The 121,896-nt window shown below is 47.3% G+C and overlaps 1 protein-coding gene across 1 annotated transcript; it reads left to right on the top strand.

Annotated features, from left to right (window-relative positions):
- The first annotated feature begins 7,623 nt into the window (after window positions 1-7,623).
- Window positions 7,624-99,490, top strand: LOC119951478 (sodium- and chloride-dependent neutral and basic amino acid transporter B(0+)-like). The gene is made up of 15 exons (XM_038774688.1): window positions 7,624-7,657; window positions 7,803-7,926; window positions 8,158-8,311; window positions 22,055-22,186; window positions 46,776-46,943; window positions 54,325-54,463; window positions 55,740-55,872; window positions 62,079-62,219; window positions 68,407-68,635; window positions 69,176-69,301; window positions 72,387-72,505; window positions 77,120-77,219; window positions 87,628-87,737; window positions 88,462-88,632; window positions 99,356-99,490. The coding sequence occupies exons 2-15, from the start codon at window positions 7,855-7,857 to the stop codon at window positions 99,488-99,490; spliced, it is 1,929 nt and encodes a 642-aa protein (XP_038630616.1). The 5' UTR covers window positions 7,624-7,657; window positions 7,803-7,854.
- The last annotated feature ends 22,406 nt before the right edge of the window (window positions 99,491-121,896 follow it).

Here is a 121,896-nt window from a genome sequence, read left to right as displayed (position 1 = left end):
AATTTTTCATTCTCCTTCGAAATCTTTATCTGTGTTATTCCATTTAAGTCAATTTGCACTGATTAATTTTAGAGGCATTAGCTATTCTTAGAGGCGTGTATTTTTTCTTTGTCAATTCAAAAAAAACGAACTGTCTGCTGAAATGGTTAATGTTTCCTGCAGAATCTAAGGGGCGGAGAACTTGGCGTGATGCCATTTACGTCTTTTCACGCAATCTAAAAACTTATTCATATTTCAATTACTCTTATTTGTAAAGTTACTTTCTTTTAAACTGATATAGTGTGAACTGAACAACTTTGAAAAAGCTTGGGAACATTTGCAAGAGGAAATATGAATGTTTTGCCCTTAGTTTAAAAACAATTCGAATATGCATTTGTTGTCCTTCAGAAGAACCACTTGTTATCATAGTAAGGCCAGTACAACATTTCAAGCAGTAGGTAGTTTTCATCATCTGATCTACTAAATTTTGTTCAAAAGCAATGTTAAAATTCAGTCATTATTCCCAGCATGCTTTTAAATTGGTAACTCATTAACTTCACTTCCATAATTCCCTTATTGTGGATCTTTTAATCAACACCTTTTAGTAAATTATCATGTCTTCCGTAGAGAAGGGTTGTTCGATATTTACGGCTTGCGTCTGTGACCGAGTGCGTGTCGCTAAGGAGGACACGTTAGCGGGAGTTTCATTGGTAATGGGATCAGAAGGGGGAGTCAGGACTTGGGACAGTGGAATTGTTGGATCGGGGAGGATGAGGGTGGGGTCCAGGGTTGAAATCCTCCTCCTCTTCCGTATCGCCTGAATAGGGGAACATCGGCATGCCAGAGCAACTGGGAGGATCCTTCTTTCCTATAATCTGATTGGCCAGTCCTACTTTTCTGCCGGCAGGAGATTTGTTATTGCCAGATTGCTTTTTATAATTTTGATGGTCTTTATCCCAAAGCTCACTTTCCAATTTTAAAGTCTCCCAATCTTTCTGTTTACCGTCCACACACTCATTAATCCCTTTTTTGCAGGTGTTATCTCTCAAACTCATTCATAGTGATTGTTCGTTGCGTTAAGTGGACTGTTTTTTTCCACTGTAAAAGTTCCACATCCCAAGTCTGCAATATCACAAAAGAATAAGACGATTTTTATACATTATAGGATCAAGATAACATGAATACAGCTTGGTCAGGAATTTGATCAAAAGTAAAACATAAGTAATAATCATTAAAATGGCGTCACCTTGCTGACCTTTAGAGGACTCGGGGTCTCATATCATTATCTTGTCTTTTGGTGCATGTTTTAAGAAATGGAGCAAACTTGTTTATGTACCGACAGAGACAAGTTTTTAGCTTATAGTATGACTGCTCTGGTCTTATGACGGATGAGCTTTATCCAAGTTTAGAGTCAGCCAGTTCTCGGGTCAAGTTGACCTTGGCTGCTTGTATTTGTGCCTTAGATTATGCAAAGTCAGTTTAAATTTAATTGTACCAAGAAAACTTGACTAGTTTTCCCATCATGCCATTATTTGCTTCGCACAATACCACAAGTAGATTAAAGCCACTGTTCCTATCTCAAAGCACGTGTCCAGTGAATTGATGGTCTTATCACAAGTGAAACTTGCCATCGACAATTCCTCCTGTTGGAGGCGGAGCATCTCGGGAGAATAATGGGTTTGGCCCGTTAATGACACGCCAATGGCTTTTACAGTACATGCGGGGTAAAACACATTGACGGCGATGTCAAGGCACCGGAGCATGGAAATCTGTTGGCCACTGGCCACGATTTTTGCCTCACGGGCGTTTCTCGGCTGAGGCAGAATCCAGCCCACTGAACCGAGGGTGAGTATTTATTTGCATTTGTTTCAGATCATTCAGTATCAATTTGCAGTTATTTTGCACCGACAGGTTTGACAATGACATTTTTGAAGGGAATATCGCCGAGGGAATCTGCATTAATCATGAGCTCAGGCAAAGCTGAATTCTGTTAGCGTTTGGTTTCTAAACCCAGAAACCTAGAGGCAATCCTGTGCAAAGCTGCGTGATTTTTAAACTTTCAAATTGCCCTCTGAATGTTTCCTTTTGTTCCAGTTATGTCGAGATTATCTGCTCCAAAGTTTTAATTTAATTTGTGGGTATACGTCGTCACCAGCAAGACCAGAAATTGCTTCACAGAAGCACAGAAAGATAGTCAATAGGAGCAGTTGTTGACCATTCGGCCCTTCGAGCTGACTCTGCTGTTCAATATTATCATGGCTAATACTCCATCTTCGCACCAGTCTGCTGCACTTCCCCATACCCCATGACACCTTTAGAGCCTGGACATCTATCTCTTTCCTTCTTAAATATATTCAGCAACTTAGGCTCCACAGCTTAGTGGGGTAGAGAATTCGACAGGTTCACCACCTCCGAGTAAAGACGTTTTTCCTCATCTCAGTTCTGAATGGCCTACCTGGTACCTGAGGCTGTGACCCCTTGTTCTAGAAATTGTTCTAGAAACCCTGCGCTGTGCTGAACCAGCTGAATGAAAAATGCAGCTACAGCCCAAACTAGGCCCCTTACCCAGATGTAGGGTGGCACAGTGGTTAGCACTGTTATCTCACCGCTCCAGGGACCCAGGTTCAATTCCGGCTTTGGGTGACTGTTTGATTGCACCTTCTCCCCGTGTCTTCCGGGTGCTCCGGTTTCCTCCCACAATTCAAAGATGTGCACGTTAGGTGGATTGGCTATGTTAAACTGCCCCCAGGTGTCCAAAAGGATAGGTGGGGTTACTGGGTTGTGGGATAGGGTGGAGTTGTGGGCTTAAGTAGGGTGATCTTTCCAAGGGTTGGTGCAAACTCGATGAGCCAAAAGGCCTCATTCTGAACTGTAAATGCTATGATTATGGCAAATTTTTACATCTTTTTATTTACACTGACTTTTTAAATTTAGCAGAGGCAGGCGGCATTGGGAAACTTTTTTTGGTGGGTTATTGTTTTATATATTTTATAAATATGCTTAAAATGCAACTAAAACCCAGTATCCCAGGGTGGGAAGTAATTTGCTATCCTCCGCCATACACTGGGCCTGGGTGTAGGTGGCAGACAGCTTGAGCATCGTAGGCCCCATAGCCAGAACCGGCCAGCAATGCAGGAAGAAGCTGCATGGCCTCCTCAGGGTGGTGAGGCTAAGGTGGCAGCACTGTGACCTTGGCACTAATCCCCATCCCACACACCTGCACCCCCCCTACCCAGAGGGCAACCGGGCAGTGTGCCGGTCCCCACCCTGCACCACATGCCAGCACCCATGCCGCCATCATGGCCGGGTACCCTAGCCACGAAGGCCACCGGCTTCCCACCCTCTTGCTGCATGAGTCTGACTGTCTAACACTGTGCACTTTCTGTCACCCCTCACAGGAGAAGTTGGCGCACAACCACCGGGAGAGAAAAAAGACCGGAGGGGGACTGCCGGATCTGCGGCACCTCACCACAGCGGAGCAGTGGGCACTGGACCTGTATGGTGGGCCCGGACAGAGGACGGTCATCAAGGCGGAGGTCAGCATTGGGCGAGCAAGTGATCCCCCGCTGAGTTGTAGTTCTCACATCACACATTCACCACCACCCACCACCACCCCACCCTCCTCACCACCACGTGCCACTCCCGCATCACCACCCATCATACCTCACCATCGCTCACCAACTCCCAGCAGCATCCCCACAACTCCTCATCCCCACACCTCCCCTCACACCGCCCCTCACCACCCCCTCACCAAACCAACACCACCACCCACCACCCTAGCGCGTGATCCAATCATGCATCATGACTTGTGCCTTGCCTGCGCTGCACAGTAGCATAGTGGTTAGCACGGTTGCTTCAGAGCTCCAGGATCCCAGGTTCGATTCCTGGCTAAGGTCACTGTCTGTGCGGAGTCTGCACGTTCTCCCCGTGTGTGTGTGTGTGTGTGCATTTCCTCCGCGTGCTCCGGTTTCCACCCACAATCCAAAGATGTGCGGGTTAGGTGGATTGGCCATGATAAATTGCCACTGGTATCCAAAAAGGTTAAGTGGGGGTTACTGGGTTACGGGGATAGAGTAGAAACCTGGGCTTGAGTAGGGTGCTCTTTGTAAGAGCTGGTGCAGACTCGATGGGCCGAATGGTCTCCTTCTGCACTGTAAATTCTATGAAATTCTATGATTACCTACCAATAAGGCAGGTCTTTCTGGTGTCCTCAGTCCCCCACCCCCAACCCGAACCCCCAGTGGATAGCAGCGAGGAAGAGAAAACTTTTAAAATTGGTTTTACAAATATAAATACATCTACAAGAACAGCAAGCATAGTAAGTATAAATAGTCCAAATCTACAAATTGAGTCGATCAGGTTTTCTTCTGACTCTGTTTCATTTTCTCAAAGTTTGACTTTGCTGCTCAGAATTTGTAGATTCAATGATCTCTGTGACATTCTCATGCTCAGGAACTATCTGACACTGCAACTGGAACCAGTTGCTGGGGTGGGAGGTCGGTCAGTGGCTGTTCAGCAGGATGGCATTCGGTGCTGGGAACTGCCCCAGTCCTGTGGGGGGCACCCAGGTCGGCTTGCACCCCTCCCCCTGCCCTGGCAGGGGCCCCCCCTGTCGCAGCCAGCATGGCAGTGTCTGCCCAGCAGCCCGCAGTCACTCCACACCATTTGCTCCCGGTGCTCTCTCAGTTAGTAACCAGGACGCCACAAGTGATTTGTGAGAGCACAAGTGAACCACGCCATCAGGAAATTGGTCCATCGGAGGCGTTGAATCGTGGAGGACCTGGAGCATTGGGAGACAAGCACGCTAAGGATATGCCTACTGTACTTTCAGGCCGTGCAGCGAGTGCTACATTTACACCATTTTGCGGGGGCCGGAGCATCCCGATTTGGCGTCAAACCGGCTTCTACTGCAAATTTGGCGTCGGAAGCTAAGCTATTCTCTGCCCAATCGCGTTTTCTGATTTTGGTGTCGGCAAACGGAGAATCCAGTCTATGGTACTTCAAGAAGGATCACCTCGTTCCTACAGTGTAGTCAGAGAACGGTTGGTTTTAAGAAGAAATCGTCATGTGTTTTTGAAAGGCAGAGAAGATTTACACAGCAACGGGTGATAACATGCCGGGGGTGAGGGGGTGAGGGGGGTAAGGGTGAGGGGGGTTAGGGTGAGGGGTGTGGGCATCCAAAATGGCCACTCGCACAGATCAATGGGAAATTCGCCAACACAGAGACACAGCTTGCAAACTTACAAGGGCTGCAGCCCGAACCTTACAGAAACTAACCCAGGGAAAAGGCCGTTGATAGGCTGGACCGGGACAATGGGCTCCAGGTACCAGCCTCCCCAGACAGGCACCGGCATGTGGCAACTAGGGGCTTTTCACAGTAACTTCATTGAAGTCTATTCGTGACAATAAGCGATTTTCATTTCATTTTTCATTTCATTTAATTTCATTTCATTTCAGGTAGAAAGTAACAATATGTGGAAGACTTGGTGGCATCGGTTTCCTTATTTGGGAAGGCCTACGTGCCTCAGACACTAACAGCCATGGCTGACTGGGACCTTCCCCGCCATCGAGGTGTTCATCACCAATTGGTTGAGATCGATCAGGGTGATTAAGCCCTGATTAATCTATTGGTCAATTACCTGGGACAGCTCAAAAACACACAAAACCACCTGCTCTCTCGACCACCGACGACAACAACGGTGATACCTGCAACAGTCAAGGAGGGGAACATCCACATCATCCACAGAAGGACCAAAGCCGGGGACAGCGACAACCAACAACAGACATCCAGCACTGCCAGACAACAGATTCCAGGTGAGGCCATATCTGATCTGCACATGCCAGTCACCTGGGAGTTAAGTTTGTCTTTCTTGTGTGTGAGTTTAGAGTCCAACTTGCATGTGTGTGTGTGATTGACTAATATAAACTCTGTTTGTGTATTGCACTCGTATTATTGCATGCAGCTTCTGTGGTCATTTGTCCATTGTATACAGGTTGGAGACACACTGTGGTTCAGAAGGTACAAGAATCCTGGTGCGCAGGATGCTCGGCAAAGCTAATATCCATTACAAGCCCACTGACTCCCACAGCTGTCTGGACTACAGCTCTTTGCACCCTCCACCTTGTAACGACTCCAGACCTTTCTCTCAACTTCTTCGCCTCTGTCGCATTTGTTCTGATGATACCACTTTCCAAAATAGTGCTTCGAAAATGTGTTCCTTCTTCCTCAACCGTGACTTCCTTCTTCCTCAACCTACAGTTGTTGACAGGGCCCTCAACAGTGTGCGGTCCATTTCCTGTGCCACTACCCTCGCCCCCTGCCCTCATTCCCAGAACAAGGAGAGTGTCCCCCTTGTTCTCACATTTCATTCCACCAGCCTCCGTATGCAAAGCATAATCCTCCGCCATTTTCGCCAACTCCAGCGTGATGCCACCACTAAACACATCTTCCCTTCACTCCCTCTGTCAGCATTCCGCAGAGACTGTTCCCTCCATGATAGTCCACTCCTCCACCATGCCCAGTATCTCTCCCATCACCCATGCAATCGCAGAAGGTGTAACATCTGACCCTTTACCTCTTCCATGCTTAACATCCCAGGCCCAAAACACTCATTCCAGGTTAAGCAGCGTTTCACTTGCATCTCTTCCAATTTGGCCTACTGCATTCGCTGCTCCCAACGTGGTCTCCTCTATATCGGAGAGACCAAACACAGACTGGGTGATCATTGGGGAGATTAAACACAGACCAGGTGACTGGTTGGCAGAACATCTTCATTCAGTCTGCAAGCATGACCCTGGCCTGTCACTTGCCATTTCAATTCACTGTCTGGCTACCAGGCCCATATTTCTGTCTTTGACCTGGTGCAATGTTCCACTGGAACTGAAACTGGAGGAATAGCACCTCATCTTCTGATGAGGCACTTTACAGCCTCTGGAATTAACACTGAGATCAACAACATCAGACCATCAATTCTGTCTACCATTTTGAACATGTTTCCTCAACCCCTTGCCCACAGGGTCAGTCTGTAACTTGTTCTTCAACTTTTCGTTCCAATTCTTATTCTTCTATAAACACATTCTGTAATCTGACCTTTAAACTGCTATGAGCAGGATTTTTACTACCATTAACATACCCTTTCTCTTGTGTCCAAGACACCTTTGTCAAATCTATCCTGTGCTCCCACCTATCCCTCACCTTCTATTCCGCTCCACCTCCTCTCTTCAATCATATAAAACCCATACCATTTCTACCTCTCTTCACCTCTGAAGATGAGTCACATAGACTTGAAACATTAACTCTGTTGCTCTTGGGACAGATGCTGCCACACCTACGTAGATCTTCCGGCATTTTATATTTTTATTTTAGATTTCCAACATTTGAGTATTATACTTTTAATTTGGCATTTGTTTGGCATTTTGTTTTCCCCCAAGCCTGGGGAACTGAAACAGACTACTATTTTTACACAAATTCATGCAGCATTCTGTCTTGCTTGAGTTCCAGATGCATGCAGTTATATTTGCGTCTGTTCCTTTTAAAATGTGTAAATGCTTTCAAACCCATCAATGCAGTAATTCAATTCAGAGTGTTTCGAACTCAGTGCAATCATGCAGTAGGAACCTTTAGTGCGGAGATTGAGAGCAAATATATCTGAGGAACTTTGGACCTTAAGTGAACAGGGTAAGTCTGCTTTTAAACTGCCTTTAAACTGCCTTCTGATTTTCGAAGAGTCATGATCCGGTGAGTAGCTGAATCATTTTTAACACCTTCATGCCAGAAGCAGTGTAAAGTTAGAAGACTTTTAGACAAAAATTTCTTTATTCAGGTTCAGATGCGAACGCTGAGCAAGTGGAAGAATCGTTCATCATTATCCAAAAATGGACATAGGGGACTTGGCTTTATCTGAATTCTCACAGAATGTCCACCAAACACAGTCTCCACAGGACACGGTGAGTAATTTTATCAAAACATGACATTAAACTCATGTAAGACTCTGCGAGCTGCTGATGACTTAGGGATTTTGGTTGTTGAGAATTGTGGGGATCAGGGTGTTTCCAGGCTACCAACTGATTGCTGTTAAACGGAGAACAACATAATGTTTCTGTGGTGAATGAAAACTGTACTTTTTGCTTGAGTTCTGGTATAATTCTGAGTCGGCCATTTCCTCTCTTTCCCCCCAGCCTGCTGCCAATGAAGATGTGGGTAAAAGTGATGAGAATGTGGAGCGAGGCAACTGGTCCTCGAAGACTGACTACTTGCTCTCGGTGATCGGCTGTGCTGTGGGTCTGGGAAACGTCTGGAGATTCCCTTATCTGGCTTACAGAAATGGAGGAGGTACAGGAGAAAAATATGAAACACAGCAGAGAGAGAGACAGAAATAAAGGGAGTAATTAATTGATTTATAAGGGACATTAAATTCAATTAAAAAGAGAACAGTTTATTGCACTGGGCAAATAATATAGAATTGTATTGGATTGTTTATTTGCACGTGTACTGAAGTACAGTAAAAAGTATTTTGGTTAACACAAGATACACAATGTAAATACACAGCCAGAGGCATCGGGTTAAAAATGCTGACATAAAGAATCACAAAATCTATCCCATAACTTAAAACTATTTATAAAATTTTATTTTGTGGTGGGGGAGGATAAACTTGATTTATCAAGTGTAACATTTAATGTCAACAAGATGGACTCTCCCAGCATATGTGCCAAAATCGCTTTCAGTAGGAGGGGCGGAGAATGGTCGTCAACCCAGAAATTAGGACCGGCGCCATTCCCGCGATTCTCCGGACCCTGGAGAATTGCACGTGAACTACGCGGCGCAGTTCGGGGGCCATTGACAGAGGCCCACCCCCCCCCCCCTCCCCCCGATTCTCCGCACGCAACTGGCCGAGTTCCCGATGGCGCGGTTCTAACCACCTATCGGCCGTCGGGAATGTCGGCAGCAGCCCTGGTGGGGGGGCGGGAGTATCGTTCATCGGGGTGGGGGTGGTGGCAGAGGGGGCCTCATGGATGGCCAGGGGAGCGATCGGGCCTCATGGACCCGCGTGCATGCACAATCACGGGGGGGGGGGGGCTACATTTTTGGTGCCGCTCTGCGGTCCTTGTCTGCCATGTCCCACGGGGCGGCCACTGCAGACCGCCACCCTACGCATGCAAGGAATCCCAACAGGAAGTGCGGGGCCCCGTATCCGCAGCGAGAGCTCCGAGAACCTCTCCGGGGCCCTGCTAGCCCCCTGCAGATGGGACAATCACTCAGGACTTTCTTAAGGAAAGTCCAGAATGAAACTCCAGGGTTTCTATGCTGACATGGGGACATAGCCCCATTACTGGAGAATCCAGCCCGATATTTTAAATGAACCAGCGTGGGGTGTGTGGGATTAATAGGGCTGAATTCTCCACCGTCGAGATTCTCCGTTTTGCCGGCAGCACGGTTTCACGACAACGTGGGGCTGCCCCACAATGGGAAACCCTATTGACCAATCGTTGAAACTGAGAATCCCAAAGGCATGCATCTGGGGCTGGACTCTCCGCACCCCGACGCCGAAATCGCGTTGGGAGCCGGGGCGGAGAAACTACTTTCGCACACGGAAATCGGGACCGGTGCTGGTTACCCGATTCTCTGGGCCGCGAAAAGCGGCATACTCAGAGGCCTGCTCCGCCATTCTCCACCCCCTACCGACCGAAGTCCCGATGGCGTGGACTGCTCATGGTCCTGCCGATCGGAAAACTAGCGTGGCGCTGCAGACTCAGTCTGCGGTTGCCATGGTCGGGGGTGGGCCGATCGGAGGGCAGGGGGAGCCTCATATGGACGCAGCGTATTTTTGGGCTGGTGGTCAAGGTCGGGCTTGCGGCAGATCGGGGGCATTATTTGGGAGGTCTAGCCATGGAGCTTGGCACGGCCGCTGGAGGCCGCTGCCATGCGCATGCATGGCCTCTGACCCGGAAGTGCAGGAGCCCGTATCTTCAGCTAAAGCTGTTAGTTTCATGCTGGGTCCCTGCTAACCCCCTGCAGTGCTATAAATATGTGGCCCTTTCACGGCAGATTTTCTTTCGTGAAAGGCTACAGTTTTTATGATGGCGTGGGGACACAGTCCCAAAAGCAGAGAATCCAGCCCCTGGTGTGGTGGGACGGAGAAACCCGCTGTAAGTGTTGACACCGGGGCAGGATTCATGGAGTTCCATGACAACAAAACTGGCACTGAACCTAGCCCGATCCAGCAACTGTGGAGAGGCTAGCACCGGCACCACATGGAATTCCAATGAAAAATGGTGCAGGATTCATCAGGTCTATGATTAACACTCAGGAGGCGGACAAGCTGCAGTCGCATATACACACTTCCCTCCCCACACACATTCATCCCAGCCACCATGTTGGCACTGGTTGCACTTGAATGCATCCATCCCACTGATGGGTCAGCTGGGGCCAGAGGGCATCTCTGGGGGGGATACCCTGGGGGGTCACCCGTACAACCTGTGGCCCTAAGTTCACATTGGGCAGTCAGCGGCGTATGCAGCTGCATGTGGAGGCGAAGCATTGCGGAGGCCCAGGAGAATACCGGGTTAGGCCTGCTAATAATATGTCAATGGCGTTTACTGTACACGCATTCTGGAAAGTATTAATGTTGCTGTTGAGGCACCGGAGAATTGAGATTTGGCATGAGTCCAGCGCCCGCAATGATTTTGGCGTCAAAATCGATTCTCTGCCCAATAACGTTTCCCAATTAATGCGTTGGCGAACGGAGAAACCCGCCCCCGATTCTTTTTTAGTTTGAATATCTTCTCAGGTATTATCGTTACATGGTGTAAAGGCTTATTATTATGTGATGTAAAGGGTTAAAGTTATATATGCAAATAGGTAGTCTACATCCTCAGCCATTTAGATTACATGATCTCAAATAATGCTGAGAGACAGTTTTACATGAAGCCTCAGGCAAAACTGTACTGTACATAGCAGTCTGTTCACTGAAAAGCGATGTTTACCATAGACTTGCCTCTAACAGTCTCTAACAACCTTGGCTAAGGGTAAGCTAAGACCCAGAACGATGATAGCAGAATTTAAAATGCATAGGGCTGATTTTCCGTTTCAGCGGCCAAGTGCCGGCTGGAATGGAGAATTTACGGGCGTTTTACAACACCGAAATTGGCGCCGACCCCTCACCGATTCCGGGACCGGTGAGGGCTGGAGCAGTGTCGGGTAAAACTCCCGGCTCTTGCTCCAATAACAGCCGGAGAATGACCGAGTCCGTTGCCGTGCATCTGCAGCGGTCGCACCGTACGACATGGCGCTGGCAATGTGCATCCGGCCCACCATCCGCTACCCCACAGGCCACTCCCTGGCCACTTCCAGGCCACGCCCAACCAGTCCCCCCAGTACTCGCGGAAGCCCCCACGGCCAGCAGCATGGATCCCGACCGAGTGTGCCACATCAATGCCATTGCAACGGTATGCGGCGCACGACACAATGACGCCATTTTGGATTGGGCGGAGACTCGCAAACTAGCGTCAAATCGCTGCCAGTCCCGATTTGGCCTTCGGAGTGGATTCACCACCTGATCGCCGATTACGATGTGGCATCGGGCAATGGGGAATCTCGCCCATGAACATTCCACTTCAAATATGTTTACTGAACAATTATTTCTCATTCACTGAAGAGATGTGGGCTTCACTGGCTAGGTCAGCACTTATAACCTGCAACTCAAGCTGTCTCTTTGAACCACTGCAGTCCCTGTGGTGTAGGTACACCCACAGTGCTGTTAGGGAGGGAGTCCCAGAATTTGACCCATTGACAGTGAAGGAATGGTGATATATTTCCACGTCAAAGTGATGAGTGGAACTTTCAGGTGGTGGTGATCCCATGTCCTTCTCCTTCCAGATGGCAGTGGTCGTGGGTTTGGAAGGTGCTGACTAAGGATCCTTGGTGAGATCCTCACACTGCTGCACTGTGCATCAGTGGTAGAGGGATGAATGTTCGTTGATGGGATGGCAATCAAGTGGGCTGCTTTGTCCTAGATGGTGTTGAGCTTCTTGAGTATTGGTGGAGCTGCACTCATCCAGAGAATATTCCAACAGACTCCTGCTATCTTCCTTGTAGATTATGGATAGGCTTTGGGTAGTCAGGAGGTGAGTTACCTTTGACTTTGACCTGCTCTGGTCGACACTGTATCTACATGGCTACTCCAGTTTAGTTTCTGGATGTTGATAGTGGGGGATTCAGTCGTGGTAATGCCAATTAATGTCAAATGGTGATGGGGGAGATTATTTCTTGTTTCGCATGACCATTCCCTGGCACATGTGTGACGTGAGCGTTACTTGCCACTTATCAGCTCAAGCCTAACTGTTGCTGAGGTGTTGTTGCATTGGGACATGGACTGCTTCAGTATCTGAGTAGTCGTGAATGGTACTGAATGTTGTGCAATCATCAGCCATCATCCCCACTTCTGACCTTATGATGGTAGGAAGTTCATCGATGAAGCAGCTGAAGATGGTTGTGCCTTGGCACTCTGCTGAGAAATCCCAGTAGTCCTGGAGTTGAGATGTTTGACCTCCGACAACCTCAACCATCTTCTTTTGTACTAGGTACGACCCCAAACAATGGATAGTTTACATCTGATTCCCATTGACCCCAGTTTTGCTCACCGCTCTTGGATGCCACACTTGGTGAGATGCCGCCTTGATACCAAGGTGGGGGTGGTGGTGGGGAGTTCAGCTATTTTGTCCATTTTTGAACCAAGGCTGGAATGCTCAGGTATCCGTCTCACTTGTCACACTCTGGTAATGGGTTTGTAAGTTGAGGTCATCTCAGGTGTTCTTGACAACACAATAAATCTGGCTCGATAGAAACCAAGAATAAACATGCAAATATATCATGGCGCTATTGCTTAAAGCGGAAGGTGGCATTTTGATCGGCTGGATGTAAACTTAAGGGGACAATTTCCCTGGTAACTTCATTAGACAATGAGACCATGAGAACAGGAGTAGGCCATTCAGCCCTTCGAGTCTGTTTCACCATTTACTAAGTTCACGCTGATCGAACACTCACGAAGTCCACTTTCCTTCCTTCTCTCCATAACACTTATACCGGGATTCTCCATTCCGGGGACTAAGTCCCCACGCCGGCGGGAGAATCGGCGCCAACCATGCCGGCGTCAACAGCCCCGAAAGTGCGGAATTCTCCGAACTTCCAGGGGCTAGGTGAACGGCGGAAGGGTTGGCGCCCCTCCAACCGGCGGCGAAGGGACTGCGCGAGGTCATGCATGCGCCGAAGGGACTGCGCGTGATCGCGTGCATACGTGGAACCGCCAGTATGGTTCCACGCGTGCGCAGACCAGCCGACATATTTTGCCGCATGGGCAGGGGGTTGTCTTCTCCTCACCGGCCATGGCGGAGCACTACAGGGGCCGGCATGGAAGGAAGGAGTGCCCCCACGGCACAAGCCCGCCCACAGATCTGTGGGCCCCGATCGCGGGCCAGGCCACTGTGGCCCCCCCTCCCCAGGGTCGGATCCCCCCTTCAACCCCCTGAGGACCGCCCCAGCCGACTTATCTGCAGGTCCTGCCATGTGGGACGATGCCTAACCCACGCCGGCGGGACTGGCCAAAACCGAACGGCCACTCGGCCCATCGGGGCCTGGAGAATTGCCGGGGGGCCGCTGCCATCGTCCCCCAACCGACATGGCGTGAACCCCGCCCCGCCCAAAACTGGCGACGGAGAATACGGCAGCCGGCGTTGGTGCGATGGTGCGGGGGTCGGAGAATCCCGCTGTTAATCTACCAATGATTAAAAACCTATCGACCCCAGCCTTGAAAATGTTCAAGGTCTCGGCCTCCACAGCTCCCTGGGTAAAGAATTCCAAAGATTCACCACACTTTGAGAGAAGAAATTCTTCCTCAAATCCGTCGCCTCCTTATTCGGCAACCATACCCTCTGGTCCCACGCCCTCCTATGAGTAGAAACGTTCACGCAACATTTATCCTGTCTAATCCCCTTCAAACAAAGGGATCAAAACTGTCTGCCGTATTTTAAATGTGGCCTCACTAGTACCTTGTACAGTTGCAGCAATACCTCTTTACTTTTGTACTCCAGTTGCCTTGAAATAAAAGCCAGCATCCCATTTACCTCAAAAAACAGAAAATATTGGGTTGTCACAGCATCTGTGGCGAGAGAACAGAGCTAATGTTTAGAGTCTGGGTGTCTGAATGTCAAAGGCCAAAGCTAGACAGAACTGAAAATAGGATGGGATTTATACTGTTGTGGGAGGTGGGGGGCATGGAGTTGTGGGGCTGGATAGAGGGCCAATAGTGGAGATTGACAGAAATGGTGTGGACTCCAGCCTCCCCGGACAGGCTGTGGCGCCTAGGGGCTTTTCACAGTAACTTCATTGAAGCCTACTCGTGACAATAAGCGATTTTCATTTCATTTCATTTCACAAAGGGAATGTAAATGGCTAAGAAGAGTGCTGATAGTGGCACATTAGGAGATCAGCATGTGTTAATACCAGTAAGGCACCGACTACAGAAAACCCAACAGGGAATAACTGGAGCTGTAAAGAATAGTAATTGTAAAATAAAGTAAGTTTTTGTTTCTGCCTATTCTGTGTGGACACTTCATTGAACTTTCAAAAGGGATAAATGGCCAACGATGCTTATTTTACTTCCCTATTACCTTCCAAACATATATGCTAGCTTTCTGGGTTTCAGCAACAAGGGCCTCCAGTCCCTTTGTGCTATGGAAATCTGCAGTGTCTCTCCATTAAAATAATAATTTGCCTTCTCATTTGCTCTTCCATAATAAACAATCCCACATGTTACCACGTTGAATTCCAGTTGCCAATTTTCTGTCCACACACTCTGTGTGAGGTATTTGTATCTCACTGCAACCTGCCTCCCCTTCCACCTTTGCATAATTTGCAGATTTGGCCACCGTACACTCTGTTCCTTCCTCCAAATCATTAAAATATATTGTGAAGAGTTGCGGTCCCAGCACAGATCCGTGTTACACTCAGCTAGTTACTGCCCTCCAACTGCAAGATGGCACAGTGGTTAGCACTGCGGCCTCCCAGCACCAGGGACCCAGGTTCAATTCCGGCCTTCGATGACTGTGCATGTGGAGATTGCACGTTCTCCCTGTATCTGCATGGATTTCCTCTCGGTGCTCCGGTTTTCTCCCATAGTCCAAAAATGTAGGTTAGGTAGATTGGCCATGGTAAATTGCCCCTTAAAGATGTAAAGGTTCGGTGGGGTTATGGGAATAGGGTGGGGGGGTGGGGGGTGGGGGGTAGGGGGGTGGGGTGGGGGGGGGGTGAGCCTGGGTGGGGTGCTCTTTCAGACGGTCAGTGCAGATTCAATATCCAGAATGGCCTCCTTCTGCACTGTCGGAATTCTGTGGTTCTATAGTTCGAACCTGAGATTGGCCTCCTTATCGCTACTCGCTGTTTCCTGTTAGTTTACAATCCTGTATCCATGTCAGAATATTACCCCCAAAATCTTCTGCAGTAGCCTTTTGTGCGGCACCTTGTCAAATGGCTTTTGAAAATCAAAATATATAACATTGACTGGTTCTTCTCTATCTACCCTGGCTGATGCGCCCTCAAAAAAATCTAGTAAATTTTTCAGACATGATTTCCCCTACAGGCAACGATGCTGACTTGTTTTTCGGCCCAGCTTGTCCATGCCACCCAGTTTCTATCACAGAGCTAGTCCCACTTGCCCGCATTTGGCCCATGTCCCTCTATACCCATCCTGCCCATGTAACTGTCTAACTGTTTTTTAAAGGAAAAAACTGTACCTGCCTCAACCAGTGCCTCTGGCAGCTCGTTCCAGATACTTACCATCCTCTATGTGAAAAAAATGTCCTCTCAGTTCTCTTTTGTGTCGCTCCCCTCTCACCTTAAACCCATGCCCTCAAGTTCTAGACTCCTCTACCTTTGGGAAAAGATATTGACTATCCACCTTATCTATGCTCCTCATTATTTTATAAACCATTATAAGATCATCCCTAAGCCTCCAGGGAAAGAGTCCCAGCCTATCCAGCCTCTCCTTATAACTCAAGCCATCAAGTCCTGGTAGCATCCTCGTAAATCTCTTCTGCACTCTTTCTAGTTTAACAATATTTTTCCTATAATAGGGTGACCAGAACTGAACACAGTATTCCATGTGTGGTCTTACCAATGTCTTGTAGCTGAGTATCTGGAACGAGCTGCCAGAGGCAGTGGTTGAGGTGGGTACAATATTTTCCTTTAAAACTTCAACAAGACGTCCCAATTCCTGTATTCAATATTCTGACCAATAAAACCGAGCATGCTGAATGCCTTCTTCACCACCTTGTCCACCTGCGACTCCACCTTCAAGGAGCTCTGGACCTGTATCCCTAGATCTCTTTGTTCTGTAACTCTCCCCAGCTCCCTACCATTCACTGAGTAGGTCCTGCCCTAATTTGATCGACCAAAATGCATCACCTCACATTTATCCAAATTAAACTCCATCTGCCTTTCATCGGTCCACTGGCCTAATTGGTCAAGATCCTGTTGCAATCTTTATCATGTGAGAGCACCTTTCAGAAATGAGTGTTTTTAATAAAATAGCTGCAATGGATGTACCTTTAAGAAATGGTTGTTTATTAAGGAGCTGCAGTGATGCCAGAGAGTGGGTGGAGCTGGGCTGTCTGTCTGCATTTACTTTCGCTTTGGACTTGCAGCTAAACAGGGTGCATTTATTTTCATTTTGCAGATTGGAAACTGCATCCAGCAAAACCAAGTGTAATTCTGATTTCTTTCTGCATGAAAGAAATGTCTTCAAATCACTTTCCAGTTTAAAAGTGATAACTGCTCTCAGGAGTGAATTTAAACCTGATCTCTGTGTTAAAAAGGGTCTTTTGTCTTCTGGACATTAATGAGGAAAGATTAAGGTTTACTTATAGAATATTTTATCTGTGGGGAGGATTGGTATTGACTGTTGAGGGTTGTCATCAGCTTCTACATCATGCAATTGACCTGCTTCCACTGGCGACCGTGTGAGCCCTGCCCATTGTGCTGCAGGTGAATGTGCAGTGGAAGCGTAGTGTGCATGCAAGTGGTTGGTGGTGGGCAGGGTGAGGGTGGTCATTGGTGGGCGGGGTGAGGGTGGTGGGGTGGTGCCGTACATCCCCTCCATCGCCCCTCTTCTGGACTATATTGTGCAGGACGCAGCAGACCATAACGATGCGGCCGACCCGCTCCGATGTGTACTGGAGGGCCCGTCCAGAGCGGTCCAGCCATCTGAAGCGCATCTTCAGCAACCCAAAGCACCTCTTGACCACACCCCTGGTCGCACAATGGGCATCATTGTAGCGGTGCTCCGCGTCAGTCTTTGACCTCCGGATAGGCGTCATCAGCTACGACTGCAACAGGTAACCCCTATCATCCAGCAACCAGACCCGCAGCCAGGGGGGGGGAATGTCCCTCGAACATGGCGCGGATGAACCTGTCATGCACACTGCCCGGGTACCGACTGCAGATGTGCAGGATCCACATCTGGTAGTTACAGACCACTTGAATGTTCATGGAGTAGCAGTCCTTCTTGTTCATGAACACAGCGCTGTTATCCTCTGGTGGCCGTATGGCTACATGCACCCCAGCGATCGCCCCCTGGAGCATGGGAATCTTGGCGACGGCAGTGAAGCCGCTGCCCGGGCATCCTGGTGGGTGTAGTCCACAGGGAACTGAATGTACCTGTCCACAGTCATACAGGGTGTCGGTCACTGCATGGATGCACCGGTGAACCGACGCCTGGGAGATGCCAGACAGGTCCCCACTCGACGACTGGAATTATCCCTTCGCTTAGAGGTTCAGGGCAACTGTCACCTTGACGGCCACTGGGAGAGGGTGTCCTCCCCCAGTCCCACGCAGTGCCAGATGTGCCATCAGGTGGCAGATATGGGCGACGGTTTCCAGGCTCATCCGTAGTCCCCTTCTGCATGCCCTGTCCGAGAAGTCCTGGTAGGAAGTGCGGCACCAGTACACACAGGGCCATCGGGTGCCTCCGTCGCCGTGGCACCACCTCCTTCTCCTCCCCATCCTCCTCATCCTGTCGAGCAGGCAGCCTTCCAGTCTGGCCAGCTGCCACCAGCCCCTCTGCGGCACGCTCCTCTGCGTCAGCGTCCGCCGCCTCCCTGACACGCCCCTGCTCCAGCTCCTATAGGGCTACATGCAAGGCAGTGGCCCCGCCACGCCGGCCAAAATCATTGGATGATGGCCAAACGGTCTACAGGTGGTGGGGGTAGATGACATATCATCGTTGCACCTACTCCCGTGCGCAACCAGGTACCATGGGCTGCATGGTCACCACTTTTGCCAGCTGACACGCAAACACTGCCCCCCGCCCCCACCTCCCCCACCCACAACCCCATCCCCGGCAATCCCCACCCCACCTCCCCCCCAGACCCTATTCCCAGTACTCCACACAACCTTCCCCCCCAGACAATATCCCCGGCACTCCCCACAAACTCCCCGCCACACCCCAACCCCGGCACTCCCCACAACTATCCCTTCCAGACCTCATCCCCGGCACTCCCCACAACTACCCCCTCCAGACCCTATCCCCAGCACTGCCCACAATGCCCCCCCCCCTCCAGAACCCATCCCCGGCAGTCCCCACAACTATTCCCCCCCCCCCCCAGACCCCATCACCAGCACTTCCCACAAACTCCGCCCCCTGTCATAAAATACACACAAGTATATGATGGTGCACAGACAGGCATTGATTGGCACACAGGATAACCAATTAACACACAGAACACAGCAGCCAATCACCAGACAGGACACGGCCACTATAAAGCCAGAGGGCACTAGTTTTCCCGCTCTCTGGGGATCCAGCCTCTGAGACAGTCAGAGCCCGTGAGCAACAACTAGAACATCCACCATGTGGTGGTAAGATAGTCTGGTCAGGTTAGCCTCAGGTCTCCAGTCAACTCAGCATAGTGTCAACCCACAGTTCAAGTACGTTTAACAGTTGTTAGTTCAATAAAATAGAGTTGCATTTGTCCAAGTGTTGGAAGCCTGTCTCTCTCACTGCCATGGTAACTGCAGTCCTCGCAGACCCAGCATATCCAACACATCACCCCCCAGACCCAATCCCTGGCACTCCCCGCAAACTAACCCCCACACCCCAACCCCGGCACTCCCCACAAACGCCCCCTCAGACCCCATCCCTGGCACTCCCCACAACTACCCCTCCCAAACCCCATCCCCGGCACTCCCCACAATTGCCCCCTCCAGACCCTATCCCCGGCACTCCCTGCCCCCCCCAAACCCCATCCCTCCCCACAACACCCCCCCCCCCCGACACCATCCCTGGCACTCCCCACCCACGCCCCAAACCCATCCCCGGAACTCTCCACAAACTCCCCCCCAGACCCCATCCTCAGCACTCCCCACAACTATTCCCCCCCAGACCCCATCCCCGGCACTCCCCACAACTCCCCCCCCCCCCCAGACCCCATCACCGGTACTCCCCACAAACCCCCCCCGCAGACCCATCCTGGGCAATCTCCCCACCCCCAGACCCCATCCCCGGCACCCCCCACTCCCCCAGACCCTATCCTCGGCACTCCCCACCCCACCCACCCCCAGACACCACCAGCGCCCCCCCCCCCTCCCCCGACCCCCACGCAGGCCCCTCCCTCCTCCTTCGTCGGCGTCAGCCAGCATGACTGATTGTCGCTGTTAAAAAGGATGTTTGGTTTATGCCGCCGTGATTTATGCCTGCGGTCACGTCGACGGGACTTATCCCATCTGGCCCAGAGATTCGCAATTGGCCCAAGGAACAGCACGTTGCGGCAATTCTGGCGATTCTGCAGTCCGCGCGGCGCAATCCCCATTGGCGAGGTTTTTCCCAGGTTGGAGTACCGGACCCCATCACTTCCTCCTCCCTCGGGGTGCTCGCTGGCCTAGTCCATGGGATGGAGCTGAGGTTGGAGAGAGATTCAGAGGCTCCGTCATCATTTGCGGTTGGCAGTCCTGGAGGCCTGCCCGCATGAAAGGCACCTGACTGCCAATCCAATCCCATTTGCCAGCACATGTCCCATAGCCTCGAATGTTAAGATGTGCCAAGTACTCATCCAGGTACTTTTTAACGGATGTGAGGCAACCCACCTTTACTACCCTCCCAGGAAGTGCATTCCAGGCCATCACCAGCCTCTGGGTAAAAATGTTTTTCCTCAAATCGCCCCAAACCTCCCATCCCTCACCTTGAATTTGTGCCCCCTCGTAACCGATCCTTCAACCAAGGTGAACAGCTGTTCTCCCTCCACCCTGTCCATTCAGCCCATCAGCTTGTACACCTCGATCAGGTCACCCATCAGTCTTCTCTACTCCAGAGAAAACAATCCAAGCCTACCCAACCTCTCCTTGTAACTTAAATGTTCCATCACAGGCATCATCCTGGTGAATCTCCTCTTCACCTCATCCAGTGAAAACACATCCTTCCTATAATGTGGCGGCCAGAACAGCACACAGTACTCCAGCTATGGCCTCACCAATGTTCGCTACAAATCTAACATGATTTCCTTGCTTTTGTAATCTATGCCACGATTGATAAAGGCTAGTGTACCATAGGCCTTTTTCACCACCCTATTAACCTGCCCTTCTATCTTCAGAGATCACCTGAATTGTGACTGCACGGAACTGCCAGAAGGAGCAGGAATTCCATGTGATTCACTTCCAGCGGGGGATCACTGCCTCCCAAATGGAGAAACCAGCCACTGATCATCACTTTCCAAATGCACTATTTTCTCCGTCATAGCGATTCTAATATTTTTTCCAATCAGTGAAGTTCCACTGACTGGCCTGTAATTTAGTTCATTTTGCCTCCTTCCCTCTCAGGGCTGGTAATAATAATAATAATCGCTTATTGTCACAAGTAGACTTCAATGAAGTTACTGTGAAAAGACCCTAGTCGCCACATTCCGGCGCCTGTTCGGGGAGGACGGTACAGGAATTGAACCCGCGCTGCTGGCCTTGTTCTGCATTGCAAGCCAGCTATTTAGCCCTGTGTGCTAAATCAGCCCCTAGTTTAGCACAATGCAGAATAATGCCAGCAGCACGGGTTCAATTCCTGTACCAGCCTCCCCGAAAAGGCGCCCGAAATATGATGACAACGGCCTTTTCACGGTAACATCATTGAAGCCTACTTGTAACAATAAGCAATTATATATTATATATATTTGAACATTGTCAGTTTTCCAATACTTTGGCTCAGTTCCAGAATCCAAGGATTTTTGGAAAATAACTCCCAATGGATCCACGATCTCTGTAGCGATCTCCTTCATGATCCTGGGGCCCAAAGCATCAGATTCAGGGATCTTGTCAGCCTTTATCCCTATTTGTTTACCTGAATCTAATTCTCCTCCTCTGTATTTTGTACTATTTCTGGGATGCTTGTAGTATCCTCTACAATAAAAACTGATGCAAACTATCTGTGATGAATGGGTAATGTGCCTTTACGAGTACACTCTCTCTTGTGTTATTATTGAGGGTACATCAATATCTGTTAACTCCTCTACGATTTTCTTGTTCCCCATAATTACTTCCCTGGTTTCATTCTCTGAGGGTCCAATGTGAACTTTTACTTCTCTCTTCCTTTTATTGTACTTTTAAAAAGCTCTTGCTGTTTGTTTTTATGTTGACCGCTAGCTTGCCCTCATGGTTTATGTTTTCCTTCCTAATTGTATTTTTGGTCCATCTTTGCTGCATTCTGAATCTATCCCAGTCTTCTGGTCTCCCACCACCTTCACCATTGATTTGCTGAAGTTTTAGCATTAGAGCTGAAAGTTAAACCTATTCCATAGACGATGACAGTTCACATCCATCAAATCCTACAGTAGCCATGGCCAGTGAGATAGGAGAGGATGAAGAGAGATTGAATTTCTTTTGTCGGGAGTGTTTGAATTAAAATATTTCTGGACGGATGGATTGAAAGTTAGATGGAAAGACAGGGACAGACAAATATGTTTTCAAAATGATTTCAGGAATTCAGCCTGAAAGGGTTTTCAGTCTTGCCCAAGTTTATACTTCACCAAAGTTGTTTGTTATATTTTCCAGGTGTGTTTCTCATTCCCTACACAGTCATGCTGGCACTGGTTGGGATGCCTGTGTTCTTCTTGGAATGTTCCTTTGGTCAGTTTGCCAGCCTCGGACCAGTTGCAGGGTGGAAGGCCGTGCCAATCATGCAAGGTTAATATTTATTTGTCAACAGTTTAAATAATTAATAGGTGTGGAGATGTTGGTTGTAACTTTCTTATCAGGCAGGATTTATGTCAGGCTTGAGGTACAAGTTGCAACCTGATCATTCATTCAGTTAACAAGAGCAGATACAGACAGCAAAGAGGCAGGCACAGTGAGTGACATGTTCCAAATGTAATTTAATATTATTAATGCTGGTGCCCTTTTTCATTTTCCTGAAAGATTGGAGGGTAGCTAATATAAGCCCTGTGTTCAAAACGGGAGGTGGAGAGAAACCAGGGGGCAATACACCAGTGAGCCTAACGTCTGTAGTAGGTAAGTTGCTAGAGTCCATGTGGATGTGGTTTATTTAGATTTTCGGAAGGCTTGTGACAATGTCTCACATAGCAGCTTACTATGTAAAATTAAAGTGCATGGGTTTGAGATAGATAGAAAGCTAGTTAGCAGACAGGAAGCAAACAATTGGAATAAATGGGTCTTATTTCGATTGGCAGGCAGTGACCTGCGGGGTACCCCTGGGATGTGCGCTCGGACCCCAACTAGAACTCTAGCATTATATATTAATGATTTGGATAAGGGAACTAAATGTATTATCTCCAAATTTGCAGATGATACAAAGTTGGGTGGGAGGGTGAGCTGTGAGGAGGATGCTTCAGTGTGATTTGGACAAGCTGAATGAGTGGGCATCTGTGTGGCAGATGCATTTTAATGTGGATAGATGTTAGGTTACCCACCTGTAGCAAAAATTGGAAGGCAGATTATTATTCGAATGGGTGCAAATTGAGAGAGATGGATACTCAGGGAGACCTTGGTATCCTTGGGCATCAGTTGCTGAAAGTAAGTGAGCAGGTCCAGCAGGCAGTAAAGAAGGCAAATGGTATGTTGGCCTTCAAAGCGACAGGATTTGAGTATAGGAATAGGGATGTTTTCCTGCAATTGCGTATGGTGTTGGTGATCATAATGATTGGTGAAGTAGGCTCGAAGGGCCGAATGGCCTCCTCCTGCTTCTATTTTCCATGCATGTTTCTTTGTTTGACTTTGTAATGAAAGTAAGAGATTTAACGGCCACGTTGAGCTTAAACTAGAGCGCAAGGCCGTTAAATCGTGGGAGAGGCCAAAATCGACAACTGCACTGGTGCCGATCTGTTTGCGATCCACCCGGCCAACTCACATCGGCGAAATCAGGGATCCCGCCGTAGTGTGGTGAAAAACCAATAATCACCACTTAAGCCCAATCTCCACACAATTAACAGTGGCCGCCCCCTATCTAATGCTCCCCCATGATCTAACAGTCTCCCCAGCAAGTGGTCACAAAGGCGCCGATTAGTACTCCTTTTTAAAACATGAGGCTGGCGGAAGGGCTGCTGCAAGGACCCGAGGAAGTGATTAGCCACCTTCACGCACAGGCAAAGAGCTCGGGGGCAATGGAGTTGCGGCATGGCAGCACAGTGGTCAGCACTGTTGCTTCACAATGCCAGGGTCCCAGGTTCAATTCCCGGCTTGGGTCACTGCCTGCACGTTCTCCCTGTGTATGCGTGGGTTTCCTCCGGATGCTCCGGTTTCCTCCCCCAATCCAAAGATGTGCATGTTAGGTTGATTGGCCATGCTAAATTGCCCTTGGGTCCCAAATAGTTACGTGGGATTACGGGGATGGCGGAGATGTGGGGATAGGGTGGAGGTGTTGCCTTAGGTAGGGTGCACTTTCCAAGAGCCAGTGCAGACTCGATGGGTCAAATGGCCTCCTTCTGCACTATAAATTCTATGATAAGTCCTCAAAGACGTGCTGTTTGGTGAATTGGACATTTTGAATTCTCCCTCTGTGTACCCGAACTGTGGCGACTAGGGGTTTTTCACAGTAACTTCATTGTAGTGTTAATGTAAGCCGACTTGCGACAATAAAGATCATTATTATTATTGTTGTAATAAGTGGTGGGCCATAATCGGTTGGGGGGTGTTGTGGAGCTGAGGGGTAAGGGGAGGGATGGGGGGGAATTGGTGGCTGCCCCTGCCAGGGCTAGGCTTGGAGTGGGGGGGGGAGATGCCTTAACGCCCACGGGTGCACAATACCAACCATGGACTCTGTGTCCTGTTACGGGGGCAACCCAGCCCCTGCCCACCGACCACTCACTCCCACTGACGGCAGAGGACTCTGCCCACGTAGCTGAAGGCCATAGCTAATTGGGAATTGCCAATCGCAGTGATTTATCCCATCTGAATCCCCGAGGATGGGCTGGTATGTAGCATGTGTGAGTTATTATCTAGCATACCAATCAGACCGTGATGCCTGCACACTGTGCCTAAACACAGCAGGAGGCAGCACCTAGGACGCAGCGGCCAACATCCAATCACCCAGGGGCTGGGCCCCGGCATTGGGGACACATTGGTAACTACAGGGTGGGTGTGTGCACCAGGGAGGGAACCAGCGCCTGGTCCAGGTAACGTTACATGCGGGTATCTGGGGTACGATAATTGCTGCAGCCAGGGGGTGTGTCGGCAGGGTGTGTCAGACAGGGGGGAAGGGGTGGGAGGATCCTTACAGATATTGTTCGGCAGCGGCGATATCATGGATCCACAGAATCTGCCCTACTGATGCTGCTGGCAGGCATGGCGACTAGATGCTGGAGGAGGCAGCGGCAGCAGCATCGGCAGAGGCTGAAGGCAGTGGCCATGTTCAGGGCCCTGCCCATCATCTGAAGATCAGGCCGCCCATCGGCCTGCGAGGGATCCAGAAGGGGAGGCCCACAATGGTTTAACGTGTACAGGCATAGCTGAATTTTCAAGTAGATGCGAAGGTGTAGTTGGTCTGTTGAGCAGATGTACAGATGCAGTTGGTCTTTCGACCAGATGGACAGGTGCAGTTGGTCTTTCGAGCAGATGTGCAGGTGTATTTGGTCTTTTGAGATGTACAGGTGTAGCTGGTCTTTCGATGGACACGTATAGTTGGTCTTTCGAAATATACAGGTGTAGCTGGACTTTCGAGAGGATGTACAGGTGTAGCTCATCTTTGGAGCAGATGTGCAGATGTTGTTAGTCTTTGGAACAGATGTACAGGTGTAGTTGGTCTTTGGAGCAGATGTACAGGTGTAGCATGTCTTTGGAGCAGATGTACAGGTGTAGCTTGTCTTTGGAGCAGATGTATTGGTGTAGTTAGTCTTTGGAGCAGGGGTATTGGTGTAGTTGGTCTTTGGAGCAAAGGTATTGGTGTAGTTGGTCTTTGGAGCAGATGTATTGGTGTAGTTAGTCTTTGGAGCAGAGGTATTGGTGTAGTTAGTCTTTGGAGCAGAGGGATTGGTGTTGTTAGTCTTTGGAGCAGAGGGATTGGTGTTGTTAGTCTTTGGAGCAGAGGGATTGGTGTTGTTAGTCTTTGGAGCAGAGGGATTGGTGTTGTTAGTCTTTGGAGCAGAGGGATTGGTGTTGTTAGTCTTTGGAGCAGAGGGATTGGTGATGGTAGTCTTTGGAACAGATGCACAGGTGTAGTTGGTCTTTGGAGCAGATATACAGGTGTAGTTGGTGTTTGGAGCAGATGTATTGGTGTAGTTGGTGTTTGGAGCAGATGTACAGGTGTACATAGAACATAGAACAGTACAGCACAGAACAGGCCCTTCGGCCCTCGATGTTGTGCCGAGCAATGATCACCCTACTTAAACCCACGTAACCCGTATCCCAACAATCCCCCCATTAACCTTACACTACGGGCAATTTAGCATGGCCAATCCACCTAACCCGCACATCTTTGGACTGTGGGAGGAAACCGGAGCACCCGGAGGAAACCTACGCACACACGGGGAGGACGTGCAGACTCCACACAGACAGTGACCCAGCCGGGAATTGAACCTGGGACCCTGGAGCTGTGAAGCATTGATGCTAACCACCATGCTACCGTGAGGCCCCAAGTGTAGTTGGTGTTTGGAGCAGATGTATTGGTGTAGTTGGTGTTTGGAGCAGATGTACAGGTGTAATTGGTGTTTGGAGCAGAGGAATTGGTGTAGTTAGTGTTTGGAGCAGATGTATTGGTGTAGTTGGTCTTTGGAGCAGATGTACAGATGTTGTTATTCTTTGGAGCAGATGTATTGGTGTAGTTGGTCTTTGGAGCAGAGATATTGGTGTAGTTGGTCTTTGGAGCAGAGATATTGGTGTAGTTGGTCTTTGGAGCAGAGGTATTGGTGTAGTTGGTCTTTGGAGCAGAGGCATTGGTGTAGTTGGTCTTTGGAGCAGATGTATTGGTGTAGTTGGTCTTTGGAGCAAAGGTATTGGTGTAGTTGGTCTTTGGAGCAGAGGTATTGGTGTAGTTGGTCTTTGGAGCAGAGGTATTGGTGTAGTTGGTCTTTGGAGCAGAGATATTGGTGTAGTTGGTCTTTGGAGCAGATGTACAGGTGTAGTTGGTCTTTGGAGCAGAGGTATTGGTGTAGTTGGTCTTTGGAGCAGATGTACAGGTGTAGTTGGTCTTTGGAGCAGAGGTATTGGTGTAGTTGGTCTTTGGAGCAGAGGTATTGGTGTAGTTGGCCTTTGGAGCAAAGGTATTGGTGTAGTTGTTCTTTGGAGCAGAGGTATTGGTGTAGTTGGTCTTTGGAGCAGTGGTATTGGTGTAGTTGGTGTTTGGAGCAGAGGTATTGGTGTAGTTGGTTTTTGGAGCAGAGTTATTGGTGTAGTTGGTCTTTGGAGAAGAGGTATTGGTGTAGTTGGTCTTTGGAGCAGATGTACAGGTGTAGTTGGTGTTTGGAGCAGAGGCATTGGTGTAGTTGGTCTTTGGAGCAGATGTACAGATGTTGTTAGTCTTTGGAGCAGATGTATTGGTGTAGTTGGTCTTTGGAGCAGATGTACAGGTGTAGTTGGTCTTTGGAGCAGATGTACAGGTGTAGTTGGTCTTTGGAGCAGAGGTATTGGTGTAGTTGGTGTTTGGAGCAGATGTACAGGTGTAGTTGGTGTTTGGAGCAGAGGTATTGGTATAGTTGGTCTTTGGAGCAGAGGTATTGGTGTAGTTGGTGTTTGGAGCAGATGTACAGGTGTAATTGGTGTTTGGAGCAGAGGAATTGGTGTAGTTAGTGTTTGGAGCAGATGTATTGGTGTAGTTGGTCTTTGGAGCAGATGTACAGATGTTGTTAGTCTTTGGAGCAGATGTATTGGTGTAGTTGGTCTTTGGAGCAGATGTATTGGTGTAGTTGGTCTTTGGAGCAGAGATATTGGTGTAGTTGGTCTTTGGAGCAGAGGTATTGGTGTAGTTGGTCTTTGGAGCAGAGGTATTGGTGTAGTTGGTCTTTGGAGCAGAGGGATTGGTGTAGTTGGTCTTTGGAGCAGATGTATTGGTGTAGTTGGTCTTTGGAGCAGAGGTATTGGTGTAGTTGGTCTTTGGAGCAGAGGTATTGATGTAGTTGGTCTTTGGAGCAAAGGTATTGGTGTAGTTGGTCTTTGGAGCAGAGATATTGGTGTAGTTGGTCTTTTGAGCAGATGTACAGGTGTAGTTGGTCTTTGGAGCAGAGGTATTGGTGTAGTTGGTCTTTGGAGCAGAGGTATTGGTGTAGTTGGCCTTTGGAGCAAAGGTATTGGTGTAGTTGTTCTTTGGAGCAGAGGTATTGGTGTAGTAGGTCTTTGGAGCAGAGGTATTGGTGTAGTTGGTCTTTGGAGCAGAGGTATTGGTGTAGTTGGTTTTTGGAGCAGAGTTATTGGTGTAGTTGGTCTTTGGAGCAGATGTACAGGTGTAGTTGGTGTTTGGAGCAGAGGCATTGGTGTAGTTGGTCTTTGGAGCAGATGTACAGATGTTATTAGTCTTTGGAGCAGATGTATTGGTGTAGTTGGTCTTTGGAGCAGATGTACAGGTGTAGTTGGTCTTTGGAGCAGATGTACAGGTGTAGTTGGTCTTTGGAGCAGAGGTATTGGTGTAGTTGGTGTTTGGAGCAGATGTACAGGTGTAGTTGGTGTTTGGAGCAGAGGTATTGGTATAGTTGGTCTTTGGAGCAGAGGTATTGGTGTAGTTGGTCTTTGGAGCAGATGTACAGGTGTAGTTGGTGTTTGGAGCAGAGGTATTGGTGTAGTTGGTCTTTGGAGCAGAGGTATTGGTGTAGTTGGTCTTTGGAGCAGAGGTATTGGTGTAGTTAGTGTTTGGAGCAGATGTATTGGTGTAGTTGGTCTTTGGAGCAGATGTATTGGTGTAGTTGGTCTTTGGAGCAGAGATATTGTTGTAGTTGGTCTTTGGAGCAGAGGTATTGGTGTAGTTGGTCTTTGGAGCAGAGGCATTGGTGTAGTTGGTCTTTGGAGCAGATGTATTGGTGTAGTTGGTCTTTGGAGCAGAGGGATTGGTGTAGTTGGTCTTTGGAGCAGAGGTATTGGTGTAGTTGGTCTTTGGAGCAGAGATATTGGTGTAGTTGGTCTTTGGATCAGATGTACAGGTGTAGTTGGTCTTTGGAGCAGAGGTATTGGTGTAGTTGGTCTTTGGAGCAGAGGTATTGGTGTAGTTGGTCTTTGGAGCAGATGTACAGGTGTAGTTGGTCTTTGGAGCAGAGGTATTGGTGTAGTTGGTCTTTGGAGCAGAGGTATTGGTGTAGTTGGTCTTTGGAGCAAAGGTATTGGTGTAGTTGGTCTTTGGAGCAGAGGTATTGGTGTAGTTGGTCTTTGGAGCAGAGGTATTGGTGTAGTTGGTCTTTGGAGCAGAGGTATTGGTGTAGTTGGTCTTTGGAGCAGAGGTATTGGTGTAGTTGGTCTTTGGAGCAGAGGGATTGGTGTAGTTGGTCTTTGGAGCAGATGTACAGGTGTAGTTGGTGTTTGGAGCAGAGGCATTTGTGTAGTTGGTCTTTGGAGCAGATGTACAGATGTTGTTAGTCTTTGGAGCAGATGTATTGGTGTAGTTGGTCTTTGGAGCAGATGTACAGGTGTAGTTGGTCTTTGGAGCAGATGTACAGGTGTAGTTGGTCTTTGGAGCAGAGGTATTGGTGTAGTTGGTGTTTGGAGCAGATGTACAGCTGTAGTTGGTGTTTGGAGCAGAGGTATTGGTGTAGTTGGTCTTTGGAGCAGAGGTATTGGTGTAGTTGGTCTTTGGAGCAGATGTACAGGTGTAGTTGGTGTTTGGAGCAGAGGTATTGGTGTAGTTGGTCTTTGGAGCAACGGTATTGGTGTAGTTGGTCTTAGGAGCAGAGGTATTGGTGTAGTTGGTCTTTGGAGCAGAGGTATTGGTGTAGTTGGTCTTAGGAGCAGAGGTATTGGTGTAGTTGGTCTCTGGAGCAGAGGTATTGGTTTAGTTGGTCTTTGGAGCAAAGGTATTGGTGTAGTTGTCTTTGGAGCAGAGGTATTGGTGTAGTTGGTCTTTGGAGCAGAGGGATTGGTGTAGTTGGTCTTTGGAGCAAAGGTATTGGTGTAGTTGTCTTTGGAGCAGAGGTATTGGTGTAGTTGGTCTTTGGAGCAAAGGTATTGGTGTAGTTGTCTTTGGAGCAGAGGTATTGGTGTAGTTGGTCTTTGGAGCAGAGGGATTGGTGTAGTTGGTCTTTGGAGCAGATGTATTGGTGTAGTTGGTCTTTTGAGCAGATGTACAGGTGTAGTTGGTCTTTGGAGCAGAGGTATTGGTGTAGTTGGTCTTTGGAGCAGAGGTATTGGTGTAGTTGGTCTTTGGAGCAGAGGTATTGGTGTAGTTGGTCTTTGGAGCAGAGGTATTGGTGTAGTTGGTCTTTGGAGCAGAGGTATTGGTGTAGTTGGTGTTTGGAGCAGAGGTATTGGTGTAGTTGGTGTTTGGAGCAGAGGTATTGGTGTAGTTGGTCTTTGGAGCAGAGGTATTGGTGTAGTTGGTCTTTGGAGCAGAGGTATTGGTGTAGTTGGTCTTTGGAGCAGAGGTATTGGTGTAGTTGGTCTTTGGAGCAGAGGTATTGGTGTAGTTGGTCTTTGGAGCAGATGTACAGGTGCAGTTGGTCTTTGGAGCAGAGGTATTGGTGTAGTTGGTCTTTGGAGCAGAGGTATTGGTGTAGTTGGTGTTTGGAGCAGAGGTATTGGTGTAGTTGGTCTTTGGAGCAGAGGTATTGGTGTGGTTGGTCTTTGGAGCAGAGGTATTGTTGTAGTTGGTCTTTGGAGCAGAGGTATTGGTGTAGTTGGTCTTTGGAGCAGATGTACAGGTGCAGTTGGTCTTTGGAGCAGAGATATTGGTGTAGTTGGTCTTTGGAACAGAGGTATTGGTGTAGTTGGTCTTTGGAGCAGAGGTATTGATGTAGTTGGTCTTTGGAGCAGAGGTATTGGTGTAGTTGGTCTTTGGAGCAAAGGTATTGGTGTAGTTGGTCTTTGGAACAGAGGTATTGGTGTAGTTGGTCTTTGGAGCAGAGGTATTGATGTAGTTGGTCTTTGGAGCAGAGGTATTGCTGTAGTTGATCTTTGGAGCAGAGGTATTGGTGTAGTTGGTCTTTGGAGCAGAGGTATTGATGTAGTTGGTCTTTGGAGCAGAGGTATTGGTGTAGTTGATCTTTGGAGCAGAGGTATTGGTGTAGTTGGTCTTTGGAGCAGAGGGATTGGTATAGTTGGTCTTTGGAGCAGAGGTATTGGTGTAGTTGGTCTTTGGAGCAGAGGCATTGGTGTAGTTGGTCTTTGGAGCAGAGATATTGGTGTAGTTGGTCTTTGGAGCAGAGGTATTGGTGTAGTTGGTGTTTGGAGCAGAGGTATTGGTGTAGTTAGTCTTTGGAGCAGAGGGATTGGTGTTGTTAGTCTTTGAGCAGAGGGATTGGTGTTGTTAGTCTTTGGAGCAGAGGGATTGGTGTTGTTAGTCTTTGGAGCAGAGGGATTGGTGTTGTTAGTCTTTGGAGCAGAGGGATTGGTGTTGTTAGTCTTTGGAGCAGAGGGATTGGTGATGGTAGTCTTTGGAACAGATGCACAGGTGTAGTTGGTCTTTGGAGCAGATATACAGGTGTAGTTGGTGTTTGGAGCAGATGTATTGGTGTAGTTGGTGTTTGGAGCAGATGTACAGGTGTACATAGAACATAGAACAGTACAGCACAGAACAGGCCCTTCGGCCCTCGATGTTGTGCCGAGCAATGATCACCCTACTTAAACCCACGTAACCCATATCCCAACAATCCCCCCATTAACCTTACACTACGGGCAATTTAGCATGGCCAATCCACCTAACCCGCACATCTTTGGACTGTGGGAGGAAACCGGAGCACCCGGAGGAAACCTACGAACACACGGGGAGGACGTGCAGACTCCACACAGACAGTGACCCAGCCGGGAATTGAACCTGGGACCCTGGAGCTGTGAAGCATTGATGCTAACCACCATGCTACCGTGAGGCCCCAAGTGTAGTTGGTGTTTGGAGCAGATGTATTGGTGTAGTTGGTGTTTGGAGCAGATGTACAGGTGTAATTGGTGTTTGGAGCAGAGGAATTGGTGTAGTTAGTGTTTGGAGCAGATGTATTGGTGTAGTTGGTCTTTGGAGCAGATGTACAGATGTTGTTAGTCTTTGGAGCAGATGTATTGGTGTAGTTGGTCTTTGGAGCAGATGTATTGGTATAGTTGGTCTTTGGAGCAGAGATATTGGTGTAGTTGGTCTTTGGAGCAGAGGTATTGGTGTAGTTGGTCTTTGGAGCAGAGGCATTGGTGTAGTTGGTCTTTGGAGCAGATGTATTGGTGTAGTTGGTCTTTGGAGCAGAGGTATTGGTGTAGTTGGTCTTTGGAGCAGAGGTATTGGTGTAGTTGGTCTTTGGAGCAGAGGTATTGGTGTAGTTGGTCTTTGGAGCAGAGATATTGGTGTAGTTGGTCTTTGGATCAGATGTACAGGTGTAGTTGGTCTTTGGAGCAGAGGTATTGGTGTAGTTGGTCTTTGGAGCAGATGTACAGGTGTAGTTGGTCTTTGGAGCAGAGGTATTGGTGTAGTTGGTCTTTGGAGCAGAGGTATTGGTGTAGTTGGCCTTTGGAGCAAAGGTATTGGTGTAGTTGTTCTTTGGAGCAGAGGTATTGGTGTAGTTGGTCTTTGGAGCAGTGGTATTGGTGTAGTTGGTGTTTGGAGCAGAGGTATTGGTGTAGTTGGTTTTTGGAGCAGAGTTATTGGTGTAGTTGGTCTTTGGAGAAGAGGTATTGGTGTAGTTGGTCTTTGGAGCAGATGTACAGGTGTAGTTGGTGTTTGGAGCAGAGGCATTGGTGTAGTTGGTCTTTGGAGCAGATGTACAGATGTTGTTAGTCTTTGGAGCAGATGTATTGGTGTAGTTGGTCTTTGGAGCAGATGTACAGGTGTAGTTGGTCTTTGGAGCAGATGTACAGGTGTAGTTGGTCTTTGGAGCAGAGGTATTGGTGTAGTTGGTGTTTGGAGCAGATGTACAGGTGTAGTTGGTGTTTGGAGCAGAGGTATTGGTATAGTTGGTCTTTGGAGCAGAGGTATTGGTGTAGTTGGTGTTTGGAGCAGATGTACAGGTGTAATTGGTGTTTGGAGCAGAGGAATTGGTGTAGTTAGTGTTTGGAGCAGATGTATTGGTGTAGTTGGTCTTTGGAGCAGATGTACAGATGTTGTTAGTCTTTGGAGCAGATGTATTGGTGTAGTTGGTCTTTGGAGCAGATGTATTGGTGTAGTTGGTCTTTGGAGCAGAGATATTGGTGTAGTTGGTCTTTGGAGCAGAGGTATTGGTGTAGTTGGTCTTTGGAGCAGAGGCATTGGTGTAGTTGGTCTTTGGATCAGATGTACAGGTGTAGTTGGTCTTTGGAGCAGAGGTATTGGTGTAGTTGGTCTTTGGAGCAGAGGTATTGGTGTAGTTGGTCTTTGGAGCAGATGTACAGGTGTAGTTGGTCTTTGGAGCAGAGGTATTGGTGTAGTTGGTCTTTGGAGCAGAGGTATTGGTGTAGTTGGCCTTTGGAGCAAAGGTATTGGTGTAGTTGTTCTTTGGAGCAGAGGTATTGATGTAGTTGGTCTTAGGAGCAAAGGTATTGGTGTAGTTGGTCTTTGGAGCAGAGATATTGGTGTAGTTGGTCTTTGGATCAGATGTACAGGTGTAGTTGGTCTTTGGAGCAGAGGTATTGGTGTAGTTGGTCTTTGGAGCAGAGGTATTGGTGTAGTTGGTCTTTGGAGCAGATGTACAGGTGTAGTTGGTCTTTGGAGCAGAGGTATTGGTGTAGTTGGTCTTTGGAGCAGAGGTATTGGTGTAGTTGGCCTTTGGAGCAAAGGTATTGGTGTAGTTGTTCTTTGGAGCAGAGGTATTGGTGTAGTTGGTCTTTGGAGCAGAGGTATTGGTGTAGTTGGTCTTTGGAGCAGAGGTATTGGTGTAGTTGGTTTTTGGAGCAGAGTTATTGGTGTAGTTGGTCTTTGGAGCAGATGTACAGGTGTAGTTGGTGTTTGGAGCAGAGGCATTGGTGTAGTTGGTCCTTGGAGCAGATGTACAGATGTTATTAGTCTTTGGAGCAGATGTATTGGTGTAGTTGGTCTGTGGAGCAGATGTACAGGTGTAGTTGGTCTTTGGAGCAGATGTACAGGTGTAGGTGGTCTTTGGAGCAGAGGTATTGGTGTAGTTGGTGTTTGGAGCAGATGTACAGGTGTAGTTGGTGTTTGGAGCAGAGGTATTGGTATAGTTGGTCTTTGGAGCAGAGGTATTGGTGTAGTTGGTCTTTGGAGCAGATGTACAGGTGTAGTTGGTGTTTGGAGCAGAGGTATTGGTGTAGTTGGTCTTTGGAGCAGCGGTATTGGTGTAGTTGGTCGTTGGAGCAGAGGTATTGGTGTAGTTAGTGTTTGGAGCAGATGTATTGGTGTAGTTGGTCTTTGGAGCAGATGTATTGGTGTAGTTGGTCTTTGGAGCAGAGATATTGTTGTAGTTGGTCTTTGGAGCAGAGGTATTGGTGTAGTTGGTCTTTGGAGCAGAGGCATTGGTGTAGTTGGTCTTTGGAGCAGATGTATTGGTGTAGTTGGTCTTTGGAGCAGAGGGATTGGTGTAGTTGGTCTTTGGAGCAGAGGTATTGGTGTAGTTGGTCTTTGGAGCAGAGATATTGGTGTAGTTGGTCTTTGGATCAGATGTACAGGTGTAGTTGGTCTTTGGAGCAGAGGTATTGGTGTAGTTGGTCTTTGGAGCAGAGGTATTGGTGTAGTTGGTCTTTGGAGCAGATGTACAGGTGTAGTTGGTCTTTGGAGCAGAGGTATTGGTGTAGTTGGTCTTTGGAGCAGAGGTATTGGTGTAGTTGGTCTTTTGAGCAAAGGTATTGGTGTAGTTGTTCTTTGGAGCAGAGGTATTGGTGTAGTTGGTCTTTGGAGCAGAGGTATTGGTGTAGTTGGTCTTTGGAGCAGAGGTATTGGTGTAGTTGGTCTTTGGAGCAGAGTTATTGGTGTAGTTGGTCTTTGGAGCAGAGGGATTGGTGTAGTTGGTCTTTGGAGCAGATGTACAGGTGTAGTTGGTGTTTGGAGCAGAGGCATTTGTGTAGTTGGTCTTTGGAGCAGATGTACAGATGTTGTTAGTCTTTGGAGCAGATGTATTGGTGTAGTTGGTCTTTGGAGCAGATGTACAGGTGTAGTTGGTCTTTGGAGCAGATGTACAGGTGTAGTTGGTCTTTGGAGCAGAGGTATTGGTGTAGTTGGTGTTTGGAGCAGATGTACAGGTGTAGTTGGTGTTTGGAGCAGAGGTATTGGTGTAGTTGGTCTTTGGAGCAGAGGTATTGGTGTAGTTGGTCTTTGGAGCAGATGTACAGGTGTAGTTGGTGTTTGGAGCAGAGGTATTGGTGTAGTTGGTCTTTGGAGCAGCGGTATTGGTGTAGTTGGTCTTAGGAGCAGAGGTATTGGTGTAGTTGGTCTTTGGAGCAGAGGTATTGATGTAGTTGGTCTTAGGAGCAGAGGTATTGGTGTAGTTGGTCTCTGGAGCAGAGGTATTGGTGTAGTTGGTCTTTGGAGCAAAGGTATTGGTGTAGTTGTCTTTGGAGCAGAGGTATTGGTGTAGTTGGTCTTTGGAGCAGAGGGATTGGTGTAGTTGGTCTTTGGAGCAAAGGTATTGGTGTAGTTGTCTTTGGAGCAGAGGTATTGGTGTAGTTGGTCTTTGGAGCAAAGGTATTGGTGTAGTTGTCTTTGGAGCAGAGGTATTGGTGTAGTTGGTCTTTGGAGCAGAGGGATTGGTGTAGTTGGTCTTTGGAGCAGATGTATTGGTGTAGTTGGTCTTTGGAGCAGATGTACAGGTGTAGTTGGTCTTTGGAGCAGAGGTATTGGTGTAGTTGGTCTTTGGAGCAGAGGTATTGGTGTAGTTGGTCTTTGGAGCAGAGGTATTGGTGTAGTTGGTCTTTGGAGCAGAGGTATTGGTGTAGTTGGTCTTTGGAGCAAAGGTATTGGTGTAGTTGGTGTTTGGAGCAGAGGTATTGGTGTAGTTGGTGTTTGGAGCAGAGGTATTGGTGTAGTTGGTCTTTGGAGCAGAGGTATTGGTGTAGTTGGTCTTTGGAGCAGAGGTATTGATGTAGTTGGTCTTTGGAGCAGAGGTATTGGTGTAGTTGGTCTTTGGAGCAGTGGTATTGGTGTAGTTGGTCTTTGGAGCAGATGTACAGGTGCAGTTGGTCTTTGGAGCAGAGGTATTGGTGTAGTTGGTCTTTGGAGCAGAGGTATTGGTGTAGTTGGTGTTTGGAGCAGAGGTATTGGTGTAGTTGGTCTTTGGAGCAGAGGTATTGGTGTAGTTGGTCTTTGGAGCAGAGGTATTGTTGTAGTTGGTCTTTGGAGCAGAGGCATTGGTGTAGTTGGTCTTTGGAGCAGAGGTATTGGTGTAGTTGGTCTTTGGAGCAGAGGTATTGGTGTAGTTGGTCTTTGGAGCAGATGTACAGGTGCAGTTGGTCTTTGGAGCAGAGATATTGGTGTAGTTGGTCTTTGGAACAGAGGTATTGGTGTAGTTGGTCTTTGGAGCAGAGGTATTGATGTAGTTGGTCTTTGGAGCAGAGGTATTGGTGTAGTTGGTCTTTGGAGCAAAGGTATTGGTGTAGTTGGTCTTTGGAACAGAGGTATTGGTGTAGTTGGTCTTTGGAGCAGAGGTATTGATGTAGTTGGTCTTTGGAGCAGAGGTATTGGTGTAGTTGATCTTTGGAGCAAAGGTATTGGTGTAGTTGGTCTTTGGAGCAGAGGTATTGATGTAGTTGGTCTTTGGAGCAGAGGTATTGGTGTAGTTGATCTTTGGAGCAGAGGTATTGGTGTAGTTGGTCTTTGGAGCAGAGGGATTGGTGTAGTTGGTCTTTGGAGCAGAGGTATTGGTGTAGTTGGTCTTTGGAGCAGAGGCATTGGTGTAGTTGGTCTTTGGAGCAGAGATATTGGTGTAGTTGGTCTTTGGAGCAGAGGTATTGGTGTAGTTGGTGTTTGGAGCAGAGGTATTGGTGTAGTTGGTCTTTGGAGCAGAGGTATTGGTGTAGTTGGCCTTTGGAGCAAAGGTATTGGTGTAGTTGTTCTTTGGAGCAGAGGTATTGGTGTAGTTGGTCTTTGGAGCAGAGGTATTGGTGTAGTTGGTCTTTGGAGCAGAGGTATTGGTGTAGTTGGTTTTTGGAGCAGAGTTATTGGTGTAGTTGGTCTTTGGAGCAGATGTACAGGTGTAGTTGGTCTTTGGAGCAGAGGCATTGGTGTAGTTGGTCTTTGGAGCAGATGTACAGATGTTATTAGTCTTTGGAGCAGATGTATTGGTGTAGTTGGTCTTTGGAGCAGATGTACAGGTGTAGTTGGTCTTTGGAGCAGATGTACAGGTGTAGTTGGTCTTTGGAGCAGAGGTATTGGTGTAGTTGGTGTTTGGAGCAGATGTACAGGTGTAGTTGGTGTTTGGAGCAGAGGTATTGGTATAGTTGGTCTTTGGAGCAGAGGTATTGGTGTAGTTGGTCTTTGGAGCAGATGTACAGGTGTAGTTGGTGTTTGGAGCAGAGGTATTGGTGTAGTTGGTCTTTGGAGCAGCGGTATTGGTGTAGTTGGTCTTTGGAGCAGAGGTATTGGTGTAGTTAGTGTTTGGAGCAGATGTATTGGTGTAGTTGGTCTTTGGAGCAGATGTATTGGTGTAGTTGGTCTTTGGAGCAGAGATATTGTTGTAGTTGGTCTTTGGAGCAGAGGTATTGGTGTAGTTGGTCTTTGGAGCAGAGGCATTGGTGTAGTTGGTCTTTGGAGCAGATGTATTGGTGTAGTTGGTCTTTGGAGCAGAGGGATTGGTGTAGCTGGTCTTTGGAGCAGAGGTATTGGTGTAGTTGGTCTTTGGAGCAGAGATATTGGTGTAGTTGGTCTTTGGATCAGATGTACAGGTGTAGTTGGTCTTTGGAGCAGAGGTATTGGTGTAGTTGGTCTTTGGAGCAGAGGTATTGGTGTAGTTGGTCTTTGGAGCAGATGTACAGGTGTAGTTGGTCTTTGGAGCAGAGGTATTGGTGTAGTTGGTCTTTGGAGCAGAGGTATTGGTGTAGTTGGTCTTTGGAGCAGAGGTATTGGTGTAGTTGGTCTTTGGAGCAGAGGTATTGGTGTAGTTGGTCTTTGGAGCAGAGGTATTGGTGTAGTTGGTCTTTGGAGCAGAGGTATTGGTGTAGTTGGTCTTTGGAGCAGAGGTATTGGTGTAGTTGGTCTTTGGAGCAGAGGTATTGGTGTAGTTGGTCTTTGGAGCAGATGTACAGGTGTAGTTGGTGTTTGGAGCAGAGGCATTTGTGTAGTTGGTCTTTGGAGCAGATGTACAGATGTTGTTAGTCTTTGGAGCAGATGTATTGGTGTAGTTGGTCTTTGGAGCAGATGTACAGGTGTAGTTGGTCTTTGGAGCAGATGTACAGGTGTAGTTGGTCTTTGGAGCAGAGGTATTGGTGTAGTTGGTGTTTGGAGCAGATGTACAGGTGTAGTTGGTGTTTGGAGCAGAGGTATTGGTGTAGTTGGTCTTTGGAGCAGAGGTATTGGTGTAGTTGGTCTTTGGAGCAGATGTACAGGTGTAGTTGGTGTTTGGAGCAGAGGTATTGGTGTAGTTGGTCTTTGGAGCAGCGGTATTGGTGTAGTTGGTCTTAGGAGCAGAGGTATTGGTGTAGTTGGTCTTTGGAGCAGAGGTATTGGTGTAGTTGGTCTTAGGAGCAGAGGTATTGGTGTAGTTGGTCTCTGGAGCAGAGGTATTGGTGTAGTTGGTCTTTGGAGCAAAGGTATTGGTGTAGTTGTCTTTGGAGCAGAGGTATTGGTGTAGTTGGTCTTTGGAGCAGAGGGATTGGTGTAGTTGGTCTTTGGAGCAAAGGTATTGGTGTAGTTGTCTTTGGAGCAGAGGTATTGGTGTAGTTGGTCTTTGGAGCAAAGGTATTGGTGTAGTTGTCTTTGGAGCAGAGGTATTGGTGTAGTTGGTCTTTGGAGCAGAGGGATTGGTGTAGTTGGTCTTTGGAGCAGATGTATTGGTGTAGTTGGTCTTTGGAGCAGATGTACAGGTGTAGTTGGTCTTTGGAGCAGAGGTATTGGTGTAGTTGGTCTTTGGAGCAGAGGTATTGGTGTAGTTGGTCTTTGGAGCAGAGGTATTGGTGTAGTTGGTCTTTGGAGCAGAGGTATTGGTGTAGTTGGTCTTTGGAGCAGAGGTATTGGTGTAGTTGGTGTTTGGAGCAGAGGTATTGGTGTAGTTGGTGTTTGGAGCAGAGGTATTGGTGTAGTTGGTCTTTGGAGCAGAGGTATTGGTGTAGTTGGTCTTTGGAGCAGAGGTATTGGTGTAGTTGGTCTTTGGAGCAGAGGTATTGGTGTAGTTGGTCTTTGGAGCAGAGGTATTGGTGTAGTTGGTCTTTGGAGCAGATGTACAGGTGCAGTTGGTCTTTGGAGCAGAGGTATTGGTGTAGTTGGTCTTTGGAGCAGAGGTATTGGTGTAGTTGGTGTTTGGAGCAGAGGTATTGGTGTAGTTGGTCTTTGGAGCAGAGGTATTGTTGTAGTTGGTCTTTGGAGCAGAGGCATTGGTGTAGTTGGTCTTTGGAGCAGAGGTATTGGTGTAGTTGGTCTTTGGAGCAGAGGTATTGGTGTAGTTGGTCTTTGGAGCAGATGTACAGGTGCAGTTGGTCTTTGGAGCAGAGATATTGGTGTAGTTGGTCTTTGGAACAGAGGTATTGGTGTAGTTGGTCTTTGGAGCAGAGGTATTGATGTAGTTGGTCTTTGGAGCAGAGGTATTGGTGTAGTTGGTCTTTGGAGCAAAGGTATTGGTGTAGTTGGTCTTTGGAGCAGAGGTATTGGTGTAGTTGGTCTTTGGAGCAGAGGTATTGATGTAGTTGGTCTTTGGAGCAGAGGTATTGGTGTAGTTGATCTTTGGAGCAGAGGTATTGGTGTAGTTGGTCTTTGGAGCAGAGGTATTGATGTAGTTGGTCTTTGGAGCAGAGGTATTGGTGTAGTTGATCTTTGGAGCAGAGGTATTGGTGTAGTTGGTCTTTGGAGCAGAGGGATTGGTGTAGTTGGTCTTTGGAGCAGAGGTATTGGTGTAGTTGGTGTTTGGAGCAGAGGTATTGGTGTAGTTGGTGTTTGGAGCTGAGGTATTGGTGTAGTTGGTCTTTGGAGCAGAGGAAGGAGTTCCACTCCTTAAACATCCAACCTGCGTGCGACCACTGCGTGAAGATAATGCACATCTGCAGTGAGTGTGCACAGCAGCTATATCCTGGGGCAGTCAGACATCCCTGGCCTCAGAATCGCTGGTTTTCTCTTGGGGGATAAAGCGTACCCACTGAGGACCTGGTTAATGAGGCCAGCACAGAGACCAGTGACCGATACGGAGATCCAATACGAGGCCCATGCGGCTACTCGATCTGTCGTTGAGTGGTGCATCGGACTCCTTAAAATGTGGTTCTGATGCCTCAACAACTCTGGTGGTGCACTGCAGTATACCTATCAGAGGGTTGCTTCTTTGTGATGACATAGAATTTACAGTGCAGAAGGAGGCCATTCGGCCCATCGAGTCTGCACTGGCTCTTTTAAAGAGCACCCTACCCAAGGTCAACACCTCCACCCTATCCCAGTAACCCCACCCAACACTAAGGGCAATTTTGGACACTAAGGGCAATTTAGCGTGGCCAATCCACCTAACCAGCACATCTTTGGACTGTGGGAGGAAACCTGAGTACCCGGAGGAAACCCACGCACACACGGGGAGGACGTGCAGACTCCACACAGACAGTGACCCAAGCCGGAATCGAAACTGGGACCCTGGAGCTGTGAAGCGATTGTGCTATCCACAATGCTACCGTGCTGCCCCTACTGTGTCCTCCACAACCTGGCACAGCAGCATGATTTCGTATTGGAGGTTGTCCGTGTGCATGCACGGACATGGACCCAGGCATTCTCCGGCCATTCTCCGGCCATTCTGGGCACACGAGCCGTGAGTTTCACCCGGCCCTGCTGCTCGCCCCTCACTGGTCCTGGAATCGGTGAGGGGTTAACGCCGATTTTGTTCACTGTAAACCTCCTGCGAATTCTCCGTTCGAACCGGCACGTAGCCACTGAAACGGAGAATGCAGCCCATGGTGGCTAAATTTGCTGATGACACGAAGATAAGTAGAAATGTAATCTGGGTTAAGTGAATGAGCATAGACCTGTCAAAATGGAATAAAATTTGGGAAATGTGTAATTGTCCATTTTGGCAGGATGAATGAAGAAGAAGAATACAAAGAGAAAAACTCTGAGGTGGCACACGTCAAGTTCATAGGATAGTGCAAAGGGATTATTTACAAGATGCTGTTCAAACTGGATAAATTATAGACCATTCCCATGGAGGCAAAGGTTGCAGTAGAGGACATTTCTCAATGCAACACAGGATTGGCATAACCACCTCTCTATTTCGACATCCAATCTGGGCCACCAGAAGTAGTTTCTCATCAACTCCTTCATTCTAATGACACCGGGAGGCCCTCGTGCAGCTGATCCAGGATTCTATTTTATAGACATGACATAATGATTACTCTACAAGCCTACAGCAATACACCATTTTGTACTGGCAATTCAAGATGTCTGCCAAGATAAGGTTTTAGATCTGGATTATTTCCATACTCTAGTGTTAGAGTGCCTTTTTGAATCAGTTCCAACACTTTCCCCATCGATGGATCCGTTAAGGTAAATTTTCGCACATGAGACAGATAGAATATATTGTTGAACTGTTCATCAAATTAGTGCTTATCTTTGTGGTCTTGTACATCTTGCAGCGGCAGTCTAGACTAAGCGTTTGTGTTTGCATGCTGTTCAGACCTCCAATATTCAATGTCATTATTGTCTGCTGACAAAATTGACCCAACATTGTAATTGGTTCACAACGAGTGAAGGGATCACCTTTTGCGACCCAAAAATTGCTGTTAAGGGATGAAAGTCGGTCAGTAGAGTAAATTGATAACCAAATAAATAATGTTGGAACCTTCAAATACCAAAAATAATGCTGATGGCTTCTTTCTCACGTTGAGCATAATTGGACTCAGTGCCAGTCAATGTCAAAGAAGCAAATACTATTGGTCATTCTTCATCTGAAGGCATTACATGTAAGGCAATTGGCTCCAACCCCACAGGGTCGCATGCAATCTGCTGCTCAGTTTTGGTTTATAGCAGACCAATAATTCTGATTCCCATAATTTTTGTTTAAAAGTTTGATAAGCATTCTCCCAACCCAGAGCAAGCTTGCTTGTTACAAAGTAACATCTGTAGCCTTCAGCCTTGCTGCTAAGTGTGGTATAGGGGCTGGTTTAGCACTGGGCTAAATCGCTGGCTTTGAACGTAGACTAAGACGGGCCAGCAGCATGGTTCAATTCCCGTACCAGCCTCCCCGAACAGGTGCCGGAATGTGGCGACTAGGGGCTTTTCACAGTAACTTCATTTGAAGCCTATTTGTGACAAGAAGCGATTTTCATTTCATTTCATGAACTTTCCATAGTAATTTAATAATCCTAGAAACAACTTTAACTGAGTCACTTTCTGTGGTTGTGGAGAATCCAGCATCTCTGACATCTTCGGTTCATTGTGAAGACTGTCTTGGTCTATGATGTGTCCAAGATAGTGAATAGAAGATTTTTAAAAATTGCACTTCTCTTTCTTGATCCTGAGATTATATAGTTTCAGCCTTGGAAGGCTAGGTTCTTTACATGCTCTACATTGTTTGAATCTGTAATCAAAATGTCATCCAGTTAGCATTGTACACCTGATAGCCCACTCAAGACCTGATCCATAGATTATTGGGAGAGAGCCAGTGTTGTCCTGAATGGAAGCCTTCGATACTGAAACAGACCCTTGTGTGTTACTATATGTCAGTTACGGTCGAGACTCAATAGCTACATTCATTGGGAGAGATATATTTTGCTCATTTTTTGGCCACTTGAGTCCTGCAAAAAAATCTTTGCTAAGTGGTAAAGGGTATTGATCAGCACATATTAGAACTTTGGAAGGCTTTTTGAAATTCCCACGTATTCGTACTCAGCCATCCTTCTGTAAGGAAGGGATGCTTAGAGATGCCCAATCGCTGGTGGTACAAGGCTCAGAGACTCCTGACTTCAGTAACCTCTCGAGTTCCTTTTCCACATCAGGTCGAATGGCATAGGGTACGGTACGTGCTTACAAACACTTGGGCACGCTGTCTGCCTTTTTCTTGACTTTCACTTCGACAACAGTAATGGATCGAAGTGACTCCTCAAACACCTTTGCATACTTTCGCAGAAGTCGTTGAAGATCGCTCGCAGAATCAACAAGTATCAACAAGTATCACTTCAGCAGCACAACCACCTCGGCGTATATCCTCAAGACCACATTGCAATGGCAGATATTTCAATTTATGACCATATATCGATTCAGGAAAAAGTGATATTGCAGCACCTGTATCTACTTCCATCTGAAAAGTGTTTCCATTTATTTTGGATGAGCCCAAAATCATTGCTGATTTCCTTGGACTGCTAGAATGTCAAGCTTTAATTCCTTCAATGTGGGGCAGCACAATAACATAGTGGATAGCACAATTGCTTCACTGCTCCAGGGTCCCAGGTTCGATTCCGGCTTTGGTCACTGTCTGTGCGGAGTCTGCACATCCTCCCCGTGTGTGCGTGGGTTTCCTCCGGGTGCTCCGGTTTCCTCCCACAGTCCAACGATGTGCAGGTTAGGTGGATTGGCCATGATAAATTGCTGGGTTACTGGGTTATGGGGATAGGGTGGAGGTGTTTACCTAGAGTAGGGTGCTCTTTCCAAGAGCCAGTGCAGACTCGATGGGCCGAATGGCCTCCTTCTGCACTGTAAATTCTATAAAAACTGACTTGACACTTTAGTATTCGGTGAATCTTCAGTTGGATCGCTTAATTTGTGAACTCGCTCTGTAGACTTTGTAGTACTTTTCTTGGTACATTCCTTTTGTGCTGATGAGACTTGATGCGACCAACATGACTTGTGAACGTGACCAACTTTACCACAATGTTTACATTTGCTTTCCTTGCTCCAGCAATCTCCAGCCATACGTCCCGCCTGGTTGCAGCGATGACTTGGTAGGTTCTTGGTGGATCTGCTTCCCACAGACTCCATCTTATGCTCGAACTTTAGCTCGAACTCCAATCAGCAAAGCGTCTCTTGCAGCAAGTTGCATAGACATTGTTATTTCCATAACAGACTTTAGGGTTAGCACACCTTCAATCAGCAGTTTCCTTGGGATGACTCCATTCCTGAGGCCACAACTGATCGGTCATAAAGTGTTTCATCCAAAATCTGGCCAAATATGCAGTACCTTTCGTGTTCTTGTAGCGATGCAGCAAATTTTGAAATATTTTCCCCTTTGTCCTGTGCACAACACTATTAATAGTGGTTGGGACGAGAACTAATAATAACCTTTTTTTGTCACAAGTATGAAGTTACTGTGAAAAGCCCTTAGTCGCCACATTCCGGTGTCTGTTCAGGTAAGCTGGTACGGGAATTGAACCTGCGCTGCTGGCCTTGTTATGCAGCACAAACCAGCTGTCTAGCCACTGAGCTAAGTCTTGCAAAACAGTTATTAACTCATTATATGATTTGTCTCCAGGTTTATTTGTGGGTATTACATTCTGTAGTCACATGAATGTTTTCCTCCTAAGTAAGCTGATAAAAGTCGCAGAATACAGGTCTGGCGGTGTCTGGCAGACTTTAAGTAATGATGAGAACCTTTCCTCATCAGAGTTCCATGTCTCTTTCTCCTCATCAAATGCATCCATGGCGCCTTTTCTTCCCACCGTTTTTGGATTGCCGCTCCCTGATCTGTGTTACTCAGGCTTCAGCTTGTCTTCCCTGACATTTATTTTCTCTCTGTTAAAGCAAATAAACTCACAGCGCACAAGCAGACTAGCTGTTTCTGTGCCCCACTATTCCCGGGCAGTAGGTTGCAGAGTCGGCGGCCCCAAAGGTTTGTGCTGCCGTGGCCCATTTCAGTGCCTCATGCATATTCTCCACATCTCCGCCCACTACCAATGGTAAGTTACTGAAAGCTTTGATCTCCATTTGAAGTAATCCCCCAGTAACTCACAGTTGTCTGCTAGATTTTTTTTCGGAAAGTGCTATACTTTCACTAGCGGTTGACGCAGTCGACTGTATTTTTCGCCGAAACACCTCGACAAACAGTACAGTGTACAAGTATTTACCTCAGTCGTTTTTACTTGCTACAACAATTATTTTTTTCATAGAACTTACAGTGCAGAAGTAGGCCATTCGGCCCATCGAGTCTGCACTGGCTCTTGGAAAGAGCACCCTACCCAAGCCCATACCTCCACCTTATCCCCATAACCCAGAAACCCCACCTAACACTAAGGGGCAATTTGGACCCTGAGGGCAATTTATCATGGCTAATCCACCTAACCTGCACATCTTTGGACTGTGGGAGGAAACCGGAGCACCCGGAACAAACCCACGCACACATGGGGAGAACGTGCAGACTCCACACAGACAGTGACCCAGCGGGGAATCGAACCTGGGACCCTCGCGCTGTGAAGCATTTGTGCTATCCACAATACTACCGTGCCGCCCCCTTTGCCTTGGACGTTAAGAATATTTCTCCTGACCTCACGGCTGGTGCATGGACCTAGATCTCTGTCGATGTTTCCTTCTTCTGGCTCACAAATTCGCCGTCGAAAATTGTTTTCCTCCCGATTTTTACAACCCAAATTTAGTCGCCTGTTACTGTTTTATTTTGTTCTTTGTTGTAGCCGTAAAGAGAAAGAATCAGAGGTGGCACAGGTCAAGTTCGTATAGCATAGCGCAAGGGATTTATTTACAAGATGCTGCTGAAACAGGGTACACAATCCCGCGAAATGCGTTACACATAACATTACACCAGCCAATGGTGTTATTCTGATACATAATAAGTCGCAAAAGGTTGGTGTGCAGGTAATTAGGAAAGCTGATGGAATGATATTGTTTATTGTGAGGGGAATTAAATACAAAATTAGAGAGATTATGCTTCAGTTGTACAGCTGTTGGTGAGACTGCACGGGGCGGCACAGTAGCATAGTGGTTAGCACAATTGCTTCACCGCTCCAGGGTCCCAGGTTCGATTCCCTGCTTGGGTCACTGTCTGTGTGGAGTCTGCACGTTCTCCCCGTATCTGCGTGGATTTCCTCCGGGCCCTCCGGTTTCCTCCCACAGTCCAAAGATGTGCAGATTAGGTGGATTGGCCTTGCTAAATTGCCCTTAGCGTCCAAAAAAAAGGTTTGATTTGGTTACGGGGATAGGGTGGAAGAGTGGTCTTAGGTAGGATGCCCTTTCCAAGGGCTGGTGCAGACTCGATGGGCCGAATGGCCTCCTTCTGCACTGTAAATTCTATGATGATTCTCTGATACACACCTGGAGTACTGTTTCCGGTATTGGGCTCCTTATTGAAGGAAGGATGTGAATCTGTTGAAAGTAATTCAGAGAAGGTTTATTAGACTAATCCCTGGATTGGGAATGTTCTCTTATGAGAAAATGTTGCAGAGGTTGGGCTTGTATCAGCTGGAGTTTAGAAGAGTAAGAAGCAACTTAATTGAAATATATAAGATCCTGAGGGGTTGTGACAGGGCCGATGTGCAGAGGATGTTCCCTCTTGTGGGAGAATCTAGAACTAGAGGCCAGCCTCCCCAGACAGGCGCCGGAATGTGGCGACTAGGGGCTTTTCACAGTAACTTCAATGAAGCCTACTCGTGACAATAAGCGATTTTCATTTTCATTTTTTCACTGTTTAAAAATGAGGGGTCTGACATTTCAACAGAGGTGAGAAGAAATATCTTCTCTCAGAGGGTCATGAATCTTTGGAACTCTTCCTTCTCAACTTTGCTCCTCGCCTGAGGTGTGGTGACCCTCAGGTTAAATCACCATCAGCCAGCTCCCTCTCAAAAGAGGTGCGCTGCCTATGGCCCTCTGCGACTATGGTGCCTTTTCATTTCTCATTCATATGTTCGTATGTTAGATTCTCCACATCTATACTAATGGATTCCTTTATCGTTTTAAAACATTTCTATTTATTCACTCATCACGATGTACAGAATACAAGCCAACATTATGGGCCTGATCAAACAGCCTCGTCGCTCCCGACTTGGGACACAATGTTAAATCTCGCAAGAGGTCTCTTGCGTGTTTTGCGACGCCTGGGACGCCTCAGGAGATCTTGTTAGATGTCAATTGCAGAAAAAGACCAATGGTTTGCCTGACCAGCAGAATCCAGTTCAAAGACTTGATTTCAAATCAGTAGTTCCCAATCTAATCTTCTGTTTGTTGTTTCATTTTAAGGTGTGGGGATCACTATGGTCGTTGTGACCTCAATTTGTATCATCCTCTACAACGTCATCATCGCCTACAGCCTGTACTACTTGTTCGCCTCATTCCAATCCCCCCTGCCGTGGACAGACTGCTTCAGATGGTGGGGCGCAGATGAAACATGCAGCAGGACTCCCAAAGGTACTGTCTGAATGTCTATTGGGTAAAGTATAGAGACCGACTGTTTATTCTTCATTCTGTCAGTCTGAATGTGAGGGGAAAATGGACAGTAGTTTCAGTGGCCATCTTCACTGTGATCACACAGCAGAGATACTGGGACAGGAATCAACAGCGGCAACAATCATGACACTGAGTCACCGGGATTGAAGGATAATCAATAATGAATAAAAAAATAAATGATGGTAATATTTTCAAGAAAACAGTTCATCGCTAGTCGTGTTGCTCATGAGCAAAGTGTATGAATATGAGTCTCTTTCTACTTTAACTCTCAGTTTGTCACATAGTCTATAATTCTTTCTTTTGCTTCATTTGTCAATTGTTTCTCGCACTCTCTCTCTGTTGTGTATTACATTGATGCTCTTGTCTCTGTGTTTGTGCAGGAATCTTTTTCTCACTTTTAGTCATAGTGAGCATGATGGCATAGTGGTATTGTGTACTGACTATTAATCCAGAGACCCATGATAATGATTTGGGGATCCGGGTTTGAATCCCACAGCAGGTGGTGGAATCTAAACTCAATAAAATACCTATAATTAAAAGTCTAATAATGACCATGAAACCATTGTTGCTGGTTGTAAAAATCCACCAGATTCACTAGTGTCCTTTAGGGAAGGAAATCCTTACCTGGTCTGGCCTACATGTGACTCCAGACCCACGTGGCTGACTCTTCAATGCCCTCTGAGATGGCCTAGAAAGCCAGTCAGTTCTGTCCAGCCGCTAAGAAAACACAAAAAACGAATGAAACAGGACGGATCACCCGGCATCGAACCAGGCACCAGAAACAGCCACGGGAAACCCAGTCCTGCCAATCTTGCAAATTCATCTTTACTAACATCTGGGGAATTGTGCTAAAGTTGGGAGAGCTGTCCCACAGACTAGTTAAACAAGAGTCATACTCACAGAATCAAACCTTACAGACAATGTCCCGTTTGCCATTATCACCATTTCTGGGTATGTCCTGTCTCACCGACAGGACAAACACATTAGAGGTGAACGCACAGTAGTATACAGTCGGGAGGGGAGGGAGGGAGTTGCCCTGGGAGTCCTCAACATTGACTCTCATGGCTTCAGGTTAAACATGGGAAAGTAAACCTCCTGCTGATTACCACGTACCAGCCACCATTAGATGATGAATCAGTACTCCTCCATGTTGAACATCACTTGGAGGAAGCACTGAGGGTGGCAAGGGTGCAGCATCTTTTCTGGATGGGGGACTTCAATGTCCACCACCAAGAATGGCTCAGTAATACCACCACAAACCGAGCTGGCTGGGTCCTGAAGGACATAGCTGCTAGACTGGGACTGAAGCAGACGGTGAAGGAACCAACAAGAGGAAAAAACATACTTGACCTCACCTTCACCAATCTGCCTGCTGCAGATGCATCTGTCCATGACAGTATCAGTAGAAGTGACCGCCGCACAGTCCTTGGGGAGACAAAATCCCATATTCATATTGAGGATACCCTCCATCGTGTTGTGTGGCACTACCACCATGCTAAACGGGATAGACTTCGAACAGATCGAGCAAAGCACGAGTGGGCATCTATGAGGTGCTGTGGACCATCAGCAGCACCAGAATTGTATTCAACCACAATCTGCAATCTCATGGCCCGGCATGACCCCCACTGTACCATTACCACCAAGCCACGAGGATCAACCCTGGTTCAATGAAGTGTACAGGAGAACATGCTACCATACTGGTGAAGCTACCACACAGGACTACTTGTGTGCCAAACAGCATAAGCAGCAAGTAATAGACAGAACTAAGTGATTCCACAACCAGCATATCAGATCTAAGCTCTGTAGTCCTGCCACATCCATTTGTGAATGGTGGTGGACAATTAAACAACTCATTGGAGGAGGAGGCTCCACAAATATCCCCAACCTCAATGATGGAGAATCCCAACACATAAAAGACAATGCTAAGGCATTTGCATCAATCTTCAGCCAGAAATGCCAAGTGGATGATCCATCTCTGTCTGTTCCGGAGGTCCCCAGCATCACAAATGTCAATACGATTCACTCCACATGATATCAAGACACGGCTGAAAGCACTGGACACTGCAAAGGCTTTGGGCCTTGATAATGTCCTGGCAATAGTGCAGCAGACCTGTGCTCCAGAACGTGCCACACTCCATGCCAAGGTGTTCCAGGACAGTTACAGCACTGGCATCTACCCAGCAATGTGGAAAGTTGTCCAGGTGCATCCTATACACAAGAAAGAGGACAAATTCAACCCAGCCAATTACCACCCCATCAGTCTACTCTCCATCATTAGCAAAGTGATGGAAGGAACAATCAACAGTACTATCAAGGGGCACTTAATCAGCAATAACCACTCACGAACACTCAGTTTGGGTTCTGCCAAGATCACTCAGCTCCTGACCTCTTCCACCTTTGGTTCATACATGGACAAAAGAGCTGAATGTCAGAGATGAAGTGAGAGTGACTGCTGGTTGGAGTCATACCTGGCACAAAGGAAAATGGTTTTGGTGGTTGGAGGTCAATCATCTCATGTCCAGGACATCACTGCAAGTGTCCCTTGGCCCGACCATCTACAGCTGCTTCATCAATGACCTCTCTTCCATCAGAATATCAGAAGTGGGGATGTTTACGGATGACTGCATAATGTTCAGAACCATTCACGACTCCTCAGATAATGAAGCAGTCCATATCCAAATGCAGCAAGACCAGGACAATATCCACTTGGGCTGACAAGTGGCAAGTCACATTCGTGCCACACAAGTGCCAGCCAATAACCATCTCTTACAAGAGAGGATCTAACCATCAACACAAGATTCTGTGGCATTACCATCGCTGAATCCCCACAATCAACATCCTGAGGGGTTACCATTGATCAGAAATTGAACTGGACTTCCCACATTAATACTGTGGCTGCCAAGGCAGATCAAAGGTTAGGCATCCTATGACGAGTAACTCACCTCCTGATCCCCCAAAGCCTGTCCACCATCGACAAGGAACAAGTCGGGAGTGTAATGGAATTCTCTCCACTTGCTTGGATGAGTGCAGCTCCAACAATACTCAAGACGTTTGACACCATCCAGGACTAAGCAGCCCGCTTGATTGCTCCCCCTTCCACAAACATTCAAACTCTCCACCAACAACGAACAGTGGCAGCCATATGCACCATCTACAAGATGCACTGCAGTAACTCACTCAGGTTCCTTAGACAACATCTTCCAAACCCACGGCCACTACCATCTAGAAGGACAAGTGCAGCAGATTCCTGGGAACTGCACCACCCGGAAGTTCCCCTCCAAGTCACTCATCACCCTGACTTTGAAATATATTGCCACTCCTTCACTGTTACTGGGGCAACATCCTGGAACTCCCTACCTAACAGCACAGTGGGTGCACCAATTCCTCAACGACTGCAGCAGTTCAAGTAGACAACTCACCACCACCTTCTGAAGGAATAGGTAATAAATGCTGGCCTTACCAGCGACGCCCATATCCTGCAAATGAATCAATAAAAATCATCTGCTTTTCCTCCAAATATCTCGCTCAAACTTCCATTTTATAAAAGCAAGTGACTGCAGGTGCTGGAATCTGAAACAAAAACAGAAAATGATGGGTAACCTGAGCAGGTCTGACAGCATCTATCACGAGACGACTGAGCTCATGGTTCAAGGGATGCCTCTTTGTCAAAGATTCTTGTGGGAATAAAGGTAGCGGTTAAGGGTTCCGGTATTCATTGCATTGATTAACATTGTTCAAGGGATAATTGTCAGCTATTTTTTGGTGTGACGTTAAAGATATTTTAATACAGTGTTAGAAATTTGTTTCAATATACCGTATCCCTATTTCTTTGGGAATTCATTCCTGAAGCGATGTATCCTTTCCTCACAGTCTTACAAAATTAAAATAAAATATTAGTGTTTCTGTCCTGTATCTGAGTCACTGCTGAGGTCGGTCCAGGATTGTAATATGGGGTTTGGACTATTCTCACTCATGGTTGAAGCTAACAGTGCGGCCTGAGAAGTCCACATGCAGCCACTGGGCGACGCCAATTGGTCAGGTCGACTGGGGCAGAGGTGACAGAGGTTTTGGGCAGCCATAAAGCGCATTAAACACAGGGCATCCAAGTGGTGGCCAGCACTCTCGGGGATGTGTTAAGGGGCCTTGTGACGTAGCTTGAGGGACACTTTGCCATGGAAGGTCCCTACGAAATTTATGCTAACCCTCATGTCTCTTTCTTGACATGCAGGAGGAGGACACCCAAATCATGGAGCCTTGAGATTTAGCTGTATGCCCAATAGCTTCCAGGGAGTGGAGATGAAGGAGAAGAGAGAATTGTAGTCACCTGCCTGTGCAAAGGAACACCACACTCAAGATGAAGGGGCAGCTATACCTCCTGCGCGCACTGTGGAAGAGCCACAGTGAGCCAGTGTTTGCAGACACCTCACAGGACTCAGAGGGTGAGGTTCTCTGGCCTCCATGTGGTGTACTTCTCAGTGGCGGGAGACAGCTCATCAAAGGCTGGCAGTAGGATCTTCTGTTCACACCGTCAATGGGATTTTGTATTGAATCCACCCCACGCCGCTGGCAGAGGTGGGTCGTCAGCGGGACTGGAAGATCCTGCTGGCATGAACAGCCAGAAGATACCACCCAGGGTCTATAGACAGTGCTTACCACTGCTGTAGAGTGTCATCAAGACTGCGCATGTCCAGAGAACTGGTTGGTCACATCTGCCACCTGATTCTGCACCATGGGGACTTGGGTATCCACTGCCAATTCTTATGCTAATGGCTCCTTCCAGGCCTCCACAGTTGACCTCTGCAAGATTTCACAAGCGTCCGCTTACAAATAGTGCAAAACGTTATGGGCTCAATCTTAAACAAAGGCACAGAACTGTATGCATTTCGACTGGGATAAGGCAAGCTAGAATGCAAGAGCATTTGGATTTGCACAGATCTCTGGTTTTCCACAGCTGGAGGGCACCATCAACTGCACTCACGTGGCACTCGGAGCTCTGTAGCAACAAGGTGTCCACGATGTGAATCGCAGTGGGTTCCACTCATTGAATGTTCAGCTCATCTGCAATCACAGCAAACATATCGTGCATGTCTGCAAACTCTGTCAATTCCATAACCGGCTGAATTTATTCAATCATGGATGTCCTCAGGGTCCTTTCCATATTCGCAGGGGAGCTTGTACTCAGCAAGACTCACAAGGACACTGATTGCTCCAACCCATAGGTTTCATGCGGGCTCTAATAGACAGGTTGAGTGAATGGGAAATCTGGGCGAAGATGCAGTACATTGTGGGAAATACGAGGTAGTAGGAACAAAAACAAAAAACATTCTCAAGGCTTGTTGATGTTCAAAGAAACATTTTTGGTACACACCTATGAGGAATACAGGATGGTTTCCCATTGTGGGCAGCCCCACGCCGTTGGGAAACCCCTGACGTAGGTGACCTGCCAGCACAATGGAGAATCCCGCCAGCGGAGAATCCAACCCAGTGAATTTTCATTGAAAGGAACCGGAGGTTGAAAAACCATTGACTTCTGGAAGAGACAGATTACATTTTTAAAAGGAAATTGTCCTCAGTATTTGTAGGTACATGGCCTTAAACTCAACCCTGGAATCTAAGGGAATGTGGGAAAATACCTGCTACAGTTACAGTGGCCAGCCAAGAATTCATAAATAGTGAACTCTCAAGATTTTTAATCTTCCAAAATTGAACTTTAATTTGGCTAAGCAAGCATCTACCTATAGTATAAATTGTAAATTTTGCATGCTTGTGTATATGTGTCTGTGGGTGGCAAAGTTTTGAGAAGCGTGGGTTTACCTTTTAAAATATTTTATCATCTTTACCTGGTTGGGTTGTTAACTCACTAAAAACTAACCCCATATACTGCGGTGGCATAGTGGTACAGCTTTTAGTACGCTGCTTTACAGCTCCAGTGACCTGGGTTCAATTCCTGCCCCGGGTGGCTGTCTGTGTGGAATTTGCATCTTCTCTCCGTGTCTACATGGCTTTCCTCTGGGTGCTCCTGTTTCCTCCCACAGTCCAAAGGTGTGCAGGTTAGATGGATTGGCCATGCTAAATTGCCTTTGTGTCCAAAAGGTTAGGAGGGGTTACTGGGTTACGCGGATAGGGTGGAGGTGAGGGCGTAAATGGGGTGCTCTTTCCAAAGGCAGGTGCAGACTCGATAGGCCAATTGATCTCGTTCTGCATTTTAAATTAAATTATATGATTCAATAAAGCCTACCAGACTTTAATCTTTGTATGTAAATGTTTAGCCACGAGCATTGAGAAAATTCCTTTCTACTTGCAAAACCTTCAACGGTACCCATTTGAAATGAAATGAAATGAAAGTCGCTTATTGTCACAAGTAGGCTTCAAATGAAGTTACTGTGAAAAGTCAGACTTGAGGTATTAAGATAGGGGAATCATATTTTAACCCTCTTCATGTGGCCGCAACAGTTGGTAATGGTTTTGTTAGGAGTGAATGAAAGTGAATTAAATCTTGGGCGCACTCTAACGGAGAAATTTCAGAGCGGGATCTACCGGTCACTTTGCACCGTAAAGGCAGTGCAGTGCAGCGTGACGTAGATGTCTGGAGATTCCACTTATGGGATCTACCTGCCTCGTCATGTCAAGCGAGTTTGTGTTAGATCTTGTGAGACGTCGCAACGTGAATCCCGTCCATTGTGGGCAAGAACACTTACAGCCAAATCTGCATATTAGAGTGAGACAGCTAGTCTCACTCTAAAGTGTGTCCCAAGATCTACCTAAGGTGTAGTCGATCACGGGAGGCCATTCAATTGGGGGTCCTGGCTGTTAACGATATGGAGATTGGCCTTAATTGGTGATTATCGGTTTCTCGCCAATAACCATCAATTATTGTTTGCAAAGAGTGGGGTCCGGATATCACCAATCAGATTGCGCCGGTTACATCAGAAACCCAGCGCTGCCCAGTTCGGTTCCCGATTTCGGCCTCTCCCGCGAGATATCCAGCACAATCCAGCGGTTAGTTCGTACCTCAAAACATGCTCCATTCCCTTAAATCTTAATTCAACCAATTCTTTGATAATATAACTCATTGAATAGGCTGCTTATATTTTAATGACTTAATTTAGATTGATGATTACTAACTTTGAAAATGTCTGAAATAAAATCTCCAGTTACACACAGAGCTGGACTGTGTTGTGTGTGGAGTGTGCAAACAGAACCTCTGTTGTTTTTACCCATCTGTAACCTCCCCCATGCAATAAAATGGATTCAGTCAGAGTGAAATAATGGCCCAATCACGAGCAATGACAGCATCATTCACAGCGAAATGTAATTTGAAAACACATTCCCCATTTTCCAGATCCACTCTGCAATCTCACTCTGGATAATGGATATTTTGAAATCGTGAATACAACATGGCTGCATGTAAACAATGAAACATGTCCGAATGGATCAGAAATCTACGTTCCTCACCAGGGCCCAAGTGAGCAATACTGGGAGTAAGTAAATGACTACAGAAAGCTGCACCTAGAACCTGGACAGCTGTATCAGTAGCTTCCACTTGGGAAGGTTCATTGGGTGAATGTCCTGTTTAATGCGTGAAAAGCTGTTTGATTTAGAGAGAGGTAGTATTGACAGCATACACCTGTTACAAAATAGCATCACAACAGGGGCCCTTTCATGAGTTAACAGTTCCTGGTTTCTAACGCTGCAGATTCACTTTTGCACTATTTATACAGTAAAAATTTTACAAATCTTGTTTCTTTTCTCAAAGGAAAAAATTCACCATTGGAATTTCTAAACAAGAAATGGTTCCAATTATCGGTGACTGATTGAACAATAGAACATTACAGCGCAGTACAGGCCCTTCGGCCCTCGATGTTGCGCCGAACTGTGAAACAAATCTGAAGCCCATATACACTATTCCATTATCATCCATATGTTTATCCAATGGCCATTTATATATTTAACATTATAGAATTTACAGTGCAGAATGAGGCCATTCGGCCCATCGAGTCTGCACCGGCTCTTGGGAAAGAACACGCTAGCCAAGCCCACACCTCCACCCTATCCCCATACCCCAATAACCCCACCCAACACTAAGGGCAATTTTGGACACTAAGGGCAATTTATCATGACCAATCCACCTAACCTGCACATCTTTGGACTGTGGGCGGAAACCGGAGCACCCGGAGGAAACCCACGCACACGCGGGCAGAATGTGCAGATTCCGCACAGACAGTGACCCAAGCCGGGAATCGAGCCTGGGACCCTGGAGCTGTGAAGCAATTATGCTCACCACAATGCTACCGTGCTGCGCACGTTGATGGGCCCTTCTTGGTGTATTTAATTGAATCCAGAGAGCAGGGACCACATTTAACAATATGAAATTCATTGGGAGACGTGACCAATCCAGGGAGTTTTAACAGTGCATTGTATGACAGTCAGTGCTGCACTGTCAGCAAAATTAAAATAGCTCCCACATAACTCATTGGTACTTATTGTTTAAACACAGCTGTATGTTTAACAACATTAATAGAAATCGAGATGAATCATAAAAAGCATCTGGATTCTCAGGTCCGCCAGCACGGTGCTCCGGCTGCTGGCCAATGGGATTTCCCATTGTGGCCACCTTATACCGTCGGAATTCCGCTGATGGTTTGCTCCCAATTCTTCAAAAGATTATTTGACAAAATATTTTGATGTGTTTTATCTAATACCGTCCTTGTGTAACGAACAGTATCCTTAGTTGCTCTCTGTTATTGTTTTATTCAGTAAAGTGGTTTTACGCCGTAGCAGTTCAATGGATGAGACTGGGGAGATAGTCTGGTATTTAGCCCTCTGCCTGCTTCTGGCCTGGCTGGTTGTTGGGGCAGTGTTATCGAAAGGAATCAAATCTTCAGGAAAGGTAAAATGATTGGTGATGAATTGAGTTAAATTGAGTTAAAGTACAGATTTCAGCAACAATAAAATGAAAATTTATGAATGATTTGTGAAGTGGGCTGGTTTATCTCACAGGTGATGTTAACAGTGACTGTTTGGGGGTGGGAGATCCATAATTCATGAATACTCCAGGCCCGAAGGAGACTTGGGGGCGTGATCGAACAAATTTCTTTCTGAGTATGGTGGCGAGTGGGAATCGCCGGGTGTTTCCCAACGGCCGACCTGGTGAGTCCGTCACCGGTGTCGAATGCTAATTACGGCACTTAATGATGCTACACGGGCTTCACACCGCAAATGGCTTTTCCTCCGGCTGAATCGCCTGGGCCGCGTCTGGCAGCTCCCCACTAACTAGGCGGAGCAGCACTTAAGCCGATCCCACAGAGCAAATCCCAGGCAGCACGCAGCCATGACACCGCGCAGACCAGCTCCGCGATTCAGGGATGCCGGCTTGGCCAGACTGATGGATACGATTGCGTCCAGATGGGAAACTTGTTCCCCGAAGCAGCCATGACACCAGCAGACCAGCTCCGTGATTCCGGGATGAATTGGCATCGGTTTCCTGGCACTAGTCCCACCTGCTGAAACCCCAACGACCCTGTGCCTGGCACCGTCCCCACCCCCAACACAATACCGCGACGTGCCCCAGAACAGCCTGGCAGCCACCAGCATATCCCACCCATGCCCAGCAGTGGTACATCCATCTGTCCCCTTGTTGCGACTTCTTGGTGAGTGTGCTTAACACTCAATTTGGCTCTGTTTCTGTACTTAGCTCTGGAGTCGCCAGGTGTCGTTAAGACACCGCCACAAGCTTCAAGGTGAAGTTCAAAGCAATAAAACCATACACCAATTAGTAAGTCCAAACAACTGAGTTTAATAACTACCCATGCACACGCTAAAAGGATTAAACTTATTCCTACCGCTAAATAAACTAATACTTATCTCGAAGGAACTGCTGGGTCAGGGAACAAGGCCTCTTGTTCTGCTCTGGTCTGCAGTCTTCAGGTTGGTATCAGTTAAAAGGGGTCAGGAGTGCCTATCCCTGGTAGCGATCGTTGTGAGGCACTTACTTGTTGGCGGCTGCTGTCCGAACCCTCTCCTCTCTCTTGTTCAAGATCTTCTTGGCAAAAGCTGGTCCACGGAGGAGTGTTGGTCAAAGAGAGAGAAGGGCTGGAGGGCTGGATCAGAAGACTGAACCATGTGTGGGACCTGTCTTTTATAGGTCCCAGGGGATCCGCGCCCCTTTGGGTGAACTCCCTTACCTGCTTGGAATCGATTGGGTCTCTTCTCAATCGATATGTTTGAACCCCCCAATCATGGGGCAGTTCCTAGGTCACTGGAGCGGTTCTTGGGACTTATTGTTTTGGGCTTCTCTGGCACCGAAAGGTCTGGCCTTCCATTCAATGTATCAATCTGTGTTTAACTTGTTTCCATTGTATCTGGGGATCGCCCGGTATCGCCTCATTAGTATGTTAACTGGTTTCTTTTCACAGTGCTGTCTGGTTTCTGCAGCAGTCAAAACTGGTTTCTGCAGCCGTCCCAATATACAAGCGCTTTGCAAGCTGCTTGCTTTACAACATGTCCATTTTCCCTGCATTCCTTGCAGTCTTCCATTTTGTGTTGGGCAGTGGCCACCCCTGGTGGCTACACCCTGCCTCACCCTCCCATACCCACCAATGATTGAAGCTGTTGGCTCATGATGACCCCTCTATGTTCCCGCAGGTGAAGCTGGCTGACAACACATGGGAAAGGACAACGATGGGTCCCACTGTGAGGAACGGACCCTGGAGGTCACGGAGGTGGCCCAGGCGAAACGGTCACTGATGCGAGATTGGCCTGAGTCGTGGAGGTGATTAACGACTGGCCCCCACGCAGGTGACCTGTCACATGCGAGTTGTTCATGCCAGCATGATTATCCTTCTGTCTCACTGACTACAAGTCCATTCTCTCGCAGGATCGCAATCTAATGGCACTGGTCGATCCAGGGTGGCTCCCACCCTGCCATCCAAGAGAGCACCTTGTAGGAGAGCTCTGAGGATGCCACCATCAGTGCATCGCGACTGTCATTCCCACCCTCCACCAGCTCAGAAACACACACCTCGATGGGCGTGTTCGACATGGTCCATGCTCCCAAACACTTCTCCCCAACTCAGTTCCCAGGTCGATGGGTTAAAAACAATACTGGATTCACCTCAATGGGTGAAAATAAAGTACAGCCTTCTGGGGCACATTCTGGTGAGCACCATAAAGTTGCAGATGCACATCAGGTGGAGGCAGGAACATCCAGGGGAGACGGCAGTCAGAGATCTGCTGGATCCCAGGACCCAGCTGAGTCCCAGTCAGATGCCGAGTCCAGGCTATCCTGGAGCCGATGCAGTCAATAGGGCGCGGCTATGAGATTCAGAGGGGGCTGTCAGCGACATCCAACAGGTGCACCGTCAATTGGAAGAGTCCCAAAGTCTATGGGCGCAGGAGAGTGTGCCGTCAATGCATGCCACCGCGTGGGTGGCGACCACAGTGGAGAGCAATGTCGGCACCATGAGTGGTGGTGACCAAGGCATGGCTCAGTCAGTGCTAGCCATGGCTGAGTAGCTGGAGGATGTGTCCCTGATGCAGGTGGACCTTTCTGAGCAACTGCGGAGCTTGTCCCAGTCTCAGGTTGTCCTTGCTCGGGCGCTGCAGAGCATGTCCCTGTCTCAGGTGGGTATCGCTGAGGTGCTCCAGTGCATGTCCCAGTCGCTGAGGATCATGTCCTAGACACAGGTGGACATTGGCAAGGCATTGCAGAGCCTGGCCCGTTCACAGTGGGGCATCGCTGAGGGTAACAACACCATGGTGTAGTGCAGATATTGGGGAGAGCCAGATAACACAGGGTAATCCAGAGTTCAATCCAGCTGCCCCTCTGAATTGAGGTGACCCCAGGGCCCTACGGGCACCGATTGGTAGGAGGGTGCGCTGGAGGCTGCACCAGAGCCTCCCTACGGCATGACGACGGATGAATCCACATCCTACATGAATCGGGCGAGGATGATGCCCTCCCTGGTCCTCTGGGCATGCCGGACACTTGGTGCCACCGTCTGTCCTCCTCCCTCCGGCTGGTCCACCAGGTCCTTCCTGAGCCCATCCTCCAGTTCCTCCTGGTCCGGTTCTTCCTTGTCCTCCTCCTCTGAGGTGGCCACATGTTCCTCCTCCTCCTCCAGTATGTCATCCTGTTGTGGTGCCAGGTTGTGGAGGGCACAGCAGACCACCACGAACCGGGGTGTGTACTGCAGTGTACCACCAGAATGGTCGGGGCATCGGAATCATACTTTGAGGAGTGACGGCCCGGGAGCCACATGGGCCTCTTTATGTTGGGTCTCGGCATCGATACCGGTGCCATTAGCCAGGTCCTAAGCCAGGTTTCCTTATTCCGCAAGAGGCAGCTCGTCACCCTGGAGTGTCCCTTGAAGATGCCAGGGATCTCTGACTGCCCCGAGATGTAGCTATCGTGCATACTGCCTGGGAAGCGTGCACACGTGTGCAAGATATTCATATGGTGGTTGCACACAAGTTGAAAGTTCAAGGAATGAAACCCCTTCCTGTGAACGAAAGGCATTCCCAGTCCATCTCATACATGCAGGGCGACAGGCGTGCCACCTATTCCACCTTGGCCCTGGGGCATCCCGGCAATGGTGGAGAATCCTGCTGCCAGGGCACCTCGTTGGGTCTAATCCATGTCAAACTTTATATGGTTTTCTGCCCGTGACCTTCACGGATGTACATGTGGGCTGTAGCTTGTGAGATGCCACGCAGGTCCATGTTCGAGCCCTATATGATCCTGAGGCATAGAAGTTCAGGGCTGCAGTGACCTTGACGGCCACCGGGAGCGGGTGTCCTCCTCCTCCACATGATGCCAATTCCACAACAAACTGGCACAGTGCCTCCTTTTTTCCTTGTTGAGGCGAAGCTTGCTACAGCACACGCTGCCCGTCATCTGTCCAGTGCCTGTCGTGGACTTCCTCCTTTGAGAGCCTCCCTGGCCTGATGGGTGACCAGGTCCTCAGGCTGTGGGGAGCGGCACTGCACACGGGGCTTGGGGAGATGGGAGGGATGGGGTGCATAGGGGAGAGGATGGGGTGTATGAGGGGATGGGACGTATGGGAGGGGAGAGTGTGTGTGGAGGGGGTTCCAGGGTCCGGTGCCAACTCACCTAAGCGGCCTGGTGGAGGTTGTTGACCTTCTTGAGCCACTGGGTCGTCCTAGTCATACATACTCTCCCACAATGCAGTGGTTGCCCTGTGGCTGAACTGAACTGAACTCTGTGACCGGCACACTGGACAGCATGGTGGCACAGTGGTCAGCACTGCTGCCTCACAGAGCCAGAGACCCGTATTTGATTCCAACTTTGGATGATTGTCCGTGTGGAGTTTGCACCTTCTCCCCGTGCCAGAGTGGATTTCCTCTCGGGTGTTCTTGTTTCCTCCCACAGCCCAAAGATGCCCAGGTTAGGCGCATTTGATATGCAAAATTGTCCCTCGGTTGAGTTATGGGTATAGGTTTGGGGGTTTGCGCCTAAGTAGGCAGCTCTTTCAGAGGTCGGTGTAGACTTCATGGGCCGAATGACCTCCTTCTGCACTGTAGATTTTCCATGTGATGCTGTGTGACCCTTGCGGACTGCCTGGCCTCTATCACTTCCAGTAGTCTGCTCAATCCGGCATCATTGAATCGTGGTTCTGGTCATCTCAGCAATGTGGCTGTGAACTGAGTGGGGTTGGCTGTACAGGAGCTGTTTAAGTGCTGCTCTCACTTGTTGGCAGGGGCTGGCGGACATGGTCCCGGTGAATCAACCGGCGGAACCATGATTTGTGGCACGAATTCTGTGGGGTCGTGTTAAGTGGACCAAAGACCAAAGTAGCGGTGACGGCCTCGCGGGTCGAGCATCGGGAAGCTCGCGGCAGTTCCCGCTCGCTACCAACTTTTGAAACTTTTTGGTTAAATCACGGCCATTATCTTACCGGCCCGCCCGTTTTTGTACCCGGTAGATCGTGCCCTTGATCTCTATCCTGAGTGAAAAGTAGCTTGATCATCAAATTTGGATCTCCTGTGCCACTGGATCCAATGTTACGGAAGTCCAAGACTCTCTGAGTGGGGTACATTGCTCCTCGGGCTGCTTCCGGCACAGCTCTCCCCGTGCTGGGATTTTCCACTCATTGACTGGAATTTCCCAATTGGTCAGATCATGATGGCAGACTGCAATTCTGGCTAATTTTATGCATGAATTATGATGTGCTGTTTGGATGTTTTTGGAGAAGTTGAGGTGAGTTTTCGGATTGAGCAGGGAACGTCACTGCATCCTCACAGCGAATATAACCGGCTTTATGCCTCGACCCCTGAAATATGCCCCCATTCGATGGGTTTCAGTTACTAATACAGGGATTTGGGATGAATTTCCAATTACTCTGGAAGGCTGGGCAGGACTGGCTCAGTGGTTGAGCAGATTAGGGTCACGGTTTTATTTGAATGAAGGGAGATTTGTCTGGACATTAAGAATGGCAAAGAAACCTGAGAAGTAAATATTGAGACTTAAACATAAATTGGAATACATTTTTAAAATTTATTTACTGGATGTGGGCTTCTCTGGTTAGGCCAGGATTTATTGCCCATCCCTAGTTGCCCTTCAGAAGTTGATGGTGAGTTGACTTCTTGAACCACTGCAGTCCATCAGGTGTAGGTACATCCACTGTGCTGTTCGGGAGGGAGTTCCAAGATTTTGTCCCAGTGACAGTGAAGGAACGGCGATATATTTCCAAGTCAGAGTGGCAAGTGACTTGGAGGCGAACCTCCAGATGATGGGATTCCCAGGTATCTTCTGCTCTTGTCCTTCTAGATGGTAATGTTTGTTGATTTGGAATGCGCTGTCTAAGAAACTTTGATGAGTTACTGCAGTGCATCTGGAGACGGTCACTGCCTGGCACTTGTGTGGCGCGCATGTAACTTGCCACTTGTCACTTATTCTGCACTTTAAATTCAGTTCCATTTTGAAACTCGGTTTTAAATTCATATAGTTATTACCACTCCAATTATCTTATGATTCATTCCTTGCTTTAATTACAATCCGATCAGTTTACCATTCAATTGGATTCAATGCTATAAATGTTGTACAGGAAACTCTAACAAGCTCCTCTCCCTGGTCAGGTGGTTTATTTCACTGCGACGTTCCCTTATGTGGTTCTGATCATACTCCTGATCCGAGGCCTTACCCTGGAGGGAGCCTATAAAGGAATTGAATTCTACATTGGAAGCCAGTCAGACTTCTCCAAACTGACTGATGCTGAGGTAAGTACAACATAATTGACTGAATTTCAAGTGTAATTTTTAGATGGATTGTTTAATATTTCACTTAATTTTCTTTGTCTGCTTGGGATAGCAACGTTCTGAATGTTGCTTTTGGGTTCTTTTTGCTGAAATGTGGGAAAAATAGCTTCAGTGATTGCTCATTTTTACCCAGACCCTGCGATATATTTGGATTAGTTAGTTTGCCGTTTTTATCACCTTGATGAGAAGAGATAGGATGGAACTAGATGGGACACAGCGACAGGGAATGGGATGCAATGGAATTTTTCTCGCTGCCTCCTTCTCACTGAAACGTCAGAACAGATTCAGTCAGAAGATTTGCAGGTGAAATTTCTTATTAACCAAAGGGATAAACATTGGACTGGGATCCTCTGGCCCCCCCAGCCGCACGGTCATTGATGGCACGCTGTGCGCTGTCTCTTCCCGGTGATTGTCAATGGGATTTCCCATTGATGCCACCGGGAAATCCACGGGCGAGGGTACACTGCCAGCGGGAAATGAGAATCCCAACGGCTGGAGAATTACAGCCCTTGCCTCAAATGTGGCAGGTCATTTACTGTTACCTGCTCATTGTTAGACTTGTACTTATCAATGATATTTGGTGCTGTACGTAGTTGGCTGTGGGAGATGGAGTTGACACAGCATCGTCAGCATCTGGAATCTGAGTGAACGTGGAAAGTAACTGAGCATCTGCTTAATCAATCAGATTGCAGTCTTGTGAAATTAAGAGCACAATGGCTGTGGCAGAGAACGACGTGTTAGAGTGGAGGAATTCAATGACAGATCAGCTACAGAAAGAGAAATGAAGGGTGTAATGTTCTTGTCGGATGGCCTGATTTATATCACTAGAACACTTGTAGCTGAAGCTATAAACGATTTATGAACATCAACTGTGGGGAAACAATATACAAAACAACAGATGAATAACAGTATTAAAATGCACAAGCAACCTCTCTCTCCCAGCCCTCCAGTCGATCGGAGGTCACCTGACTTTAACATTCACTTAAACACTAATGAGACCCCTAGTGGTCAGTCGGTGAATTGCAACACCACCATGATATCAGTACCAAGGGTAAGGAAAGAAAAGAGTAAGAGGTGGAAGGAAAGTCACAGGCAGAAAAACTCAAATAATTAAAACATTTTCTAATCTACAGCAACAATTATGTTTCTTTTTAATTTAGAGTACCTGATTATTTTTTTCCAATTAAGGGGCAATTTAGCATTGCCAATCCACCTAGCCGGCACATCTTTGGGTTGTGGGGTGAAACCCCCACAAACACGGAGAGAACGTGCAAACTCCAAACGGAGAGTGACCCAGAGCCGGGATTGATCCTGGGACCTTGGTGCTCTGAGGCAACAGTGCTACCCACTGTGTCACAGTGCTACCCGAGCAACAATTATAACCTGATTTGATACATCATTTAATGGTCAATTAGAAAAACTGATGCTGAGTTTAGATTGTGTTGAGAGGGCAAGCAGAAAGGGTGGGATTCTCCGTTTCACAAACTATGGGCATGATTTACTAAAAAGGGAATAAATCCCCAGAGCGAGCGCATTTAGCGCATGTTTCCCACATGGCTATACAACGCTACTCGCATTGTAGAAGGGCCACTGAGGGAAACCGAGGCCGTACGGAATCACATTTTGCAAACAGATGAGCTCCGCTCGCTGGAACTCCCCAGTGTAGCGAGAGATCGGAACGTCATTTGCAGCAAATCTCACTTTAATATGCCGATTCCCGAGGAAGGTGAGGCTTTGGGATTCATCCCTTTCGCTTGGGCAAGGGCAGTTCAGCACTGGACTTCATAATGGGGACCAGACGGAATGGCACTTGTGGGGCCCACTACAGCGGAGCGTGGGGTTCACTACAGTGGACCTGGTGGGTGGGCCCGGAGAGAGGGCAGCCGTCAAGGTGGAGGTCAGCATCAAGCAACCAAGTGAGAACCCTCTGGGCTGTGTTTTCTCAAGGCATGTGTGGGACTGTGAATGTGTCTCTAATTCACTTGTCTCTCAGTCCGGAAGAAAGTACTCTCGAACACGTCCGTACTTCAGAATATTCTTTATTGCGATCGGGGCAGCCCTCTAGGTATTCCAAAGGTCCACCTCTGAGAGTGCCAGAATATTGCTCAAAACATCCTGTCTTTATATGTTTTTTAAGGGGCTGTCCCTTACATTCACTTGAGCTTGCCCCCATTACAAAGCATAGCTTGTTTTTACCATAGTTTCGATACATGATTTTACAGACTTTGAGGATATCTATTGGCACATGAGTATATAACAGTTTTAGCAAAAACAGCAGGTGTTTCGCCACAGTATCAATGGCTCCCATATTTCATATTCCGTCATCCAGCCATCTTCCTTGTTTCTCAAGGCTATTCGGCTTACAGTCATGAGTCGGCTCACGAATTGAATAACAACTCCCTTATTTGTAACTTCCCACTAATGTGTCCCATTAATTCTGGCTTGTTCTAGCTATTAACCCTTGCTTCAGCACCGCCATCCAACCCCCTCACTACCCCAAACCCTCCCCCTCACCACCCACACACTACTTAACACCCCAAGCCTTGATTCAATCTTGTGTAATGTCTTATATCTTGCAGGATTCCCTGGCGACAAGACGGACCCTTCTCGTGTTCCCTGTCCCCTACCCCAATCACAAGTGGATATCAGCAATGAGGAGCACATGGACACTAAAGAGAGCCCCAAACACCAGCCTGCGACACCCCGGAGCACCAGTCCAGAGACAACACTAATTTCTTTACACAGCTGTCTCCAACACCCTCCACCATCACAGAGACACTCACCTTGGTTGGGCACTTTAGCAAAGATGCTCCTGGGGCACTATCTGATGCGGGCCAAACACATGCTGCAGTATCAGGTGGAGGTAGGAAGCCCCGAGGGGACGGATGGTCCGAGGGATGCCCGACCCCAGAGACGAGCTGCCATCCAGCTGGTCTTGGGCTTCTAGAAAGGGTGAACCCATCGATAATGGAGATGCAGTCACAGAGCCAGGGACTACTAGAGGGGCTGGGTAGGAGGGGGTGCCGACCATGCATGCCACCCAGGCCAACACCGCATGGATGCCGTCCGCGCTAGTAGGGAGCGTACTGGCAACTCCCACAGGCAGGTGCTGGAATACCACAGTGATACAGACACCCTTGGTCCTGACCCTGGCTTGCACCGCACCCGCAGGTATGGATCACAGATGGGTTGCAGGGGATGGGGGAGATGGGGAAGGCGGTGGGATTGGATATATATGGCTTCAGCCAGGCCTCTTAGTTGGTGAACCTGGAACGATGAGAGCATCCCATTTGTGCTGACCCTCACGCAGTGCCTCCTTCCTACCTCCTCCTTCTCGGCCTGTTGTGCGATCGGCTCTCCATCCTCAACAGCTGTTTCCTGTCCCTCTGGTACAGGCTCCTCCAATGCATGGCCCTCCTCGAGCATCTCCAGCTCGTACATTCTCAGTGCTTTCACTGGGGCTGCGGAGGCATTCCTGGTTGAATTCCAAGGGCCATTGTCGGAAGGTGACATGTTAGCATGATGCGTACCCCCATGCCCAACCATGTCCACCGGGCAGCACAATGGCCTCGGCCTACACTGCAGCCCCTGCACCCTCCTTCTCTGCCAACCCCACATCCAACATCTGGCTCTGGCAGACTCACCGCCCCAGCCAGCCCTGCCACATTCGCTCCTTTGGGAACATGTCCGACCTCCTCTCTCTCCCTCATCATCCACAGCGTCTGTTTCCCGGTTTTTAAAACCAAAAGTGAAGCTCGCTGTCAGTAATTCTTCCTGGCAGAGATGGAACATCGCAGAGGCCTGGAGAATACCGTGTCAGGCCCGTTAATGATATGCCGAAGGCGTTTACTGTATGTGCGGAGTAGAATGCACTAACTCCACTATCGAGCATGGCATTCCATTGGACACCCGGCTCCAGTCACGACTTTCACATTGCGCAATTCTCCTCCCAATCAAATTCTCCGATTCCGGCGTCGCTGAAGGGAGAATCCCGTCCAGAAACATCATAGCGGTCAGGCTGTCTGGGCAGTTCGTGCATGGATGATACTCAGTCCTGAGAGAAAATGGAATGTCACACCCTATTTATCGAGACAGGGATATCTGAAAGGGATAAAGCAATCCAGAAACCGGCTGTAATCCCCCATGAAGATAATGGAAGCTGATTATTATTTCAGCAGCAGTCACATCCTGTAAGTTGGAAATGATAATAATAATCTTTATTATTGTCACAAGTCGGCTTACATGAACACTGCAATGAAATTACTGTGAAAAGCCCCTGGTCGCCACACTCCGGCGCCTGTTCGGGAACACAGAGGAACAGTTTGGAATCTCCAGTTCACCTAACAAGCTCGTCTTTTAGGACTTGTGGGAGGATACCGGAGGTCTCGGAGGAAAACCACGCAGACATGGGGAGAACGTGCAGACTCCGCACAGACAGTGATCCAAGCTGAGAATTGAACCCAAGTCCCAGGCACGGTGACACAACAAGGCTAACTACTGTGATACTGTGCCGCCCTCCAGACCTATAGTGGGTTCTCCACAGGAGGCTGGGATATAACTGTGTATACTTGTAACATGTTTTAAATTGCCCTCTTACTCCTCTTATTTCTGATATGTGTGAGAGTGAGTAAAAGGATGACTGACATGGTGAGGGAAGGAGAGAATGTGTGAAGCAGACAAAGTGATGCTGAAGCTGACAGTAGAGTGATGAATATTGAACAAGAACATTTGGATTTCTGAGTTTAATCTGAAGTTGCTGTGGGATTTGTGCACAAATAACAATGAATCCTGTCGGTCTCACTATTGTTCCAGCAACAGAATTTAGGCCTTTGACATTGTGTGATGGTGTAAAATGGTTAATATCAAATTGGCAGCCTGTTTAACATCCTTTCTTCTTTTGATTCCAATTTAAATTGTTTGAAGCAGATGTCATGATATGCACTCATGCACATAATGAGATACAGACAGGCAGTGACAGACACCCAGTACAGCCAATCATCACACAGTACAGAACACAACCAATCACCAGGCAGAACACTAGAGGGTGGTTTCCCACTATAAAACACACAAGGCATCAGCACTCTGCCTCTTTCCACAACTGTGGTGACAACTGTAGTGACAGCCAGGGTGTATATATCAGTTAACACCTTCTACAAGTTGGCTCAGAGCTAGTCTGGTCCCGTTAGTTATAGTTAGCACACTTAGATTAGTCAAGTGTCAACCCACAGCAAGCTGTGTCCACTGCTCCAGAAGTTCAATAAAACATATTGAACTAACGTCTAAGTTTGGTGTCTACTTTCCAGTACAACTGCATCCAGTTACAGTCCATGTTACCCCAGGGTGAATAACATGGCAGCAGACACAATCATTCCCAGTGTAAATCATTTACACTGTGCTTGCGATGAACAAGAAAAATTGATATTTAGATCTGAATGTTGAATTTGTTGCCAATGGATACTAGTGTTTATTTTGTGGTGAAAATATTTGTTGTTTTCAGTAAAGGAATGGGGATCACTGGGTGTCTGTGTACAGGCTGCAAGTAACAAGCCGAATCACTGACTGGAAAACATGGCAGATAATGGAAAGCACCCAGGCTGCTGTAGGGAATTTGACAACAAGTCGTAGGCAGGGAGACAGAATGATGGATGCACTATTAGTGCAGCACGGTAGCACAAGTGACTAGCACTGTGGCATCACAGCGCCAGGGTCCCAGGTTTGATTCCCGGCTGGGTCACTGTCTGTGCAGAGTCTGCACATTCTCCCCGTGTGTTCGTGGGTTTCCTCCGGGTGCTCCGGTTTCCTCCCACAGTCCAATGACATGCAGGTTAGGTGGATTGGCCATGATAAATTGCCCTTAGTGACCAAAAAGGTTAGGAGGGGTTATTGGGTTGCGGGAATAGGGTGGAAGTGAGGGCTCAAGTGGGTCCCTTGCAGACTCAATGGGCCGAATGGCCTCCTTCTGCACTGTATGTTCCATGTTCTATTCAATGGAGATACTGTTGACCAGAGGGAACATCATTCAGTCAGTTCACCACTGAGCGGTTAGACTAACCAGCTCCATTTTCCTCATGGTTAATGTGGTTTTATTTGTTGAATGAGTTCAAGTGAAATCTCCCGGTGCTGATGAATTCTCCATTCTATTTACCAGGTCTGGAAAGATGCTGCAACACAAATTTTCTATTCTCTTGCTGTGGGTTGGGGTTGTTTAATCACACTGTCATCCTACAACAAATTCCACAACAACTGTTACCGAGACACCATCGTTGTCTGTGTTGTTAACTGTGCTACGAGTGTGTTTGCTGGATTTGCCATCTTCTCCACCCTTGGACACATGGCTCACATACAAGACAAGCCTGTTTCAGAGGTTGCACAGTCAGGTAAATGAAGAGTTATACTTACTGGGCTGGGTGTTGCTGGAACACTGAATCATGTGACCCATCTCATTCGTTAGACTTCTTTAAGCAGCCTTTTGCTCATAAATGTTTGTTCTGGGTTTACTTGAATTGATAGATGATAAAGAGTGCAACAGTGAATTTGGGATCTGAGTAAATGGTGGGAGCATCGGTGCAGGTGTTCCTCAGGGTAGTGTCCTGAGCCCATCCATCTTCAGCTGCTTCAATGGCCTTCCCTCCATCATCATCTTAGAAGTGGTGATGCTGAATGAAGATCTCCATTCCATCACTGCTGCTGGGTCAAAATGCTGGAACTCCCTTCCTAACAGCACTGTGAGTACATCTGCACCTCATAGACTGCAATGATTTGAGAAGGCTTCTCACCATCATGTTCCCAAGGGCAATTAGGGATGGCCAACAAATGCTGACCTTCCCAGTGACACCCACACCCCTTAAAATAATAAAAACAAAATGCAAGTTGTAACTGGCGTAAGTTTAACCTGATCAATTACATCCATTATTTAGGTTTTGGTTTGGCCTTCATCGCCTACCCAGAAGCCCTTGCACAGTTGCCATGGGCACCTTTATGGTCCATTTTATTTTTCTGCATGCTATTCACTCTGGGACTCGACACTCAGTTTGCAGGTTCAGGTAAGAATCATGCTACTTAATTTAACCATTCTCTTTTTACTTTTATAAAAATAAATTGTCTAAATCATTAAACTTATATTGTAAGGTCAAGAATTACTGTTGGTGATGCCAATGCATGAATGGGTAATGTTTCCTTGTGATAATTCTCTGCTCACTGTCGAATGGAGCACCAACCTGTTTGAATTCAATGTATTAACAACTGCATTGGTGAACATCACTCCAACATCTGGAAGATCCTCAAATTGGATTCCTGTTTTGATTTTTATTGCAGTGGTTTTCAATCTCGTTGTTCAGGTTACATTTCCCTTCCTTGTTCATTTTCCACACAGTACAGCTGTTCTCAGTTTGTGCCCGGTTATGGCAGCTCCAGGTGTCTGAGGATGATCATTCTTCAGTTTGAGGTACATCCAGAGCGGTTTCCACACATCAGTGTAGCAGCAAAAGAATTCGATAAAATTCATTGAGGAACGGTGGCATTTCTGTGACTGGACAGGACCAGAGACCTAGATAAATGAACCACAGATGTGAGTCTGAATCACCACTGCAGCTGAGGAATTTAAATTCAGCCCATTAAATAAATATGCAATTGAAAGGTTACTATCGTCATGGGTGATAATGAAGCTAGTTGATTGTCATAAAGCACCCCTCCTGTTCACTGATGTCCTTCAGGGAAGGAAACCTGCTATTGTGTTACACGTGACTCCAGACCCACACAATGGTGTGGCGGATGTGACAAGCTAGCCAAAGTCCATTGACTTCGGTGGCACCAGTAAATCCTACCGGCGAGCGGGACTGGAAGACCCCGTTGAATGTGTCTGACTCTTAACTGCCTAATGCGATGGCTAAGCAAGACACTCATCCATAGCCAATCACTGTGACAAGAGCAAAAAAATGCAGTTGGACCATCTGGCATCAAACTGAAAAATGCACACCCTGCAAAGTCCTCTACACTAACACTCGGGAGAGCTGTCCCACACTATTGCAGCAACAGCCTGACATAGCCAAACTCGCCAAGGCATACCTTACAATCAATGTTCCAGACTCAATTCTTATGACAGGTCGGTAAGTGAGATTTCCCCAAATGTTTTAACCCAGGCAGGAAGGACACTGCAATTTGTTCCCGTCTGGCTGGGATACCCCCAAACATTTTATGCCCCTGAGGAGGAGGGATGAACTGGCTCCCTTTCTTTATTTAACCTCCTGCTGGTTACAATGTGATTAATTGGAAAAAAATCCCTCCCTTCATGGATATCTTTTTCCAGTCCCAATATTTATGTTTTAAAAGGAACCAATTTAACCAGGTGTTCTTGAGTTAAAGATAGAGTGAGTTTATTAAATACTAATGCACAAAAATGCTAAAACACATGCAGATACATTCATACAAATTGGAGATGAGAATTCAGTTCAAATTAAGTAAGTATAAAAGAAAGGTATACAAAACAGTCCTTGACTCTGAGGAGTTGGTGATTGAGCGTTTCAGCCATTAGGATGTGAGATTTCAGTATCCCTGACTTCAGCAGGTAAATGGTTGCTTTTGAGACTATTGAGAGTCTGGTGTTCTGCAGCTTGTTGGAGAAGATTCCCTGTTGTTTTTTCAGCTGTGTTCTTTGGCTCACTTGAACAATAAGAGAGAGAGAGAGAGAGATGCCCGCAAAAAGATTTTTTCAAGAGTGCTGCAGCTGGCCGGCTTCTTCGCATTTCGACAGAGCAGGACTAGTTTATCGAATTTACAGTGCAGAAGGAGGCAATTCGGCCCATCAAGTCCTTGGAAACAGCACCCCACCAAAGCCCACACCTCCACCCTATCCCCACACTTCCACCCTATCCCCGTAACCCCACCTATCCTTTTTTGGGCACAAAGGGCAATTTAACATTGCCAATCCACCTAACCTGCACATCTTTGGACTGTGGGAGGAAACCGGAGCACCCGGAGGAAACCCACGCAGACAATAGGAGAACGTGCAGACTCCGCACAGACAGTGACCCAAGCCGGGAATCAAACCTGGGACCTTGGAGCTGTGAAGCAACTGTGCTAACCACCGTGCTACCATGCTGCCATAGTTCACACCCATCCACAATCACACTCATCAACCTGTGGCAGTCCTTCAGCTGCCTTTTGTCCCAGCCTTTGTATATTCCTGGAAGGTGAAATCCGCAAATCCGTCTGGACACTATACACAAGGTATCTCTTGATGAGATTATACTCAGCGCATATTATCTCCCATTCTCTCCATTGGAGATGGCAATTTGTTTCACGATGCTTTAAAAGTACCTTGTCTGGAAACGGGGTGGGGATCCATTGTCACTCACAATTATCATCACCAGTAAATCAGCCAGTGACTGACTTTACAAACTCAGCCACCTTTGGCTTGTAAACAAAACTCACACAGGCCTTATTTAGACAAAACTCACAGGCCTTACTGAAAAGTTCAACATTTCTGGACGTAATTTAGTGTTTTTCCTTCATTATTATGATACCATTGATCTGAACCGGCCATATTAGTACTGTGGACACAAAAGGTTCATTCTCCTTCAGTGAGTTACTCACTTCCCAATTTCCATCAGCCTGTCTACCATTTGTAAGGCTCAAGTCAAAAATGTGATGGCACACCCTCCACTTGCCTAGATGACTGCAGCTCTGATAATCCTCAGAAGATGTATGAAAGGATTAAAGATTTATCACAGCATCAGATTATCATTGTGGGGAGTATCCCTCCCACAGGCTGGCCTGCAAACATGACAGTGACCCAATGACTTAAGTGGCTCCAATGGAAGAATAGGTAAAGGCGGCTTCATAGATCCATCCAGTCGACATTCAGTTCTGTTTCTCAAATACTTCCACTTAGATCATCTGGAGGCAGGAGTCCATCAGTTTACTGGCCCGACGGTGACCTTTCAGATTTCCCTTCCAGTCCTGCCTTCATTCCCCTCTTTGCACGCCTCAAACAAAACCCACTGACAGATGAATCTGTCCCCATCTGTTTCTCTGGTTTACACAGTTTGGTCCCTCCATTGGTGGGTTTCTCTGGGGCTGCGTTAACTTGTTAATTAATTGCTGAACTCATTTAATGTTATCTTTCATCAGAATTGGTTATAACAGCCCTGCTGGACCAGTTCCCCAGGCTACTCCGATCAAAGCACCTTTATGTGACAACTGGTGCTTGCTTTTTATTCTATTTCCTTGGCCTTGTTTGTACAACACAGGTAAGTTGTCCTCTCATAATTTGTTATGTCTCTGTATGCTGTCCTGGTTATGACTAAAAAGTGTAATGATGGCAACTGGTACATTTCTGTTCCCGTATCAGCTTGGCTCAGCTGAAAAACACTCTCAACTCAGATCAATACGTGGCATTTTAGGGGGGGGGGGAGGTGGCACGGTGGCGCAGTGGTTAGCCCTGCTGCCTCAACATGCCAAGGACACCCGGGTTCGTGTGGAGTTTGCACATTCTCCCTGTGTCTGTGTGAGTCTCACCCCACAACACAAAGATGTGCAGGGTAAGTGAACTGGCCACGCCAAATTGCCCCTTCATTGGAAAAGAATAAAAATACATATTTTTTTTAACATAGAATGCTTTGCTTGGAAACCCAGGATTTAAACAATAGCCTTGGCGAACAGTTCACTCTTATTAATGGGGTGCTATATTGCTGGAACTGAGGGCTCTTCTGCCATTCGGGGGCTCTAAGTTGCAAGAATATTAAAAATGTTACAAAATTTAAAGGATTGAAATTTTTTCCCAAAACCAGCATGCTCAGACTAATGGCAGGGAGGAATGAGGGCCGGGATTCTCCCCTACCCGGCGGGGCGGGGGGTCCCGGCGTACCGGAGTGGAGAGAACCACTCCGGCATCGGGCCTCCCGGAATTCTCCGCACCTTTAGGGGATAGGCCCGCGCGGGAGTGGTTGGCGCCCCGCCGACCAGCGTGAATGGCCTTTGGCGCCCCGCCGACCAGCGCCACGGCTGGCCGAAAGGCGGGCAGGCGTGAGTCCGTGTATGTGCCGGAGCGTCAGCGGCCGCTGACGTCACCCCGGCGCATGTGCCGTGGCGGCGGCGGAAGAAAAAGAGTGCCCTCACGGCACAGTCCGCCTGCCGAGCGGTGGGCCCCGATCGCAGGCCAGGCCACCGTGCCCCCCCCCCCCCCCCCCCGGGGTCAGATCGTCCCGCAGGCCCCCCCAGGGCCCCGGGACCCGCTCGCGCCGCCTGCTCCTGCCGGCACCAGAGTTGCTTTGATTCCCGAAGGCGGGAACGGCCTGTCAGCGGCGGGACTTCAGCCCATCGCGGGCTGGAGAATCGCCGCGGGGGCCCGCCGACCGGCGCGGCGCAATTCCCACCCCCGCCGATTCCCGGGTGGCGGAGATTTCCGGCCACGGCGGGGGCGGGATTTACGCTGGCCCCGGGCGATTCTCCAACCCTGCGAGGGGTCGGAGAATTCCCCCTGAGGAAAGTTGCAAAGCAAAAGACATAAATAATAAAAATAACTGAGGAGATGAGCAGGAATTGTGAATAATGACTGTTTCCAAACATGAAAAACAAACCTCCCATCATAACTTATATGACAGTCAAAGACAGTCTAAAGGAGATTAAAACATTTTGATTCCCAATGAAATGAAATGAAAATTGCTTATTGTCACGAGTAGGCTTCAATTAGGTTACTGTGAAAAGCCCCTAGTCGCCACATTACAGCGCCTGTTCGGGGAGGCTGGTACAGGAATTGAACCGTGCTGCTGGCCTGCCTTGGTCTGCTTTAAAAGCCAGCGATTTAGCCCAGTGTGCTAAACTAGTTGGATGGTGTTTGTACAAAGAGAGACTAGAGAGAACAAATAATAATAATAATGTTTATTATTGTCACAAGTAGGTTTACATTAACACTGCAGTGAAGTTACTGTGAAAATCCCCTCTTCGCCACTCCTGCGCCTGTTTGGAAACATTGAGGGAGAATTCAGAATGTCCAAATTACCTCACAGCACGTCTTTTGGGACTTGTGGGAGGAAACCAGAGCACCCTGAGGAAACCCACACAGACACGGGGAGAACATGCAGACTCCGCACAGACAGTGACCCAAGCCGGAAATCGAACCTGGGACTCTGGTGCTGTGAAGTGATAGTGCTAACCACTGTGCTACTATGCCGCCTATGAACCAGAGGCAATCATTGTGATGGAGACAATGGACATTGGAGTTGGGCGATATACTTCATGAATGATGTGGAAACAGTCGAGAAAGAAGCCGAACAAGACTGAGAAATCATATTAGACTCAATACTGAACATGTCCAACCAATGTGGATATTTGTTCCTATTTGATCATGTGGTAAAGGCATCACTGGCAAGGCCAGTATAAATTGCCCTTTGCTAATTGCACTTGAGAAAGTGGTGGAGAGCTACCTTCATTAACTGCTGCAGTCCATGTGGCATAGGTTCACGGACAGCACCAGTAGGGAGGGTGTTCCAAGCTTTCAGTTCAAGTCAGGGCCACATGTGACTCTGAACAGAACTTGTAGCTGGTGGGACTCTTGTGTGCTTGCTGTCATTGTTCTTCGAGGGAAAGTGAATATGAAAAATACTGCTGGGTTGTTACTGTGGAGGAAGTGAATGTTTAAGGTGGTTGACGGAGTCCTGAGAGCACCTGTAACAAATTCACAAAGGCTGTTCACCTACATCACCAAAACAGTCGAATATAAATCAAAGAGGTGATCATCACACTTTCAGTGCTCTGATCAGACTCCATCTTGACCACTGGATCCAGTTCTTCCAAACCAGAGAGACAGACATTCAAAAACTGGAGTCAGCGATGAGAAGAGCTACAAGGCCGATCCTCAGAGTGGAGATGCAGGCATTGGACTGGGGTGAGCACAGTAAGAAGTCTTACAACACCAGGTTAAAGTACAACATGTTTGTTTCAAACACTAGCTTTCGGAGCACTGCTCCTTCACCTGAGGAAGGAGCAGTGCTCCAAAAGCTAGTGTTTGAAACAAACATGTTGGACTTTAACCTGGTGTTGTAAGACTTCTTACTGTCCTCAGAGTCAAGGCTTTGATATATGAGGAAAGACTGGAGAAATTGGGCATTTCAATCCAGAGATCAGGCAACCGAAAGGTGATCTTATAAAGGAATATAATTGTTAACATCTTTTTAAAAATTGAACTATGGAACTAGAGAGCATGGCTTCAAACTAGGGAAAGTAATTTTATAACTGACATCAGGAAATTTTCCAAAACAGGAAGAGTGATCTCCATGTGGAAATAATTTTCTAATCAAGCAGCAGAGGCAAAAGCTTTGGAATCATTGAAGAAACAATCAGATTCTATAGGCAGGTTGTTTACAAAGCCCTTATTGGTTGAATGAATATGGATTAAATGGCTTTCCTCACCAATAAGGACTCTAAACTGGTGCTACATTTACCCATCATAATGGAGCAATATATTCTGACTGAGCCAGAAAAGACAGATGCAATTTAATAAAGAGAAATGGAATGTGAGATTCAGCAGAGGGAAAGTTGATGTGGAGTTTGTGCTAAATTGATTTTTTTCAGGTTCATTTGTAGGACTGTGACTGTTTCTGGCTCGGCCAGTATTTACTGTCCATTCCTAATTGCCCTTGAGAAGGAGATGGTGAGCTGCCTTCTTAAACTGCTGCAGTCCATGTTGTGCAGATACACCCACAGTGCTGTTCGGATGGGAATTTGACCCAATGACAATGAAGGCATGGCAGTATATTTTCAAGTCTGGATGATGAGTGACTTGGAGGGGAATTTCCACTTGGTGGTGCACCCATGTGCCTGCTGCCTTTATCCTTTGAGACGGTTGCGGTCATGTGTTTGGAAGTTGCTGTCAATGGTGCCTTGGTTAGCTCCTTGTTCCTTGCAGATGGTACATTTCACTGCCACTGTGTGTCGATGGTGGAGGGAGTGATGTTTGTGGATGGGATGCCAATCAACTGGGCAACTTTGTTCTGTCAAGCTTTCTGAGTATTGGTTGAGCTATACTTGTCCAGTCAAGTAGAGAGTATTACATTCCACTCCTGATTTGTGCCTTGTAAATGGTGGCTAGGCTTTGAGGGGTCAGGAGGTGAGTTACTTGCAGCAGGATTCCGAGCCTTTGTCCTGCTCTTGTAGCCACAGTATTTGTATGGCTAGTCCAGTTCAGTTTCTGGTCAAGGGACGTTGATAGATGTAGTTGAGATATTGAGAAAGAAGAGATAGATTTTGGGTGCTTTGAAGTGCCTTGCAGCATTTATAATAAAGGTGATATATCAATATAAGCTGTTCTTCTTTTCATTATTATGTGAGTAATATTTAATTCCGCAATGCTCCCAGGTGGTTATGAAAGGAAACAAAGTATTGAACTGCATTGCAAGCAGCATAAAATATAAATCAAGAGAGATATTTGACCCGAGTGAGATCACGGGCTGGATTTTCCAGTCACGTCTTTCCCAGTGGCGTGCTGTTCGTTGGCTGTGGGATTCTATATTCCCGCCACTTGTCAATGGGATTTCTCATTGAAGCCACCCCATGCCACCAGGAAACCCATGGGTGGGGGGAGTGCTGCCGTGGGAAATTTGAATCACAAAGGCCGGAGAATCCCAGCCTACATCTGGAGTACTGCGTGTAATTCTGGCCTCCTTGTCTGAAAGGATATTCAAAAATTGAAGAGGGACAGAACTGATTTCAGAACTTTAATAAATAAGGGAAAAAAATGAGCAGACACGGTAGGTATGGGATGTTTTGTAGTTAGACAAAATTAATTTTTCATGTTCCATCAATCTCTCATTTTGAATGTTATGATTTTCCCCAGTGACATTTTCTAATTTTACATTTAACTTAAGGCTGGGATTTACTGGTTAAGTTTAATCGATTATTTCTGTACTGGATGGGTCCTCATTACAATCGCTCTGCTGGAACTCATCAGTCTGAGTTGGATCTATGGTAAGTAGAACAAGAAAAAGCACTGAAGCAAATAAAAACATTAAACATTGATTGTGTGGATGTTCACGTCTCTTCAGAAAACATACGGAAATTCCATGAGGTGATTTTTTTTTTGTCTAGGATGGGAATTCAAATTTTCAACCTGAGTTGAAAAGAAAAATAAAGACCTTGCGACTCAGGAGAAGAATTCAAATGACTGAATCACACCTGGGACGAGTAGTTACAGATTGGGCAAAAATTCTCAAAACTCCATCCCATTTTGTTCCGCATGTCAACATCGGAAATGCCCATGGTGCTTTTGTCCATGCTGGGATACAGCTGCTTGCTGTTGGTGTCAATATGGCTGCAGTGTTTCTTTCCCCCCTGTGAATTGACAATGTGATGTTGCTGAAATGTCTTCACTCTTGAGTTTTTTGCCACTTGACTCAGTTGCCAGTTCTTCCCAACTATCAAGGCAGTTGGGGCAACAGGACAGGTTCAAGCCAACAACGTGTTTGCAATTACCTTCGTGTCTGTTCAGATTGTTGTACAGGTTTGTTTCAAATCACTAGCTTTCGGAGCACTGCTCCTTCCTCAGGTGAATGAAGAGGTAAGTTCCAGAAACATATATATATAGACAAAGTCAAAGATGCAAGACGATACTTTGAATGCGAGCATATGCAGGGAATTAAATCTTTACAGATCCAGAGAGAGGGGGGCTACCCAGCCTTCAGGAGAGCAACCACGACACCACACAACCCTGCCATGGCAATCTCTGCAAGGCGTGCCAGATCATTGACATGGGTACCACCATAACACGTGAGAACACCACCCATCAGGTACGCGGTACATACTCATGCGACTTGGCCAATTTTGTCTACCTAATACGCTGCAGGAAAGGATGCCCCGAAGCGTGGTACATTGGCGAGACCATGCCGACTCTGCAACAACCGATGAACAGACATCACTCAACAATCCAGTAAGGGAACACTTTAGCAGTCAAATGCATTCAGCCTCTGATCTTCGGGTAAGCATTCTGTTTTGGAGCGACGTTTTCAGAACCCCAAAATGTATCATATAGTTCAACCAACCTCTCCCTTTAATGTATTGTTGCTTTTGAAGCACACGGCTTGGTCTCCCGGTGTGGTATTACAATTATGGACACGTGGGTTTTTAAACACAAAACAATGTTTATTCCATGAATTCAACTTAACCTTTTTAAATAAACATTGGATCCCTTAACACCCCTTACTTTAAAGATAACCCCGAAAATAATACAACACTAAATAATCCCTCAAAATGCTCCTTCAAACCTCTAAAAGACTTAACACCTTTAAACAGAAACACATCCGGTTAAATACATTACTATTATGAGTTTAAATCACCCAAATGATTCAGAGATAGTCTTTCCTGGCAGAGATCACCGCAGATCCAGCTCACTGCAAACACAGACACACCCAAGCTCGTTTTCTTCATGCAGCTCTCAGCAAACCAGACAGGCACTTTTCAGCTGTTCTCTCAAACTGAAACTAAAAGTAAAAGTGAACTCAACTCAGCTACCCCCACTCTCTGTCATCACTTCAGTAATATGAGCTGCTCCATTTCTTAAAGGTACATTGCTTAAACATCCATTCCTTAAAAGTACTCTCACATGACACCTCCCCCCAAGAATAAAAAATAAACCATCAACTTCAAGATGGTTTCATTTTTCACTTTTGCACAATCCACTAAGAAATGTGCACAGTAAATATACATTTTCGTTTCACAAAAAAAAACACACACAAACGGGCATAATAATAAAGTCCATCTTTCCCGTTCTTCCTCCAACCGAAATCTTTCTCGATTGACAGTCGTTTTGAACAAGAAAGTCCATTCCTCTACGCCTCGGCAATTCTCTTTAAAGTTAGATACTTCAGTTCAATCTGATCACAGAGTCCCTTGCAATTCTCCAATACAGGAGCATCGGTTATCACAGCTTTCAGGCAGTCACATGCCTGTTGAAAGTCCGCTGTCCATTGAAATTTTTGACGTTTCTTGAACAAGTCCATCAGTGGAGTAATCACGCCACAAAACCTTTGCACAAAGGTTCGATCAAATCCATTCATGCTAAGAACATAAGAACATAAGAACATAAGAACTAGGAGCAGGAGTAGGCCATCTGGCCCCTCGAGCCTGCTCCGCCATTCAATTAGATCATGGCTGATCTTTTGTGGACTCAGCTCCACTTTCCGGCCCGCACACCATAACCCTTAATCCCTTTATTCTTCAAAAAACTATCTATCTTTACCTTAAAAACATGTAATGAAGGAGCCTCAACTGCTTCACTGGGCAAGGAATTCCATAGATTCACAACCCTTTGGGTGAAGCAGTTCCTCCTAAACTCAGTCCTAAATCTACTTCCCCTTATTTTGAGGCTATGTCCCCTAGTTCTGCTGTCACCCGCCAGTGGAAACAAGCTGCCCGCATCTATCCTACCTATTCCCTTCATAATTTTAAATGTTTCTATAAGATCCCCCCTCATCCTTCTAAATTCCAACGAGTACAGTCCCAGTCTACTCAACCTCTCCTCATAATCCAACCCCTTCAGCTCTGGGATTAACCTAGTGAATCTCCTCTGCACACCCTCCAGCGCCAGTACGTCCTTTCTCAAGTAAGGAGACCAAAACTGAACACAATACTCCAGGTGTGGCCGCACAAACACCTTATACAATTGCAACATAACCTCCCTAGTCTTAAACTCCATCCCTCTAGCAATGAAGGACAAAATTCCATTTGCCTTCTTAATCGCCTGTTGCACTTGTAAACCAACCTTCTGTGACTCATGCACTAGCACACCCAAGTCTCTCTGAACAGTGGCATGCTTTAATATTTTATCGTTTAAATAATAATCCCGTTTGCTGTTATTCCTACCAAAATGGATAACCTCACATTTGTCAACATTGTATTCCATCTGCCAGACCCTAGCCCATTCACTTAACCTATCCAAATCCCTCTGCAGACTTCCAGTATCCTCTGCACTTTTCGCTTTACCACTCATCTTAGTGTCATCTGCAAATTTGGACACATTGCTCTTGGTCCCCAACTCCAAATCATCAATGTAAATTGTGAACAATTGTGGGCCCAACACGGATCCCTGAGGGACACCACTAGCTACTGATTGCCAACCAGAGAAACACCCATTTAGCCCAACTCTTTGCTTTCTATTAATTAACCAATCCTCTATCCATGCTACTACTTTACCCTTAATGCCATGCATCTTTATCTTATGCAGCAGCCTTTTGTGTGGCACCTTGTCAAAGGCTTTCTGGAAATCCAGATATACCACATCCATCGGCTCCCCATTATCTACTGCACTGGTAATGTCCTCAAAAAATTCCACTAAATTAGTTAGGCATGACCTGCCCTTTACGAACCCATGCTGCGTCTGCCCAATGGGACACTTTCTATCCAGATGCCTCGCAATTTCTTCCTTGATGATAGATTCCAGCATCTTCCCTACTACCGAAGTTAAGCTCACTGGCCTATAATTTCCTGATTTCTGCCTACCTCCTTTTTTAAACAGTGGCGTCACGTTTGCTAATTTCCAATCCACCGGGACCACCCCAGAGTCTAGTGAATTTCGGTAAATTATCACTAGTGCATCTGCAATTTCCCTAGCCATCTCTTTTAGCACTCTGGGATGCATTCCATCAGGGCCAGGAGACTGGTCTACCTTTAGCCCCATTAGCTTGCCCATCACTCCCTCCTTAGTGATAACAATCCTCTCAAGGTCCTCACCTGTCATAGCCTCATTTCTATCAGTCGCTGGCATGTTATTTGTGTCTTCCACTGTGAAGACCGACCCAAAAAACCTGTTCAGTTCCTCAGCCATTTCCTCATTTCCCATTATTAAAACTCCCTTCTCATCCTCTAAAGGACCAATATTTACCTTAGCCACTCTTTTTTGTCTTATATATTTGTAAAATCTTTTACTGTCTGTTTTTATATTCTGAGCACGTTTACTCTCATACTCTATCTTACTCTTCTTTATAGCTTTTTTAGTAGAATTCTGTTGCCCCCTAAAGATTTCCCAGTCCTCTAATCTCCCAGCAATCTTTGCCACTTTATATGCTTTTTCTTTCAATTTGATACTCTCCCTTATTTCCTTAGATATCCACGGTCGATTTTCCCTCTTTCTTCCGTCCTTCCTTTTTGTTGGTATAAATCTTTGCTGAGCACTGTGAAAAATCGCTTGGAAGGTTCTCCACTGTTCCTCAACTGATCCACCATAAAGTCTTAGCTCCCAGTCTACCTTAGCTAGTTCTTCTCTCATCCCCTTGTAATCTCCTTTGTTTAAACACAAAACACTAGTATTTGATTTTACTTTCTCACCCTCCATCTGTATTTAAAATTCCACCATATTGTGATCGCTCCTTCCGAGAGGATCCCTAACTATGAGATCATGAATCAATCCTGTCTCATTACACAGGACAAGATCTAGGACCGCTTGTTCCCTCGTAGGTTCCATTACATACTGTTCTAGGAAACTATCACGAATACATTCTATAAATTCCTCCTCAAGGTTGCCTTGACCGACCTGGTTAAACCAATCGACATGTAGATTAAAATCCCCCATGATAACTGCTGTACCATTTCTACATGCATCAGTTATTTCTTTGTTTATTGCCTGCCCCACCATATCGTTACTATTTGGTGGCCGATAGACTACTCCTATCAGTGACTTTTTCGCCTTACTATTCCTGATTTCCACCCAAATGGATTCAACCTTATCCTCCATAGCACCAATGTCATCCCTTACTATTGCCCGGATGTCATCCTTAAATAACAGAGCAACATCACCTCCCTTACCATCCACTCTGTCCTTCCGAATAGTTTGATACCCTCGGATATTTAACTCCCAGTCGTGACCATCCTTTAACCATGTTTCAGTAATGGCCACTAAATCATAGTCATTTACGATGATTTGTGCCATCAACTCATTTACTTTATTCCGAATACTACGAGCATTCAGGTAAAGTACACTTATGTTGGTTTTTTTCCCTCTGTTTTGAATCTTAACATCTCCAGTTTTATTCCTTTTGTTATTACTGGGCCTATTCACTGAGCTCCCCTCAGTCACTGTACCTTGTACTGTCGCCCTTTTAGATTTTTGACTATGTCTTCTCTGCCTTGCACTTTTCCCCTTACTTCCTTTTGCTTCTGTCCCTGTTTTACTACCTTCCAACTTCCTGCATCGCACAAAGAAATCGCATTATTTCCCTTCGTCTTGAGGGTATCGGAAACTCCTCAAAGAAAGTGATTCGGGCTTCCCCAAATTCACTTTCGGCTAGGTTCATCACCAAACCCGCCTCCTGAAGTCGATCGAAGAACTCCATACGATGTTTTACATGTTCTTTCCACGTCTGGAAGTTGGAAATAAAAGCAGATTATCCCACTTTCTCAATGCAATCCTTCAAACGTGGGATAGGGTAAGAGACCGTTCTTGTAACTGCATTCACCTATCGATAGTCCCCACACAATCGTTGGGTACCGTCTGGTTTAGGTATCATCACTATGGATGAGCTCCATTGGCTGCAACCCATTTCAATTATGCCATTTTTCAGCATACTCTCAATCTCTCTGTTAACCTGTGCCAATTTTAAAGCATTGTCTATATTGATGTTGTTTGATAGGAACAGCATTTCCCACATCTACATCATGTATAGCCATTTTGGTACTTCCCAATTCATCTCTACAAACTTACCCATGTGATATCAATAACTCTTTCAGGTCAGTTCGTTTTTCCGCTGGAAGGTAACTTAACAATTCATCCCAATTTTTAAGAACATCCTCATTTTCCAATTTAATTTGAGGTATGTCAAATTCACAGTCATCTGGATTTGGTTCGTCACTTTGAGTTAGTATCATTAAAACGTCCTTTTTCTCTCCTTCCCTTTCAAAGTACCTTTTAAGCATATTCACATGACACACTCGATGAGTCTTCCTATCTGGTGTTTTTACCACATAATTCACCTCACTTAATTTCCTTTCAATCTGATATGGTCTACAAAACCTAGCTTTTAAAGGCTCACCTAGCACTGGTAACAACACTAAAACTTTATCCCCACTGACAAAACTACGAACTTTGAATTTCTTGTCTGCGACCCGTTTCATCACATTTTGTGCAACTCTTAAATGTTGTCTAGCCAATTCACCTGCTCTATTTAATCGTTCCCTAAAATTTCACACGTAATCCAATAGTGTAATTTCCGATTTCTCACCCACCAATTTTTCCTTAATCAATTTAAGTGGTCCTCTTACCTCATGACTAAAAATTAGTTCAAAAGGACTAAATTTGGTCTACTCATTAGGTGCATCCCTAATTGCAAACAATACCAATGGAATTCCTTTATCCCAATCCTCTGGATAATCTTGACAATACGCCCTCAACATTGTCTTTAATGTCTGATGCCACCTTTCTAACACTCCCTGCGATTCTGGATGACACGCAGTTGATTTAAATTTTTTTTATTCCTAAGCTATCCATAACTTCTTTGAATAACTTTGAAGTAAAATTTGATCCTTGATCTGATTGTATTTCTGTGGGTAGTCTATAACTAGTAAAGAATTGAAGTAACTTCTCCACAATCTTTTTAGCTGTCATATTACGTACTGGAATGGCCTCTGGAAACCTAGTAGACACATCCATTATAGTCAAAAGATATTGATTCCCACTTTTTGTTTTAGGAAGCGGTCCTACACAATCAATTAGGACCCTCGCAAAAGGTTCCTCAAATGCTGGAATGGGTATTAAGGGCACTGGTTTTATCACTACTTGAGGTTTCCCTATCACTTGGCATGTGTGACATGATTGACAAAATTTAACTACATCTTAACGTAGTCCAGGCCAATAAAAATGTTTCTGGATTTTAGCTTGAGTTTTCCTGATTCCCAAATGACCTCCCACTGGTACCTCATGTGCAACTCGCAACACCTCCTTTCTATACCCTACCGGCAATACTACTTGATGAACCTCTGCCCACTTTTTATCCGCCTGCATATGTACAGGTCTCCATTTTCTCATCAAGACATCACTTATACGGTAATAACACTCTGGTATACTCTCAGATTCCTCTTCCGTATATGCTTTCTGATATATCTGTTTCATTTCTACATCTTTCTGTTGTAACTCCGTCAATTTTCCTGAACTAAAAATATCCGCCTCATCCTCCACCTGTTCGTGTTCTTTTTCAAACATCTGATCAAAAATCGTTTCTGATAATTACCCTTCAACTTCATCGTCACTCTTTGATTTCTCCTCTTGTCTTAACCTGTGACTTTGCGACCAGGTTACTACACAATCCGGAAATATCCCAGGATATTCGTCCTTCAACCCTTCAGTTGTCTGATTTTCCACTGGCTTATCATCCACAGTCGGAATCACTCCCACCTGCGATCCAGCTATATCATTACCCACGATAAACTGTATTCCTGGACAAGATAGTTTCTCTATTACTCCTACTACCACTTCAGCACCCTTCACTGGACTTTCCAACCTTACCTTATATAATAGAACGCTACTCCTCTCACTCTGAATTCCACATATCACCACCTTTTCTGGCAATGTTCTTCCCAAACTACATAATTCCTCATCTCTTACCATTAAAGATTGACTAGCCCCTGTATCTCTTAAAATTGTGACTTATTTACCTGCTCCTCCTGATACACATGAGTAAACTTTACCCGCACAAGTAAATTCTTTAAAGACATCTGGCACCTTCTTAACAATTACTTCTTGAACAGGCTGTATAATCGTTTGCACCTCCTTCACTTCCCCTGTGCTCTCCTTCACCACTCCAACAAATCCCACTGTCTTATCCTGTTTTACCACATCAGCCTTCCCAGTGCTTTTCTTCATCACCAACATTGTGACTTTACATGGCCTAGTTTATTACAGTGAAAACATTTGAAACTTTTCATCTCTTTTCCACCCTCCTGGATTTATTTTTTAATCTGAGGTACACTCTCTTTATTGTCTCCCATCAGATCACCTTTACCTTTACCACTTGAGTATTTCTCACTGGCTGAAACTGATGTCGGAAACCAATCTTTGATTTCTGAACTAATTCATAATCATCTGCCATTTATTCTGCTAATCTCGCAGTTTTAACCTTCTGTTCTTCCACATGAGTTCTCACTACATCAGGAATTTAATTTTCAAACTCCTCCAAAAGTATAATTTCTCTGAGTGCTTCATACATTTGAGCTATTTTCAAAGACCTTATCCACCTATCAAAATTACTCTGTTTGAGCCTTTCAAACTCCATGTATGTTTGACCAAATTCTTTCCTTAAATTTCGAAACCTTTGTCTGTAAGCTTCAGACACTATCTCATATGCACTTAAGATGGATTTCTTCACCTCCTCATACGTTCCAGATACCTCCTCCGGCAGTAATGCAAACACTTCACTAGCTCTACCTACCAGCTTTGTTTGAATCAGTAATACCCAAATGTCCTGTGGCCATTTCATTTCTTTAGCTACCTTCTCAAATTAAATTAAAAAGGCTTCCACTTCCTTTTCGTCAAACTTTGGCAATGCTTGGACATATTTAAATAGATTCCCACCAAGCCTTCGACTATGATGCTCTTTCTCACTATCCTCATCACTATCATCCAACTGTACGTTTCCCTTTACGTCTGCCAATTTTAATTGACTTTCATGTTTCATGGCCATTTTCTGAAGTTCAAACTCCTTCTCTTTATCTTTTTCCCTGATCTGTATCTCCCTTTCTTTTTCTTTTTGTTCTGCTGGGGCTATTCTTTCTTTTCTCCTTTCTTCTTTTTCCTCTCTCTCTCTCTTTCATATTCAAGCTGCTTTAATTCGTTTTCATGTTCCATTTGTTTAATTTGCAACTGGATTTTTGCCATTTTGAATGAGTCAGACTCTATCTCAGGCAACTTTAAATGCTTAACCACTGCCATAATTACTTCATCTTTTCGCATTTTGTCAGGTAATGTAAACTGTAATGTTTTTGCCAAATCTAACAGTCTGCTTTTTGTCTCTGTCCGTAAGGTACTGCATGTGACATTCTCCACCCCCAAAAACTTCTGAGCCTCTGAAAGAGCCATTGTTCACAACACTCTCCCCACTTAAACTAAAATACCACACCGGAAATAAACAATCCTTCACTGTCTTTAAGTTCACAAAAGCCAATCCAATAGATAGATTTTTATCCCCTCGAGCCCCCAATTGTTATGGGAGCAGCATTTTCAATACCCCAAAATGTATAATGGCGTTCAACCAACCTCTCCCTTTAATTTTTTGTTGCTTTTGAAGCACACGGCTTGGTCTCCCGGTGTGGTATTACAATTATGGAAACATGGGTTTTTAAACACAAAACAATGTTTATTCCATGAATTCAACTTAACCTTTTTAAATAAACATTGGATCCCTCAACACCCCTTACTTTAAAGATAACCCCGAAAATAATACAACACTAAATAATCCCTCAAAATGTTCCTTCAAACCTCCAAAAGACTTAACACCTTTAAACAGAAACACATCAGGTTAAAGACATTACTCTTATGAGTTTAAATCACCCAAATGATTCAGAGATAGTCTTTCATGGCAGAGATCACCGCAGATCCAGCTCACTGCAAACACAGACACACCCAAGCTCTTTTTCTTCATGCAGCTCTCAGCAAACCAGCCAGGCATCTTTCAGCTGCTCTCTCCAACTGAAACTAAAAGCAGAAGTGAGCTCAACTCAGCTACCCCCACCCTCTGACCACTTCAGTAATATGAGCGGCTCCATTTCGTAAAGGTACATTGCGTAAACATCCATTTCTTATAGATACTCTCACATGCCAATTCTCCAACGCAGCCTTCAGGACACATGACAATGCAGAATCACCGAACATAAATTTATTGCCAAGTTCCGCACACATGGTTACGGCCTCAACCGGGACCGTGGATTCATGTCGCATTACATTCACCCCATACTATCTGGCCTGGGTATGCAAAATCCTACCAACTGACCTGGCTTGAGACAATTCACACCTCTTTAACCTGGGATTACCCCTCTCTCTGGATCTGTAAAGACTTAATTACCTGCAAATGTTCGCATTTAAAGTATTGTCTTGCATCTTTGACTATGTCTATATATATGTTTCTGGAACCCCACCTCTTCATTCACCTGAGGAAGGAGCAGTGCTCCGAAAGCTAGTGATTTGAAACAAACCTGTTGGACTTTAACCTGGTGCTGTAAGACTTCTTACTGTGCTCACCCCAGTCCAACACCGGCATCTCCACATCATGTTCAGATTGTTGACAGAAGAGCATTTATTCACCTTGTTTGAAATGCCAGTAGATCTCAATCTGTTCATCAGTGACACCCTGTCCAAGTAAAACCAAGTGATTGTGTCTCTCTGCTTTCCTGTTGTTCACAGGGGTAAATAGATTCATCAAAGACATTGAGATGATGATTGGGAAACGGAATTGGCTCTTCTGGCTCTGGTGGAGAGGATGTTGGATTTTTATCTCTCCGTGTTTGCTCGCAGTAAGGAGATTTGGCCTTTATTCATTAATTAGCATTGATGGCCTATCCCTAATTGCCCTTTAGAGGTGGTAGTGAGCTGTCTTCTTGAACCACTACAGGCTGCGCGGTGTAGGTTCACCCAAACTGCTGTTAGGGAGGGAGTTGCAGGATTTTGACCCATTGGCAGGACGGGCAATATATTTCCAAGCCAGGATGGTGGGTGACTTGGAGGGGAACTTTCAGGCAGCTCTATTCCCAGTTATCTGCTACCCTTATCATTCTAGATAGAAGCAGTCATGGTTTTCAATGGTGCTGTCCAAGGAGCATTGGTGCATTCCTGCAGTGCACCTTGTAGATGGTGCACACTGTTGCGACTGTGCATCGGTGGAGGAGTCAGTGAATGTTTATGGAAGGGGGGCCAGTCAAGTGGGTTGCTTTGTCCTAGATGGTGTCAGGTTTTTTGAGTGTTGTTGGAACTGCATTCATCCAGGCAAGGTGAGAGTATTCCATTACACTCCTGACTTGTGCCTTGTAGATGGTGGACAGGCTTCGCGGAGTAAAGAGATAAGTTGCTTGCTGCAGGACCACTAACATTTCACTTACATTGCACCCACAATAGTTATATGGTTCATTCACATTTATCCTTGTCTCCAGTCAACGATACATATTTGAGTGATTTCAGCTGAAAATCACTGCAATCTCTCATTTTGTATTTGATTTTGTTTTGCACAATTATTTCAATCAGGCAATTTTAATCTGGTCCTTAATAACATTCACCCCACCAACATATGGACCTATTGAGTACCCAGTCTGGGCAATAGCATTTGGCTGGTGTTTGATCAACTTCTGTATCCTGTGGATTCCCATTGTCGCCATTGGGAGAGTTGTCCAAGCTGAGGGCTCCACCTTCTGTCAGGTAAGGAAATCTTTTAAACATTATTTTTTTTAATGTATTTTATTACATGTATCAAAACAGGTTACAGCAAATAAACACACCGGGAAACATGTTTCCCAGCAATCAACTACACAGTCTCAATAGATTTTTCCCCTTTTTCGCCCTCTCCCCCCCACCTCCCCCCACCCCCTTGCGACAAACAGCTCCTCAAAAACGGTCACAAACACCCTCCACTTTTTTTCAACCCCCCCCCCCCCCCCCCCCCCCCCCCCCGCCCTCCCGCTGAGCCCTTTACTCATTTTTTATCTTCTCTAACCGCAGGAAGTCATACAGGTCACCCAACCAAGCCGCTACCCCCGGTGGCGATGCCGACCGCCACTCCAGCAAAATTTGCCACCCTGTAATCAGGGAGGCGAAGGCCACAACATCGGCCTTCCTCATCTCCATGTGCTCCAGCTTCTCTGAAACCCCAAATATCCGAGTCCACCTCCTCCTCTACTATCTGGCTAAGACCGCGAACACACCCGCTCAGAATCTTCCCAATTTTTCACAGTGTGATTCGCTGACCCCGTCCACACCTCTCTCGCTCATCTGCTACCCCCTGAAAGAACCCACCCATTCTCACCTGAGTCATATGGACCTTGTGCACCACCTTAAACTATATCCAGTTCGTCCTTGCACAAGAGGCGGTCCAGTTTACCCTACGTAGTGCCTCACTCCATACTCCCCAATTGATCTCTCCTCCCAACTCTGCTTCCCATTTCTCTTTGATCTTCACCACCCGCTTACCTCCCTGCTCCCCCAGCCACTTGTACATATCCTCAATTCTTCCCTCCACTTCCATATCCGGAAGCAGCAGTCGCTCCAACAGAGTGTACCTCCTGTATACACTATCCACCCCCCCCCCCCCCCCCCCCCACCGGCTCAAGCCCATGATTCTCACACAGAGGCGTTAGCACCAACATACCTTCCACCCTATAATGCCACCACATCTGATTCCATATCTTCACCGGGACTGCACCACCGTGCTCCCTGAATATCTACTGGGAGCCATTGGCAACATTGCTACAGCCGTCACTGCCGTCACTACAGCCCTCAAATTAGACCCCTTACAAGATTCCTCCTCCATCCTAAACCACTCTACCCCTTCTCTTTCCCACCATTGCCGCACCTTGTCCACATTCGCTGCCCAATAATAATGAAGCATGTTCGGCAACACCAACCACCCCCCCCCCTCCCCCACCCCCCGCTGACTCTGCCTCTGTAGCAGGGTCCTCCCCACGCTCGGCATCTTCCCTGCCTGTATAAAGTCCGAGATGACCATGTCCACTTTCCAAGAAATGTCTTTGGTATAAAGATCGGGAGAGCCTGAAAGATAAACAAGAACCTCAGCAGAATGTTCATTTTCCCCACTTAGATCTTCCCTGCCAACGTTAAGTGCAGTATATCCCACCTCCTAAAATCCTCACTTGCCTCCTCCATCAGATTCGTTAAGTTCCACTTAAGGAGCCCTGTCCATTCCCTCACTACCTGAACCCCAAGTACCTAAACCTATCCCTGACTACTGGAAATGGCATCCCCGCTAAATTAGCCCACTCTGCCAGCTCATTCACCGGGAATACCTCGCTTTTCCCTACCGTGTTGCAGCACGGTAGCACAGTGGTTAGCACAGTTGCTTCACAGCTCCAGTGTCACAGATTCGATTCCCGGATGGGTCACTGTCTGTGTGGCGTCTTCACGTCCTCCCCGTGTCTGCATGGGTTTCTTCTGGGTGCTCTGGCTTCCTCCCACAGTCCAAAGATGTGCAGGTTAGGTGGTTTGGCCATGCTAAATTGCTCTTAGTGCCCAAAAAGATTCGGTGGGTTTACTGGGTTACGGGTGTGAGCTTAAGTGGGGTGCTATTTCCAAGGGCCGGTGCAGACTCGATGGGCCGAATGGCCTCCTTCTGCACTGTAATTACTTTGAATCAATTATTCAGTTTGTACCCTGAGAACCCACAAAACCTCCACAGCAAGCGCATAGTCCTTCCCAACGAATCCGAAATATACAGCAAGAGGTCATTGGCATAGAGCAACACTCGATGCTCCCTCTGTCCCATCATAAGTCCCCGCCACTCCGCCGACCCTCTTGAGAGCCATTGCCAATGGCTCTATGGGCAGCGCAAACAGCTACGGTAGCAGCGAGTATCCCTGCCTCGCATGAGCTTCGTGAGCTCATATCATTCATCTTCACCCTCACCCTCGTCCTTGGTGCCACATACAGCAACCGCACCCATGCCACAAATCTCGGCCCAAACCCAAACCTTCTCAAAACCGCAAACAGGTACCGCCACTCCACCCGATCAAGTGCCTTCTCTGCGACCATGGACACCACCACCTCTGGTACCAGAACCCCCAATGGATTAATCACCACATTCAACAGCCGTTTTATATTACACGTGATCTGCCTGCCCTTCATGGAGCCTGTTTGATCTTCTGCAACCACCCTAGGGGTACAGTCCTCTCTCCTCCTCGCCAACAACTTAGCCAATACTTTCGCATCCGTGTTCAATAGTGATATGGGTTTATATGACCCACATTCCACCGGGTCCTTCCCTTTTTTGGGGATTAGTGTAATTACTGCCTCCGGCAACTCCCCCTTCTCCAGTGCTTCACTAAATGACCCCCAACAGATGTGGTGCCAGGTCCATCATGAATTCCTTGTAAAATTCCGCCAGGTACCCATCCAGCCCAGGGGCCTTCCCCGACTTCATTCCCCGATACGATCCAGCACCTCCCTCAGCCTCAGGGGTTCCTCCGACCCCTGCCTCTTTGCTTCCTCCACCTGGGGACATTTCAGTTCGTCCAGAAACCACCCCATGTCCCCCTCCTCTCCCCCCGGGTCCGCCTCGAAAAGTCCCTGGTTGTACCCCCTAGACGCCTTGTTTATCTTCCCTGGCTCCGAAACCACATCCCCAGCCCCAGTCCGCAGCTTCAATATTTCCCTGGATGCAGCCTGCTTCCGCAGCTGGTACGCTAGCCTGCAGCTCGCCTTCTCCCCATACTCATATTTCCCTACCCTCTTTCCCATCACACCCCTCTTTCCCTACGCAGTTGCCCTCCCACCCTCCCCGTTGTAAACCTGTCAAACTACCCCTGCAAAATGTTCCTCCTCTCCAATCCCTCCATGAAGGGGACCCTCGAATATTCCCTGTCCACCTCCACTATCTCGCTCATGTCATGTTCCTCCCTCCTTTCCTATCCGCACAAGCCATCAACAAAATAATTTCCCACCTGGACTACTGCCTTCAGTGCTTCCCAAAAAATTGCTGCCAACACCTTCCCATTCTGATTCAACACACACTCCCTAATCGGTGCACCTTATCACAAAAACCTCCATCTGCCAACAACCCCTGGGTCAAACCTTCACCCTGGCCTCTGCTCTCGTCCCGTTCTAAACCAGACTCCAGCCAGTGGGGTGCATGGTCCGAAACAACTATCCCCGCATACTCTGCCCACGAAACCCCAACCAAAATCTCCTGACTCACTACAAATTAATCAATCCTCAAATACACCTTATGGACGTGCGAAAAGAAGGAATACTCCCATCCTGCTGGGTGCTAAAAATAACCATGGGTCCACCAGACCCATCCACTCCATGAACGCTGCCAGCGCCTTCGACATCGGTACCCTATCCATCGACCTGCGGCTCGACCTATCCACTCTAAGCTCCAGGACACAATTAAAATCTCCTCCCATGATCAACTGGCATGTGATCAAATCCTGGATCGCTTCCAGCAACTGTGCATTTCATCAAGATCAGGGATGATCAGTGAATATCAGTCATCAAGAACAGGGATGATCCATGAATGTCAGTCATCAAGAACAGGGATGGTCCGTGAATGTCAGTTATCAAGAACAGGGATGGACAGTGAATATCAGTCGTCAAGAACAGGGATGATCGGTGAATGTCAGTCATCAAGAACAGGGATGGTCCGTGAATGTCAGTCATCAGGAACAGGGATGATCCATGAATGTCAGTCATGAAGAACAGGGATCATCGGTGAATGTCAGTCATCAAGAATAGGGATGGACAGTGAATGTCAGTGATCAAGAACAGGAATGTACAGTGAAAGTGCGCCATCGAGAACAGGGATGTTCAGTGAATGTGAGTCATCAAGAACAGCGATGATGGGTGGAGGTCAGTCATCCAGAACAGGGATGATCCATGAGTGTCAGTTGTAGTGATTGTGTATCAGTGTAGATGCAATACAACTGAGCAAGCACTAGAGGGAGCACGGGAGAGCTATAAATACAGAGGGACAGGAAGTGAGGACACACTTCACAGAACTGGGAGCAAGACACACAGGCAGGCAGAATTTGAGGTAGCTGTAAGTTAAGCTCTGAAGCCAGAACAAATTCACAATAAAGCATCTTCTCGAGCTTTATTGAGACTACGAGCTTTATTGAGACACAAGGAACAGCACATGGTACCAGCAGTAGCTTCAGACGCTTACCACAAGACAACTCAGCTGCAGACACAGAAAGACTAAAATGGCAAGAAGAACTCCTACCGGGCATTGGAATTGGGAAGACCTCACTTATTCGATGATGTGGGCTGGAACCCCACCTCAGCTGGACCTAACCGGTAATGATAGTAATGTCTGGAAAAGATTTAAACAAGTGTTTGATATATATATCGTAGCTAATGATTTAGCAGCAGCCTCAGATGAAATGAAAATAGCACTGCTCATCGCAGGACATGAAGCTAGAAAAGTATATAATCGATTTAAATACTCAAAAGCTGAAGACAGCAACAACTTACAAATAATACTAAAAAAATTTGAAGAGTACTGTATGAAATTTGAACAGCACTGTATGCTCAGAGGCCAAACTGCACAGAGACTGAGTGATGTAAAACTCAAACAATCACTATCAGAACAGAAAGGGTTCAGTCAAGAAATCGCGAGTGAAAAGTACAGATCAAAAGGAAGAATGAATTTTTCACAGAGACAAAACGCTGGAGTCTAGTTCAGATCTAAAGGAAAAAGTAACATGAACTTTTCACATAGACAAAATGCTGAAATCCAGTTGAGATCAAAAGGAAGAAGTAACTTGAATTTTTCACAAAGCCAAAACGCTGAAATCCAGTACAGATCAAAAGGAAAAGGTTTTTTCCGAAAAAAGAAATGCTGAAATCCGCGATAAAATGGCGTCGGAGCACATTTTACAGTCTCGCGGCGACAAAGAACGAAAATCTGTGTCTGCGCATGCACAGGAAACAGAAACCGTGCATGCGCAGTTACAATCACCCGTTTTGCGTTCTGCGCATGCGCAGTTTAAAAAAGCTCTTGTTGCTGATCGTTATGCGCATGTGCAAGCCGCGCATGCGCAGTGGACACAAAACCGCACAGTAAAGGAAGGCCGATTTGCGCATGCGCGATTGATTCCTACGCATGACATCACGAGCGTCATGATGTCTGAGGATCCGGACCACGCCCACTTAAAAGGGAAATGCCCGAAAATTGAAAACAAGATATTTAGAGCTGTAATACCAAATTTTCTTGCCTTAGAAGACAGAAAAACGCCTGAACTTAAACCAGCAGTTGAAAATAACTCTCACAACACCCTGGAAAAAGCAGTCTGCACCACCCAAAGTGAAGATAACAAAAAAAATCCGAAACTGAAAAAGATGATTTGTTTTTCGGACCATACTACTCAGACATGGCTGAATTAATCGGATATGCAAAAAATGATGAAGAAAACGATGCCAAATCCGAAGCAAAAAAAGATGATTTGTTTTTCGAACAATACTACTCAGACATGGCTGAGTTATTCGGATATGCTGATCACAGCATCAGCGACACGGTCGCAAAGCTCAACACAAATCTACTCGTAGTAGATGAATCCAACACCATGGTGCCAGGGCAGATCGCCGATACATTGGATGACAGCAATACCCAAGACAAAGACGACACCACACAGAGGGCACAGAAAGACTCCACTGACAGATCAATGATAGTCTCCACGGTGAGAGTGAAGAAAGACTCCACAAAGAGAGTGACGCGAGCCTCCAGACAGCTCGTTAAAAGACTCCAAAATGGAAGCAAGCAAACACTCCCTGGTGAACACCATGCATGAACAAGAACATGAAGGTCAACCCTCCGTATCTGAGCAACCGCAAGCAGACTATGAAAGTCTACCAAGCTCACATAATCAAGAAGAAGACAATGGACATCTACCCACTGCATGCAAAAACAGTGACAAGGTGATCACACTCGACATACAGGAGGTACAGGATCACAGCGAGACTGACAGTTCTCAGATCGGTGGATGTCAGTCATCAAGAACAGGGATGATCGGTGAATGTCAGTCATCAAGAACAGGGATGATCCGTGAATGTCAGTCATCAAGAACAGGGATGATCTGTGAATGTCAGTCATCAAGAACAGGGATGATCAGTGAATGTTAATCATCAGGAACAGGGATGGACAGTAGAGATAGATGAAAGTTTCTCATCAAGCACAGCGGTGATATGGTGATTCTGGTGATAAGTTAACTGGACTTTCCAAAGTAATGATTTGAGCAAAACAGTCTAGGATGACATCAAGATTACTTGTGAGAGAAGGTGGGAGATCAGGCAGGAAAGTGTAAGACTCATCAAAGCATGAAGCCTAGAAGGCATGAATGAAGGTTCATCAATAGATGAGCTGAAGCAATGGCAGAGTCAAAGTCAGAGTCAGACACTGGCAGTGTTCGGAGACGATCTTGGTAATGTTGTGGAAATCTAGTTGGAAACTCATCACAGCGTTGGTCAAATCTGACAGCAATGTTGCAACAATCTGAATCTAGGGAGAGGGATGGCCTTCCTGGCTAGGGAACAGATAAATATCACATGCCTCCTTGGATTCTGGGAGATAGCTGGAGAGAGTGGGAGAGAGCAAGACAGAGTAGTTGTGAGATAGTTGAACCAACAGTATAGTTAATAGTGTAGATGTGTAGTGTAATCTTTACTTAACTAATTCCTGAGTAATATGTTCAAATTCAATTCAGTGTAGTGCAATAAATTAGTTTGTTTATAAAACACAGCTTGCTATTCTTTGTTAGCACTACAACCTTCACCATCCTGAAAGAAGTAAAACAAAGAACACACATTGCCTATTTTGTTAAAGTCCTCACTAGTCCGAGTGATACAATTCACCAGGACCCTGCCCCAATGTGTTTAGGTGATGACCATTCCAATGCCATGGCTCCAGGTTTTTCCAGGACGGGTCTCAATTTCCCATGAATCAAAACCCATTTCTCCAAGGTAATTCTTGAGTCACACATTCAACTCTCTGATCTTATATCCCCTATTGTGGCTCAGGTAATAATTCAGAGATTCATAACTTTGTGGTTCTGCCTTTTAATTTAGCCCTTGGCAGAATCTCTTTCCTCGCCCTACCTTTGTCACTCGTACCCACATGGACCATGGCAACTGGATCTCTCTCTACCCACTCCAAATTCCTCTCCAACACTGTGGAGGATACTTTAAACTTCTCACCGGGTAGATAACACATCTTTCAGGACTCACACTCTCAGCTCCAAAGTATAGGATCCATTCCCCCATCTTTACTGCCCCCACAGCAACAGAGGTACTTTTACCTACCCCAAATTGATTTGTGTCCTGCACCACAGTGTTGTAGTCAGTTTCCTCATCCTTCTTTCAGTCCCTACTTTCATCCGTGCAGGCTGCAGAACTTCAAACCAGTTGGAGACTTGCAAGCTCTGAGGTTCATCCAACACTGCTTTCTCGATTCCCACATCTGCTTCACTCTCAGTCATCGCCTCCTGTCCCTGACCATAGCCTAAATTCAAAGTACCTGACTGACGGAATGCGACAGATTATCCAGGTAACTTTCTCCCTTCCGTGGTGCATCACAATGTCTGAAGCTCATCAACTCTGAAGCACAATTCCTCAAGCCACAGGCACACCTACTGCAGATGTGATTGCCGTGGATCTAATAGGAGTTCACCTTCGCCCACATACTACAGCTGCTACACATCGCCAGCCATGCCATCTTAACTGTTTTATTTAACAAATTAGCTTTACACAAATTATCACTGAATGATTATCTGTGGTTAAAATACACACTCCAACGGTGATACAAGATGCACCTCTCTCCATATAAAACATATTGATTATGGGCAGGAAGAGAGAAAACACATTCATTCCAGGGCACTGTAAAGTTTCAAACTTGCACTCTGTCTCGAGCTGCACTGCATTATGAGCATTTGGCTTCCAGGTGGGGTCTCAACTACACCTTCCTATCCCTCGCTATCTGCCTGATCCTCGCTACCTGCCTGGCCCTCGCTATCTGCCTGGCCCTCGCTATCTGCCTGGCCCACGCTACCTGCCTGGCCCTCGCTATCTGCCTGGCCCTCGCTATCTGCCTGGCCCTCGCTATCTGCCTGTCCCTCGCTACCTGCCAGTCCCTCGCTACCTGCCTGTCCCTCGCTACCTGCCTGTCCCTCGCTACCTGCCTGTCCCTCGCTACCTGCCTGGCCCTCGCTGCCTGCCTGTCCCTTGCTGCCTGCCTGTCCCTCGCTACCTGCCTGACCCTCGCTACCTGCCTGATCCTCGCTACCTGCCTGACCCTCGCTAACTGCCTGTACCTCGCTACCTGCCTGACCCTCGCTATCTGCCTGGCCCTCGCTACCTGCCTGGCCTTCGCTACCTGCCTGTCCCTCGCTAACTGCCTGGCACTCGCTATCTGCCTGACCCTCGCTATCTGCCTGGCCCTCGCTACCTGCCTGTCCCTCGCTACCTGCCTGCCCCTCGCTATCAGCCTGTCCCTCGCTACCTGCCTGGCCCTCGCTATCTGCCTGGCCCTCGCTACCTGCCTGTCCCTCGCTATCTGCCTGACCCTCACTATCTGCCTGGCACTCGCTGCCTGCCTGACCCTCGCTATTTGCCTGGCCCTCGCTGCTTGCCTGCCCCTCGTGACCTTCCTGTCCCTCGCTACCTGCCTGGCCCTCGATTTCTGCCTGGCCCTCGATATCTGCCTGACCCTCGATATCTGCCTGACCCTCGCTGCCTGCCTGGCCCTCGCTACCTGCCTGGCCCTCGCTACCTGCCTGGCCCTCGCTATCTGCCTGGCCCTCGCTACCTGCCTGGCCCTCGCTACCTGCCTGGCCCTCGCTATCTGCCTGTCCCTCGCTACCTGCCAGTCCCTCGCTATCTGCCTGGCCCTCGCTATCTGCCTGGCCCTCGCTGCCTGCCTGACCCTCACTACCTGCCTGTCCCTCGCTCTCTGCCGTGCCCTCGCTATCTGCCTGACCCTCGCTACCTGCCGGTCCCTCGCTACCTGCCTGGCCCTCGCTAACTGCCTAGCCCTCGCTAACTGCCTGGCACTCGCTACCTGCCTGTCCCTCGCTACCTGCCTGGCCCTCGCTGCCTGCCTGGCCCTCGCTACCTGCCTGGCCCTCGCTACCTGCCTGGCCCTCACTGCCTGCCTGGCCCTCGCTACCTGCCTGGCCCTCGCTACCTGCCTGTCCCTCGCTACCTGCCTGTCCCTCGCTACCTGCCTGTCCCTCGCTACCTGCCTGGCCCTCACTCTCTGCCTGGCCCTCACTGCCTGCCTGACCCTCGCTACCTGCCTGACACTCGCTAACTGCCTGACCCTCGCTATCTGCCTGACCCTCGCTACCTGCCTGACCCTCGCTATCTGCCTGTCCCTCGCTACCTGCCTGACCCTCGCTATCTGCCTGTCCCTCGCTATCTGCCTGGCCCACCCTATCTGCCTGACCCTCGCTACCTGCCTGACCCTCGCTACCTGCCTGGCCCTCGCTATCTGCCTGGCTCTCGCTACCTGCCTGGCCCTCGCTATCTGCCTGGCCCTCGCTATCTGCCTGGCCCTCGCTACCTGCCGGTCCCTCGCTACCTTCCTGTCCCTCGCTATCTGCCTGGCCCTCGCTACCTGCCTGACCCTCGCTATCTGCCTGTCCCTCGCTACCTGCCTGGCCCTCGCTACCTGCCTGGTCCTCACTGCCTGCCTGTCCCTCGCTACCTGCCTGACCCTCACTATCTGCCTGTCCCTCGCTACCTGCCTGGCCCTCGCTACCTGCCTGGTCCTCGCTGCCTGCCTGACCCTCGCTATCTGCCTGGCCCTCGCTATCTGCCTTGCCATCGCTATCTGCCTGGCCCTCGCTACCTGCCTGACCCTCGCTACCTGCCGGTCCCTCGCTACCTGTCTGGCCCTCGCTACCTGCCTGTCCCTCGCTACCTGCCTGTCCCTCGCTATCTGCCTGTCCCTCGCTACCTGCCTGACCCTCGCTACCTGCCGGTCCCTCCTACCTTCCTGTCCCTCGCTATCTGCCTGGCCCTCGCTACCTGCCGGTCCCTCGCTACCTTCCTGTCCCTCGCTATCTGTCTGGCCCTCGCTGTCTGCCTGGCCCTCGCCATGTTCCCACCCCACATTAATTGTCGACCCCCTGCTTTCTCAAAAATATCATTAACAGTGATTACTGAGATGTAATGCACATTTTCCTGTGTCTCTCACTGCCAGTATATTACCTGAGAGATGAGAGTTTAGGTGTGGACACAGACGTATAATCTCTGTGATAAACGCAGAGGCTCAGTGTTTCTTGGCATAATATGAATTACCATGTGTTGGATCAGACTGCAAGAGAATCTGGTTAGAATCAGGGTTTATTTTCTGTTGTATGTTAATGGGAGGGTAAAAATCCTCCATGAATTATTAAACATTTAACTTTGCTTTTGACAGAAAATTTCTGCCGCTTGCACATCAGCTCCTGATTGGGGTCCATTCTTGGAACAACACAGAGGGGAAAGATACAGAAACAGCCCTGATTCTGAAGGAGTTCTTAATCATGGAAAACTTCTGGCCTCACCACTCTAACTGCAGTGTGAAGTCAATGGAACAGTCAGTATCTCCATCAGGACCCAGATACATCTTCGTCTGAAGTTTCCTCTGTCCACTGCAAGCAAGGGCATTCGTTTGGGACAAGATACTGCAGGGTAGAATTATTTAGCGTCAATGTTCCTGCATCATACTCCCTGTACACACATGACTGCGTGGCAAAACTTGGTTCCAACTCCATCTACAAGTTTGCTGACGATACGACCATAGTGGGCCGGATCTCGAATAACGATGAGTCAGAATACAGGAGGGAGATAGAGAACCTAGTGGAATGGTGTAACGACAATAATCTCTCCCTCAATGCTAGCAAAACTAAAGAGCTGGTCATCGACTTCAGGAAGCAAAGTACTGTATTCATAGAATTTACAGTGCAGAAGGAGATCATTCGGCCCATCGAGTCTGCACCGGCTCTTGTAAAGAGCACCCTACCCAAGGTCAACACCTCCACCCTAACCCCATAACCCAGCATCCCCAACCAACACTAAGGGCAATTTTGGACACTAAGGGCAATTTATCATGGTCAATCCACCTAACCTGCACATCTTTGTGACTGTGGGAGGAAACCGGAGCACCCGGAGGAAACCCATGCACACACGGGGAGAACGTGCAGACTCCGCATAGACAGTGACCCAAGCCGGAATCGAACCTGGGACCCTGGAGCTGTGAAGCAATTGTGCTATCCACATTGCTACCGTGCTGCCTCAATGAGACGGTTAGCAGTTTCAAATTCCTTGGGGTGCACATCACCAAAAATCTGTCCTGGTCCACTCATGTCGACGCTATCACCAAGAAAGCACAACAGCGTCTATACTTCCTCAGGAAACTAAGGAAATACGGCATGTCCACATTAACCCTTACCAACCTTTACAGAAAGCATCCTATCGGGCTGCATCACAGACTGGTATGACAGCTGCTCAGCCCAGGACCGCAAGGAACTCCAGAGTGTCGTGAATACCGCCCAGTCCATCACACAAACCTGCCTCCCATACATGGACTCCATCTACACCTCCCGCTGCCGGGGGAAAGCGGACAGCATAATCATAGATCCCTCCCACCTGGCTTATTCACTTTTCCAACTTCTTCCATCGGGCAGGAGATACAGAAGTCTGAGAACACGCACGAACAGACTCAAAAACAGCTTCTTCCCCACTGTCACCAGACTCCTAAATGACCCTCTTATTGACTGACCTCATTAACACTACACCCTGTATGCTTCATCCAATGCCAATGCTTATGTAGTTACATTGTATATCTTGTGTTGCCCTTTTATGTATTTTCTTGAATTTTGTTTAATTCCCTTTTCTTTCATGTACTGAATGATCTGTTGAGCTGCTCGCAGAAAAATACTTTTCACTGTACCTCGGTACACGTGACAATAAACAAATCCAATCCAATCCAATCCAATCATGAAACTTCAGTCATTCTTCTGCCTGAGTTCTGGTGTTAATACAGAGGATTCCAGTCACTGAACATTGTAGACAAGAGCTACTGCTCTCACAACAATTCTCATCTACAGTACGCAGTGGCTGGGTTCCCCTTCCATTAGTCACAAGATGTGAGTAAGATTGACACAGAGACCACACTAAATTTTATCACTAAATGCTGACACACTGGCCAGAATTATCCGGTCGTTGCGATTCAATTTTCCCGCCGGCAGTGCACCCCCACCAGCAGGTTTCGTGGTGTGGGGTGGTTACATGGGAACTCCCATTGAGAAGCGGCAGGAAGATGGAATTCCCCCGCCAGTGAACAGCATGTTATGACACCCTGGGCTCGTGCTCGGTCGATCCCAGCACCACAGACCACAACATTAGTGAACTAACCAATAATTCGTAATCGAGTTCGCAGAATCGTTTGCCCCTTGTCAGCGTAATAAGTTATCGCCACCAGGTTTGTAAGTTGAACACAATTGCTATTAATTTATAACACAAGCAAAGTTTCAATATGTAATAATTAGAACAGAATAGCAGCCAGCTGATCTACTACTTCCCCTCCCCCTTTACCATTCTAGCCTCGACCCAAACATACACAAGACAGACACACACACAGAGAGGGGAAAGGGGTAAAAATAAGAGCAATTAAGATGAAAAGAGAGAATTGCATGTTCTTGTTTTTGATGTTGAGGTCGTTGCAGCAGGTTGTCCTCCTGGGACGCGGAGCGATTGAAACCACCGATTGGATTTCGAACAACAAACATCTGGCAAGAACATTCAGTCAGAACTCCCAGGCTGTTAGATTGCCTCAGGGCTTTCCCTTTAACTATCAATAAACTGGGTCTTCATTCAAAGGATCCACCTCAAACCTGTTTAATTCTTACTCGTTTCCAACTCCACCAGAATGTTCTGAGATAAGAACAGATTTCCCTCATGAATTTTTTTGGAAGGGCTTTTAAACAATTAGCACTGATTTCAGTCAGTGGCTGGATTGTATTTCTTTGGAGTTCAATCTGGCTGCGGAGAGAAAAAGATCTTCACTTCAATCTGACTGTGGAGAGAGAATGGCCTTTACTTTGGATCTTCAGAAAGAACCCATTAGATGAGAGAGAAATCAGAGCTGTGATCCTCCAGCTTCTGACCAAAACAAAAAGTAAAATCAAACACAGCCAATCAGAGGAAGGAACATCACAGAGAAAACTCTGACCAATCAGAGGCCATTAGTCAGGCCTGGCAATTTGAAACTCTTCATTGGACAACAGCCAAGTCCATTCCGATGTTTCAGCACTGATCTCCCTTGAATCTGCTGATCCGAAGTATACACAGCTCTTTGCAACCTGGCTAATGGCCTTAAGAGGTCATAAATCTATGCTCAGTTTACCAGCCACTTAAATTAAAGGTGAAGTTCATCTGAAAGGCACAGGTCCCATGAATTGTCCATGTACAAAAATTGAAATCGCCAAATAACAGAAATTAAGGGGAAAAAACAAGGGGCAAATAGGGGTTAACAGGAGAATCCTCAAACTCGTGGCTGCGAAACAGTTCAGAGAATCCCACCCACTGATTCTAGACACTGACTGTCCATGTGTAATGCTGATAGTTGGTGTGTCTGCTGAGACAGTTGTTGTCTTATTGGCTGGTCATAACTTTCGCCATAAGCGGAGTTTTAAAATCAAACAATTTATTTAATCTCATCTGATCAATTGTGTTCTACCCTTCAGATAACATTTGTAGGATTAGAACATTAGCTTTGCTTACTCACACAGTATCTATTTTTATAATTTGTATTGAGTAATACGACACTGCCCATGACAGATTTGAAGAGCCAACATGGTCCCTGGCTCAATGTCAACACAGCCACTGGGGCAATGTCAACACAGCCACTGGGGCAATGTCAACACAGCCACTGGGGCAATGCCAACACAGCCACTGGGGCAATGCCAACACAGCAACTGGGGCAATGTCAACACAGCCACTGGGGCAATGTCAACACAGCCACTGGGGCAATGCTAACACAGCCACTGGGACATTGCTAACATAGCCAATGGGGCAATGCCAACACAGCCACTGGGACATTGCTAACATAGCCACTGGGGCAATGTCAACACAGTCACTGGGGCAATGCCAACACAGCCACTGGGGCAATGTCAACACAGCCACTGGGGCAATGTCAACACAGCCACTGGGGCAATGCTAACACAGCCACTGGGACATTGCTAACATAGCCACTGGGGCAATGCCAACACAGCCACTGGGACATTGCCAACATAGCCACTGGGGCAATGTCAACACAGTCACTGGGGCAATGCCAACACAGCCACTGGGGCAATGTCAACACAGCCACTGGGGCAATGTCAACACAGCCACTGGGGCAATGCTAACACAGCCACTGGGACATTGCTAACATAGCCACTGGGGCAATGCCAACACAGCCACTGGGACATTGCCAACATAGCCACTGGGACAATGCCAACACAGCCACTGGGACATTGCTAACATAGCCACTGGGACAATGCCAACACAGCCACTGGGACATTGCCAACATAGCCACTGGGACAATGCCAACACAGCCACTGGGACATTGCTAACACAGCCACTGGGGAAATACCAACACAGCCCATGGAACATTACCAATGCTGCCACTGGGTAAATATCAACACAGCCACTGGGGCAATGTCAACACAGTCACTGGGGCAATGCCAACACAGTGCCTGAGCAATGGTAATACAGTCCCAGTGACAATGCTAACACAGTCATTGGGCCAAAGTGCAGTCACTGGGGCAGTGCTATGAGGCATTGTCAACACAGTCATTGGGGCAGTGCCAACACAATCCCTGGGGCAGTGCCAACATTGTCCCTGGGGCAATGTCAACACAATCCCTGGGGTAGTAACAGCACACTCAGTGGAGCCTCAAGGCAAACAGTATGTGGGTTAATGGCTGAGTCACAAGGAAACTTGCAGGGTGTAAATAAGGTTAGAGAGATGAATGAATGGCTCAGCCAGTGTGGGAGAAATGGATTTTAATTCATGGGGCACTGGCACCAGTCCTGGGGAAAACACGAGATGTGCCGTTGGGATTGCCTGCACCTAACAATGCTGGGACAAGTGTTCCGGTGAATCGTATATTTGGGGCAGTGATAAGTTATTAATTTATTGATTCATTGATTTATTGTTGTCTTTAGGTACTGCAGGAGGGACTTTAGTTTGCGGATTAGCTGCCTTAATTCCCTGTATTCATTTATAACCAGCTGCTTGACTATATTTCATGGGAATAGGCACTTGGCAAAGCATGATGTGTATTTGGCCTTATTTCTGTCAAGCGTTTGGGGCCTCACGGTAGCATGGTGGTTAGCATCAATGCTTCACAGCTCCAGGGTCTCCCAGGTTCTATTCCCGGCTGGGTCACTGTCTGTGTGGAGTCTGCACGTCCTCCCTGTGTGTGCGTGGGTTTCCTCCGGGTGCTCCGGTTTCCTCCCACAGTCCAAAGATGTGCGGGTTAGGTGGATTGGCCATGCTAAATTGCCCGTAGTGTAAGGTTAATGGGGGGATTGTTGGGTTACGGGTATACAGGTTACGTGGGTTTGAGTAGGGTGATCATTGCTCGGCACAACATCGAGGGCCGAAGGGCCTGTTCTGTGCTGTACTGTTCTATGTTCTATGTTTTGTATGTGTGGTGGTATGAATGTGAGCACTGCCATTGGTGCAAAGCATGGGTTTCCCATTGGCTCTGGCTGGTCATGTGCCTCTGGTCCGATTGGCTGGGACTAGTCATGTGACTGATCACCAATTGGTCGAGAGGCAAGTAGACCCCGCCTCTGAGGCGGGGTATAAGTACCCAGAGTTCCCGGCGGTCGGCCTTACTCTGTAGTCGAGCACCGGGCTAACAACTAGCTGATTAAAGCCACAGTTCGGATCTTAATCGTGTCTCGAGTCCAATTGATGGTACATCAGTACGTAATAGTCAAATGGTCATACGATGTAACAAGCATACAGCTAAAGTATTACAATGTAAACAAGCGTACAGCTGCACATTGTTTTGCTGACAGCATGATTTTTATTTTTTTTAGGCAAGTAACCCAAAGTTTTGTTATCAAAACCTAACTCCGGCCTGCTCGGTTTTCTGTCCCAGATATTACTTACTGTATCGTATAAATTGTCTGCTTTTACCTCTGTAACACAGGGTATTTGGAATGACTGCTGTCTGTCCAGCCCTCCACGAACTTCGTTTAATTAAAAGACCTTTGGAAAAAATTCGAAGTGCTGACTTATAATTTCGTCGACAGGTACTGATTGAGTGCATTGCTCGAGAATGGGATTATTCAAAAGCCCATGGGCTGGATTCTCCGTTCCTGCGGCTAAGTGCTGATGTCAATGGAGGATCCGTAGCATTCCATGACAGAAAAATCGGTGCCACACCCGCACAGATTCCAGTACCCGGTGAGGGGCTGGCACCGTCACTGTGTGAAATCCCAACACAACACGGGAGAGATGGTGGGAGAATCGCCGGGATGCTGGGCATGCGCAGGGCTGACAAGATGCTGTAGATACACCTAAACCCCCTACACACGTACCGATCGCGTCGAAAAGATTGTGCCAGTTGTGCTGGACCGTGTACCCATCCACCCCAACTCCAAAGCTCACCTCCCGGCTTCCCCCCACTACGACTCACAGCCCTGGCCAGCAGCATGACTGCAGCCGACGTATGGCGGTGCAGGACACTGTCTGTACACCCTCTCTCTCTCTCCACGGCCACCACACCAGGTTCTCGACTGTTGCGACCACATGTGACCTGCACCGTTGGGAACTCAGACCATCGGAGGCGGAACATCGTGGGTGTGCCCAATAATGAGATACAAACGTAGTCGCACCTGCGCGTAGCATGCCGCGCAGTAACGCCGATTTGGAGGGGGCAGAGTATCGCGATTCGGCACCAAACCAGCACCTGCCAAGATTTTGGCATCGGGAGTTATTCTCCGGCCGATCGCCATTCCCAAGTTTGACGTTGTGCAAAGGATAATCCCACCCCAGGACCATGAACAGATAGTCATTGTTTTAGATAATGAATATACTATTGAACTTTAGAGTCATCTGCAGAAATTTAAATGTTTGTTTCAACAAATGTTTCCTATAATGCACAGACCATTGTTTTCTAGTGCATGCAGTGATAATAATGTATCAATTAAGTAGTTACAGCAAGGTTGATGGCTAGCCATGGCGTGAGAATCCCCTTCTCATAAGGCAGCGCATATAGACACTATATTATTCCTGACTGATACCAATCAGTCTTAAGTAATGGCCAATGTTTATTTAATAAATTGCCCTCTAAGTGGCAGACATCTATTTGAACCTAAGGAGGTCTCAGCTGATAATTAGAAACCAATAAGAGTAAATGAGGGACTCGACCATAGATAAGGGCCGGGATGCTATGTCCCCACGTCTGCTACAAAACGGGCACGAATCACTCTTTTTTCTAAAACGTCCGGGGTGATTCTCCATTTTTAAGGGGGCTTGCAGGGCCTGAGTATACGCTGTGCAACTCCTGCTGCCGATACGGGGCCCATTCACTTCCAGCGTACGGCGCCAGCCCACCAAAACATGGTGGGACCCACACAGCGGACCAACACGGAAGAAGATAGGCCGCCTCAGATCGTGCACAGGCCTAGCAGTTGTGGAAGCCCCCCCTCCGCCGGGAGACTGATTTCCCCCCCACCCTCCACCAGGATGGCCACTGCAGCGGCAACTCCGAGCTTCTGTCGGGAGGAACTATGCGAGAACCACGGCGGCGAGAACTGATCTACAGCGGATAATTGCCACGAGGGGCCTCTTCCACGGCCCACGACTGGCGCCGCATTGACCGCACGCGCACGGCTGGCAGTAATTCTCCGGTCGCCGGAGAATCGCGCGAAGGCGTCGCGGGTCCGACACCCCATTCTCCGCCCCCCCACGCGCGGCGCGATTGCGGCACGGGGTCTCGGAGAATCCCAGCCAAGGATTCCCTTAAGAGTACAACTTTGCGGTCAAGGTTTGTCCCTGAATTTATATTTTCCCGAGTTCTTGAATGAATCGATTCATTTATATATTACTGAATTCTTTATTTTTTTCATTAATTAACTCTGCCATGTATCTGATAGTTTGTTTCTAAGTTTTAATTTAGTTCTTATGTAAGTGTGTTAAAGTGAATCATTAAAGTTGTGTTTTGGACACGTCCAATCAACCAGACAATCGACTCTTATAAGAAGATAGAATAAGAGATCCTGCTGGCAGTCACAAGGGCTTTAAACTAAATAGTGGGGGATTATGTGAAAGGAATTGTAAAAAAGTAATGGAAAATAATAAACTAACAGAGCAGGCCAGCAATTTGGGTAATGATTACCAGAGTGTGATAGGAAGGGAAAGTACACACCAGTGTAAGAGCACACCAGGAGAAAAGGCCAGAGATGGAAAACAACTATAAAAAATAAACAAAGTTTGAAACCCTGGGCGATTTCTCCACCGGAATCGGGAAAGTCAATTGCGCGGAGAATCACACAAGAGGCACAAATCGTGGCCGGCGCCTGGCGCCCGACGTAATGCCATGCACCGGTGCCTCGACACCGGCGTCAATGCGTTCTACTCCGCATGTACAATAAATGTCGCCCGCCTATCATTAGGGGGCCTGGTCAGGTATTCTTCAGGGCCTCCGCGATGCTCTGCGTCTGCAGGAGGAATTACCGCTGGCGAGTTTCATTTGTGGTTTCAAAAAGCGAGAAGCAGGCACTGTGGCAGATGAAGGGGAGAGAGGAGTTAGGACATGCAGTGGCATGACCACTGGCAGGGCTGGCTGCAGGGGGAGGACTGTGGGGGTTGACCAGGGGATGGGCCGTAGGGTTGGGGTCACCCCCCCGTGGGAACAGAGTGTCCAGACGGAATGCCATTTACACGGCCTTCAAGGAAGCCATCTTGCTGCGCATCCCACTGACCACCCACAATGGCCCGTGGATAGGCAGAGTGACACCGGCCTTTTGGGTGCACAGACCGTTGCACCCCAGCAGCCCCACAACCCTACACCACAGCACCTAATCTTAACCCCACCAACCCAGCACACCGCCCCCCCACCCCATCAACCGCAACCCCCTCCCGCAGCCAGCCGCCACATGCCGGCGGGACAGCATACAACCCACCCACAGACACCGACGGAGGGCATGGCACATCCCACTGGCATGGGTAGCACCAGCCAGCAGTACCCATGGCAACAGGGATGGGCACCAGGGCCAGAGGCCCCCATGGTGCCAAGTTCTGATGGGGGCAGGGGTGCCAAGCGGAACAGCTGGGTATTGGTGTGGGGATGGGATGGGGATGGGGCCATGCGGCGGGAGGCCAGGGCCACTGTATAGCCCGGTGGACCTGGTTGAGCACTTGGATTATGTCTGCCTTTCAATCCCTGCAGACAACGGCTATTGGAATCCAACCAGCAACGTGGCCTTCATCCTAGCTGCAGCAGCCCTGGGGGATGCAGTGAAGCTGTGCGAGCAGAAGCTGCTTGAAGGGGACCCTGCAGAGGTGGTGCATGCACAAGATGACATGAGGCAGCGGTGAGGATGGAGTGCCTGCCACCCAACAGGGTGAGGAGGAGCTGGGCCGGAGGCACCTCATCAGGCTTCATGTGTACTGGCGCCGCTTGCCATTCGAGTACCTGCGGGACTGGCATACTCTGGTTGAGCAGGGGAACAGTGCGACATATCTGCCAGATCATGCTGCATCTGGCACCATGGGGGAATGGGGTGAGGACATCCGCTCCCGGTGGCTGTCAAGATGAAGTTCGCCCTGAACGTTTACACCAGGGATTCCTTCCAGGCGCTGAGTGGGGACCTTTCCAGAATCTCAGACACCACGGTGCACAGATGTATCTGTGCCATCACAGAGAACCTATAAATCCATTCGGCACAATATATCAACTTCAATGTGGACCCAGCCAACCAGCGGGGTTCGCTGCCATCGCGGAGAAGTCCCCGGTGCAGGGGGTGATCGATGGGCTGCATGTCACCCTACACACACCGACCTATAATGGGCCAGTCTTCACAAACCATAATGGGCTCTGATGGAACGTGCAGCTAGTGTGTGACCATGAGATGCGCATCATGCATGTCTGCACCCGATATCCGGGCAGTGTGCCTTCAATGGGGGGAAGGCAGGGGTGGTTGTATGGGGTGGAGAGGGGGAGATCGCGAATGGGTTCAGCCAGTGACACCAATTCAGTCAGGGTTCACCTTTCTGGTGCCCAACCCCCAGCACCCGGGCAATGCGACCGACACCTTCAGCCATGACCCTCTGTGCCTGGACACGTTCTGTAGCACCGCTGCATGCTGCCGACACCCTCAGCCATGACAAACTGTGACTGGGCCATGCTCTGGAGCACTGTGATGGATTTAGGTTATTCCGGACCTGATAATACTTTATTAATAACCTATGCTCTAGGTTAACCCACCAAAAGAGGGAAACCTGTTTTCCTGCCAAGACTCAGAATAGATTTCACGAAGGGAGAATGTTTTTCCTGGTCTCAGACAGTTAAACAGGATCTCAGTTACTTTTTATGGGGCATTCATAACTAAATCTTTACCTCGATCGTCATGGGTTCTAGCCATTTAAGGCTTCCTAAATGAGTGTCTCGGAGTTTAAACTTTGAGAGTAATTCTTGCACAGTATAATTTTAATCAAAGTATTTTTATTGTAAAAATACTCCCAATAGATACATACAGAATTGCAGAGATAAAAACATGAATTAATTAAGTCTTTAGTTATCTGTTAATAATATAAAATCGTTAACAGTCCTATGTTATCTGCTAACACACTAACTTCTCGCAATAGAATTAGGTATCTGAAACATGGAAAATCTTAAAGTGTATCCTATCAATTTCTTAAAACATTACTAAGAGGTTAAACAAAAACATACTTACAAAACATAAGAACATAAGAACTAGGAGCAGGAGTAGGCCATCTGGCCCCTCGAGCCTGCTCCGCCTTTCAATGAGATCATGGCTGATCTTTTGTGGACTCAGCTCCACTTTCCGGCCCGAACACCATAACCCTTAATCCCTTTATTCTTCAAAAAACTGTCTACCTTTACCTTAAAAACATGTAATGAAGGAGCCTCAACTGCTTCACTGGGCAAAGAATTCCATAGATTCACAACCCTTTGGGTGAAGAAGTTCCTCCTGAACGCAAACCTAAATCTACTTCCCCTTATTTTGAGGCTTTGTCCCCTAGTTCTGCTTTCACCCGCCAGTGGATACAGCCTGCCCACATCTATCCTATCTATTCCCTTCATAATTTTAAATGTTTCTATAAGATCCCCCTCATCCTTCTAAATTCCAACGAGTACAGTCCCAGTCTACTCAACCTCTCCTCATAATCCAAACCCCTTCAGTTCTGGGATTAGCCTAGTGAATCTCCTCTGCACACCCTCCAGTGCCAGTATGTCCTTTCTCAAGTAAGGAAACCAAAACTGAACACAATACTCCAGGTGTAGCCTCACTAACACCTTATACAATTGCAACATAACCTCCCTAGTCTTAAACTCCATCCCTCTAGCAATGAAGTTTTGTCTGACGAGGCAAGCTTGAAGAACAGAGCTTTGACCCAAACTCCTGCAGGGGAGTGAGAAGGTACCTTTCTGCTAAAATGCCCCTCTTTTTATGTACATAAAATTCTCTTCTCAGTCAAGGACTGCATCTGTTATCTTGTCACTTATTGTTGGTTAATCACTGATAGCCAAATGGTTAATTGGATGTATTATTATCAATACATATTTTAATGATCGTAGTGTCTGGGAAAATGTCAGGTGTCTTAAGATAGATTGGCAAAGGGGACTTGTATAGAGGCCAGCCTTTTTTCAGTGTTGTCATGTTCTTTAGATACCAAAACAGACACTTTTTGTGAGGGTGTTATTCTCAGTGTCAAGAGGTATAGTTCGGAAGGATTTATGTGTTATTTATCAGAAAAATTCCTTCACTCATGTTTTGAATATTTATAGGTGTAGGGGGTGATCCTAAAGAATTTATGGTGTGTCAAGGGAAGGTCTTTCTTATTCTGTAACTGTATGTATTAATGAGCCTTTGAAACCAGCTCCGAGTTTCTCCCAACAGGTGGTAAGTTCTCCACGATCTTTAGCTGAAATGGTTTTATTCCACTTTGAATTAAAATGCTGTTTGTAATAATGCCTTATTTTAAACTGAATTCTGCGGCAGACATGATATTCATCACAGCACCATTGCAATTTCCATGTAACCCTGATACATGGTTGCCTGTGATAGGAACGCCTGGTGCGGGGCTGCGGCCACAACCTGCACATCCTGGATATCTTGACTCATAGGCCATATATTCATCCCATGGCCACCACCACGGACACCACCCATGCGGTGTTGGCGGGGGTGCTACGCATGGTTGTCTCCTACCCCTGCAGGCAGTTGGACTCCTGCAACTGTACCTACCGGTGCTGGATGGTTGTTGACAACACCTCATGCAGGCCCTGACTCTGTGACTGCATGTCCACTATCAATGTCACAGGAACAGAGAATCTCAGTGTCATTGGAACAGAGAGTATCAGTGTCACTGGAACAGAGAGTCTCAGTGTCACTGGAACAGAGAGTCTCAGTGTCACTGGAACATAGAGTCTCAGTGTCACTGGAACAGAGAGTCTCAATGTCACTGGAACAGAGAGTCTCAGTGTAACTGGAACAGAGAGTCTCAGTGTCACTGGAACAGAGAGTCTCAGTGTCACTAGAACAGAGAGTCTCAATGTCACTGGAACAGAGAGTCTCAGTGTCACTGGAACAGAGAGTCTCAATGTCACTGGAACAGAGAGTCTCAGTATCACTGAAACAGGAGTCTCATTGTAACTGGAACATAGAGTCTCAGTGTAACTGGAACAGAGAGTCTCAGTTTCACTGGAACAGAGAGACTCAGTGTCACTGGAACAGAGAGTCTCAATGTAACTGGAACAGAGAATCTCAGTGTCACTGGAACTGAGAGTCTCAGTGTCACTGAACAGAGAGTCTCAGTGTCACTGGAACAGAGAATCTCAGTGTCACTGGAACAGAGAGTCTCAGTGTCACTGGAACAGAGAGTCTCAGTGTCACTGGAACAGAGAGTCTCAGTGTCACTGGAACAGAGAGTCTCAGTGTCACTGGAACAGAGAGTCTCAGTGTCACTGGAACAGAGAGTCTCAGTGTCACTGGAACAGAGAGTCTCATTGTAACTGGAAAAGAGCATCTCAATGTCACTGGAATAGAGAGTGTCAGTGTCACTGGAACAGAGTGTCAGTGTCACTGGAACAGAGCATCTAAGTGTCACTGGAAAAGAGCGTCTCAGTGTCACTGGAAAAGAGCATCTCAATATCTCTGGAACAGAGAATCTCAGTGTCACTGGAACAGAGAGTCTCAGTGTCACTGGAACAGTGAGTCTCAGTGTCACTGGAACAGAGAGTCTCAATGTCCCTGGAACAGAGAGTCTCAGTATCACTGGAACAGAGAGGCTCAGTGTAACTGGAACAGAGAGTGTCAGTGTCACTGGAACAGAGCGTCTCAATGTCACTGGAATAGAGAATGTCAGTGTCACTGGAACAGAGAGGCTCAGTGTAACTGGAACAGAGAGTCACAGTGTCACTGAAAAAGAGCGTCTCAGTGTCACTGGAACAGAGCGTCTCAATGTCACTGGAACGGAGAGACTCAGTATCACTGGAACAGAGAGGCTCAGTGTAACTGGAACGCAGAGTGTCAGTGTCACTGGAACAGAGAGTCTCAGTTTTACTGGAACACACAGTGTCAGTGTCACGGGAACAGAGAATCTCAGTGGATTGGAACAGGGAGTCAGTGTCACTGGAACAGAGAGTTTTAGTGTAACTGGAACATAGAGGATCAGTGTCACTGGAACAGAGAGTCTCAGAGTCACTGGAACAGAGAGTCAGTGTCACTAGAACAGAGAGTCTCAGTGTAACTTGCCTGCTCCACAATTCAATAAGATCTTGGCTGATCTGATTGAAAACTCAACAACATATTCCAACGTAACTTGTTTCGACATTATTTCCCTTACTCAAGACCATTTTGACTTGGCCTTATTACCTTGAATTTACCAAAGTGCTTTTCTAAAATTCATTTCATTTTAACTATCTTTTACCGTTTCTTTCATTCCTGTGTCTTTCCTGCACCTTTCTCCTCTTTGCTTCCCCCTTCCCCTCCCCCCACACCTACACTTCATCCTCTGATGTTAGTTTCCCTGCTGTTTGACCTTTCACATCGTTTGTTCTCTCTGGGGGCTGCCATTAGCACTTTTTCCCCTTGGTTTCTGTGGCTTTTAGCACCCGGTTTCGCTTGGTTTCTGTGGCTATGACTCAGCTTTCATTCTCACTCCACAGTATCAATATTTCGCACTCTCTCCATCTGTTAGCTTTGACAAAGAGTCATCGGACTCGAAACGTTAGATCTTTTCTCTCCCTACAGATGCTGCCAGAATTGCTGAGATTTTCCAGCATTTCCCCTTTCGTTTCATGGAAAAATTAGAGTTGAACTTACTAAGACATTTTGGATTCACAGGGGGCTTGATAGGTAGATGCTGAAAGCTGTCGAGGCTGGGTCATCAAAGTATGTTGAAGGCTGAGAACAACATATTTTTAATCAGTAAAGGAATCAAGGGTTATGGGGATAAGGCCGGAAAGTGGGGTTGAGGATTATCATATTGTATCAGATCAATCACAATCTCATTGAATGTCAGAACAAGTTCGATGGACTGAATAGTCCACTTTGTTCCTATGTCTTATGATCTTATGTCCAAATCATGATGGGAAGTTGCACATTGTAAAATTCCTCTTTCAGGTAACAGCTGATTTTTGTATGTTTTCCCTCTGTGCAGGATCCGATAGGACCTTGTCAAGGACGAATGTAGGTGCTGAGGTACTTCACTGTCACAAATAGCCTGAGCTGCTCAATAGTTTGGGTTTAATGTTTTTGGACCATAGGTGTAACTTGACCGCCCATAGTCACTTCCTGTTATCGCTTTTGTTAAAGCTGTTCACTGACACAATGCTCACACCTAATTAAACCAGAAAGGTTTCTAACCCATAAAGGTTTGCTGGACAAACAGGATATTCATTAAAAACTGATGTAAATGGGACTTAAATTCAGGAAAGAGTGCTTGGGAGTTATAAAGATGTATTCATTGTGTTTTTAGTGTTTCCTCATGAGCAGGGGCGCTAAGCAGGTCAATGGGGAGTCTAACATCATGGCCTGTAGAGTTAATACCTTCTAAATAAAGCTCTACATTTTGTTTGAATCTCCAAGGCATGCAGACTCAATCTTGAATCCACCACATAAAAACTGGCAGCGACAGAGGCAAACAACATTGAAAATAGAATAGAATAGAATGGCAGCACAGTAGCACAGTGGTTAGCTCAGTTATTTCACAGCTCCATGGACACAGATTCAATTCCCAGCTTGGGTCATTGTATGTGTGAAGTTTGCACTTTCCCCCTGTGTCTGCGTGAGTTTCCTTTGGCTGCTCCAGTCTCCTCCAAAGTCCAAAGATGTGCAGGTTAGGTGGATTGGCCATGCTAATTTGCCCTTAGTGTCCAAAAAGATTAGGTGGGGTTACTGAGTTAAGGGGATGGGATAGGATGGTATGGAGGTGTGGGCTTGGGTGGGGTGCTCTTTCCTGTGCAGACTCGATGTGCCGAATGGCCTCCTTTTGCACTGTAAATTCTATGATAATCCCAAGAGTGCAAAAGGAGGCCATTTAACTCACCAAGTCTGCACAGACTCTCCTGAAGGGAACGCCACTTCAGCCCACTCCACCACCTTATCCTTGTAATATTGTAAACCCACCTAGCCTTTACATCTTTGGACACTAAGGGTCAATTTAGCATGGCCAATCCATCTAACCTGCACTCTTTGGACACTAAGGGGCAATTTAGCATGGCCAATCCATCTAACCTGCACATCTTTGGACACTAAGGGGCAATTTAGCATGGCCAATCCATCTGACCTACACATCTTTGGACTGTGGGAGGAAACCAGAGCACCCGGAAGAAATCCACGCAGACACGGGGAGAATGTACAAACTCCAGACAAACAGTAAACCAAGCATTATCAAAGACTCCTATCACCCATGTTTGGGGGAGTCAGTAATGTAGTGGTATTGAAATGAAAATCGCTTATTGTCACGAGTAGGCTTCAAATTAAGTTACTGTGAAAAGTCCCTAGTCGCCACATTCTGGCGCCTGTTCGGGGAGGCTGTTACTGTTACTGGTATTGTCACTGGGCTAGTAAACCAGAGACCCAGAGTAATGCTCTGGGGACCACAGGTTCAAATCCCACCACAGCAGATGGTGAAATTTGAATTCAATAAAAATCTGGATTTAAAAGACTAATGATGACCATGAAACCCTTGTCAATCATCGTAAATACCCATCTGGTTCACTAATGTCCTTCAGGGAAGGGAATCTGTCATCTTTACCCAGTCTGGCCCTACATTTAACTTCAGACCCACAGCAATGGGATTGACTCTTAACTGCTACCTCAAGGGCATGGGCAATAAAAGCTGGCATCGTCTGCGATGCCCACGTCCCATCAACAAATTTCAAAAAAAGTCTCTCTTCCAACTTCTTCCATCAAGCAGGAGATACAAAAGTCTGAAAACACGCACTAGCAGATTCAAAAACAGCTTCTTACCCGCTGTTACCAGATTCCTGAATGACCCTCTTAGGAACTGAACTGATCTCTCCACACTTCTTCTCTACTGAGTAGTACTGCACTCCGTATACTTCACCCGAAATCTGTGTGTATGTATTTATGTCTGTGTATTTATCGTATGTCCTATGTTTTTCACGTACAGAACGATCTGTCTGGACTGTACACAGAACAATTTTTTTCATATAACAATAAGTACAAATCCAATCTATCCTCAATGATGGAGGAGTCCAGCACGTCAAAGCAAAAGACAAGGCTGAAGTAAAAATCATTACAGCCTCATCCGAGGATCATGGATGCCAGTCTTCAGCCAATTTGATTCACTCCACGGGATATCAAGAAACAGATGAAGGCACTGGATATTGCAAAGGCTGCGGACCCTGAAACATTTCCAGCAATAGTACTGAAGACTTGTGCTGCAGAAGTAACCTTGAACCACGCTCTTCCAGTACAGCTATAGCACTGGCACTTACCCGGCAATGTGGAAAATTTCCCATGTAAGTCCGGTCTGTGGTGATATCCGTGTACACATCAATATATATAATTGTTTATCAATGAACATAGCCAGCAATACGGCCTCCAACCAGTTAGATGCAATAGAGATCTATCACGTGACTCAAGACACCTGCCAATTGGTAGTAAGACATCAAGGGAATAGTTGGACTTAGAGTAGCTCCAGGAGGATTCACTAAATTCATTTAGTAGCTACCGTCTGTATTATAGTTTGTTGGTTACTTTTCCATGTGTTTGTTAATAAATCATCTTTCTAGTTAAACAACTAGATATTCTCTGTACATCATTCTAGCGGTCATAACACAGAAAACAACAAACTCCACAAAAAGCAGGACAAATCCAACCTGACCAATTAATGCTCCATCTGTTACTCTCAATGATCAGTAAAGTGATGGAAGGGGTCATCAACAGTGCTGTCAAGCAACACCGGCTAAACAAACCCTGATCACGGAAACTCAGTTTAGATTCTGCCAGGGCGCGATTCTCTGACCCCCCGCCGGGACGGAGAATTGGTGGGGGGAGCCGCGCGAATCGCGCCACGCCGCCCCGATGCCAGGACGCCATTCTTCCGCCCGTGAAAAAACGGGTGGGCACACATGGCGCCGGGCCACAAGGAGAATCGCCGTAAACGGCCGTAGCGGCGATCATCCGGCGGCGTTGTGATTCTCCGGACCGGATGGGCCGAGTGGCCGTCGGAAAAAATCCTAGTCCCGTCGGTGACATTCTCATATGCTCTGGGCCGGTGGGACCTCGGGGTTGAAGGATCCGGGGGCGGCCTGTGGGAGTGGGGGGGGTCCAAATCCGGGGAATGCCTCCGTAGTGGCCTGATCCGCCATCAAGACCGATCGGTGGGCCGGCCTCTCTGTCGGACGGCCTCCTTTCCTCCATGCCAGCTCCTGGATCCCTGCGTCATTTGGCGCCGGGGTCGGCATGGGGATGAAGGCCACTGCGCATGGGCAAGTTGGCGCCAGTTCAACTGCGCATGCATGGACCCTCCAGCGCCAGGGCGACGCCGAGACCAGCTGCTGGAGCGGCGTGAGCCCCTCCAGCGCCATTCTGGACCTGAGAATCAGGTCTCGGAAGCGGCGCCGGAGTAAAGTACTCCCGTTTTGGCACCGGTACTCTGGCACCGGAACAGATAATCACGGCATGCTCCTGACCTCATTAGAGTCTTGGTTCATAGACAAAGGAGTGGGGTGGACTCCAGAGGTGAGATGAGAGTGACTGCCCTTGGCATCAAGACTGCATATTTATGAATGTGACACAGAGGAGCCCTTGAAAAATTGGAGTCAATGGGTATCAGGGGGAGAATCCTCCACTGGTTGGAGTCATACCTGGCACAAAGGAGTCTTTCATACAGAAGGTTAGACGAGACAATTTAAGTTTTAAGTAAATATCTAAATTTAATATGAGGAAAAAGCACAAAATTTAGGTTATACAATGAGTACCAATCGTAACACCTGCTCAATATCCCAAAAATAAAAGTTGGCTAATTTGTATTTTTATGAGAGAATCTATAATTCATCTTTTACTTAATACAAATACTAGGCTTGAAAAGAGAACTCGGATATCCATCAATCATCAAAGTAATATAACCTTGATCTTTGAGAGTGCGAGACTCATTATTATGTTCAGGATGGCCTACCCCTGGAGTGCCCTCGTGCAACACGCTCGTCTAATGAAAACAAATAATTCAAATGACATGGGGATATTTACAATGAATTTTTGGTGTTAGATAATTAAAAGCTGGTGGGGAAGATGGCCATCTGCACCCTTAATCATTATCCCATATTAGGTGAGAAGACCCTCCGATTGTAAGTAGGTTGACTTTTCAATTTCCAGGAAATGTTTTCATGACTTTATTCTTGAAAATTAGAGTTGGGTAATGGTCACGTTGGTTAAAGTGCTTGGCCAATGTATTGCATCCAGTAAGAAAATAAGAATTGGGACATAGAGGGCGGAATTCTCCGCTCCCGCGCGGCATCGGGAAGGCCGTTGTGAACTCGGCCGAGTTTCACGACGGCCTCGAAGGCCGCTCCTCGCATCCTATTCACCCCCCCCCCCCCACCCCCCACCCCCCCTCAGGGGGCTAGGAGCGGCGCTCCGTAAATCTCGGCCACCGGGCCTTGATGCTTGCGTCAAGGCGGCGCACCGAGAAAGACGCGACGGCGGCGCATAAGTGACGTCTGCCGCGCATGCGCAGGTTGGCCGGCTCCAACCCGCGCACGCGCGGCTAACGTCACGACGGCTGCTGCTGGCTCCAACCCACGCATGCGCGGTTGCCGTCTTCCCCTCCGCTGCCCTGCAAGATGTGGAGTCTTGATCTTGCGGGGCGGCGGAGGGGAAAGAGTGCGTCTCTTGGAGAAGCCGGCCCGACGATCGGTGAGCGCCTATCGCGGCCAGTCCCCTCCCGAGCACGGCCGTGGTGCTCACTCCCCTCTCCGCCCCCCACAAGCCACAAATAAAACTTTGGCGCCATGTGCACGACGGCAGCGACCAGCTGTGGTTGCTACCGCCATGAACCGGTTGGGAACGTCAGGCCACTCGGCCCATCCGGGCCTGAGAATCGCCGGTCGCCGTGAAAAACGGCGAGCGGCGATGCATCTGAGCGGGGGATGGTAGATTCGCGGGGGTGCCAGGGCGGCATGTCGTGAGTCGCCAGGCCCTCCCGCGATTCTCCCACCCGGCGTGGGGAACGGAGAATTCCGCCCAGAGTTCCTTTTATCTGTTTGTACAGTGCCAGCTGCCAGTGTAAAGGTCCTTAGGATGGTGGCTTCTTGATGTGTGTAATCTTTATCAATATCATATTTGGAGTTGACCATGAATATACTTGGTTTAATTTGGTTCGATTCACGCTTGGGTCACTGTCTGTGTGGAGTCTGCATGTTCTCCCCGTGTCTGCTTGGGTTTCCTCCGGGTGCTCCGGTTTCCTCTCACGAGTCCCGAAAGACTTGATGTTAGGTGAATTGGACATTCGGAATTTTCCCTCTCTGTACCCGAACAGGCGCTGGAGTGTGGCGACTAGGGAATTTTCACAGTAACTTCATTGCAGTGTTAATGTAAGCTTACTTTTGACAATAATAAAGATTATTATTATTAATTTTGCACTTGAAAAATGTTACTCTCTGTAGGTTTTACTGAAAAGTCATTTTTAAATTAATTTCTTGTATCTATTCCATATTTTATAGCCCTTGTTGCTTCACAGGCTAAGATGACATTTGTGCTGCAGAAGTGCCAGGCAATGACCATCTTCAACCAAAGAGAATCTAAACATGGTCTATTGATATTCGTTGGCATTGCCATCACTGAATCACCCACAATCAGCATCCTGGAGGATACCATTGACCAGAGACTGAACTGGGTCAGCCATGTGAAAACTGTGGCTAGAAGAGCGGATCAGAGGCGAGGGATCCTGCAGCGAGACTCGACAATGATTCTACACAGCCTGTCCACCATCGACAAGTCACATGTGTGATAGAATATTCTCCACTTGTGGGGGTGAGTGCAGCCAACAAGGAACTGGAGGACCAAACATCCAGGACAAACAGCCCGCTTCCTTGGTTCCCCAACGACATACATTATTTCCCTCCACCACCGGTACATCGTAGCAGCAATGTGTACATCTACAAGATACACTGCAGGATCTCACCAAAGCAGAACATTTCAAACCATCAGGGGCAGCAGACACATGGGAACACAACCAGCTGGAAATTGTCCTCCAAACCACTCACCACTCCTGACTTGGAAATATATTATTGCTCCTCCATGGTCACTCGGTCAAAATTCCTCATAGCACTGTTTAAAAACATTATTTCACAGGATGTGCGCATCGCTGGCTGTGCCAGTATTTATTGACCATCCCTAATTACCCTTTATGGGTCAATGAGTGTCACACATAGGTCAGACCAGGAAAAGACAGCAGATTTCCTTCCTTAAAGGATATTAGTGAACCAGATGGGTTTTTAAAAAATCACCAATGGTTTGATTGTCATGATGAGACATTTAATTTCAGATTTTTATTCCGTTCACCTTTACCATGGTGGGATTGGAACCTGGGTCCGCAGCATCTGTGGATCAGTAGTGCAATGTCACTACCACTATGCCACTGCCTCCCTGTGGGTGTGTCTGCACCACCGGGACTGCAATGGATACTGGGACTGCAGCGGTTCAAGAAGGCAGCTCACCACCACCGTCTCAGGGACAATTCAGGATTGGCAATAAATGCCAGTGATAAACACACCCTATCTATGAATAAAACAAGAACTTTGAAGGCAGAAAGGGCTCCTCAAGAATATTTCCACAAGTGATTATTTAAATGTGATATATGTTCCTCTAATGGACTTCACTGTCAATATCCTGCCTGAGAACTTAGTGATGATAAATGGGAGAATAATTTCTGTGATAAACATATGGGTTCAATATTTTTCTCCATAATAAGAATTGTCATGCACTGGGTCAAACTGCAGGAGAGTCTGATTAGCATCAGGATTTCTTATTCTTTTGGAAGTTAAAGGTGGGTAAAAACGAAACTGAAATTATTATCATTTCACTTTACCTTCCACAGAAAATTTCTGCCACCTGCACATCAGCTCCGGATTGGGTTCCGTACTTGGCACAACATAGAGGGGGAAAATATAGAGCGAGTGCTGATTTTGCAGAAGCCTCTAAACATGTACAACTTCTGGCCATTCCTGACATGTGAACATTATCTGTTTACAGGCTAAGATGACATTAATGCCGCACAAGTGGCAGGCAAAGACCATCTCCAACAAAAGAGAATTTTAAAATGGCCAATTGATATTCATTGGCATATTATCTGTTTTTGACAGATAGGAATGGCAGCAGGGGGCGGGGGGAGGAAATCGAAGGGGAGTCGCAAAATGGCTTTCACGCAAGTGCGATTTCTCCACTTGATTGTCCCATCAATGATGGAATGAGGTATGAAAGGTCCAGAACCCAATTACCACCCAATCAACATCCTGGGGGTTACCATTGATCAGAAACTGAACTGGTCTAGTCATATTAATACTGTGGCTACCAGGGCAGGTCAAAGGCTAGGAGTCCTACGGCGAGTAATTCACCTCATGACCCCCAAATATGTGCCAACCATCTACTAATCACAAGTCAGGAGTGTAATGGAATACTCTCCACTTGCCAGGATGAGTGCAGCTGCAACAACACTCAAGAAGCTCGACAACATCCAGGACAAAATAGCCCGCTCGATTGCTCCTCCTTCCATAAACATTCAAATGCTCCACCACCGATGAACAGTGGCAGCCGTGTGCACCATCTACGAGATGCACTGCAGTAACTCACCAAGGCTCCTCAGACAGCACCTTCCAAACCCATGGCCACGACCATCTAGAAGGACAAGAACAGCAGATACCTGGGAACTTCACCATCTGGAGGGTCCCCTCCAAGTCACTCACCACCCTGACTTGGAAATATATTGCCATTCCTTCGCTGTCGCTGGGGCAACATTCTGGAACTCCCCCCCTCTATAAGCACAGTAGGTGTACCTGCACCTGCATGACTGCAGCGGTTCAAGAAAGCAACTCCACCACTTTCTGAATGGCAACAAGGGATGGGCAATAAATACTGGCCTAGCCAGGGACGCACACCCCATAAATTAGGGATGGTGGGGAGGGGGGGGGGGGGGGGGGGGGGGGCGAGGGGGGCCGAGGCGGTGGCGGGGCCGAGGGGGGCGGGGTGGGGCCGAGGGGG

This window comes from Scyliorhinus canicula, chromosome 17 (genome assembly GCF_902713615.1).
Source record: "Scyliorhinus canicula chromosome 17, sScyCan1.1, whole genome shotgun sequence".
NCBI classification, from domain to species: Eukaryota; Metazoa; Chordata; class Chondrichthyes; order Carcharhiniformes; family Scyliorhinidae; genus Scyliorhinus; species Scyliorhinus canicula.
This window is presented reverse-complemented; position numbering and strand designations above follow the sequence as displayed.

Bases quoted from the DNA above. Each gene is read 5' to 3' on its own strand.
- LOC119951478 (XM_038774688.1), top strand. From the start codon at position 7,855: ATGGACATAGGGGACTTGGCTTTATCTGAATTCTCACAGAATGTCCAC. The intron at 68,636-69,175 runs GTAAATGAAGAG...TCCATTATTTAG, and splicing joins TTCAGAGGTTGCACAGTCAG to GTTTTGGTTTGGCCTTCATC. The intron at 88,633-99,355 runs GTAAGGAAATCT...TGCTTTTGACAG, and splicing joins AGGGCTCCACCTTCTGTCAG to AAAATTTCTGCCGCTTGCAC.